Below are 144,179 nucleotides of genomic sequence, written 5' to 3' on the forward strand. Positions count from 1 at the left end.
GAACTACTTAAATCTAACTAACCTATGGACATCACACACATCCATGCCCGAGGCAGGATTCGAATCTGCGACCGTAGCGGTCGCGCGGTTCCAGACTGAAGCGCCTAGAACCGCTCGGCCACCGCGACCGGCCTAAAACGGACACCCGGACACCGGGTTTCATTTGCAAATTACCTATCTGACGGTTTCCAGGAACAACAAAAGCTTTATTTTCAAATACTTAATGACATACTTCGAAAATTTAGAATATTATTAGGATCTACTCAAAACAGTTATAATATTTACGTTAAAGATTTAAAATAATAAGTCAGGTATGAGCGAGAACGGAAAGTAAAGTCGTTTTTACAGTGAATTGAAAGAGATAAATTTTTAACAAGTTCTTTATTTTTAATCAATTACGTAATCACGTTCGATATGCAAATTTGGAATGTGGGGGCCTTAAAAATCCGCTGGTTTACGAGCTAAATATCTAGTTACGGCATTTTAGACATCATACGCATTTTCACATTTTTTATCACTTAGAAAATGTTGTAGCAATCGGAATAAATGGAAATCCTATTGCGAAATATCGGTCAGGTTTGGTGGGTGCCAGTCACTAATACACACATCAAAAAAAAGTTTTGCATCACCCCAGTTCCCAGAACTCCTGAAGATAGACGTTGACTGTGGATATTGTATCACAGACAAAGTCCCTTTAACTGTTCAGAGATGTCACTAAACCCGCCCAAAGATGTACACAACCATGCATGAGCTGCGCCTATTAGAAGGAGGGGATCCGACACCCGATCAGTTCCAGTCATTCCACCAGGAAGGAGGTACATGGCTTGTGTTGTCTGTAGTTCAACCCCGGCGGGGTCAGGGATTTTCTCTGCCTCGTGATGACTGGGTGTTGTGTGATGTCCTTAGGTTAGTTAGGTTTAAGTAGTTAAGTTCTAGGGGACTGATGACCATAGATGTTAAGTCCCATAGTGCTCAGAGCCATTTGAACCATTTTTTGTAGTTCAACCATACCTAGACGGTCAATACCGCCGTTCGATCGTGTACGCATTGTTACTTTGTGCCAGGAAGGCCTCTCAACAAGGAAAGTGTCCAGACGTCTCGGAGTGAACCAAAGCGATATTGTTCAGACACGGAGGAGATACAGCGAGACAGGAATTGTCAATGACATGCCTCGCTCGGGCCGCCCAAGGGCTGCTACTGCAGTGGATTACCGCTACCTACAGATTATACCTCGGAGGAACCCTGACAACAACGCCACCATGTTGAATAATGCCCGCCCGGGTAGCCGCTCGGTCTAACGTGCTGCTTCCCTAGGGGGGAAGGCGTGCCGATCCCCAGCACGAATCCACCGGCGGATCAGTGTCGAGGTCCGGTGTGCTGGCCAGCTTGTGGTTGATTTTTAAGGCAGTTTCCCATCTGCCTCGGCAAATGCTGCCTGGTTCCCCTTATTCCGCCTCAGTTACACTATGCCGGCGATTGCTGCACAAACACTGTCTCCACGCACGCGTACACCGTAATTACTCTACCACGCAAACATTTGGGGCTACACACGTCTGGTATGAGACGTTCTCGGGGGAGGAGGCAGGGGGGGGGGCGGGGGATCCACTGGGAGCCAAACCACACAATAAACCTGGTTTCGGAGCGGGGCGGTGGTGGGGTGGGTGGACCGGTGTGGTCTGTTGAGAGGTTGTGTTATGGCGGGACGAAGCCTCTACGCCGTTTATAGGTCCCCTGTTGAAAACACACACACAATACACAATGTTTTACATATACATATACATATACATAATGTTTTTCGCGCAGCCACAGGACGTCGTGTTACGACTCAAACTGTGCGCAATAAGCAGCATGATGTGCAACTTCACTCCAGACGTCTACAGCGAGGTTCATCTTTGCAACCGCGATATCAAGCAGCGTGGTACAGATGGGCCCAACAACATGCTGAATGGACCTCTCAGGATTGGCATCACATTCTCTTCACCGATGAGTGTCGCATATGCCTTCAACCAGACAATCATCGGAGACGTATTTGGAGGAAACCTGCTCAGGCTGAACGCCTTAGACACACTGTCCAGCGAGTGCAGCAAGGTGGAGGTTCCCTGCTGTTTTGGGGTGGCATTATGTGGGGCCGACGTACGCCGCTGGTGGTCATGGACGGCGCCGTAGCGGCTGTACGATACGTGAATGCCATCCTCCGACCGATAGTGCAACCATATCGGCAGCATATTGGCGAGGCACTCGTCTTTATGGACGACAATTCGTACCCCCCAACGTGCACATCTTCTGAATGACTTCCTTCAGGACAACGACATCGCTCGACTAGCCAGTATGTTATCCAGACATGAACCCTGTCGAACAACATGGGATAGATTGAAAAGCGCTGTTTATAGACGACGTGACCCACCAACCACTACGCCGAATCGCCGTTGAGGAGTCTGGCCAACAGTGCCTTGATGAACTTGTGGATAGTATGCCACGACGAATACAGGCATGCATCAGAGCAAAAGGACGTGCTACTAGGTATTAGAGTGAGCGGTGCGTTCAGAAATCTGAACCACCACCTCTGAAGGTCTCGCTGTATGGTGGTACAACATGCAACGTGTGCTTTTCATGAGCAATAAAAAAGCGGACATGATGTTTATGTTGATCTCTATTCCAATTTTCTGTACAGGTTCCGGAACTCTCGGAACCGAGGTGATGCAAAACTTTTTTTGATGTGTTTATTTTTACGGTTTAGTTTTGCGCCGTGTGATCTTACGTTGTCGTGTTGTACTAACTGTTAATAATTGCTGGCTAGTTTTCAATCTGCATTCACTGTCAGTCCAGGTTCCAGCACTTCAGAATGAACGAGCTCGTGAATACTCCGCCACATACACAAAAGCATCTTTCTGGGGTGCGATACCTGGCTTACTTTTACTTCGTCGCACTTCATTCGGAAAGAGCGATTGACTTTTGTGTTTAGTATTATCATAGAGGACCCATTTTTCATCTCCAGTGATCAAGCGATCAAGAAACGATTCTGTATTGTGCCACTGAAGCAATAAGTTGCGTGAGCTGGATGGGTTAGCTTCACCTATCTTTACCAATTTCCTGTGAATGTTCTTAGATGGTCGACTAATGTTGGTTAAGAGTGTGTGACAGTTCATCGACTGTTTGACACGGATTTTCTTCCGCTTCCCCCCTTAACATGTCTGTCTACAGTTGTTGATCTTCCTAACCAATAACCGTTGGAAAGATCAAAATTAGCACATTTGAACTTAGAGAACCGCCTCTGGCATTTACGAACGCCTTGGATGCCGGCGACCTTGCCGCAATGGTAACACCGATTCCCGTCAGCTCACCAACGGTGAGCGCTGTCGGGCTGGGCTAGCTATTTTTGATGGTTGACCGCCGACCGCTGCTCGTCTTTTCAAGGCCAGTTGAGAAGCTACTTGACTAACAAGTAGCGTCTCCAGTCACGAAAACTGACAACGCCCGAGAGACGGTGTGCTGACAACATTTCTCCCCGTATCCACAACCAGCGAAGCCTATGGGTTGAGGATGATACGGCGGTCGATCGGTACCGTTGAGCCTTCAAACGCTGTTCAGACGGACAGAGAGAAAGAATACACTTGGATAAAACCACAAATGGTTTTGGTTGTAACTGTTGCGTTACCACACTTGTGAAACTCAAAAAGCATACGATACCGGATATGTATGCTACCTGTCCTGTTTTTGACTGGCCAGACCACCAATAGTAATAATATTTAATTATTTAAGAGTAAACAAGTCATCATAAGTTTACAATGTCTTTAGTGGGTCTTTGAAGTACACAATGAGTTGATAAATGACAAACGAATATCGACAAACCAAAAACATTATTCCCCGGTCCCCCTAATATTTAAGGTACAAACTGAGCATATCTCGGGGTTGTGTATTTCATGGCTCATAAATTACCCAGACGATATTCATCCAATATTTGAGAATGATAGCACTTACCGACTACCAACTAACTTTACACATAATTTCGGAACGTTTCTACATTTTTCTCGCTCACGGCGCCACAAAATAAATATAGGTTCAAATGGTTCAAATGGCTCTGAGCACTATGGGACTCAACTGCTGAGGTCATTAGTCCCCTAGAACTTAGAACTAGTTAAACCTAACTAACCTAAGGACATCACAAACATCCATGCCCGAGGCAGGATTCGAACCTGCGACCGTAGCGGGCTTGCGGTTCCAGACTGCAGCGCCTTTAACCGCACGGCCACTTCGGCCGGCAAAATAAATATAGGAAAACAACTTTGATTTTAACGTTTTCGTTAGCGTATGTGTTAATAATCCGAAACACATCAACCAACATCATTGGTATTCTTCGTCTTAAACAATAAAGATTTTACGTGCGTAGCGTCAAATTTTTGACACATGAGCTCGTTAGTAAAGTAATGAGACATTTGAATCTGTTTAATGCATGGGAGTTCTATCGCTTAAAGAACCTTGGATGGGGCTACTGGTTCAATATTAACTAGCCATTTGACTTTCTTTGCTGGATAAAGACCACATCCAGACATTTCCATTTGTACGCCAGCTAAAAACGACGCCTGTCGTCCGAACTTATGCTTTATGTGATCGTGCTGTTCTCAGCAGAAACACTTAATACGCTTGACAATAACAAGTTATCGAGTCGGAACGAGTTATGTAAGTAACACTAGAACATAATAACCGACAATCAACAGTTGTGAAAAACTTCGGCACTTGGAAAAGTGGGAGCACCACTCACTCGTGTGACAAGCTATACACGTCCTACCTTCGCCGCAAGCTTTCCTTACCTTTTGGAGTCCAGCAATGGAGGTTTTTGATCCATTTGCCATCCATCCACCAGGCTGCATCCATACCATTTTCATTCCATTCTTAATTATGTCTTTCACTTCAGTCTTTTGCAAACTTCGTTTGTTTCCCTGAGCAATCCTCAGCTTCTGAATAGCTTTTACGCTGCAAATCCCTCTTTCACTGCCTTAAGTTAGAAGTGCAGATACACGCCAATCGCTAACTTTCCGTTTCAGACATGTCGAAAGTGCTGTAAGCTTAGCGTTTCAGACGTAAGAAAAATGGTGTAATCTCTGTGTACCAAAATCTCTGCTAGCACTTTCTACTCTTCTGCTTTAATTCTTTACCTGTCTATCTAGTTGTCTTCAGCTATTGCACACACGCACACTCATCAACTTAAATATTAATAACAACCACTGCAGCTGTATTTCAAGTACGTTTATTACGTCACGATCTAAATGAACATCTTCAGATGACACCGAAAGTTCACCAACAGTCTTCTACATATACATCTATATCGATACTCCGCAATCTGTCTCATGGCACGTAGCGGAAGATACCCAGTAGCACTAATAGAGAGAAAAATGACTGTCTATATGCCTCCGTATCAGTCCTAATTTCTCGTATCTTATCTTCCTGGTCCTTACGCGCAATATATGGAGGCGATAGAATCGTTCTGCAGCCAGCTTAAATTGCCGGTTGTCGGCGTTATTACAATGGTGTTCCTCCAAAAGAACATCGTCTTCCCTCCAGGAATTCCCATTTGAGTTCCCGAAGCATCCCCGCAACACCTGCGTGTTGTTCGACTTTACCAGCCTCTTAATTGCTTCATGTCTTCCTTCAACCCTACTTGGTACGGATCCCAAACACTCGAGCAGTGCTCAAGAATAAGTCGCACTAGCGTCCTACATGCGGTCTCCTTTACGTATGAACCACTCAATTCTTGAATCGTCCTAATAAACCGAAGCCGACCATTCGCCTTTCCTACCACAGTCCTCACACGCTCGTTCCATTTCAAATCGATAGGCTGCGTCAGTCCCAGACATTTAAACGACGTGAGTGCGTCATGTTGCTGTTGTGGTCTTCAGTCCTGAGACTGGTTTGATGCAGCTCTCCATGCTACTCTATCCTGTGCAAGCTGCTTCATCTCCCAGTACCTACTGCATCCTACATCCTTCTGAATCTGCTTAGTGTATTCATCTCTTGGTCTCCCTCTACGATTTTTACCCTCCACGCTCTCCTCCAATGCTAACTTTGTGATCCCTTGATGCCTCAGAACATGTCCTACCAACCAATCCCTTCTTCTAGTCAGGTTGTGCCACAAACTTCTCTTTTCCCCAATCCTATTCAATACCTCCTCATTAGTTACGTCATCTACCCACCTAATCTTCAACAATCTTCTGCAGCACCACATTTCGAAAGCTTCTATTCTTTTCTTGTCAAAACTATTTATCGTCCATGTTTCACTTCCATACATGGCTACACTCCATACAAATACTTTCAGAAACGACTTCCTGACATTTAAATCTATACTCGAGATGAACAAATTTCTCTTCTTCAGAAGCGCTTTCCTTGCCATTGCCAGTCTACATTTTATATTGTCTCTACTTCGACCATCATCAGTTATTTTGCCCCCCAAATAGCAAAACTCATTTACTACTTTAAGTGTCTCATTTCCTAATCTAATTCCCTCAGCATCACCCGACTTAATTCGACCACATTCCATCATCCTTGTTTTGCTTTTGTTGATGTTCATCTTCTATCCTCCTTTCAAGACATTGTCCATTCCGTTCAACTGCTCTTCCAAGTCCTTTGCTGGCTCTGACAAAATTACAATGTCATCGGCGAACCTCAAAGTTTTTATTTCTTCTCCATGGATTTTAATACCTAGTCCAAATTTTTCTTTTGCTTCATTTACTGCTTCCTCAATATACAGATTGAATAACATCGGGGAGAGACAGGACATTAATAATACTGTAACCGAACATTATGAGTTTGTATTCCTAACTTATTCACATTAACTTTCATTTTTCTACATTTAGTGCTAACCGCCATTCATCACACTAAATAGAAATTTTGTCTAAGTCATCTTTTATCCTCCTACAGCCACTCAATTTCGTTACCTTACCGTGCACCTCAGAATCATCAGCATACAACCGCATATTGCTGCCCAACCTGTCCGCCAAAACATTTATATATACAGACAATAATAGCGGTCCTATCACAGTTCCCTGGGGTACTCCTGACGATACCCTTGTCTCTGATGAACACTCGCCGCGAGGACAACAAACTACGTACTTTAATTTAAGAAGTCTTTGAGCCACTCACATATCGGCGAACTCATTCCATATGCTCGTGCCTGCTTTTACAGCCTCTAGTGGGGTATCTTGCCACATGCATTCCGAAAAGTATGGAATCTGCTTGTTCCCCTTCATCCACAGTTCGTAATGTATCATGTGAGAAAAGGGCAAGCTGAGTTTCGCACAAGCAATGCTTTCCACGCTGATTCGTGGACGTAAGTGTGGTATCCACCATTATTAATCTCCGCGCCGAGCAGCGGCGCGCTATTACGCGCGCCCGAGAACTCATCGTTGGCCGCTCTTCGTGTACAGTCGCTGCTAGCATCGCGCGCGCTTCACACCGCAGCGGTTGGACACTCGCAACACTCAGCGATTGGCCGTCCAGAATATACAGCGACGCCAGCCACCGGCTTTGTTAACTATGGAGTCTTATTTAACACCACTACTGAAGTCTCTACAAGCCAGTTCTCATCGCGCTGTGTTGTACTCCACAACTCGGGAGTGCTACGCTGCGGTGGACCTACTACTGTTCGATGTTGATTTGGCTGCACTCTGGACTTAGGCTCCGAATGCTGTCCTGGAACTTGGACTTCAACGTTCACTGGGCTTAATACGTCAACGGACTACTGATTTCGCCGGAATTCTGCATTTTACTTGCAGTTCCTGGATATTGGTAAATCACCATCAATTTACATAATTTTCCAAAAAGTGTTCAGTTACAACTTGACGCTGTGTAAAAGAATTATTTGTATCAGTGTTGTGTCAATAAACCGTACAACGGTGATATATTTATTTATTGTGTAATTCCTAGTTATAACACAATAAAATGGCAACCAGCCAGCAACATTGAAGGCTCTATTCACGCAACTTATTCAACAGCAGGACGAGAACCAGAAGCTGCTACGGAACACCCTCCAGCTACTTCTTCAAAGCTTACTGCAGACGCAAGCAATACAACAAGTACCGGCTTTTCCTTCCTTTGACGAGCTTTTGAGGATTGGGAAGCCTACGAATCAAGATTATTGAAGCATTTCCACGCATTCAAGATAACTGACGCCAGCCTCATGAAATCTTTGGTTTTGTCTTGATCGAAACCTGAGATTTACCGGCTAATGTGCAAATTGGCCCTCTTATCTAAGTCTTCAGAATTCTCCTTTTCAAATATTATTTCGTTGCTCACTAAACAGTACCAACGGCATTCCAATGTTATTTCCACCCCGGTAGCATTTTACCAATGCAAGAAACAGCCAAACCATACTCATAGAGAATGGGCCGCAGAGTTGCAAGGTTTAGGACTTAAATATCATTTTGCCGACCCTAAAAGTAAGGAGTCTTATGCTGATGAAATTATCATCGGGGGTTCTCCAGACAGGGATTTCCAGCACGAGGCACTTCAACTCTAAGACCCGTCATTAGACAAAGTTTTGGAATTATCACAAAGCTTGGAAGTGACTGCAGTCATGGATCGACGTAGCAGCCGTTACTGTAAACACATCCGAGCCATCAGCCTATGCCCACACTAGTGGCGGTTTGGACGTAGCAGTAGTACAGATGGGACGCCGTAGCATTAAACAACAATGTCCTCCACCCCGCTCGAGCCGTCAAACCGGTCTTGGCTACAGAAACGAGTGTCGTCATGTCCGTATTGTTTCAAACAACATCAGTGTGAAGGCTGTCCTGACAGGTGGGCCTATTTCCAAAACTGTTACGTCAGCGGCCATATATCTTCTGTATGTCTTAGGTTCCGTGAGGCAAGACAGCCTCCTGCCCACCAGATGGATGATAATCTGGTAGCCGCTATTAGACCATCAAGAGACCTCCAGTAAAGTTTTCGTAAAAGTGCAAATTGCAGAAAAACCAGCTGAATTACAAGTAGATACCGGCGCAGCCTGAGCATTGTGAACTACGGTACGTATTTGAAACTTGGAGCTACTCTCTTGCAAGAAACAAAGAGACGTCTAATGGCATGTAATAAACATACCATTCCAGTAAGTGGTCAAGTTGAACTGCCAAAGACATACCATAATGTCACCCGCCACATTACCTTCTTAGTCGTTAACAGCAATTCAGCTGAGCATTTTTCTGGACTTGACTCTTCAGAAATTTGGATTTTCAACAGACGATTCTGTGAATTTGGTATCTGAAGATCTTCCGTATTCGGACATAGAGACACTGTGCCAGATTATAAGGAACTGTTCATTCCAGAACTCGACACCGCGAAGGATTCTGAGGCGCATACCGCACTAAAACATAATGCACGGCCTCGGTACTTTTGAGAGCGTGACATTCCGTCAGCTGGCAGAGACCAAGTAAAGGATGGATTGGATAGAGTGCAATTGCAGTTCTAGAACCTATTCCTTCTAGCAAATGGGCTACTCCATTAGTCAGTGTGAAAGCCATCGGGGAAGATCCGCCTGTGCGGCTATTTTAAAATAACTGTCAACGCCCAATCAGAGACCGAGACATATCTCACGCCGAGGCCGGAAGAATTACTGTCAAAATTAAAAGGTGGGAACTTCTCTTCTAAAATAGACCTAACGGTTAAATACCTCCAACTTCCCCTGGATGTAGAATCTCAACAGTTTCTTACACTTAACACGCCTAATGTTTCGTATAGCAAGTGCGACAGTCATTTTTCAACTGTTCTTTGAACAATTAGTAATCAAAGTGGACGGCTGCATTAACTATTTAGACGACATCATTATAACAGGGACAACCACGGAAGAACACATTTGAAATTTGAAATGTTTATTCAGCATCTTAAGGGAGGTTGGCCTAAAATGCAGAAAAGAAAAATGTTGTTTTTTTCAGCCTGAGATTCAGTACCTCAGACGCATCACTTCCATCTCAGGCATTCGTCCTCCGGATAAACATGTCGAAGCCATAATCAAATTTCGCAGGCGAACAACGCTTAAGCAACTTCGTTCCTTTCTGGGGAAGATATCGTGTTACTGAAAGTTCTTACCCACAGCTGAAACAGTCCCATTGTCCCAGTTATGCAAAAACGGGGTGCCTTTCCAGTGGACACAAGCTTGCGAGCGCGCCTTCCACAGGTTGAAATCCCAGGTGTTGACGGCTCCGTAGCTCGCATATTTTGATCCAACGAAGCAAATAGTTATCGCAACAGACGCATGTGACAGAGCCGTCGGAGCCGTCCTGGCACACAGGGAAGCGGATGGCTCTGAGCATCGTGTCGCCTACGCATCGAAAACACTGACTGACTGATACCCAACGCAGGTACTCCCAAAGAGAAAAAGAAGCGCTTCGCATTAAAGAAGTCCACGTTTTTATTTGAGCATAAAGTTTCACCTCATCACAGCCCATAAACCGCTAAGTTCCTTAGTCAACCCAGCAGCAAATAATCCAGACAGGATGCTCACCGCCTCCAGCGATTGGTTTTATTTCTGGCGCGTTACCATTATGAAGTTCACTTTCGCAACACAGTTGAGCATGCCAACGCTGATGCCCTCTCCCACCTTCCATGGGGACCCGATCCAGAATTCGACAATCGAGAAATTCTGTCATCAGGTTACCTTTCATTCAGAAGCGAATGTTATCTTGACTTGTAAATAATAAATTTCAGCTATCAGTAGTCCTTTTTTTTTAATTTTGTTGGCTGATCTAGTTTTCAGCTAGAAACCAGCCATTCTCAACGCAGTGCAAATGGTTCAAATGGCTCTGAGCACTATGGGACTCAACTGCTGTGGTCATCCGTCCCCTAGAACTTAGAACTACTTAAACCTAACTAACCTAAGGACATCACACACATCCATGCCCGAGGCAGGATTCGAACCTGCGACCGTAGCAGTCGCACGGTTCCGGACTTCGAGCCTAGAACCGCGAGACCACTGCGGCCGGCCTCAACGCAGTATCATTTCTGATCAGTGCATGTAATGCCTGTTGGTCGGGCTTACTTACAGTAGTATTCAATGAACTGTGGATGGAGCCCGACCAACAGGCATTACATGCATTGATCAAAAATGATAGCGCATTGAGAATGGCTAGTTTCTAGCTGAAATGTAGATCTGCCAATAAAATTTAAAAAAGGGCGACTGATAGGTGAAATCTATTATTTACAAGAAATTCTGTGTTTTCACATCGATGAAGAAACAGAAGCCACCGTCTCAGGTGCAACCAGGAACGATGAAGTGCTTCAACAAGTCACACACTACATGGATGGCCAGAACGACCACCTCCCAATGCTTCCGCGGCATTCCATCATTTCTATAATATCCGCCATCAGCTGATCGGCGGAGTAATTATACTCGTCTTCGACGAGAGACACTCACGAGTTATCATTCGTTGCTCTTTACGTCAACACGTCCTACAACTATTGCACCACGGTCACTGGGGCGTATCCCAAACTAAACATCTGGCTCGCAGGTTCACTTACTGGCCAGGCATGAACCAGGAGATTTAACGACTCTCTCAAACATTTCCATCCTGCCAAAGCCAGCAGGCAGCCTCACGACATTTATTTGCTTCTTGGCCACTTGTGCTCTCCCTTGGTAGCGGGTACACATTGATATTTCCGGGCCAGTGTTTAACACCATGTTCTTGATAGTGATTGACCCTTATTCCCGATTTCCGTACATTGTCCGCTGCAGTGCCACGTCAGCCACCAATACCATCACAGCCTTAGAAAATTTTTTTGCGATTGAAGATATGCCGGAAGTGCTCGTAACTGACAATCGTCCACAATTCTTTAGCGAGGACTTTCGTGGCTTCTGTGCCCAGCATTCGCCACATTCCAACGCCCACCTGTCATCCACAATCCATTGGAGAAGTCGAGAGGATGGTCCGCACTTTCAAAACTCAGATGAAAAAATACCTTCAGGATCACTCCACCGACGCATCTCTAACTTTTTTTTTAAACAGTAACAGATCCACACCCATCGGAGACAAGAGTCCTGTGGAACTTCTCCATGGTCCAGACCTTCTTGAGGCTGCTAATGCCGACGCCATGGCCAGCACCACCACTGCGTACTGCCAGCTTCCGCCCTGGAACTTTGGCAGGCAACCAGACTGGATTCCAGGAACAATCGTCCAGCACCAAGGCAGGAAGGTTTACCGAGTGCAGCTTTTAGACTGGGAGGTTCTGCTACATGCCAATCAACTTCATCCCCACCTAGTCTCCCAACAGTTTTTCCCGTCCCCCCTCTCTGCATCACCCTTACCAGTCACCTATTTCTCATCCTACTCCAAGCCTCCAGCCAGGATAACACCAGACTTATGCATGCCTTTTGCCCACAGCCAGCTGACCAACACCACACCCCAACAAGAGCGACTTACCCCAGACGTCGTCCAACCCTGAAGGCCGCCCTTCCCGTATTTCGAGATATTGCCCGGTCACCAAACACGAGTAAATCCGGATGAAGGTGAAGACGTGCCGTTGGCTCCTCCTGCTCCATCTGCTCCGCTCCCAAGGTCCACACCATACAATCTTCGCCCCCGGCCTTTGCGTTTTCGTCCGTATGCTCCTGTGCCCCGAGTCACTAACGCCGATGAGGCCTCGGTGGAGGACCCCATGGATGTGGCGTTCTTTCGCAGAAGATACTTCCCCAAGTTGCAAGGGATGTAGTATCCACCACTATTTATCTCCGCACCGAGCAGCGGCGAGCTATTGCGCCTGGCCAAGAAACGCGTCGTTGACCGCGGTGCTTCGTGCACAGCCGCTGCAAGCACCGCAGGCCGCCCTCGCGCGCTCGCGTCAAAACCTCAGCGATTTGCCACCCACAACACTCAAAGATTTGCCGACCAGAATATACAGCGACTCCGTTAACTATGGAGCCGTATTTAGGGGCGGTACTTAAGCCTGCATGCCAGTTCTCATCGTGCTATGTTCTTCTCCACAACTAGGAAGTGCTACGCTGCGGTGGACCTGCTGTTTGATGTTGATTTGGCTGCGCTTTGGACTTAGACTCCGAATGAAATCTGGAACTTGGACTTCAACGTTCAGTTGGCTTAGTAACTCAACAGACTTATGATTTCACCGGAATTCTGCATTTCACTTGTACTCCATGGACGCTGGTATAACCATCATAAATTTATATAATTTTGCAAAAAGTGTTCAGCTACAACTTGGCGCTTGGTAACAGAATTATTTGTATCAGTGTTGTGTCAATAATCGTAGATCGTTGATATATTTATTTTGTTATTCCTGGATGTAAGCCGGCCGTTGTGGCCGAGCGGTTCTAGGCGCTTCAGTCCGGAACCGCGCTGCTGCTACGGTCGCAGGTTCGAATCCTGCCTCGGGCATGGATGTGTGTGATGTCCTTAGGTTAGTTAGGTTTAAGTAGTTCTAAGATCTAGAGGACTGATGACCTCAGATGGTAAGTCGCATAGTGCTCAGAGCCATTTGAACCCTGGATGTAATAATAAGCTTCTCAGTCTCAAGAAAATTTATTATATTCGAACTGAAAATACGTTCAAGGATTCTGCAGTAAAGCGATGTTAGGGATATTGGCCAGTGCACATGTCGTGCATATGACAACAATAACAGAGCAGACTTCTCTCTAGAGCTGGGTTATGTGTGCATTCTTTCTAGGTAATACAGATAATAATCGATGAATGATAACGTACGTTGCGTGGAAGTTTGGTATGCGCCGTAAACGACGTTGGGTGACTTAGATACCCATCGACTTCCATACTTTTCATGAAAACCATTGGCACTTGTAATATGTGAATAAATTAGCATTCAATTACCCTGTTTCAAACTTAGGATTCAACAACCATATTTTTGTTGTGGTTTTGAGTAACATGGACACCAGAACATATGAAATAACTTTTAAAGTATTATTTTGTCGACCGAGCTGACTAAAAACCCTTCCTAACTAATTCGCACAAAGTGATAGAAAGATTCTAGTTTCATGACTCAGGAAAGCCTAATACCCATACCTAGCTTCAAACAGCACATTCTGCCACATTGTGAGAATAGCTACGAATACTCTCGGTGAGCTTTTGGTTTAATTTGAAGATGTTCATTTTGAACGAAATCGGTTGTGGCGTAATAAACGATCCCGAAATACAGTTGAGATGGTTTTTATTAACATTTCAGTGATTCAGCTATGGAGCGCAGAAAAATGAAGATTACTCATTATCTTATTCCGTGGCTTTGTTGCAATTTATGTAACTGTCTTTCCTATTTGTTAGTTTTGCATTAATTTAGACTTTTTCAGAAGCGAACTTCCCTGTAACCTGACGAAGTATGATCCACGCTTGTAGCACTGACGTGTATATACTTAAGTATGTTAACATAAGTTGAATCAGCTCCTTTTTGTCTCAAGTGGTGTTAGTACAAATTGAAATTTATTCAAAAGTCTTATTAAATTATAGGAATCCTAGAGTAAATGGTAATTCATACTCTTGCTACTGTATCATTCCTTCGTTAATGGGCAGAATTAACTATTTTATGAAATGTTATTTAGTAGTACCAACCACTGTCTAATAACGACTGGTCACAAGCATTATCAGGCTCTGTCACAAAAAGTCTCAAAACATCGTTGAAAGTAATCTGGACTCAGTAATTACTCGTATTTCAGGAGTCAGAGAACCTTGTTCCTGTATTGCGACAGCAATTTCTAACCAGCAGTAATACGAGACGGCGCAATGACGACTCGTAAGCAACAGAGTGGGTACTAACAGAGAGAAATAAAACAAAAAAATTTATAAGTGCTCACCGATCCGTTACCGGCAGGACACCAAGTTGAGAGAGAGCGCGTAATAAATTCAGTCAGAGATTTTTTTTTTTAATCCGCTGTGTTCCGAAATGTCGTGCATGTGATTACAATAATAGAGTAGACTTCGCTCAATAGTCTGGATTCACGTACATTCACACTATACAGTGAATCGATGAATGAAACATACGTTACGTGGAAGTTCGATACGTGCCAAACACGACGGTGGATGACTTAAACACCCATCGACTGCCATACTTTTTATGAAAACCATTGGTAACTGTAATACACGAATCATTTAGCAATCGATTATCCTGCTTTAAACTTAGGCTCAACAATCTCATTTTTGTTGTAGTTTTAACTGAGATGGATACCGGAAAAGGTGAAATGCCTATGAAAGTAAAATTGTGTCAATTGATCTGACTAAAAGCCCTAAAAGGTTACGGTATCACGTAAAATTAGCAAACAGTGTAAGAGAACAGATATCGAACCTGTGCTTAAAGAATCGAGTCTTCTGTAACGTTTCTTTGCTACAGCGCAGCGGCATCGCTGACGGGGATGCCCATAGCTCTAGAAGGAACAGACTGGCGATCGTTTAGCGTAAAAGAGTGAGTCTGCCACGCCAGAGCCATCACGCAAGTGGGAGGCGTACATATGTGAGAAAAGCGATCGTGATTAAAGTAATAACTTTGAAGTTCAGGATTAATTTCGTATCGAATGGTTCAAATGGCTCTGAGCACTATGGGACTCAACTGCTGTGGTCATAAGTCCCCTAGAACTTAGAACTACTTAAACCTAACTAACCTAAGGACAGCACACAACACCCAGCCATCACGAGGCAGAGAAAATCCCTGACCCCGCCGGGAATCGAACCCGGGAACCCGGGCGTGGGAAGCGAAAACGCTACCGCACGACCACGAGATGCGGTCAATTTCGTATCGGGGAGAGGAGTTGTTACATAATTAAAAGGCGACCGTACTGTAAGGAACAGGCAATGGTAAACTCATATTAACTAATGATAAATGAGTGACTATAGCTGTAGGCCGGCCGTTGTGGCTATGCGGTTCTAGGCGCTTCAGTCTAGAACCGCGCGACCGCTACGGTCGCAGGTTCGAATCCTGCCTGGGGCATGAATGTGTGTGATGTCCTTAGGTTAGTTCGGTTTAAGTAGTTCTAGGTTCTAGGGGACTGATGACCTCAGATGTTAAGTCCCATAGTGCTCAGAGCCATTTGAACCATTTTTATAACTGTAGTGGGGGTGCGACCATAACAAATAGGGACGTGATAGAATAATAACTTTGTCGTATACGTATTGCAGTCTCTTTATTACTATTAGAACATTTGGAAATGGGCTCAGTTATAGAACAATGTGGATGTATAGACAGAGCAAGCGTCGTAGGCACACGGTCAGAAATTTGCTTATTGGCGTAGGTATCTTGGGGTTGAGTCCGCCCTCCAAACTGCATTACTTATGAATGCCCAATGTCTAATTTTCCAAGCATTCGAACAACAGTAAGTATTAATCTGGTGTAAATCAACAAATAATACGGAAAGGTGTCTTCAGCAGTTCGAAATCATCTATTCAGTCATTCAGTCAGTGACCATACAGAAACCTAAATGAAACATAACAGAGAGAAATAGGAAGTACTGAATCCGGTCTTCCGAAATTGTTTCACCTCAGAAGATCGTAATACAGTCACCCTTTTCAATCATCGTACGAAACTAAAAGTGGCACATATTGACATAACCGATCGTGGAACAGAAAAAAACTACAATTGCGTAACAGTGCAAAGGCATTAGGGCCAGATGAGATACCTGTAAAATTCTACAAAGATTAAACGAAAAAACTTGATTTCCTTCTAGCAGCGGCTTATCGTAGTTCGCTGGGGCAACGGAGGTTACCTAGCGACTGGAAAAAAAAAGCACAAGTCATTCCCGTTTTCAGGAACGGTCGAAGAACAGACGCGCATAATCATAGGACTATATCGTTGGCGTCAGTCTGTTGTAGAATTATGAAATATGTTTTATGCTCAAGAATTATAAGTTTTTTGGAGAACCAAAATCTCCTGTACAAACATCAACATGGAATACGCCGCAAACAGAGAACTTGCGAAACTCAGCTCGCTCTGTACCAAAGTGACATCCAAAGTGCTATAGGCAACGGCTGATGCCGTGTTCTTTGACATCAAAAACGCATTTGACACCGTCCCGTGCTCTCTTTTACTGAAAGAAAAATTGCGAGCTTCGCGAGTATCGTACCAGATATGCGAATGGGTTCAAAACTTCCTTGCAGATAGAACCCAGCACGTCGCCCTTAACGAAACAAAATCGGCAGATGTAAAGATAAATTCCGGAGAACCCTATGGAAATACGGAAGGACTGTCTCTGCTGACAATCTATGTAAACGATCTAGCAGAAAGCGCCGGACGCTCTTTAAGACTGAAACTTCCTGGCAGATTAAAACTGTGTGCCGGACCGAGACTCGAACTCGGGACCTTTGCCTTTCGCGGGCAAGTGCTCTACCAACTGAGCTACCCAAGCACGACTCACCCCCCGTCCTCACAGTTTTACTTCTGCCAGTACCTAGTCTCCTACCTTCCAAACTTAACAGAAGCTCTCCTGCGAACCTAGCAGAACTAGCACTCTTGGAAGAAAGGATATAGCGGAGACATGGCTTAGCCACAGCCTGGGGGATGTTTCCAGAATGAGATTTTCACTCTGCAGCGGAGCGTGTGCTGATATGAAACTTCCTGGCAGATTAAAACTGTGTGCCGGACCGAGACTCGAACTCGGGACCTTTGCCTTTCGCGGGCAAGTGCTCTACCAACTGAGCTACCCAAGCACGACTCACGCCCCGTCGTTACAGCTTTACTTCTGCCAGTACCTAGTCTCCTACCTTCCAAACTTAACAGAAGCTCTCCTGCGAACCTAGCAGACTAGCACTCCTGAAAGAAGTAAAGCTGTGAGAACGGGGCGTGAGTCGTGCTTGGGTAGCTCAGTTGGTAGAGCACTTGCCCGCGAAAGGCAAAGGTCCCGAGTTCGAGTCTCGGTCCGGCACACAGTTTTAATCTGCCAGGAAGTTTCATATCAGCGCACACACCGCTGCAGAGTGAAAATCTCATTCCGGCTCTTTAAGACTGTTCGCAGAGGATGAGGTTGTCTATGAGAAAGAGGCAACGCAAGAAGACAGTGTCGATTTACATAATTTCCTACAGTTGACTGATGAATGATGCAGACTCTGGTACTTGACACTTAACGTAAATAAATGTAAAATAATGCGCATACATAGGAAAAGAAATCCACTACTGCACAACAACACTTTTGATGACAAATTAGTGGTTATAGTACCTTCCGTAAAATATCTAGTAGTACCTATCCAGAGCGACCTTAAGTAGAATGATCACATAAAACAAACATTACGAAAAGTAGATGCCAGACTGAGATTCATAGGAAGACTCTTAAGGAAATATAACTCAGCCACCAAAGTAGTGACTTACAAGACGCTTGTTCGGTCGATTCTTGAGTACTGTTCATCAGTCTGAGACCCTTACCAAGTACGACTGTTAGAAGAGATAGAAAAGTCCAACGAAGAGGGCCATGTTTCGTTACCGGAGCGCTTAGTTGGCGTCAGAGCGTTACAGGGACGCTCAACAAACTCCACGGGCAGATGCTACAAGAGAGACGTTGTGCGTGATGGAGAGGTGTACTATTAAAATTTTGAAAGAGTGCTTTCCGGGAAGAGTCGGACTACATACTATTTCCCTCCGCCCTTCTCCTCCGCACCACTTATATCTCGCGAAATGACGACGATGAGAAAACTCGAGAAATTAGAGCGAGCACAGCGGCTTACCAACAATCATTCTTCCCACGCGCCGTTCGCGAGTCGAACAGGGAGTGGAGGATTGGTTAGTGGTATTAGAAACACCCTCCGCCACACACTGTCACGTGGCTTGCGAAATATTGATGTAGATGTACCACCTTCTTCTTCAAGTTACATCACTTCTCTCTGTTATTGGAAACAGGTCAATAAAGAAAAGCAAAAAGTTACATTGTCATGTTTATTTTTTTGACATGAAATTTATGAATTACTGTATTTTTTACAGATCGATCGTGACGTCGATGTGCTATATTGTAGCACCAATTGATACTATCTCTGCAACCGAAACTGCCACTAATTCATAAAAAAAGCCTTCTTGCCATTAATTGAACAGTCTTTGTGGAGCAATGACATCATTAAATATGGCTTTTATATGAAGGGCTTATATCAATAGTGGTACAAGTCCATTTTTGTTCATTCTGAGGTACAGAGCCCTGAAGTCAAATGAGCGCTGAAAAATCTGCAGTTGAGATACGAGAAATATTCAAGGATATGGTTTGCTGCTAGATATGAACCTTTCTTTGTATTTGTTTGGATCATTAATTTCAGCACCATTATAGGCAGAAAAGAGGATGTAATGGAACTGTACCACTATTGAAATAAAATAAATTGAACATTGTATATAGACCGGTTAATGTGTCACTTTCATTAGTGTTAGGGCAATGTTTATGTTCCTGTTTTGCCCAACACACGTGCCACTGTACGCAACTACCTGTTTCTGAGAAGTGACACACTTTTCAATATGTTTCAATAAACAGGTACCAATTTCCTGTGAACCCCTTGATCCAGATGTTTCATCCCAAAATTGCATATGGATTTTGCTGTCAGTTAAATTGTGGCAAAAAAAAATTATATACGTATATGTTCCTTTTGTAGTACGATATCGATGTTGTCAGTTTAGGAAATGCAAGTGCTTTGTGCACGTCAAAGGTAAACAGGAACACCTGGAAATCTGCCTCTTCACTACATGCTGTGTCTGTAGCCATTGCTGTTCCTGCAGCTTCAGTCCTCCTAAGGTGAAGCTCCTTTTCAGTTTGAAGCTTTCTTTTTTCTTTTGCACTGGTAGCAGCGTCCATTTTAAAGCTCAATTTGTCATAAAAAGAGAAAGCGTCTTTACTTGGTGGTCGTAATGACAGGTTGAAGTCTTTGTTAAAGATTTTTCGATAGATGTGCTCCCCCACAATTTCTTTATTCTGAGATATGCATTTATTTTAGCACAAATCATGCATTTTGGCCACACACAACTCAGGATTTAAAAACTTTTTGTGGGGATAGTCCTTCCTTGGATAATGGCTCTCCGGAACTGGAAAGCATTCGATGTGTTTTTTTACATCATTGATCAGAACTTCCGGTACAGAGAATTTGTTCTGATCTTTGTCCCTTCAATCAAGGTGAGGTGTACCTTCTTCTTTGCTTTTTGTTATTTTGCTTTTTGTTATTTCCATTAGAAATATCAATAGTATTCAAGAAAAACTTCTTGCTTAATACTGCACAGTTTCCGATCATATGTAATCGATATTCATAAATACAGCTTTTCTGAGAACCAGAGCCATCTCTTGGCTGTCGGCTGTTAACTCAATGATACGTGCATAAACCATTCAGATAACTATTTTGGCAATTAATATCACCCATGGCCCAGAAATTGTCAAATAACGTCTTCCTCATCCTCTGAAATTTCATTGAAACATTTACGTGCACACATGCAGTCCACATGGCGAAATGTTTTTGGAGGAATTATTTTATCAGTTGCTGTGACCCATAACTTCCCAGTGTTCCTCTTTTCTTTCGAATATGCTGTTCATACGTGTGCGTTTTCCTTGCACCCTTCTTGCCTCGAGTACGCTTCCTTTTTGTCTGCATTTTTGCGGCTGCACCGCTCCCACAGGCGTCAGTAACAGTGTCTTGTGTATCGTCATTTTTTTGCACTTTCATTGGAAGTTTCACGTCATCGGTACTGGCATCTAGATAGAAATTAACATAAGTTATGACCTATACAGCACCAGATGATTGAAATCATATGTATATGTGAAATACATTAAGATGAACACCCTCATTATCCATTGTTGTTGTCAACATTACCTTCATTCTCGCATTTTCTTTTTTGGATCAAAATGTCTATAATGTAATCATTTGAAAATCTGGATCATGAGTGGTATCACAGTCACTTGACAATGCTCCTGAATCCATCATCTTCTCAAGAAATAGCAACACGCTGCAATGCACAAAAGCACACGGACTCATACCACTACTGAAATAAATCCCTGCTTGCTTCCTCTAATGTGTCAGCATTGAGGGGCTCTCTATTGGCAGCAGGACGAAGTTGGAGTTGTCCACAATGAAAATAAATTAAAAACAACTTTTGTGAGTACGTATATGAGGATTACCCCATTTTTTAAAAAAAGTGGACTTGTACCACTATTGAAATAAACCCTTCATATCTCCGCCTTAAGGTTAGGGACCACAGCAAAACAAGTGCATAATCTGAAGCTTAAAATAATAACAGTGAAAACAGCGGAACCTGTACCATGGTTTGCGGAAATAAAGCGACACCCACAGGAGACGTCAGGCAGATGGCGAAACATAGAGCTGTAGAAAATACCGAAGAAAATTTTTTTGTGTTTTCCAGAAAGTGCTGTTACAAAAACTTTATTGAATTGGCTCTGATTGCATAGGAAAAAACTTCGCAACATAAGATTCGTATTCATTTCAGCGTAATGCAGCAATATCACTGCCATATGTAAGGAGATGTTAGTTCTCGATGATATCCTCAACATCATCATCATCATCATGACTACAGAGAGTGAAAGTGGTTATGTTCTTCTATAAAAGGGTAAAGATAAAAATGTGTAAACAGTATGAAATAACAGGTAAACACGTAAACCAGTACTGCCTGCTCATCCGTTGCAGGATTTCGCAGCCGGTAGTCATATCCCGGAAGTCACTGGTTTTGGGGCTTTATTCCTTGATCCGAGGCTAACTCTGTGGCACCTAAGTGCGCCAATGACAAATGATAAAGAGATATTAAGTCATCAACAACTCATGACAGCAGTCCGTAGCTTCCGGGAACTGATTTTTACAGTTGTACAGTTGTTCATTGGTGTTTGTTATCCGACAACATTAGAAATCAAGTGTCGTAAGAAGATGCGTACCACCAAAGGACGCCATCACCCACAATAATCTGTCCTCCACGAACCGCGATAAAATAATCGTAAAGCTGTTTATTGCAGCCGAAAATTTCCGAGAAAAGGAATTAACACCGTCAGATAGCCTTTACAAAGTAAAAAGTAGTCTCAGTGGTAACCCAATTAAACTTCTGGTCTGCATCCGGTACGAAAGAACTACTAAGACTCTACAAAGGACATGCACAGCATTTAACGAAGCAGACGCCTGAATGGCAATAAGATGTAAACGCTAATAAAAGAATGGAACGAAGAAGTATTTAGAAAGATAGATGCTAATCTTCGAGTTATTTAAAACGAAACAAAAGGGTAATTTTGTGATATAGTTACTTTCAGAAAACAGTACTCTTTGGTTTTGGAATCTCCTCTAGTGGTCGCTTTGAATCACTGCACTTTTTATGTGAACTAATAGAGTCAGACTAAGAGTGTGCTAGCTCTCGAAGTTCCGTAGTAAATATTTAGAACTGTAGTTTGATTCCTACATTTACAAAATGCTCGCAGAGTTGGACAGATAATTCGAAAAAACAATGACGGTGGATGATCTTCATGTAGAAAAGCCGTACTATACACCCTCTGAAGTCAATATCCATTGTTGCTGTAGATATTTATGGGTTTAGCGCAGTGGTCGTCAAACTGCCGCCGGAATCAGATATTCGTGTGGCCCGCGATTCTCAGCCGTATTTTTATTATAATGTGCACCTAGCAACTAACGGCGGGATCCAAAAAATGTCAACTAACTAATTAATAGTGTCTTTTTCCCTCAGTAGCAAAGGAAAATATATACACAGACAGTAATCTTTTACGATGTACAGAATTTTAACTTACGTTGGTGCATTCGTCCGTGAGCTCAGTGAAGTTCGCCGCTTACGCCAGGGGCAGAGTATTAGCGTGAAATATTTTATGGTATGTGCCGGTCGGTGTGGCCGAACGGTTCTAGGCGCTTCAGTCTGGAACCGCGCGACCGCTACGGTCGCAGATTCGAATCCTGCCTCGGGCATGGATGTGTGTGATGTCCTTAGGTTAGTTAGGTTTAAGTTCTAGGGGACTGATGACCTCAGATATTAAGTCTCATAATGCTCAGAGCCATTTGAACCATTTTTATCGTCTGCCTTCCATTGCTGACGATTCACAAGTATGCGCAACTAATTCCGATCAGCTGCTATGGTACAAACGTAAAGTATAAGTAACATAATATTGTGAATGCGCATTGTAGAGATGGTCACCTTTAAAGGTGATACATGCTTATAACAAGTAATATGAATCCAAATTAAGGCTATCAGAATACAACGCAATGAGTAAAAGAAAAATGATATCCCAACTTTAGGTAAACATTTGTGATCGTGTCTCATATTGCAGATACCGTTATTAATTAACCTAACATACTAAGTCAACAGCTAATAGAAAGATCGGGAAGGTGTGATAAAGTGACCAGGACGGGGAAAGTGACCATCGCATGTTTTTTTGCCCTGAACAGCGATCCTGCCTGCCGAGAAGTGATCAGACTAGTTTTAATATACATCGCCATTGTTGTCAGGGAGAATGACAGAGGAAACGTGTTCCGTTACTTTTTAGTACAAACGTGTTTGCCTTTGAATCGTCTAACGTAAGATAAGTCATTTGCATTATTCTTATTATCTGACTTGTGTTGAGAGTAATAATTTTTTACAGCATCAAGTTTAAACAACGTCTTATAATACAACAGATAACACTGATTTCTAAAGGCTTTTATATACAAGTTATCATCCGACATTCTATCCACTTGTGTCTGTTTTGAATTAATTATGTTATTTAAAACAAGAAGTCTGGAAACGGTCTGCTGCAGCCGCTTGGTATCATTTGAGATACTATAGCATGAACTCGGCTATAAAATGTGCCCGGAAATCAGAAAAACAAACATGGGGTCCTGTTGCAATGGCACTGGCTACAGAACTCGTTTACGTACGGAAAATTAGTCACTATGCAAGACTTCAGAAAAATGCATGTAGTTTCAATATATTATTTTATTTTTCACTTACAAATGTTTGCTTGGAGATTCAAAATGTGTAAGCGCTAACTTTCTATCAATAGCCATGGATTGGTGAAAATTGAACTTCTCTCTTCATATAGTTAAGGCTAACCGACCATTGACCTTCTGTGCGGATGTACACTCATTGTCCAAACTTGGTAAGATTGTCTGCCGCGAGTAATGAGTGTGATGGGCAGGGACACTATGAATGTAGTGTGTGGACATTAAGTTGGGAATCTGGGTCTCACGGGGAGCGTGGAAGGCATAGGTCCCTGCAGTCGCACTATACTCTGTGTCCTCGGTGGCTCAGATGGATAGAGCGTCTGCCATGTAAGCAGGAGATGCCGGGTTCAAATCACGGTCGAGGCACACATTTTCAACTGTACCCAGTGATGTATATCAACGCCTGTCGGCAGCTTAGGGTCTTGATTTAATTATCATTTCATTCTAAAGAGCTGCATGGTCACCGATGGTATCTGTTCTTTCGGACATGTCCGGAAGAACAGATACCATCTTCATATACCTGCAGGTTTGGCTAATATCTGCATTTATGTTCAAGCATGCATTTCTCTCAGTGTTTCTACATTCTGGTCAGCTTCTGTATGTGGATAGAAGTAATAACTTGACTGACAGTTTTTGGTCCATAAGCTCTCCTAAGCCTTTAACAGTAAACCTCTCCGCGACGATTAACCCTCACTTTTGGAGCCTACTGGAGTTGCGTGAGCATGTACGAGACGCTATCGTTCTTCCTAAAATATCCCGTGACGAAACATCTCATAAGCGACTGACGACCAATTATCAAGAAAGAGTCAAAAGTGGGTTTTGCCGGCTATCTTATTCGAACGTCAATTATATTTCCTTAGGACTCTTCCAATGAATCTGTCTCCTATCTGTCCATCTGACTGCGTACATACAGATGGCAAAGTACCGCGTACACGAGGTACAAAAGGGTAGCTGTCATTTGTACTGCCGGCCGCGGTGGTCTAGCGGTTCAGGCGCTCAGTCCCGAACCGCGCGACTGCTACGGTCGCAGGTTCGAATCCTGCCTCGGGCATGGATGTGTGTGATGTCCTTAGGTTAGTTAGGTTTAAGTAGTTCTAAGTTCTAGGGGACTGATGACCAGAGATGTTAAGTCCCATAGCTCTCAGAGCCATTTGAACCATTTCTGTCATTTGTACTCAGGTACCTCATGTGAAATATGGAGCTAGAAGTATGGGATATTCCATTTCGGAAATCGTTAGGAACTTCAGTATTCCGAGATACACAGTGTCAAATGTGTGCCGAGAATACCAAATTTCAGGCATTACATCTCACCATGGACAACGCATTGGCCGACGGCCTTCCATTAGCGACGGAGAGCAGTAACATTTCCGTAGTTGTCACTGCTAACAGACAAGCAACACTGTGTACAATAACGGCAGAAATCAATGTGGAATCTACGACGAATTATGACAGTGCGGCGAACTCTGGTGTTAATGGATATGGCGCCAGACGATCGAGTGCCTTTGCTGACAGCACGACGTCACCGGCAGTGCCTCTCCTGGGCTCGTGGCCATATCAGTTAGGCCTTAGATGACTGGAAAAAAGTGAGCTGATCGAATGAGTCCCGATTTCAGTTGGTAAGACCTGATGGCAGGATTCGAATACGGCGCAGACCCCCCGAAGCGATAGGCCCAAGTTGTCAGTAAGAGACTGTGTAAGCTGGCGGTTACTCCATAATGGTGTGGGCTGTGTTTACATGGAATGGTCTAGGTCCTCTGATCCGATTGAACCGATAATTAACTGGAAACGGTTATGTTCGGCTACTTTCAGATCATTTGCAGCCATTTAAGGACGTCTTGTTCCCAAACAAGGATTGAATTTTTATGGATGACAATGCGCCTTGACACCGGGGCACAATTGTTCGCGATTGGTTTGAAGAACTTTCTGGACGATTCGAGCGAATGATTTGACCATTCCGATCCCCCGACATGGAATCCTATTGAACATTAATGGAACATAATCGAGAGCTCAATTTGTACACAGAATCCTCCACTGGCAACACTTTCGCAATTATGGAGGGCTATACGAAAGACAGCATAGCTCAATATTTCTGTAGAGCACTTCCAATGAGTTGTTGAGTCCATGCCACGCCGAGTTGCTCCTCTACGAGAGGCAAAACGATGTCAGACACGATATTACGAGGTATCTTATGACCTTCGTCACCTCAGTGCACATCGATATGGGTGCATTCTGCTGGATATTTTACGTCTGTGACAGGTCCCAGTAAGTATTGCCAATCTGTTAATCAAACAGTAATGAGTGTTTTGGTCCACTCGTGGGCAACACGTTACATTTATTTCAGTGGACGGTCAATTTCCAGGATCCGCATAAGGATTGATCCTCTCTGTCTTCCCACGCGTTCCTAATATTTTCTGGTATTGTCACTTTCCTAAATACTACAGCTGAATCATCTGTGAACGGATTCATGGAGTCTCCAATATCTTCCATCAGATTATTTATGTGTATCGTGAACGCTAACGGTCCTATAACATTCCCGCTATTAAGAATGGCGTTCTAAGCTCTATCTGCCAGGAAGCGCTCAGCTCAACCAGAAAGCCGGTTCACTTTGTGAAAACTGTGTGACAGCCCAGAACGCCTCCCGGGAGGCAAGGACTGCTTCATAAAGCTCGACTCGGCTTGCCTTCTGAACTCATCAGAGAATACAAGCTCAATTTTTAAAGGACACGTGATCATTCACACACGAAAGATTGAAAGAGCCAAAGAGATCATAATACATACAAGTACCTCATCCGGTTGAATCATCTTTCCTCTGTTGAGAGATTTCAGTTTTCTAGTCGACGTTCACTTACCTCAATGTATGCGATTAACAAGTTTGTGTTGCAGCTGAAATAAAAGCCATACTATGTAGTTCCTCAGTGGAAATATTTCAGTAGACCAAATTCAGTATTTACTCCTTCTTTGCCGGCTGTGTGGCCGAGCGGTGCTAGGCGCTTTAGTCGGGAACCGCGCTGCTGCTACGGTCTCAGGTTCGAATCCTGCCTCGGGCATAGGCGTGTGTGATGTCCTTAGGTTAGTTAGGTTTAAGTAGTTCTAGGTCTAGGGGACTTATGACCTCATATGTTAAGTCCCATAGTGCTTAGAGCCATTTGAACCATTTTTACACCTTCTTGGTCATCCTCCATTTGGCGCCAGTATGATCACTGAGAGGCAGTGTGGATGATTTTAATCCGTTTACTGACTCTACGTAAAATCACAGTTTCTAAGGATTGTTTGTCACATCGGTAGATAGAAAACTACATCTTAATTGTCTGATAGATTCTCCTATTGCTCTCTTTTCGCCCATGTGGGCTTCATTCAGGTTTTACTAGCCATCTAGGCTGAGGCTTCGTTTAAGTTTATAATGTAGCTCGCGTTGCTTTCGTAGCAAAAACTTAAAAACGCCGGAATTCATTGACTGGTCTGTTATCACATTGATGTACACTGACGAACCACCAGCCATCGCAATACTGAACGCCGTGTGGTGGTGCAGCAGCCATGTCATGAAGTAAGGTAAGTCAGTAACCGAACGAGAGGCGAATGGGGAATCATTCTAGTGACGATACGGGTCATAAACGAGAAAACCACACACATAAGCGACTTTGATAAATCACAAATCGTTATGACCCAGTGCCTGGTAACGAACGTCTTGGAAACGGCGAAGCTGGTCGGTTGTTCTCATGCTACTGTCATGAGCATCTACGGAATGCGGTTGGCGATTGGTGGAACCACGAGTAGGCGACAAACCGTTGGACGCCCAACCCTCTCACAGAATGTGGAAGTCGGGAGCTTCCTTGCTCTGTACGGCAGAACAGACGGCGGTCAGTGGCAGATCTGACGCCAGTGTACAATGATAGTGTAGGCACAAGTGTTTCAGAGCACACGGTTAAGCCAACACAGTTGCTAGGGGATCAGCGGCATACGTTCCTATGTGTTCCCATACTGACCCAACGATAAAGTCAGTTACCATTACAGTTGGTCATGGGATCATCGTGACTAGAAGAGTGGACCATTAGAAACGTTTTTACTAATCGAATGATCGCGTTTGTAGGTCAATGGCCTTGACCGTCAACGTCATTATCCACACGGACAGCTACTCGTAACATCCACCGTACCATGGACACAGCCGGCCGGAGTGGCCGAGCGGTTAAAGGCGCTACAGTCTGGAACCGCACGACCGCTACGGTCGCAGGTTCAAATCCTGCCTCGGGCATGGATGTGTGTGATGTCCTTAGGTTAGTTAGGTTTAAGTAGTTCTAAGTTCTAGGGGACTTATGACCACAGCAGTTGAGTCCCATAGTGCTCAGAGCCATTTTTTGAACCATGGACACAGGCTGTTGGGGGCAATATTATGCTTTGGGAGACATTCACTTGGGTCTGTTAGACCAGTGGCAGTAATAGAAGCACAATGACAGCTCTGGACTGCGTGAAGAATTTTGTGGACCACCTGCATCTCCTCTTGATTGATGTCTTTCCCGACGGCGATTACATCTTCTAACGGAGTAGCTATCCGTGTCGCAAGACCAGAATCGTGCTACAGTGGTTTGAGGATAAGATAGTGATCTCACACTGATGTCTCGGCCATCACATTCGCCCAATATAAATCCTTTGGAACACATCAAACACGTAACCGACTCATACAATTATAGTTGCGACGACTTTAATTTACCCTCGATATGTTGGCAAAAATACATGATTAATTCCCGAGGTACGCATAAAACATCATCTCAAATTGTGCTAAACGCATTCTTTGAAAATTATTTCGAGCAGTTAGTTTATGAGTTCACGCGAATAGTAATCTATTGTGAAAGGACACGTGACCTCTTAACAACAAATAATCTTGAGCTAGTAACGAGCATCAAAACGGATTAGTTAACACAGGGCGGTCGTAGCAAGACTGAATACTGTAACCCCAAATCCTCCAAAAATAAACGAACAATATACCTGTTCAAAAAAGTAGATGAAGACTCATTTGACGCTTCCCTGAGAGACAATCTCCACTCCTTCCAAATTAACAATGTAAGTGTAGACCAGATGTTACTTGAATTCAAAGGAATAGTATCGGCGGCAATTAAGAGATTAATATCAAATAAATTAACGAACGACGTGAGCTGACCCTCCCTGGCACACAAGACGGTTCAGAAAACTGTTGCAGAAACAACGGAAACACGTCAAATTTAAACGGATGCAAAACCTCCAAGATTGGCAATCGTTTACAGAAGCCCGAAATTTAGCGCGGAATTCAATGTGAGTGCTTATAACAGTTCCCATAATGTAACTTTGTCTCGAAACCTGGCAGAAAATCCAAAGAGATTCTGGTCGTATGTGCAGTATGCTAGCGGCAAGATACAATCAATGCCTTCTCTACCCGATAGCAATGGAAGTACTATCGACGACAGTGCTGCCAAAGCAGAGTTACTAAACGCAACCTTTCGAAATTCCTTCATCAAAGAAGACGAAGTAAATATTCCACAATTCGAATCAAGAACAGCTGCCAACGTGAGTAACGTAGAAGTAGATATCCTCGGAGTAGTGAAGCAACTTAAATCACTTAACAAAAGCAAGAATTCCGGTCCATACTGTATACTAGTTAGGTTCCTTTCAGAGTATGCTGATACAATAGCTCCATGCTCAACAATCATATACAACCGTTCGCTCGACGGAAGTTGCACAGGTCACACCAGTATTCAAGAAAGATAGTAGGAGTAAATTACAGGCCCATATCGTTAACGTCGATATGCAGCAGGATTTTGAAACATATATTGTGTTCGAACACTACGAATTACTTCCAAAAAACGATCTATTGACACACAATCAACACGGATGTAGAAAACAATTTTCCTGTGGAACATAACTAGCTTTTTACTCACACGAAGTATTGAGTGCTATTGACAAGGGATTTCAAATTTATTTCGTATCTCACTGTACCTCACAAGCGGCTTGTAGTGAAACTGCGTGCATGTGGAATATCGTCTCAGTTGTGTGACTTGATTCGTAATTTTCTGACAGAGAGGCAACTGACGGAAAGTCATCGAGTAAAACAGAAGTGAATCCTGGCTTTCCCCAAGGCAGTTCTATAAGCCCTTTGCTGTTCCTCATGCATATAAACGATTTAGGAGACAATCTGAGGAGCCATCTTAGGTTGTTTACATATGAAGCTGTCGGTTATCAGAAGATCAGAACAAATTGCAAAACTATTTAGAAAAATATCTCTATGCTGTGAAAATTGGCAATTGACCCTAAATAACGAAAAGTCTGAGATCACCCACATGAATGCTGAAAGGAATCCGTTAAACTTCGGCTACACGATAAATCAGTCTAATCTAAAAGCCGTAAATTCAACTAAATACCTAGGTATTACAATTACGAACAACTTAAATTGGAAGGAACACATAGAAAATGTTGTGGGGAAGGTTAACCAAAGACTGCGTTTTAATGGCAGGACACTTAGAAAATGTAACAGATCTACTAAAGAGACAGCCTAAACTACGCTTGTCCGTCCTCTTTTAGAATACTGCTGCGCAGTGTGGGGTCTTCACCAGATTGGATTGAGAGAGTACATCTAGAAAGTTCAAAGAAAGGCAGTTCGTTTTGTATTATCGCGATATATCACTGAAATGATACAAGATTTGGGATGCACATCGTTAAAACAAAGGCGTTTTTCGTTGTGGCGGAATCTTCTCACGAAATTTCAGTCACCAACTTTCGCCTCCGAACGTGAAAATATTTTGTTGACGCAGACCTACGTAGGAAGAAACGATCACCATAATAATTTAAGGGAAATTAGAGCTCGCACGAAAAGATACATGTGTTAATTTTTTCCGCTCGTTGTTCGAGATTCTAATAATAGAGAATTATTGTGATGTGGTTCGATGAACCCTCTGCCAGGCACTTGAATGTGATTTGCAGAGTATCCACGTAGATGTAGATGTAGATATAGATCTGGAACCGATCGGGCAGCTGCTCCGCGCCCATAAACTATCGGGCGGCAATTCACGGGAACTGCGTGACCTGTGCGCAGATATTTGGTACCCCATACATCCGGAAGCCTGCCAAAGGCTTTATTAATCCATGCCACGCAGAACAGCTACTTAATGGATTCCAAAGGTGGACCGACATGGTACTGAGCAGGAGGCGCTTTGTCGCATCAGTGCACAACGATAAAAAATAGACATTGTTAAATTATCGATGGAGAACGCTGTAATAAGAAAATGTGTGAGTGTGAAATCTTATGGGACTTAACTGCTAAGGTTATCAGTCCCTAAGCTTACGCACTAATTAACCTAAATTATATAGCGTCCCCAGTGAAATAATACGAAAAGACTAAAAAACAGTATTTATGAAGAAGAGACATTTAAAAATTGAATAATACATATTTTTATCATGTACCCGTAAAATAGTAATTTCTCTGTGTAAGTTTCGAGTGCAAAGAAATATAACAAAATGATCTAAAGAGACGACAAGATACGCTCTTTTGATAATTTTTTAGTCGTCTTCACTTCTTCTCTTGTCTTGGTTTCGTGTAGACGGACATCTTGCGAGTGCTGGCAAATGTAAGCATATTTGTACTAATTAAGCAGATAATATATTGATTTAATATTATTGTTCACTTTTAATTTGTAAGAGGTGATCCCGATTTCATGTCCGCCTTCCTTTGACTTAACCTGCATTCGAGTAATTTACAGTTCAACAATCGCAGCGGCCGATGCAGCCAACGACGCCATTATGTGGCGATATTAACTTATAAAATTTAGCGGAAGCTAAAAACTCGCCCGCTATTAACATAATATACATTTTTCTCCACAGCCGCCCGACGTTGCAGAAAATACGTAGCTTTAAGGTTCTTATTTTCAGTACCACAGCGGAGAGCCAGAGCCAGGACTCAGACTACAATGCAATGGTTAACGGAGGTAAGAAAAAATACTATCGCGCGTGTGTGGGCCGCAATTGTATATATAACTAAAGATTTTTTGCTTTAAAGTGAACTGACTAGCCGAGAAAATTAATATGAAAAGTTTATTCCATTGTTCAACTTATATGCTCATGTTTTATGATTCAGCGAGTCTAACGTTCATTAACATAACAAATAATTTATACTGAAGATTAATATTGTTAAAAAAGGGAGAACTTCACAAAAGCATTTAATTGTAAATCAAAATAAAATGAAATATCATTTTTATTAAGGCCCACCACGTAAGTCGGCAACAATGAACATAATAATAATATATTAAATTACGACGGCCGACGGACGCGAGAATTATCCGATGGACAAACACATACGCCGATGCCCGAGGGAGGACTGGAACCTCCGCCGGGTGCTATAATAAGATACTGCACTGATATTTAGGGAGACTATGATTTAACCGTTCGTCCGGCTATTCATATTTGTGTTTTCCGTAATTTCCTTAGACTGCAGACGTTTGTTCCTTTGAAAAGGATACATCTAATTTCATTTCCCATTCGTCCTCAATCTGTGGTTATGCTCTATATTGATGTCATAGCGACGGGACGTTAAATTCCAATCTTCAATCCCTTTCGAAGGAGAAACTTTGAATATCACATATAGCAGGGTAATCAATATTTTACCTGCGATACACCGTCAACATCGATACCAAAGGCCGGCCGGAGTGGCCGAGCGGTTCTAGGCGCTTCAGTCTGGAACCGCGCGACCGCTACGGTCGCAGGTTCGAATCCTGCCGCGGGCATGGATGTGTGTGATGTCCTTAGGTTAGTTAGGTTTAAGTAGTTCTAAGTTCTAGGGGACTGATGACCTCAGATGTTAAGTCCCATAGTGTTCAGAGCCTTTTGAACCATTTTTTTCGATACCAAACACAAGTTTTAAAGATAAGTTCACATGTTGGTAGCTTAGAAAATTTTGTCGTCTCTAATAATGTGTGTCTTTCCCAACCCTCACAACCTTCCTTGCCATATACAAGGACGGCAGAAGTCCCCACAACCTCTATTGATTACATTTGTTTTAGTACAAGTATCTTCTTACGTACTAAGCGTCCAGTATATCGGGATGTTCCCCAACATCGTATTAACACATTTCCACAGGCTTCTTCTTGAAACATTTTGTGCATGCCCGCTGTTTTATATCCGAAATGCATCCCCATTGCGCAGTTTCTCGTTTGCAGCTTGAAGATATAAAGATACATGGGCCTTAAAGACTCGCTATAACAAGTTGTCAGATGTGGCAATTTCAGGGCAGCTGGTGTTGCTCATGAACGACGACCTATCCACCGTCTTGAAAAGTGTTCACTTAGGAACTCCCGCACTACCAGACCGTAGTGAGGTGGTCCTTCGTCTTGTTTCAATCATATACGTTTTTGAGGCCCCTTTACTCAAGCTGAGGTATTACCCGTGTTTGTGACATGTATAAATAATTTGCGCCATTGACAGTCACTTCAGTAAAGTACGGTCCAAGCAGACGTTGCCACGTCATCGCTGCCCACATCATTACATAAAGCGGGTTCATTTCTAAATCGACTGTGTAATTAGGATTCTCTTTGGCCAAACGACAATAATTCTAGCACATGAGCTGCCATGAATGGCACATTCATCTGAAAACATAATCTTGGTACTGGTCACTTCATTTGGAAATTGAGTTATAACGCGCCCATTCCGGTATGCATCCAATAACTGACTTTAAGATTTTTTTCGGTTGATCTCGCATTGTTATCCTCGGTACACCGAGTTCCGTACCATGTGTGCTCGTCAACCCGGTAGGAGATCCTTCAGTCGAAGCAGGGACTCCGGCACGTGTTTCTTGTTGTGTCTTCTTCCTTCCACTGCTCGGCTTGTGTTCAACATCGCCAAAAGCAAAAGCACGCCCATTCCAATCCAGAAGTGTCGCCTTTCACGGCGGAGCCTTATTAAATCTTTCGTGGAATGCTCTCATAATCTGCCTCACTTTTCGCCTTTTCCGATCCAGAAGTGTTGCCTTTCACGCGGAGCCTTATTAAATCTTTCCTTGAATACTCGCATAATCTGTCGCATTGTCTACCCTGTGTGCTGTTGTTTGTCCACCCACACATTCGTCACTAAGCGCTCCTCAGTAGTGTGAATATGACCGCTCACATCTGCCAGGTTACAAACAAAAACTCGACGCCGGCTGCGAAACGAGGAAACATGAATTTCAACAATTGTTTCCAATAAACGATGAGTGACACAGCCACCAACCTGCATAATAAACAGGGGTTGCAAATGGTACGAGCACTTCCCACCCATTCTATACTTGTCTAAAGCATATTGAACAATACTCTTAAACTGAATCCATTAAATCTAACATTATCATGCCCAGACATGAATGTTTAATATTGACTGCTCAAGTTTCTTCCCATACGTGTAAAGCAGTAATATTTTCTTACGTACATTAACATTTATTTCAACTCCTGTAGTTCTTCAACCTATAGTGACGTATGCTCAACGATTCCCTTATCAGCGTTAACTCATCAAAAAGTTCGTGTCTGTTTGTCACCTACAGATTTAAAACGCTACCCGCACGAATCTGTTGTGTGACTACTCAATCCAATATTTAACTAAGATATTTAGAGCAATTTTAAACGAATCCCTGTCCATCCCAATTGCATTAAATACGCAGGTCTCTCAGTCCCCCAAACATTCACTCATCACTCTCTACAACTCTGGCTCTGCACCTTTATTGAATTCTTCTTGGTCCTTCATCCTCTTGCTCTGATATCAACCAGGTACTAGTGGAGCGTTTGCTTGTTATGTAGTGACAAACGAGATGGGGTAGCATGGTGAAGCACCTCGTCCGTCGGTAACTAATGGACTCAGACCTTGGCTGTCTTAAACCGACGTTCCAGTAACCGAGCACACGCTTTCGGCGAACAGGTACGACTCATCTGTCTGCAACTACGACAGAGTTCATTCACCCAGCTCACACTCTCGCAACACTATGCACTTACAACTGCGCCTTTGTCACTTCCGTAACATACATAAACAGAAGAGTTTCACTGTACAGCAAACAACTCCAACACAGCTAATACAAGATAAGCACAGGGTTAAGCATACATGCTTCGTTATTGGAAAGTTCAGATCTACGAAATTCCAGTTACAAGGTTAATATTTTACTGATTTTAGCTTGCAAAGTCATCATGAAATTACACAATTGTAAAGCAGTATATAGCATGTTGGTCTCTGACAATGATCCTTGCAAGCCGGTAAGCACCTAACAATAAAAATAAATACTGTAAATGAGTCGCAGGTCATGCTTTTGGTTCAAATGGCTCTGAGCACTATGGGACTTAACTTCTGAGGTCATCAGTCCCCTAAAACTTAGAACTACTTAAACCTAACTAACCTAAAGACATCACACACATCCATGCCCGAGGCAGGATTCGAACCTGCGACCGTAGCGGTTGCACGATTCCAGACTATAGCGCCTAGAACCGCTCGGCCACCCCGGCCGGCGGTCATGCTTTTCATTCAAGTCAGCATATACGAGTATATTGCTAGATTATGAGAAATGGAAGAAAAAAGTTATGAAGCGTGAAGGATAGAAATAGATTTCGTAAGTATGTAACCTCAGGGAAAAACAACATTCAAGTTGCCAATCGTTCGAATATTCTTGTGGATCTCGAGGTTTTTCCCACATACAGAATATTCTGTGATGGTTGCATCTGGCCGTCGTTGAATCCCAGCCACGGTATTTCAACTGCTCTTGTGCCAAATATTTTGACCTGAACGTAACTGGAACGCAACCCATTGAAATATCACGCTTGAAAGTTTACGACTGTTGAATTCCCGAAATCTCATCGATTGACGGATGTCCTAGTAGTAGGGTAAGGCTGACACAACCCTAATTTTGATATCAAATTGATAAGAAAATTAATTAAATTGATCAGTTAATTACCCATCCCTCCCAAGCCCACCTCCACACCCCACACTCCCTGGGTGACGTCACGTGTTTATCTCAGCCAGCACGTGGGTCGCAGCTCCCCCACCCACCCTAGCCACACCCAGCCCCCCCCCCCCCCCCCAACTACCTTATTGGTGGGAATTTCGAACTTTGGTGGGAATTTCTTTGTCCCAGAGCTGTGCTGCCATTCCACCCCCAACCCCCCCACAAGGGAATTGGCGGGAAACCAAAAATGGCAGTAACCTTCCTGGGGCTCGAGCCCTCGTCCTTCTGGATGGAAAACCCAAGTGCACCCCCCAACACATGGAAACTACCCAGATACGGGAGAGGAAGATTAGGTTAGGGTAATTTATTTGTTTTGGTTGTGAAGCTGTACAAAAGATCTGTCCTAATTACGTAATTTATCATAAGTCTCAGTCCTAATTACTGAAATATATGCATAGCGCTACACAAAGACTGCCTAAAATCGCAATACATATCAAAAATTGACAATGCCGTACAAATGGTGCCATCCTGCTGCGAAAAAATTTCACAATACCACTCGAAACTAGTGACAGATGCACTCAAACTCTACTCTTCACCTACAAGCTGGTTGGAAAAAAAATTGCGGTGTAAGGCACTATCTTTCGTTAATTTGGTGGACATATATACAACTGACGAGATGCTGGTGTTGGACAGAGAGGAGTTTAGTAAGTGTATTAGCTGTAAGCATAGAGCTGAATATTGTGTTTATCGCTGTTTGACGTCAGAGTTCACTGCAGACACCTGCTCGACAATCACCCTATAGCGCAGGTAATAGAAGCCAATACATGCTACCACAACTGAAAGAAGAACGCATCACTAATTACACATCGAAATTGTCGTGAAAAAAAACAGTCACTCCTAATGAACGGGTCATAATGCAACAGATGTACTTGGAAAAATCGCCGTCCCAAAAGGTTGTCGAGGGAGCAGTAGTTCAACGTGCATTCTCTTTGATGTACATTTACAAACTTCCGAAAATTAGAGGCCTTCTTACCTCCCCTCATCTTACCCCTCCCTTCCCCCCTCACTCTTTCCACCTACGGGGGGACATAGGCTTTTTCAAACAGTCAGCTTCTACCACTGAGAGCCTTGTGATTTTTCTAGGGCCTACCACCTCTCTGCTAGTGGACGAATTGTACCCTACCCACCTTAGGGCAACGGCCCTTCACCAACGCAAAAGCATGTAAACCCAGCTAAACAACAGGAGATAAATGAAGACTGCACGGCTTCACATGCCGCCATCTGGTTGGAGCACAACTGTGTCTGGCGACCACACATGCTACCACTGTAAGTACCATCAATCGGAGCTGGGAAAATAATTCACTATAATAATTGTATTTAACGTCAATTCACCTCTTATAATCAAGCATCTATTAAATAGGAGAACATAATCTCAATGCTAATAAATGTCTTCTTTCCACGAAAATAGGTGCAGTCCATTTTCTTTTAATTTTATGAGCAAATTTGGTATAGTTTTTATATTTGACTGTAGGATACAATTCATATCTCATTATTTTGCGACATCCAGTAGAGTGCACCGCCGCCGATTACATATGACCAAAATTCAGAAGTTAGGCTATACACCTCCTGTGTAAAATTTGGAAAAAAGACTTCCACTATTTTGCTGCAAAAATAACCGATCACTGCAGGATGTCCCCATTATTTCTAAACTGTCATTGGAGTAAAGAAAGAGCGGGAATTTATTCTCCAAAGAAACAAAAGTCTTTCTTAAGCAATTTCCTTCAGTTTAATGGACAAATTACACGACCTGAGAGCATCTCTCGTGTACAAATCAGTGTCTGTAAATAAACTGTCATGCATGTGTGTATTACAAATATTTCAGATAATTGAAATAATATTAGACAATACTGTAATACAAGATGTAACTGAATTGTACACTGTGGCAAGTCCCATTTTACCAATGCGAGGCTACATCACGCCTGCAAGAGACGTGAGAACTGTCTTGTAATACAATCTTCAGTGAGATTTTATCATGACTCTCTCTCTCTCTCTCTCTCTCTCTCTCTCTCTCTCTCTCTCTCTCTCTCTCTTCCATTACACTGAAACCAATTATCCTCCATGTGCTTACATTTGACATTTTTGCTTCATAACTCACCTCTACCAATGTGTCTGGAAAGTTTCTGTTATATAGTGGGTTCTTGATTTCTATGTTTGTAAGCAATTTGATCATCACAGCCTGTTTCACGCAATCTCCTACCATGTCAGGAAGAAACACTATCATTTCCAGGTTCCACAACGAGCTATAATTCAAGTGGTGTCTAATTCATAGTTTTAGATTACGAAGTATGAAATAACACAGAACTTGAGGTAACACCTATTTTTAAACATGCAGTTGTAACAACAATGACAAAACTGTCATGATTCCACAAGAATAGAAACAATTTATATTAGTTTTATGACCAAAATCGGTGTAGCTTTTAAGAGAACTATCTACATCCAAACTTTAACCAGTTATACCACTCCTTATAATAGACCCTCCTCCAATATATCGAAAAATCGAAAAAAGGTCTGCATGTTGACGTCACGTATATTACATATACATGTATCGCCCCGTTGGACCATGTCTCCAGTGCTTGAAGTCGCTTGCACACAACTGCGCAAAGTTTTGTCGACTGTACTGGAGAAAGAACATATCCAGCAGAGTATCAATCGCAAGAGAGGGTTCCTGTATTGGTCCTTCATAAGCAGTTTTTTTTTTTTTTTTGTCTGTAACACATCGATGCAGTATATAGCTACAGCTTTGTACACCACCACACACTTTGTTTTTCCACCTTGACTTCAAGGTCTGTGTCAGGTTCTAAACTGACATGAACATGTTTCGATCTTTCGACTCTCACAGAAAGCTGAACTTCACATAGTGTAAACTATGCAGCTGTCACAATACACAGTTAGGTATAAATAAAACATAGAGATGATGTTTCTCATTGATAAAAACGTAGAAGACATCGCAACATTTGAAAACTGGAAGAGTTTGTGAAGTTGTAGAACATTTCCAACAGCTATCTGAAGGTGATGACCTATATAGTTAATCTCATCTTCCACAGTGATGGAGTAGCGGATATCCCAGTGTTCTGTTTCGAAGGGCATTTTTTACTCATTTTTTAATTATGTATATGATTACTCTTCTGGTGCTGACCATTACCTGAAACTACCGTTCACAACATGAAGTAGTAGAAATAAAAAGAGGTACTATTATCTTATTGGTGAAAATAGTTTTTAAAAATAAAAACATGTGGAGGGCAACACAGAATATGGAAATAGGATGAGTTTGCAGCATTGAGACATGCTTCCAAACTACTGTCTGAAGGTGATGACCTCTATGTTTAATCCCATGCTCCACAGTGACAAGTGGCAGATATCCAGTATTCCACGAAGCTCCCTCCATCTCAACCAAGTGGTGTCAGTAAATCATTGTGTGGTAATCAACAGCGTACTAGTGGATAGACAGGATGCAAAAGACATTAAAATTCATCCTGCGAAAGAACATAAATCTACGATGCAAGTTGTATTACCGATTTTTCGTTACGATGTTGTCTAGGTTCTCCAGAAATAACAATAAACTATGGCACCCTGCTGCACCCATCACGTCTCCTTTTATGCTCTTAAAGATCCACGATGTCAGCACATTATCTTCCCAATTCCACGATTTTGTGTGCTAGATGTCTGTTGGATGGAAGGAGACAGTCTTTCGAGAGTATTATTCTTATGTACTGCACAGAACAGCACATTAGTCGGATGGTTTAGTAGTGTACTCGAATGCTATAAGTCACTCACATCCACATATTCTACAGATGGAAAGCATTTGCTCTATTTTTTTGTATGTCTATGTCCATGTATCTGTTGACTCCAACAGACCCCATCCAGTCATCCCACTGGTAGATCCACCTAGCCTTATATCTGGAACAGTGTCTAGAAGATGATCCACAATGCAGTATGTCCGGGATAGGGTTCAACGGTGGATCCACCAGTGAGAGGACTGGGTGAGGTTTATGGGAGCCGTCGATAACACTCAGATATACACGGACATACAGAGAGGCAGAGCAAATGCACTTCATCTGTAGAATACATGGTTGTGGGTGACTAGGTGTAGTCGAGTATAATGGTATACAGCCCAACTAATGTGCTTCTCTGTACCATACATAAGAATAATACTCGCGAAGGGTTGTCTCCATCCATCTGACTGATATCTTGCACACAAAATAGTGAAACTGGAAAGATTATGTGCCGTCATCGTGGATCTTTAAGAGTTTAAAAGGAGGCGTGATGCCGCAGCAGGATGCCATGGTTTGTTGTTATTGCTGGAGAATCCAGACAATATTATTACGAAAATCGGTAATATAACTTGCATCGGAGATGTTATGCTCTTTAGCAGGATAAATCTGAATGTGCTTACATCTTCCACAGAATCGTTTTGCGAAGAGTTTTTCGCTATTTATGTGGCTATAGCACTGTCGAAAATAACGTACAAGTGGTTGAAATCGAGACTTCATGATTGGTAAGATGCATCCATAGTATCTATATGTATGTGCATAGAGCTGTCAGCGATAGACAGTTGTGGTTCGAACACATGACTTGCTAACTGATCGTCTATAAATGACTTTTCTTGGGGTGCGCACTCTGTAGGTACGAGGAGGGAAACTCTCACGGCCCAGGATGCTAAGTGCAGTCGACACACTATCAACTAATGAATAATGTATTACTAGGATAAAAATTTCCGAAATCTACAGTTTGTAGACGTCCTGACACGGTTGTGTGGACGTATCACAGATGGAAGGTGTAAACTAAAATAGCGAAGCTCATCTGGTAAACAATAAGGGGGAAAAAATATCAGAGCAGCAGCAGAAATCAACTCTGTGCACATGTCAGCTCCCTGTTGCAGATGACTACACGCTAGAGAGTAAATCAGATGAACACGTAAAACTTCGCCAGACTTTCAGTATCCATCAAGTTCGTCGCTGCATGAGTCTGAAAACAAGCTCTCTGATGTGCCATAGCAATACACGGATTGGCTTCCGTACTACGAGTTTGCAATCTGCATTACTCGCTGAGTCTCACCTAGATATGAGGAGAGTGTTACTATACTTTTCACGGTCTTCCTATACAAAATACATGCATGTAAATCATCGGGAACAGCGGAATTCCGAGCGGTTCTAGGCGAACCCGTCCGGAATCGCGCTGCTGTTACGGTCGCAGTTTCGAATCCTGCCTCGGGCATGGATGTCTGTGATGTCCTTAGGCTAGTTAGGTTTAAGTAGTTCTAAGCCTATGGGACTGATGACCTCAGATGTTAAGTCCCATAGTGCTTAGAGCCATCTGAATTATTTTAGGGGAATTCTTAGGATTTTTAATAGACTACTGTACGGACACGCAAATATCCCCACGTAATATCAAACAACGCATGTGTATGCCGGCAATACGACCCTATTCGTAGGAAAAATATCAAAAAAACACGGAAAAATGACATAAAATCAGTAAAAATAGAGGAAAACCTGGTATAATCACGATAAATTGATGAAAAATAAATATAATGGAGAGAAATATGAACTAAATACGTACAATTACGAAAAAAGTTGCAAAATTACTTAAATTGACGGAGAATACATAAAATTACAGAAAAAGTACCACGAAATGCAGGAAATTGAGGGTGGGTTCGGGGTACCTGGGCACTCAAGACCGAGAAAAGCTTAAAAATTATGCCCTGGCTGCATCTACTTTTAACCTTCCCACTCCAACTGTAAACGACGTGGGTTTTCGGAATACATACTCCAACAAAGATGACATAAGTATTAAACAGAGGCGCAATATTAAAGCAGGCAAAACGTATATATCCCAGTCCATAACTATGTTCTCACACATGCAGTAAAATAAAGACATTACAGATGGTTCTCATAAATAGTACTAAGGCGGAAGAATCAATGCATTTATCAGATGTCAGCCATTCCCTAGAATGTTCTGTAGGAGAGTAGACCGATGTCACACATATCACTTTTAATAGGGTGAGGGGATGTACTTGAGATATGTGGTGTTAGAACGAAATTACTGTATTATCTTCCACATGAGCAAACTACCTAACAGCAACAAGACTTCGAAAGTAAAATTCTATGTACCGACTTGACAGAAAATCCTAGGAAGTTCTGGTCTTACGCTAAATCAGTAAGTGGCTCGAAACAGCATATCCACACACTCCGGGATGATGATGGCATTGAAACAGAGGATGACACGCGTAAAGCTGAAATACTAAACACCTTTTTCCAAACCTGTTTCACAGAGGAGGACCGCACTGCAGTACCTTCTCTCAATCCTCGCACAAACGAAAAAATGGCTAACATCGAAATAAGTGTCCAAGGAATAGAAAAGCAACTGGAATCACTCAACAAAGGAAAGTCCACTGGACCTGACGGGATACCAATTCGATTCTACACAGAGTACGCGAAAGAACTTGCCCCCCTTCTAACAGCCGTGTACCGCAAGTCTCTAGAGGAACGGAAGGTTCCAAATGATTGGAAAAGAGCACAGGTAGTCCCAGTCTTCAAGAAGGGTCGTCGAGCAGATGCGCAAAACTATAGACCTATATCTCTGACGTCGATCTGTTGTAGAATTTTAGAACATGTTTTTTGCTCGAGTATCATGTCGTTTTTGGAAACCCAGAATCTACTCTGTAGGAATCAACATGGATTCCGGAAACAGCGATCGTGTGAGACCCAACTCGCTTTATTTGTTCATGAGACCCAGAAAATATTAGATACAGGCTCCCAGGTAGATGCTATTTTCCTTGACTTCCGGAAGGCGTTCGATACAGTTCCGTACTGTCGCCTGATAAACAAAGTAAGAGCCTACGGAATATCAGACCAGCTGTGTGGCTGGATTGAAGAGTTTTTAGCAATCAGAACACAGCATGTTGTTATCAATGGAGAGACGTCTACAGACGTTAAAGTAACCTCTGGCGTGCCACAGGCGAGTGTTATGGGACCATTGCTTTTCACAACATATATAAATGACCTAGTAGATAGTGTCGGAAGTTCCATTCGGTTTTTCGCGGATGATGCTGTAGTATACAGAGAAGTTGCAGCATTAGAAAATTGTAGCAAAATGCAGGAAGATCTGCAGCGGATAGGCACTTGGTGCATGGAGTGGCAACTGACCCTTAACATAGACAAATGTAATGTATTGCGAATACATAGAAAGAAGGATCCTTTATTGTATGATCATATGATAGCGGAACAAACACTGGTAGCAGTTACTTCTGTAAAATATCTGGGAGTATGCGTGCGGAACGATTTGATGTGGAATGATCATATAAAATTAATTGTTGGTAAGGCGGGTGCCAGGTTGAGATTCATTGGGAGAGTCCTTAGAAAATGTAGTCCATCAACAAAGGAGGTGGCTTACAAAACACTCGTTCAACCTATACTTGAGTATTGCTCATCAGTGCGGGATCCGTACCAGATCGGGTTGACGGAGGAGATAGAGAAGATCCAAAGAAGAGCGGCGCGTTTCGTCACAGGGTTATTTGGTAAGCGTGATAGCGTTACGGAGATGTTTAGCAAACTCAAGTGGCAGACTCTGCAAGAGAGGCGCTCTGCATCGTGGTGTAGCTTGCTCGCCAGGTTTCGAGAGGGTGCGTTTCTGGATGAGGTATCGAATATATTGCTTCACCCTACTTATACTTCCCGAGGAGATCACGAATGTAAAATTAGAGAGATTCGAGCGCGTACGGAGGCTTTCCGACAGTCGTTCTTCCCGCGAACCATACGCGACTGGAACAGAAAAGGGAGATAATGACCGTGGCACGTAAAGTGCCCTCCACCACACACCGTTGGGTGGCTTGCGGAGTATAAATGTAGATGTAGATGTAGATGTAGAAGACTGTTACATCTCCTCTGGCTACAGATTGAGGTGCTTTCTCCCTCATAAGAAGTTGCTACTTCTTCGTGTGCATTTTCACGCAGCAAGTCGTGGGTGGTACCACAATGTATCAGCTACCCAAAATATTCATATAGGTTCTTCTTTGCTCAATTTCCTAGTGGTAGATAGCTATATCCGACAAAACCGGTACTATTGCTACTAATAATAAGCATGACAGACGCAGAAATGTGATTGAGGGTACATACGTTTACGACTCATAAAAATTTATAAAATCCGTTATTTCCTAAGAGACGGAACAGCAGTCTCCAGACTTCGTTCTAGTAGCTTTATAAGCAGCTCGATTGGTGGATATACAGTGACAATGCCTTCCTAGGACACCGGAATAGTGTAGAAGATGAAATTTTATCATTTTAAAGTTTGTCACTGTAGTGGTTGGGGTAGGAAACTTACCGTATTTTTGTATGCCTGATGTTGAACAAATATATCCTGCATTAGAGTATTAAGGGCGTTTCATTCCGCATGACTAATACCTCAGAAATGGTATGGCTTTAATAATATAGCATTTTTAGGTGCAGAGCCATTTAACTATCCGAGTGTGTGTTTATGGAGTATGATCATTTCTTGCACACCGGTACTTTCCTGGAACTGACTCCAGACAGTGGAATAATGCTTCAGAATTGATAGCACGGTTGATTTACGTGAAATGTTTCAAACTCCATCCGTCTCGGACTCCATTATGTGTAAACTACACGTCTCTACTTAACTGTCTCTTACGTCACTGCACCACTCTCTTATCTGCTATACACCGCTAAGAGGCTTTAACAAGCACGAATCTGGAGATATATTGTGCTTTTGGATGCGTACTGTGGGTAAGATAGGTACTGCAGGGAGGTCAGGTCAACGATCTGATAATCTCCGACCTCATCCTGCTAATGTTAGAAGACTCTGTGAAACCCATCCACGCAGGGAAAGATGGCCACTTCTAATCGTAAATTCTGCACAATGATTAATGCGCTAGAAATATGTAGATAACATAATTGCATCTGTATAGGACGCTGTCTGGTATACTTGGGTGTATATGGCTGAATGGACATACTGCACAGTCATCTATCTGCATTCGCAGTCTAGTATATTGTAGTTGCAGAGTAGTGGAGCGGTGATTTCGCGATGATTCAGAAACTGGGAAGCATTCAGCCATGTCATAGACTGCCGTTGAAATTGAGAAATACTCGCATATTTTGACGTATATGACTGAATGAATATACTGCACAATCATCTATGTGCATTCACAATCTAGTATATGGTACTTGCAGAGTAGTGGAAGGTTGATTTAGCGATGTTGCTTTAATTGGGAAACATTCCGCCATGTTAGTGACTGGAGTTGAAATAGTGAAACAACTAATATACTTTGAAGTATATGGCTGAATAGACGTACTTCAGAGTCATCTATCTGCATTCACAATGTAGTATATTGTATCTACAAAGTAGTGGAGGAATGAGCAGTGATACAGGATTTCGGAAACAATCTGCTGTGTCATTGGCTGGCACTGAAATAACGGAACAACTGGTAAACTTGCTAAAACTGATCTTGCTATCAACTGTTGTGTATATTATAGTACATCATACCAAATCAACAGTGTCTGTCACATCCCGTACGTCCACCGGTATGCTGTTGATTACGGCATAATGAGTGACTGAAATCTCTTGGTTGAGATGGAGGGAGCCTTCGTGGAACACTGCATTATGCTGTTTCTTACTGTGGAGTATGGTATTAAATATAGAGGTCATTACATTCGGACGGTTGTTTGGTAGCGTTCCTCAATGCTGCAGCTCGTCATATCCTGCAGTGCCCCCCACATGTATTTAATTTTTTAATTGTTGTTCACCAATAAGATAACAGGACATCTTTTTATTTCTGTTACCTTGTGTATCTTGTGAAGGGCACCTTCTGGCAATGGTCAACACCAGAACAGTAATCATGTACATGGCTGCAAAATGAGGAATAAATGCTCTTCGAAACAGAACACTGAGACATCCGCTACCCCATAGCTGTGGAAGATGTGGTTAACTGTATACGTCATCATATTCAGGTAGATGTTGGAAACGCTCTACAATGCCGCAAACTCTTCCAGTTTCCACACGCTGCGAAGTCTTCCACGTCTTTGTCAAAGAGAGACATAATCTAGGTGTTTTATTTCTAATAACCTATGTGTTGTGGGAACTGCATACATTACACTATGTGATGTTCAGCTTGCAGTGAGAGCCAAAGGATCGAAACGTGTTAATGTCAGTTTACCAACTGACACAGACCTTTAAGTCATGGTAGAAAAGCAAACTACATGGTGGTATACAAAGCTGTAGTCATAAACAGCTTGGATGTGTTATAAATGAAAAAACAATGTATTAAACTACTTATGAAGGATCAGTACAGGAACCTTCTCTTGTGATTGATAGTCTGTTGGATATTGTCTGCCTCCATTACAGTCCACAAAACTTTAGGCAGATCTGTGCAAGAGACTTCGAGCACTGCTGACATTCTCCAATTGGACGATACGTGTACATGTAATATACTTGATGTCAACACACAGATGATATTTGTTTTTTCGATGTATCAGAAGAGAGAGATGTGGTAAAAACTTATAGGAGGTCCCATTATAAGGAGTGGTATAACTGGTTAAAGTTTGGATGGATATAGTTCTCTCAAAACTACACCGATTTTGCTAATAAGACGAATATAAATCAGCTGTATCTTTTCTCATGGAATCATGACTATTTTTATTATCATCGTCACGATTTAACAGGTATGTGTTACCTCAAGTCCTGTGTTATTTCATACTTCATAACATCTAACTATAAAGTAGATGCCACTTGAAATTGTGGAACCTCGAAATGATAGTGCTTTTCCTGACATGTGAGAAGACTGCGTCAAACAGGCTGTGATAACCAAATTGCTTAAAAAAGGCAGAAATGTCAAATGTAAGCATGCAGACATTAATTTGTTTCGATGTAATGGAAGAGAGAGAGTGTCATGGTAAAATCTTGCAGATGTGATATATCTTTACATTGGTAACACGTTGTTTGCCATAGTGTACAAAACAGGAACATCCTCTTGAATTATCGTTTGTTGTTGTCCAACGTAAAATGATTGTTTCTTCTGACATGTGAGCTAATTGCATGAAAGATTGTATTCTCTAATGTTATTTCACATGTCTGAAATGTTTATAATACACACATGCATGAGATTTTATTTACAGAGACTGATTTGAGCACAATAGACGCTCTCAGATCATGTAACTTGTCCATCAAGCCGAAAGGAATTGCTTAATATAGATTTATTCTTCGGAGTTTTAATTCCCTCTTTTTCTGTACTCTCATGACGATTACAAACTAAGACGACATTCTCCAGTGACTGGTAGTTTTCACAGAAAAATAGTGCAAGTTCCATTTTTCCCCAAATTCACGCAGGGTGGACATGCATAGAAAGTGTATAGGGAGTGCATAGCCTTCCCCCCATGAACCATGCACCTTGGTCGGAAGGCTTGCATACCTTAGCGATGCAGATAGCCATACTGCGGGTGCAGCCACATGAGAGAGGTATCTGTTGAGAAGCCAGACAAATGTGTGGTTCCTGAAGAGGGGCAGCAGCCTTTTCAGTAGTTGCAGGGGCAACAGTCTGGATGGTTGACTGAACTGGCCTTGTAACATCAACCAAAACAGCATTGCTGTCCTGGTGTTGTGAACGACTGAAAGCAAGGAGAAACTACAGCCGTAATAGTTCCCAATGGCATGCAGCGTTACTGTATGGTCAAATGATGCTGGCATCCTCTTGGATAAAATATTGTGGAGGTAAAATGGCCCCCCATTCGAATCTTCGGGTGAGTAGGGGGGTGGGGGGGCGGATGGAATAAGCAGGATGACGTCGTTATCAGAAGAAACAAAACTGGCATTCTATGGATTGGTGTGCGGTATGTCAGATCCCTTAATTGGGTAGGTAGGTTAGAAAATTTAAAAAGAAAAAGGAAAGGTTAAAGTTAGATATAGTGGGAATTAGTGAGTTTTGATGGCAGGAGGAACAGGACTTCTGTCACATGAATACAAGGTCATAAATACAAAACCAAATAGGGCTAATGCAGGAGACGGTGTAGTAATAAATAAAAAAATTGGAGCACGGGTAAACTACTACAAACAGCATAGTGAACGCATTATTGTAGCCAAGATAGAAACGAAGCCCACGCGTACCACAGTAGTAGAAGTTTATATGCCAGCTAGCTCCGCAGCTGACGAACAGATTGAAGAAATACGTGATTAGACAAAAGAAATTATTCAGATAGTGAAGGGAGACGAGAATTTAATAGTCATGGCGGACTGGAATTCGATAGTGGGAAAAGGAAGAGAAGGAAAAGCAATAGGTGAATATGGAATGGGATTAAGGAATGAAAGAGGAAGCGTCTGGTAGAATTTTGCATAAAGCATAACTTAATCATAGCTAACACTTGGTTTAAAAGTCATGAAAGAACACTGTATACATGGAAGAGGCCTGGAGACACTGGAAGGTTTCATATAGGTTATATAATGGTAAGACAGACATTCAGGAACCAGATTTTAAATTTTAAGACATTTCCAGGGACAGATGTGGACTCTGACCACAATCTGTTGGTTATGAACTGTATATTAAAGCTGAAGAATCTGCAGAAAGGCAGGAATTTAAGGAGACGGGACCTGGATAAACTGACAGAACCAGAGGTTGTAGAGAGTTTCAGGGAACAATTGACAAGAAGGGGGGAAAGAAATACAGCAGAAGAAGAATGGGTAGCTCTGAGAGATGAAATAGTGAAGGCAGCAGAGGATCAAGTAGGTAAAAAGACGAGGGCTAATAGAAATCCTTGGGTAACAGAGGGTATATTGAATTTAATTGATGAAAGGAGGAAATACAAAAATGCAATAAATGAAGCAGGCAAAAAGGAATACAAACGTCTCAAAAATGAGATTGACAGGAAGTGGAAAATGGCTAAGCAGGGATGGCTAGAGGACAAATGTAAGGATGTTGAGGCATATATCACTAGGGGAAAGCTAGATGCCACCTACAGAAATATTAAGGAAACCTTTGGAGAAAAGAGAACCATCTGCATGAATATCAAGAGCTCAGATGGTAAACCAGTCCTGATCAAAGAAGGGAAAGCCGAAAGGTGGAAGCAGTATATAGAGGGTCTATACAAGGGCAATGTACTTGACGACAATATTATGGAGATGATAGAGGACGTAGATGAAGATGAGATGAGAGATATGATACTGCATGAAGAATCTGACAGAGGACGGAAAGACCTAAGTCGAAACAAGGCCCCGGGAGTAGACAACATTCCATTAGAACTACTGATAGCCTTGGGAGGGCTAGCCATGACCAAAGTCTTCCAGCTGATGGGCAAGATGTATGAGGCAGGGGAAATACCCTCAGACTTCAAGATCAATATAATAATTCCAATTCCAAAGAAAGCTGGTGCTGACAGGTGTCAAAATTACAGAACTATCAGTTTCATAAGTCACAGCCACAAAATGCTAACACCAATTCTTTACAGAGGAATGGAAAAAATGGTAGAAGCCGACCTTGGGGAAGATCAGTTTGGATTCCGTAGAAATGTGGAACACTTGGGGCAGTATTGACCTTACGACTTATCATACAAGGTAGGCTAAGGAAAGTCAAACCTACGTTATAGTATTTGCAGACTCAGGGAAAACTTTTAACAATGTTGACTGGAATACTCTCTTTCAAATTCTAAATGTGGCAGGGGTAAAATACAGGGAGCGAAAGGTTATTTACAATTTGTACAGAAACCAGATGGCAGTTATAAGAGTCGAGGGACGGGAAAGGGAAGCAGTGGTTGGGAAGGGAGTGAGACTGGGTTGTAGCCTTTCCCCAATGTTATTTAATCTGTACATCGAGCAGTCAGTAACGGAAACTGAAGAAAAATTTCGAATATGAAATAAAATACACGAAGAAGAAATAAAAACTTTGAGGTTTGCTGATGACATTTAATTCTTCAGAGACAGCAAAAGACTTGGAAGAGCAGTTGAGTAGTATGGACGGTGCCTTGAAAGGAGGATATAAGATAAACATTAATAAAAGCAAAACTAGGATAATGGAATATAGTTGAATGAAATCAGATAATACACAGGGAATAAGATTAGGAAATGAGACACTTAAAGTAGTAGACGTGTTTAGCTATTTGAGCAGCAAAATAACTGGGGATGGTTGAAGTAGAGAGGATATAAAATGTAGACTGGCAATGGCAAGGAAAGCTTTTCTGAAAGAGAGAAATTTGTTAACATCGAGTATAGATTTGAGTATCAGGAAGTGTTTTCTGATAGTATTTGTATGGAGTGAAACTACATATGCAAGTGGAACATGAATGATAAACAGTTTAGACAAGAAGAGAACAGAAGCTTTTGAAATGTGGTGCTACAGAAGAATGCTGAAGATTGGATGGGTAGATCAAGTAACTGATGAGGAGGTACTGAATAAAACTGAGAAAAAGAGGAATTTTTGGCAAAACTTGATTAGAAGAAGGGATCGGTCGGTAGGACATTTCCTGAGGCATCAAGGGATCACCAATTTAGTACTGGATTGAAATGTGGAGGGTAAAAATTGTAGAGCGAGACCAAGAGATCAGTACACTAAGCAGATTCAGAAGGATGTAGGTTGCAGTAGTTACTTTGATATCAAGAGGCTTGCATGGCATAGAACAGCAGGGAGAGCTGCACCAAACCAATCTTTGGACTGAAGACCACAATGACAATAGGAACAACAACAACAGCCTGACCTCTGAATTTTGGTTATATGTAATCGGTGACAGAGCACTTCGTTGGATGTCACAAAACAATGAAATGCGAATTATATCCTGCAGTTGAACGTAAAAACTATACCGATTTTTCTCATAAAACTAAAAGAAAATGGACTGTACCTGTATTCATGGAATGAGGATGTTATCTTCGCGATTGTGTTCTCGTGTTTAATAGATGTTTGATTATAAGAGATGCATTGGCATTAAATACGATTGTTACAGTGAATTGGTTTTCCAACTCGGAACGGCATTCACTTGTGGTGGCGGTGTGGGGCAGGTCCATTGTGTGTGATCGCCAGACAAAGCTGCGCCGACCAGCAGGTGGTGTGTGGGGTGGTGCAGTCTTCACTAATCTCCTGTTGTTTAGTTGGGTTTACATGCTTTTGTGTTGGGGAAGGACTGTCGCCTCAAAGCAGGCAGGGTGTCACTCATCCACTGGCAGAGTGGTGGTAGGCCACAGAAAAACTGCGAGGCACACGGCAGTAGCAGCTACCTGTTTAAAAAAAGCCTGTGTCCCCCCATAGGCGAAGGAAGGGAGGGGGAAAGGGAGAGGGAGTGATGATAGGAGATAAGAGTCTAGAATTTTCAGCAGTTTGTGACTGTACATCGAGGAGAACATATGATCGAATATCGCCTCCTCTGCAGTCTTTTGGGAAGACTATTTTCCTCAGTACACGTGTTGTATTATGACCTGTTCATTACGAGTGCTGGTTTCTTTCACGAGAATTTTGATGTGTAATTAGAACGTTGAGCTTTTTTCCATCAATTGTAGATTGTAGGGTGGTTGTCGAGCAGGCTTCTGTAGCGTACACTGACATCAAACAGTGATAGATACCGTCCTCAGCTGTATGCTTACAGGTATTACTGATTTCAAACTCCTATCTGTCCAACACCAGTATCTCGTCATTTGCCCACCAGCTTGTAGGTGAAGGGTAGTGTCTGAGTGCACCTACCACTAGTTTAGAGTGGTATTCCGAAATTTTTTCCCAGCAGGATAACATCAGTTGTATGATATAAATTTTTTAAGTGTATTGCGATTTCAGGCAGGCCTGGTGTAGCGCTATGCATACAGTTTTGCAATTAGAGCTGATCTTTATGATTAATTACATAATTGGGACTGATCTGTACTTCAGCTTCCCAACCAAAATAAATGAAGTACACTAACCTAACATTTCTTTCCTGTATCTGGACAGTTTCCATGTGTTGCGCTGGTGGAAAGGGGGGGGGGGAGGGACGGGTGCATTTGGGTTTTCCATACAGAAGGAGCAAGGTTCAAGTCATAAAAAATGTACCGCCATTTTTTATTTTCCGTCAGTTCCTGGCTGGGGGTGAGGTAGGACGACAGCGCAGCCCTGGGACAAAGAAATTCCCACCAAAATTCGAAATTCCCGCCAATATTCAAAATTTCCGCCAGTAGGGTAGGCGGGGGAGGGGGAAGGGGGCTGGGGCCCTCGTGCACGCTGACAAAAGCACATGACATCCCTGTGGGGATGTGCGACGTGTGGTGATGGGTGTGACTGGGCAAATGAAATTAATTTGCTTATCGATTTGATAGCAAAATTTGGGTCGTGCTACCCTTATCCTGCTACTTGCGGTAACCTGTCATTAATCTGTCGCATCCCTAGAAGTGCAGAGAACGCCCCTGGAAATGCTGTAAACGTTAATATATATATGGGGCGATCAAAAAAGTTTCCCTTCACAGGCTTTGCTGCAGCAGGCTATATGCAACCCAGCTCGACTCCAATGCGGGTATATAGGCACCGACGTGTAGGCAAGGGGTTGGTGTGGCATTCGAGCGGAAAATTTTTGATCCACCTTTGTAATTTAGATTTTGACTTGAAACGTATTTCCTCTGGTAGTTTCAAATGATCCATGAAAATGAAAATATTATCGATCAAACTATCTTTCAAACTGCTCTGGCGACAGGGAAATAATCGATTCTCTTCCTTGGCTAACCTTACAGTATTCACCTGTTGCGATTCATGAAAATATACAAGAAATCACAGTCGGAGTGTGATGCTGCGTTTCGAGTCACTGTCCCCCACTGAATAAAAGTTTGTAAAGTCTGTAAACTGAGTATATTCATATTTCGAACTGTAAAATTCAACTTTTGATGCTGCTATGCTGTGTCTGGAAGTCGTAAATCTACAATAATAACTGTGTACGTGTTTTTTGTTTGTGTCGCTCCCCATTCGAGGCCGTACGGTTTACAAACAGTTTTTCAAACATAATAAGCTTGGGACTTTGCACTGGGTCGCCAGAAGTGGACCGAAACAGTGTGACAGTTCTCTGGCAGTCATTGCACAATCTGACAGTTGGCTCTGACGGTGTCATTCAGAAGCGATTAACAGTTGTAGCGTTTCTAATATTTACTTACGTAAGCTGTTAACTGGAGTAAAGTCAACTGCTATTCTTTACACTCGTGTTTGTCTGTGTAGCATTGCTGAAGAATACGTGGTGTAATTAGAGAAACGTTATCTGATAAAAGTGAGTCGTCAGAACTAAAGCTGTATAACTGTATTTTTAATTAAGAAAGTAATTAGAAACTGTAAACTAAATAAGCTGTCCAGTGAAATTGTATTGTGTGGAACAGTAAGCAGTGCTACAATGCGTGACGTCACAATACGTGACTTATAATAGCAACACACAATGTTCACAGAATGAAAATGCTACATAAGTTGTTAATTGACGTTTCCCTAAAAATACCCTGTGAGTCTACGCCATAATCTGACTGAACAGAATTCCAAATCCTGAATAATATATATGTGAATGCATCACTGCACTGTGAAAATGGAACCGTCTGCATATGAAATGGAACTTAAATAAACTTTATCGAAACATACTCTTATAATAAATTTTGAGAAAGCACAGATAACTGTGAATGGTGGAGTTGTCTTGCTGTGATGTAAGTGGCTCTAACAAAATTTCATGTGGCTTACCAGTGGCAACGGAAACTCAGTACTGCTCGAAGTTATAAACTTAAAATATGCAGGACAGCAACAAGCAAGCTAAATAGCAAAGAAACAGCCTTGCGCAAGTGCAATGTATGGACGAATGGCGTTGCAAAAACAAACTCACTATCTGACTACAACAATCATCTTTATAAAATTCATCCTTTACAACAACATTGTTTAGTGAAATAGTAAAGGAGTAATAAATCTATAACCTCTGAGTGCAAGCTATGTGAATAGAAAGCCTTACTAATTCTCGTCTGAACAGTGAAACCAACTAACCCAACCCCATAAACAGCGCTTCCACTAAAGCTTTCCATTACTCACACATATCATAATCATGCGCAAGCAAGCAGTGCAGCAACAACACTACCTCATAGTCTTCTCTTTTCCAATTAATCTTTACACAATCATAGCTCACAGTTCATTCTTCCCTGTATCTTTATCTCTGTGCTATGCAAGCCATTTACATCACCTCAGTTGCATAGCCGACACCCCACTGCCCCACTAGCTGCTCTTAGAATGCCTACTGCAACGACAATGCCACAAGCAACCAAAGACCACACTGCTTCTACTGAGAACCTCTGTGGCGTAACATACCGACTATCGAAATCTACTGTTTAAAAAATATCCAGTACACGTATGCGAAATATGACACTACTTTTCCTGAATACCAAAAATAAACTGCAAAACTTACTTAGTTCCTTTGCCCTCTCTCATTTGCTGAAGCAAGGATGCAATCAACACACGAACACAACGTGCCTGTATGACGAACGATCTATGTTTGCTTGTCCGTGATGCCACCGCACTTAACTAGAGTTCAAGTAGTGAGCGAGGTGATGCGGTGGTGAGCCACTGTACGCGCAAGCATTTGGAAGGACTGCTGTCCATATCTTCGTATGCCTATCCAGTTTTAGGTTTTCCGTGTTCTTTTTCTCACTAAATAGATTCAAGTAAATGCCGGAATGGTTCCTTTGAAAGTGAGACGTCCGATTTCCTTCCCTCATCCGAGTATGTGCTCTGTCTCTAATGACTTCGTCATTGGCGATGAAACTAACCCTCACATTTTTTCCGGATTTATGGGATACATTAACTATGCAATCATTGTTGTTCATATTATTTTATTTGTTCATCTGAGTTACGCTGTCCTTTTTGTTACTCTGAGCTTTCAGTCTCCTGCTTTACTTCCTCATTGGCTTACCTTGCTGCTCAACTCTATGAAAAGCAGTTACATAGCTAATCAGATGATACGCTTATCGCCCCTATTTAACACTTCAAATCTCAATCCTTCTTCTCGTAATAGTTGAGACTACCTAACGCAAAGTAATCTCTTATGGAGGTAACAATTTGGGTAGTCCTGGCATGTTTTCTACATGTTAATGAAACCATTCTTGAGAGAACAGCAATTTAACAATGAAAACATTTCTGCGAGAGCAAATTTTACGTTCATACGAGCATAATGCTTCGCAGTACCATTTTTCCTCGAATTAAGGAACATGACTAAATCAACCAGAAGTGAATGGATGCGCAAGCTAGTCATCTTTTTCAGGGTTTCGAAGCGATCTTACAATTAAATATGTAAACGAATATTGACAGAATTTTTTGTAGAAACTCCAGTTCGACGTAATCGTAGTACATTCGACAATTCATAGGCGCTTTTCCTCAAATTCGTGTGAGAGCACGAGGCTGCTATCGTCTGGAACCTGGTATACCAGAGGAACGTTAATTATTTAGTACGTAGGTCAAATACGACACGGAGAGTTCTGTACATGGTGGCAGCCAGTCAAGGTATCATTGTGGAAACATCCCTCAGGCTGTGGCTAAACCATGTCTCCGCAATATCCTTTCTTTCAGGAGTGCTAGTTCTGCAAGGTTCACAGGAGAGCTTCTGTAGAGTTTCTAAGGTAGGAGACGAGGTACTGGCAGAAGTAAAGCTGGGAGGACGGGGCGTGAGTCGTGCTTGGGTAGCTCAGATGTTAGAGCACTTGCCCGCGAAAGGCAAAGCTCCCGAGTTCGAGTCTCGGTCCAGCACACAGTTTTAATCTGTGAGGAAGTTTCAGCAAAGGACTATTTTAGGGGGACTGATTAAAAAATTTATTTCAAAGGCCCAGTGAAATCTTTACAAGTCTTCTCCCAGAGTAATTTACGCTGTACCTACGTGACACAAGTCGCCTGCCTTTCAGAACCGAGGCAGCTCTGTCCAGTTAAAGCTGCTGCGAAGAGACGCCCTGAGACCTCTGCTGAAACTGCTAGCGAATTCACACCATTGGTTTTAGCCAATAGCGTGCGTAGGATACAGGTCACGTGTGTGGACGCTGGAGTGTTTTGCCGTGCGGGAAACAGTTGCCTCGCTCTCTTGTAATCCAGACCTGCAGCAGAACAGACTTCTTTTTGGAAGGCAGAGCCTCTGGCTCTTCTTTTCACGACCGGCCACCAACGTAAGCTAACATGGATCGCTTCCCCTTCCGTTGTCCATTTCTATTAATTGTTGGGCCTCCTAGACTGGCCTAAACCTGCTAACTTCCTACCCTAGGCGCGCCCCTTGTACACCGTACATTGAAATATATCCTCTTTATTGTACCTAATTTCCTGTTTTGTCATTTAACGGCAGCCCTGGATGCCCACTCTCAAATGCTGAGCGCTCGACCTCCTGCATACTGTCGCCATGACGCATATGTTACAACCTTCTCCCCCTTCCCTGCCCGTATACATTAAAAGTTCTCAGGACAGAGTTCAGTCTGTTGCCCGAAAACCCGCCCGTGTCCTATTCCAAGGGCAGTGCTCTAATGTGCGAAAGTGGACATGAATAGCCGCCTAGAATGTGAAATCCGAACGCGCAACTGTAATATATTGCAGTGACCAGTGGGACAACGCTTGGGGAATGTGGTTCGACGACTGGCCGAGCGGTTGTAGGCGCTGCAGTCTGGAGCCGCGTAACCGCTGCGGTCGCAGGTTCGAATCCTGCCTCGGGCATGGATGTGTGTGATGTCCTTAGGTTAGTTAGGTTTAAGTAGTTCTAAGTTCTGGGGGACTGATGACCTCAGAAGTTAAGTCCCATAGTGCTCAGAGCCATTTTTTGTGATTCGACTGTGGCCGCTCATGTACCCAGACAGTTCGTGCCATGCACGTTTCTCTTTTGAAGTGCGCCCTTCTGCGGTATTTATCTCGAGAACACGAAAATTATGGACCAAACGCGGTGCTCTAGTACAATGACATTTGTGAACCCTTGTCCAGTTGGTCGCGTCCACGAGATATCGCGTGAGGGAACGCAGTAGGTCGCACACTGGTCACGCATCCGGGACGAACAGGTTTCGAATGCTAGTCGGACCGTCCAGGTGTAAGCTTTACCGGTTTTTGTAAATTACTGACAAGGGAAACTACCTATCGCACTCCCCTCAGATTTAGTGGCGCAGTGGATATCCCGTCAAAAACTGAACACAGATCAAGCACGAAAACAGGAAGAAGGTGTACTGAACTGTAAAAAAAGAAGCAAAATAGAAAGAGTCAACGGACCAAGCCTAAGATGGGCAACATCGAGAAAATTGGAAGAGCCGCGGTGTCGTGGTTGGGTAGTCACTGTCGTGGACTGCCAAATGGGAGATCCGCGTACCTTTTGTTTCACGAAATTTTGAACTTCCCGTCCGGTCTGTTCACCTCCTGTAGTCTTTCCTGTTGTCATACTATACACTGGTTACAGAATATGAATCATGTGGTAAGAATATATTACCGTCGCAAGTAACTGTGATGAATAGAGAGAGCAGGCGAGATGCCGCATAAACCTCTCACAGAAACGAAAAGAACAAATAAACGGGTGCGAATTATGTTACAAGAAAGCAATCCAAGAGTCAAAACTTGCAAGAGTCATAACGTGTGGTATTTATGTAATCTGGAGATCCCTTCCTTACATCTCGCTGTTGCAAACGGACGTTACACGACAACACAGACACAAATTTCAATACAACGGATAGACATGTCTAAGATCGGGTGGACAGTTTATAACTTTGTGAAAAATATATATGCGCACGAGGGAGGTTTGAACAGGGATCTCGCTGTTCGCAGTACAACACCGTGCCCACAGAATCACGCGACCATGGTTGTCAAAACTAGCTCGATGTTGCACATCTTAAGCTTGGGCTGTTCTCTGTTTCTATTTTGCTTCTTTTCTCACAGTTCAGTGCATCTTCCTGCTGTTTTCATGCTTGCTCTGTGTTCAGCTTTGACGGGTTATCCAGTGGGACATCTTAACACTAAATCTGAGGGGGTTGCGATGGGGAGTTTCTCTTCTAAGGACGAATGCAGGGATGTTCCCTTTAGAAATTGCACTGCCTATTTTGTGTTGGATTCCTGTATAAACCTAACTAGTGGTCAGCCTCTAATGATCCCTACATCGATGTGATGCTTTTGCCTACTTTTCGATACCCGTGAGATAGTACTTCAATGGTATATTTTGTTACAGTTTCGTACAGTTGCCAACTAAAAAATTGCTTATGGAGTACCACACAGTGCACATGGCCCAAGAGAAAAATACTTGTCAGAGCCCAGTCGCTCAATGCAGACGTCGTTAGAAACAAATGCAGTGTAGGATGTGTCCAAGGAAGTGTGATTTACTGTAATAGTTTCTTCTCACTTGCAGGGTATCTCAGACTTTAAAGATCAAAAGCGTACAGATGAAAAGAACCCCAAAAACTAAGAAGTTTGAGATAGGGTACCAATGATCAGAAATGAATATTCAGTCTGTTGCCCGAAAACCCGCCCGTGTCCTATTCCAAGGGCAGTGCTCTAATGTGCGAAAGTGGACATGAATAGCCGCCTAGAATGTGAAATCCGAACGCGCAAGTTTTCAATGACATAAGAAGCAAAGTAGTAAAAGGTTAATAGTGAAAGGAATAATACAGAGAAAAATCATTCAAGGGAAATGAACTTGAAGGCAATATCATAGAGAGGGAACGGCAAGTAGATGAAGATGATAGGGAAGATTTGATACTGCGAGGAGGATCTGACAGACCAATGGAAAACTCAAGTCGAGGTAAGGTCCCTGTAGAGGATCAGGTTACTTCAGAATCGTTGAGATCCTTGGGGCAGCCAGCCATCAAAAAACTAAAATGAAATTTCCACTCCACAGCGGAGTGTGCGCTGATATGGAACTTCCTGGTACATAAAAATTGTATGCTGGACCGAGACTCCAACTCGATACGTTTGCCATTTGTTGGCAAATGCTCTACCCAAGCACGACTTCCGACCCGTTTCATATCAACGCACATTCCGCAACGGGGTGAAAGTTTCGTTCTGTAAACATCCCCCATGCTGTGGCTAAGCCATGTCCTCGCTATATCATTTCTTCCAGGTGTGCTATACTGGAACCGTGAACGATAGCGGACCAGTTTAGGCCTGTTCTGCACACCTGCGTCACGCATTCTCCGAAAGACAAAGAGTGTTCAGTAGTGTTCTGAGCGCTCTGCTTTGGATGTCGTGGTCAAAATGGTTCAAATGGCTCTCAGCACTATGGGACTTAACAGCTGTGGTCATCAGTCCCCTAGAACCTAGAACTACTTAAACCTAACTAACCTAAGGACATCACACACATCCATGCCCGAGGCAGAATTCGAACCTGCGACCGTAGCAGTCGCGCGAGTCCGGACTGAGCGCCTAGAACCGCTCGGCCACCGCGGCCGGCTGTCGTGGTCAATCCGAGCATTAAACGCGATCGTAGGGAGTTGGTGGTAAATAACAAATTCTACATTAGCAAATGTGAGACATAATTTGCTGGAGGTACGCTTCGTTCAAGTGCACAGCACGTGTACGCGCGTATCGCAACTGTCGTTTGCAACGGGCAACACTGCAATCCCCGTCCATACCTCAACCTGCGCCAGCCGCCAATTGGGATATTGTCCTGTGACTTCCGCTGGAGAGCTACCGTGAAGTATGGAATGTAGGAGCTGGGGTAATGGCGGTAGTAAAGCACTGAGGACGGGTCGTAAGTCGTGCTTTGTAGAGCACATGCCCGTCAAACGCAAAGGTCCTCAGTTCGAGTTTCGGTGCTGCACACAGTTTTCATCTGCCAGGAAGCTTCATGACAAAACTACCCCACTTGGTGTGCAAGATGTATGAGACAAGAAAAATACCATCAGCCTTCAACGTAATTATTCTAATTCCAAAGAAGACCGGTGCTAACAATGTGAACATTACCGAACTATCAGTGTAATAAGCCATTGTTACAAAATACTGAGGCGAATTATTTACAGAAGAATGAAAAAGTTGATAGAAGGCGATTTCGGTGGAGGTCAGCTTGGGTTCGGAAGAAATGTAGGAACACGCGAGACACTAATGAACCTACTTCTGATCTTAGAAGATAAGTTAAAGAAAGGCAATCGTTCGTGTATAGCATATGTAGATTTAGAGAAAGTCTGGCATACACTCTTTAAAACTGTTAAGGTAACAGGGATAAAATACATGGAGATACGCTTATTTACAACTTGTACAGAAACCGAACTGCAATTAGAAGAGTCGAAGAACAGGAAAATAAAACAATGGATGAGGAAGGAGTGACACAGGGCTGTAACCTGTCCCCGATGTTATTCGATCTGTACGTAGAAGAAGTAGTAAAGGAAAGCAAGGTAACATTTGAAGAAGGAATTTAAGTTCAGTGAGAGGAAACAAATACTTTGGGGTTTCTGGGTGACAGGGCAATTGAACGGAATGGATAGAGGCGCAAAAAAAGTTGAAAGATGAACATCAAGAAAAATAAAACAAAAGTAAAGAAATGTAGTCGGGTTACCACTTTCGAGACGGGAGCGAGTCTCACTCGGGAAGTGGCGCATGACCATAGATATCATGTCTTCTGAACTGCGTGTCATACGCTGATAAATTTTGCAGGTACATTGAGTAGTATATATGGATACTATCTGTAAATTTTTTGCAAATAGAGTTAGCATAAAGATGTAAGAAATTAAATGTTGTGCCTGAGGGACTCGACCCCGTCTCGAAAGCGATGCAGATAGAATTAGGTTAAGAAATGAGATTCCTGAAGCAGCAAACGAGTTTTGCTATTTGGAAAACAAAATAGGTGATGACAGCCAAATTAGAGGAGAATTAAATGCTGGCTACAGCACGAAAAGCATTTCTGAAAAAGAGAAATTTGTTAACATTTAACTAATGTTACATAGGCAACACTTCCTAATGCTCTGCCAATTTGCGGAACATTAAAGTTTTGATAATCACGAACGAAAAATTCATTTAGTGTTATAATTTAATAGTAAGAAGTCCTTTCTGAAAGTATTTTCTGGAGTGTAGCCTTGCACAGCTGTGAAATGAGGACAATAAGCAGTTCGGACAAGAACAATATAGAATCTTTTGAAATGTGATGTTATAGGAGAATGCTGAAGATTAAATGGGTAGATCGACTGACTAATGATGAGGCACTGAATCGGACTGGGGAGAAAAGTAATTTTTGGTACAAGCTGACTATAAGAAAGGATCGGTTGATTGACATCTGGTTAGTTTAGCAATGGAAGGAAGAGTGTGTGTGTGTGTGTGTGTGTGCGTGTGTGTGTGTGTGTATGAGGAGGGAGGCTGAATTATAGAGGGAGACCGAGGGATCAATAAGTAAGTTTAAACAGACGCAGGTTGCAGCAGTAATTCGAAGTTGAAGAGGTTCGCACAGGATAGACCAGCATGGAGAGTCACATCAAATCAGTCATCGAACTGAAAATCGCAACAGCAAACAACGTAGAGTGTAAGCTTATAGTAACTGTTCAAATTGAAGCCCACTATTCTCAGACATGCATTACAGAATAATCCGTTCACAATCGTCCATTCCGGTTTAAGAACCGTTTCGCTTCATTACTGTGAAACATTGTTCGTGAGAGTCGTAATTGCTGCACCACCAGTACTCTCTCCACACTATATTCTTGCACGAGCACATTTCACGGGGAAGTTGACAGGTGCTTCCTAATGAATCATATTCCAAACGACCCAGCACTCTATGTCCGACGATAAATATATACCAAACAGAAGTACGCCTGTTACGAAACTTTTCACTGTACATTCGTCGGAATTTGCGGCTATACGACATGCATTAAACGCATTTGTATACATTTCTGAAACCGGTAATGCTCCATCTTCGATAACCTGTAATGAAATATAAACACTGTTAAAGTCCATCGTGAATACGTAACAGTGCGTATCTTCTGTTATTCAAGGTAGCGACACCTACGTCGATGCGTCAGGCAGTCGTCTGTTATGAAACTTAACCGGTGACGTAAGTCGTGCCTCACACGCATTGTTCATTGAAGTCTTGGCACCATCTGAAATACACATTCCGGACCACTAGTTGTTGATCTCGTAATACTTCGGTTAGAATCCCCTACTGTCTGATTTTGAGCGAATACCTCCGAGCACTCTCTATATGTATGTGTCGCCCCCAAGGGGTAAACCTCTAATAGTTCATAAATGGTTCAAGATTTAAAAGAGAAATCTTCTACAAGTGAGTGTGCTAAACAGGAGAAAATGGCGGTCTACCGTTAATGCCTTTTGCTTGGCGGCGGCCGAGGTGGCCGAGCGGTTCTAGGCGCTACAGTCTGGAATCGCGCGACCGCTAAGGTCGCATATTCGAATCCTGCCTCGGGCATGGATGTGTGTGATGTCCTTAGGTTAGTTAGGTTCAAGTAGTTCTAAGTTCTAGTGGACTGATGACCTCAGAAGTTAAGTCCCATAGTGCTCAGAGCCATTTGAACCATTTTTCTTTTGCTTGGCAAGTTACTGAAGAATCGATGGTTCCTGTAAATGTAAAACTGAGCTCATATTTAATACTTTCGACATACAGATACTTACTCAAAAATGGCTCAAATGGCTCTGAGTACTATGGGACTTAATATCTATGGTCATCAGTCTCGTAGAACTTAGAACTACTTAAACCTAACTAACCTAAGGACAGCATACAACACCCAGTCATCACGAGGCAGAGAAAATCCCTGACCCCGCCGGGAATCGAACCCGGGAACCCGGGCGCGGGAAGCGAGAACGCTACCGCACGACCTACGTACTCTGAAACCACAGTTCAGGTGTATGGCAGAGGGTACTTCCCTCTATAGCACATACAAGAGTTTCTTCCCGTTCCATTCGAGTACGGAACGTAGGAACAATGGCTTTTTAAACTCCTCCGTGCTCGCTATAATTAACCTCATCTTGTCTTCACGATCTGTATGGCAGTGCTACATAGATTGCTAGATTTTTCACATCATATTCCCTTTTTGAAACTCAATCAATGTGCTTCCACGGGGGAAGCGTCGTTGATCTCCAGGTGTCTATCAAATCAGATCGACATTCTAAGATGAGGACGCTCAAGTGTTCTGTGTGCAGTCTTCTCCTTAGAATAAATTTCAACCAATCCTAAGAATATTATTATGTAGCACTTTCCATTGCTTGCAGTGGAAAGCGTATGTGATGTAATGCTAAATCTGAAGATCAAGCCTTTGAGTTCAGCTTTCTGCCCGCCCCGTTATCCTATCTCTGTGTGACAATGGTTGTAACAAAGCCCTCACACCATAGGGTGTTCCTATATACATTTAGGTAACGTTCTGTAAAGTAGGTTCCAGAATACAGATACACTACAGATTTCCATGCACTGCGTTGTGGAGTCACTTTCGGCGACTATAACATACATCACGCACAGGGCATTTTCTTACTTCAAAGGCATGTCTTCATTCGCAATGACATCAATGTCGAAGTTGAGAGCAGTATTACCAAGCATTGTTACGTGACAGCATGAGAGCACTGCCTTCATCGATCTCTCTCTCTCTCTCTCTCTCTCTCTCTCTCTCTCTTCCCCCCCCCCCCCCCCCTCTCTCTCTCTCTCTCTCTCTTTCTATCTCATTGTTCATTGTTCTCCAAATTGCTAGAGATGTCAAGGACAAGCTGGCCATATAGTCATCGGCATTCCCAGAGACAATCTCAAAGAAAAGGTGGTAGCAGTTTAACGTCCCGTCGATTTCGGGATCACTGGGGGCAGAGCAGTAGCTCACATGGAGACAAATGGGTAAGGAAACGGCCGTAGTCTGTTTAAGAGAACCATGCCAAAATTAGTCATGGTACCAAGAGGAATATTTGGCTCTTGTCGTTATCGAATATCCGTCGTCTTAACATAAGCTCAGATAAGCCTAATCACTGTAGGACAGAGCCAGCCAACATTGTGCCCCAGACGTCAGTTACAATCGTTGCATCCGCTAGTAAAGCGTCAATATGTACCAAATGTAGTTTCACTATGCTAGGGGAGTCCACTTGTGTAATGTTTCTTAGCTGAATTTAAATGTTGTAAAATGATGCGTATGATACCTCAGCGTATCGCTGAATTTTACGGTCTTCTGAGTGAATTATTCGTGAACAGCGGTTACAATAGGGACACACTGTTCGTGTGCCAAACGAAACTGAACGATCACCTAAGCACAATGGCAAATAAATTAAATGATATTACGTCATACTGGTAAAATGTCTATAAATTAACAGTTATCTGTAAAGGGGGCCCTTTTCAAAGCTGTTTATTCTATTCTTCCTAATAACATCAAACCTTGAATTTAACAACTGTGCAAGTTGTTCATCTTTCAGTAGATCGTTTTCCTCAAGATAGCCATTATATTCGAACACGGTGTATGTTTAAAAATCCTACTGCAAATCTACGTCAATTATGCTGTGGTTTTAGATCGCAAACACAAGAACTTATAAAGACTTCTTTGTCTGATATACAGCAGAAGTTTGGAATCCCATGTTGTTTATGACGGCGAATAATAATAAAAAGATAATGTACTACAATTGTTAGCACAGACTGGACTGATATAACGTCGTGACATTTCTGGTCATGCGCCTAGCTGTACTGGTTCACGTCTTTACAAAGCCGTATGCAAATGTCTGACCTTGCAGCTGTGAACTTTCAGAAACTTGGCGGACGTTCGCTCCGCAGGGTCTTCCTGTCTGATACTTGAGAAGTAGGGCGGTACTAAATAATGCAGTCTGCTTTTAGTACCACTGAAGACTTTAATTACGGTCTTTGGGTTTGTCCCTGGTCTCAAATAAACCGACAATTTTTTTCGCCAGTTTATAGTGCTATATCTTAAACAATATTGATAAAAACTTAGCATTCGTGTTACGTGTAGTTGCAAGAAAAGCTTGAAGAAAAGGATATAGTTACTGTTATTTTCTACTGCATTAACATTATGCTATACAGGGTGTTCTAAACTAAACTCCTCCCGAACAGGCAATGAAGGCCTAACGGTACCGATCGGCCGCCGTGTCATCCTCAGCCCACAGGCCTCACTGGATGCGGATATGGAGGGGCATGTGATCAGCACACCACTCTCCCGGCCGTATGTCAGTTTACGAGACCGGAGCTGCTGCTTCTCAATCAAGTAGCTCCTCAGTTTGCCCCACAAGGGCTGAGTGCACCCCGCTTGCCAACAGCGCTCGGCAGACCGGATGGTCACCCATCCAAGTGCTAGCTCAGCCCGACGGCGCTTTGGTGATCTGGCGGGAACCGGTGTTACCACTGCGGCAAGGCCGTTGGCATACGGGATGTTCATCAAGTCTAGATATAATGTCAAAAAAATCATAACTTGAAAATTCTTAGACGTTTGTTGCCAAACGCTTATCATCTCTCAAAGTCCTTGTCCTTTGTCTTTTTTGCAGATTTGAATTGGATCGTATCAGAATGGGAACTCGCAATGTGTCATCTGGTATGCAGAATCCACATTTGTAACAACGGTACTGTGGAATTATCGATGTCAGTATGGCAAGACACTACCGGCAGAAGCAAGCATAACGAGGTGGTTCAAAACCTTCAAAGAGACAGGCAGTGGCAATGATCTTCTTCGAAGTGAACGTCCCACTGAGCCTCAAGTAAGTATCGACAGAACGCAGACTGCAATTCAACGCAGTCCCCAGAAATCAATTCGTCTTGCACTACACGAATTCCGGAAAGGAAGATCAGCTTTCCATAACACGTTACGTAAGCGATTGATCTTTTGCGTACAAAGTGCAAATGGTACAAGCATTGCAGCCAAAGGATTTTCCTCTGCGGTATGCGTTCACTTGTTCCATTCTGGTCGCCATACTTACTGATGATGACTACCTGAAAAATGCCTGTTTTCAAACGAAGCAACGTTCCACATTTCTGGACATACAAATCGCCACAACATTACGATCTGAGGCACCGAGAACCCACTAAAAACACGTCAATACATCCGTGATAGGCCAAATCTTAATGTCTGGTCTGGGTGACAGGCGCATTTTTCTTCGCAGAGAAAACGGTAACGGCCGGCCAGAGTGGCCGAGCGGTTCTAGGCGCTTCAGTCTGGAACCGCGCCACCGCTACGGTCGCAGGTTCGAATCCTGCCTCGGGCATGGATGTGTGTGATGTCCTTAGGTTAGTTAGGTTTAAGTAGTTCTAAGTTCTAGGGGACTGATGACCTTAGATGTTCAGTCCCATAATGCTCAGAGCCATTTGAGCCAAAACGGTAACGGGAAATGTTTACCTGGACATGCTCGAAAAGCTCTCACCATCACAGATCGAAGACCTGCAGCCGTTCGTAAACTTCCAGCGAAATGGTGCATTCCTGCGTTGAAGTCTGGAGTGTGGGATGCGATGAGTGATTCATTTCCCGACAGGTGATTGGGTCGTGATGGTCCCACCGCACGGCCCCGCGATCTTCCGACGTCACACCATCAGATTTCTTTTTGTAGGGTTACGCCAAGCGTCGGGCCTACATAACAGCAGTCAAACGACATTGCTGCCATAAAATGCCGTGTGGCTATGGCCTCCCGTCGAGAAGACCGTTCGCCTGGTGCAAGTCTTTCAAGTTGACGCCACTTCGGCGACTTGAGTGTCGATGGGGATGAAATGTTGATGATAAGGACAACACAACACCCAGTCCCTGAACGGAGTAACTCTCCGACCCAGCCCAGAATCGAACCCGGGCCGTTAGGTATGACATTCCATCGCGCTGATCACTCAGCAACCAGGGGCGGACATTGCTGCCATTATAGCACGAATCAGTGAGGCAGTCAGAACTGTTGAGACAGCAATTCTGACCCGTACATGGGCAGAGCCAAAAATAGCGCCTTGATGCTCTGCCAGCAACGACTGATGAAACACTGAAATTCTGGCGAAAAAGAAGGCTATCAGCTTCTAAACGTTTTACAGCAAACCATGATGCTCTACCTCAAATAATTTCTGAACTAAGACTTTTTTGAAATGATTGATTTTATATATATCATTTACTCAAGTGTATAGTACAAAAATCTCTGTACATAACGTTATTAATAACACAGTTAACAGTTGCAGTTTACTTCGTAACATAATTGCAAGGCACGTTCCACTAATAAGGTAATTGCCAGTTATTCAACTTCAATAGCGCATAGTCTTAAGCGTTTTCAATTTCTAGTTTCGAAACTGCTAAGTCATCGAGAGAGTTCAGTATCCGCTCTTCTTATTTGCTAAATCAGTTTCAAGTCAGGTATCGACCCGAACGCTGTCCACTTTCCTTTCCTTACCCTCGGCTAACTTGGTCGATTTTCTACTTCATCCGGTATTCGTGGGAGTGTTTTCCAGCAGGATAACGCTCGCCTAGACACCGCTGTTGTAACACAACTACTCTGCAGAGTGTCAACATGTCTCCTCGGCCTGATTGATAGACAGATCTGTGTCCAGTCGAGCACGTATAGGTCATCATCGGGCGACAACTCTTGCGTCATCCACAAACAACATTAACCATCCCCAGGCATGAAACTCCATACCATAAACTGACATCGGGCACCCGTACCACACCATGCGTGCACGTTTGCATGCTTGCATTTAACATTCTGTAGGTTGCACCGGTGATTAATACACTCCTGGAAATGGAAAAAAGAACACATTGACACCGGTGTGTCAGACCCACCATACTTGATCCGGACACTGCGAGAGGGCTGTACAAGCAATGATCACACGCACGGCACAGCGGACACACCAGGAACCGCGGTGTTGGCCGTCGAATGGCGGTAGCTGCGCAGCATTTGTGCACCGCCGCCGTCAGTGTCAGCCAGTTTGCCGTGGCATACGGAGCTCCATCGCAGTCTTTGACACTGGTAGCATGCCGCGACTGCGTGGACGTGAACCGTATGTGCAGTTGACGGACTTTGAGCGAGGGCGTATAGTGGGCATGCGGGAGGCCGGGTGGACGTACCGCCGAATTGCTCAACACGTGGGGCGTGAGGTCTCCACAGTACATCGATGTTGTCGCCAGTGGTCGGCGGAAGGTGCACGTGCCCGTCGACCTGGGACCGGACCGCAGCGACGCACGGATGCACGCCAAGACCGTAGGATCCTACGCAGTGCCGTAGGGGACCGCACCGCCACTTCCCAGCAAATTAGGGACACTGTTGCTCCTGGGGTATCGGCGAGGACCATTTGCAACCGTCTCCATGAAGCTGGGCTGCGGTCCCGCGCACCGTTAGGCCGTCTTCCGCTCACGCCCCAACATCGTGCAGCCCGCCTCCAGTGGTGTCGCGACAGGCGTGAATGGAGGGACGAATGGAGACGTGTCGTCCTCAGCGATGAGAGTCGCTTCTGCCTTGGTGCCAATGATGGTCGTATGCGTGTTTGGCGCCGTGCAGGTGAGCGCCACAATCAGGACTGCATACGACCGAGGCACACAGGACCAACACCCGGCATCATGGTGTGGGGAGCGATCTCCTACACTGGCCGTACACCACTGGTGATCGTCGAGGGGACACTGAATAGTGCACGGTACATCCAAACCGTCATCGAACCCATCGTTCTACCATTCCTAAACCGGCAAGGGAACTTGCTGTTCCAACAGGACAATGCACGTCCGCATGTATCCCGTGCCACCCAACGTGCTCTAGAAGGTGTAAGTCAACTACCCTGGCCAGCAAGATCTCCGGATCTGTCCCCCATTGAGCATGTTTGGGACTGGATGAAGCGTCGTCTCACGCGGCCTGCACGTCCAGCACGAACGCTGGTCCAACTGAGGCGCCAGGTGGAAATGGCATGGCAAGCCGTTCCACAGGACTACATCCAGCATCTCTACGATCGTCTCCATGGGAGAATAGCAGCCTGCATTGCTGCGAAAGGTGGATATACACTGTACTAGTGCCGACATTGTGCATGCTCTGTTGCCTGTGTCTATGTGCCTGTGGTTCTGTCAGTGTGATCATGTGATGTATCTGACCCCAGGAATGTGTCAATAAAGTTTCCCCTTCCTGGGACAATGAATTCACAGTGTTCTTATTTCAATTTCCAGGAGTGTATATCAAAATCTCACATTTTCAATGCCTTATCTCGCGCTTACCTGTGATCTTACAGTGTTATTCACCTAAGTGTGTTACCTAGACAAATGAATTTCCGAAAGTTTACTACTCTAAATTAACTATTTTTTGGTTCAAATGGTTCAAATGGCAAATGGCTCTAAACACTATGGGACTTAACATCTGAGGTCATCAGTCCCCTAGACTTAGAACTACTTAAACCTAAGGACATCACACACATCCATGCCCGAGGCAGGATTCGAACCTGCGACCGTGGCGGCCGCTTGGTTCCGGACTGAAGCGCCTAGAACCTCTCTACCACAGCGGCCGCCAATTTTTTTAGTTTTGCGGTTTTTCTCCGTTAATGTATTCATAATATGAACGTAGAATTGACTTGTTAGCTAACAGAAGTGCCTTTCACAGAAAATGCTAGAAGTCGTGATTTGGATGCACCAGTCGGTTGCTATTACGTGTCTGCACGTGTGCTTCTCCTGCATGTTCTGTCCTCAGTAGTTCGCTGTGTCATTAGTGATTACGTTCCAGTGAGTGAGAGGAGCAGACGTGATCGGCACGAGTTGTTTGCAACACGAAATGTTGCTCATGACAAAATAGCTAGTCTTCACTATCGGGTGTTACGCGAAGCACAATTCGCGGAGAACCTATGCATGATAGTTTTAGCTGGTGTTTTAGGCCGTTTCAGTGTTAAGTGCTTTGGTAGAACCTCCAGCGAAGTCTGATGAGTAAACTGTTGGAAAGGGGCTTTGTAGCGAATAAAAACCACAAGTAGCCGAAAAGAGTTCGAACTCCAGAAAACATTGTTCGAGTGAATATTTGCCAGGATCCCAGTACGGAGAAATTTCAATGCTGTTTGTCTGTGCAAATGGAAATCAAGAGACGGTCTTGTCGAAACTTTATCAAAAAGCCCGCCTCCGTAGTCGAACTCACTAACGCGCGACTGTGCAGTGCAGCTCGACTCGGAGATAAGGTGGTTCGAAATTCTTTCCGACAAACCGTTCAATCAACCCTGTCGGAAATTCCAACCGGCAATACCATACGACGTTTACGTTTTTACATTATCAAAAACGACCTGCATGTGTTTCCTCGCCAGTTTACTCATGTGCATGCGTTAAAGAATCCACACGAATTTATGTGCGTGAGCTCTGCCCGCTAGTTTCTGAATTAAGTGGAATCAGGAGTTTTGAATCGTCAAGGTTTTCATTTCTTCAGATGAAGCTTGGTTCAACCTGTCAGAGGCACGTGTGCCATCAGGCATCAGAAAATCCCCATTAGTACTATGAAGAACCGTTGCATTACCTTAATAATTGGTTTTGGCGCGCAATGTCTGGTGTCCGCATTGATAGACGTTTCTTTCACTATACTATTAGTGCTAACTGTTATGCCCAACCGTTTACTCCAGACGTGTATTAGCTCACAGAATATGAGCGACTGTATGGGTACTTTCAGCAAGACGGGTCAGCAGCACACATAGCCTTAAGAACCTTGACACGAGTGCATGGGGTGTTCGGTGAGGAGACGACAATCAGCAGAGGCAGCACAGTCTCCTTACCTATGGGCCAAATTGAGGGTTCATCTGTACTCAAATAATTGAGTGTTGTGTGCTGTCCTTAGGTTAGTTAGGTTTAAGTAGTTCTAAGTTCTAGAGGACTGATGACCGCAGATGTTAAGTCCCATAGTGCTCAGAGCCAGCCCTGTACTCAAATAACCCTCACAGACTGGAAGAGCTAAAGAGCTACACGAAAACAGTGAAAATGTTGCTTTTGTTATTCCGCAGGCAAAGCAGCTACGCGTGCCACACAGTTCCATTAATCGAGCACAGCGCTGCATCGACGTCAGCGGTGGCCATTTCCATCATAATATCTGATACATAAAATGAATTCGCAATTGCGAATAAGGACAACCATCAGCTGCAGAGAGAAATGACAACATTGAAAATTTGTGCCGGACCGGGACTCGAACCCGGATTTCCCGTTTATCGTGAACGGTTGCCTTACCATTTGGCTTTCCGTGCACGAACCACGGCTATGCATGCGTGCATGTCGAAAGGAACTTTGCATTGTAATCAGAATAACACAGACACTGCAATATGGTATCTTCTCTGAGGTTCATCAACGAATTTCAATCCCTTCTCAGTCTTACTGTACATCTTTTCCTACTGTTTTTATTCTGCTCACGCTGCACTTCTTAAATCGTGATTATGCCAATCCATTTCAGTTTTAGCATTTTTCTCAGTGGCCGCGTTTCAAAACTAACTTGCAATTTCATTTTTTCCACAGTCACTTACCAGTTCTATCATAGAATTTTTCCATTTCTTATTAATTTTTCTTAAATCGCTGCTGTACAATACAGCAACCAGTTGAACACTTCGGAAATTTTTTTGCTAAACTAAATCAGTATAATATTCTGTTTGCTGTGAAGAAATTTTTCACCTCCATAGTAAGAAAGTAAGAATGCCTGCAGCGGGATTCGAAATCGGGACGCTGTCTCCATAGGCAGACACCTCTACTGGTGACAGCAGGCAGCACAACCGTGGTGTACATGTAAGCATTATGCTTTTTCTGTTTGATTCCACATATTGATAGAAGTAAGTGAAGGCAGCCTCGTCACTAATGTTGACGGAACATTGAAAGTCAATCACATACTTATCAATGAGATTTGGAGGCAATGCCGGAATCCTGCATATCTCTTCTTATTAAGGTCGTCATGAAAATGGTATTTCATTGCAATTCTGTGATCAATAATAGGAAAATCTATCGGCGTCGTGTGGATGACGGTGACGAAAGTTTGTGCAGTGTAGTCATGTTTATGAGTTGTACGGTATAACGTGAAAGCGAGGATGCCACCCCATCTACATCTATATTATTAAGCCACCTTACGGTGTATGGCAGAGGGTATTTCTCGCACCGCTATCATTCTGTACCTTTTTCCTGTTCCATTTACGAATGGCACCATGGAAGGGCGACTGTTTCTAAACCTCCGTACGAGCTTTAATTTGTGTGGTTTTTCCGTCGTGATCATTTCATGACACGTATGTCGGAGAAATAAATACAGGACGTTTCAGAAAAGGGGTCACATATTCTTACAGGAGGTAGACCTAGTACGGGTCAAAACTAAAAGAAAAGTTTCTATAATACTTCGTTCGGAAACATATACCAGTTGAGATATCGACCAATCTGTACTCTCATGTCAATCTGTCTGTTACGTATAAGTAGATACTAGAGACATACATACACACTTGCAAACTCCGCAAGCACCGTACGGTGTCTGGCGGAGGGTACTCTCCACCGCCACGAGTCATTCCCTTTCGTGTTACACTCGCAAACGGAGCGGGAGGAAAAACGACTATCTATATGCTTGCCTAAGAGTCCTGGCTTCTCCTGTCTTACCTTCGTACTCCCTCCGCCGTAAGTATGTTGGCAGAAGTAGGATCGTTCTGCAGTCAGCTTCTAATGCCGATTCTCTAAATTTTCTCAATAAGATTCCTCGAGAAGAACGTCGCCTTTCACCCCCGCTCTCCCCGCCCTCCAAATCCCGAGATTCCCATGTGAGTTACCAAAGCATCTCCGTAATACTTGCGCTTTGTTCTAACCTACCGGTAATATATGTAGCTGCCCGCCTCTAAATTGCTTCAATGTCCTCCTTTAATCCTACCCGCAACGGATGCCAAACACTCGAGCTATAGTCCTACATGTGGTCTCCTTTATAGATAAACCATACTTACCCAAGGTTCTCCCTATAAACCGAAATCGAGCATTCACCTTCCCTACTGTAGTCCTCACTTGGTCGTTATATTGCATGCCGCTTTGCAACATTACGCCCACATATTTAAACGACGTGACTGTGCCAGGCAGGGCACTACTGCCGCTGTAACTGAACATTATGGGTTTGTGTCGTATATGGTTACCCTGAAACGTGATACATCCTTCAACCCGTTTTCGCTCTGCATCACGCTCTCTTTCAAATACGTCTGTCTGCTTCCAGATTGCAATACACGCATCGGTCACATGGTCCTGTAACGTCTGCACGTTGTCGATGGGTTGGGCGAACAACAATGCCTTTAAATGTCCCCATAGCCGGAAATCTAACGGATTCAGCTGTCGTTTACCTTTCGCGGGTAAGTGCTCTACCAACTGAGCTACCCAAGCACGACGCACGACCCGTCCTCACAGCTTTACTTCCGCCAGTACCTCGTCTCCTAATTTCCAAACTTCATATAAGGTCTCCTGTGAAACTTGCATAACTAGCACTCCTGTAAGAAAGGATATTGCGGAGACATGGGTTCGCCACAGCCTGGGGGACGTTTCGAGAGTGAAAATTGTACTCTGCAGCAAAGCTGTGAAGCTGTGAGGAGGGGGATCGCGAGTCGTGCTTGAGAAGCTCAGTTGGTGGAGCACTTGCCCGCAAAAGGCAAAGGGCCCGAGTTCGAGTCTCGGTCTGACACACAGTTTTAATCTGTCAGAAGTTTCATATCAGCATACAATCCAGTGCAGAGTGAAAATTTCATTCTGAGTTATTAATATTATTACCATTATTTGATAACAGTGTTATTCTCAATGCGGGTTTGGGTCAGCTGCGAGCATCGACATGACTGAATTCTTGATCACAAGCCATGTTTCCCAAATAGCGTGCAGCGTGGATGTGATGGCTGTCATGGAAACGGGGCGAAGTAAGTTGGCTGTAGAAGAACGAGAGGTCACGTCAGGGGCATTCAGCCGTCTGGGAGCCGCCCCTGCTGCCATTTTCGGAACGAAACGGCCTGATTTCAGGCAACATTGTGCTTCAACACGCGCATCAGAATAACTGGCTTTCAAGAGGAAAATAACTGCGCTCCTGGGGACTTCCATATAAATTCCTCATGCCCCCCCCCCCCCTCACCTACACACACACACACACACACACACATGTACCACGATTGAGAAAACTAGACTGAAAATTTAGACATATAGGCCTAATGTTAAAATAATGAGTTGTGAAACGAGCGACTAACGCAAGGTCTATCTAAGTCTCCATTATGAATTCCCGTGACGCGTAGCAAACGAAGATTAGATAATGACTGGACAGAAATCTATGTCCTGAGCCGGATAGTTTGCTGTGAGAACACATATGTAAAATAAAGTACACGTCACTCTTGCAGTAGCAATCATACATACGAGGGTTGGAACTTTAATAGTGGCAACTATCTATTTATAGCTTGCACAAAACAGATACGTGTTTAAAAGTTTTACTGACTTTCAAAGTAGTCACCAGCATTACCCGTTGCCAGCGATGTGGAAATCGTAGGATATCTTAGCAGTGCCAGTTCTGTTGTCAGTTAGAGCGGCGCGGTCTATTGCCCGACGAATTTGTAGCAGTATTGAAGCGAATGCCGTGAAGTGTTTCCTTCAGTTTAGAAATCGAGTTGACCTTACGAGGGCTTAAGTCAAGGGTATGCAGTTGGTGGTATAGCACTTAGCAGACCCATCAGTCAAACAAATCAGTAACAGCTTGCACTGTACGTGCTTGAGCATTGTCCTACAAAATGATGTTCAGGTCCTGCAGAAAGTGTCATCACGTCTGTCTCTAAGCTGGTCATAGGTTATGTTCCAAAAATGAACAGCTATACCACCTACCGCACTCCCCTGACTTAAGCCCTCGTGAGTTCAACTCGATTTCTGAACTGAAGGGAACACTTCACGGCATTCGCTTCAGAAGTGCTACAAATTCGTCGGGCAATAGACCGCGCCGCTGTAACTGTCAACACAACTGGCACTGCTAAGAGTATCCTACGAATTCTACATCGCTGGCAACGGGTTATACATAATGCTGGTGACTACTTTGAAGGTCAGTAAAACTTTGAAACACGTATCTATTTTGTACGAGCTCTAAGTAAATAGTTGCCACTATTAAAGTTCCAACCCTCGTATATTGCGCTACCCAGCCACAGAACTCGTGGAGACAAAGTAGCAGCCAGTACAGCCCTCTGACAAAGGGAAAGTCCCCTAATAAAATTTAGTAAATACTTTTGGTAACAGATTTAGGTTAGACTTTAGATTACGAGTCGATTGATGCAAGTCACTGCCGGATCTGCCCAGTAGTTTTCGAGTTCGTTAATTACCGATCAAGTCGTATCAAATGAATTTTCTTCGGCAATTAGGGGCATCCGTTAAACACCCGGCTCGTTAAGAGATTATAATTTCTAACGCCTAGATTAATTAATGTAGAATTGGTACAACATAACGCATTACTAGAAGGCGAAAGTAGGTGTTAGTTTGGCCCTCAGTTCTTCTTCGCCAGCGTAGAGGAACACCTATCCCGCCCGCCATTTTTGCGTAAGATGCGCTATTCCAGGTGTAACTGTGAGGAAGCCGACACTGCCTTCACGGCCCGGAACGAATGCTTGAGAGGCGCACCTGTTAAGTTGGTCACGATGCTCTTCTTCCTGTCGGCGGAGGTAGGCAGTGTCGTTGAGAATTGGCACACAAAACTGGTAGGGGACGCTCTCGACGCCGCAGTCGAAGCAATTGTTTCGCAGGTGTAAGTTCGTAACCATCGTTCGCGAGGGAGTCGCCTCCATTACGCACAGTTACGCATGCTGGTTACATCGGTAGCGGCCATTGATCGCGCGACACAATAAAACACTGTCGGTAATCAGTTTCCGCGAGATAATCTGTAGCAGTTCCGACGCGACTCGATAACGTGTACGCCAAACGTTTGGTGCGGAAATCCTATCATGCTCCGGTAAGAGCAATCTCAACAGCCCCTGCCAGGGCTAGTCTCGTCAGTTCTTATGACCTTTAGTACAGGGTTATCTAAATGATGAAACCGTTTCCAAAAATCATGTCTTCAAGTACAAATCCAAAATGAACAAGCTTTATGCCAATGAAACGAGGTAGTTTCAAAGTTTTGGCGGGCGACGGCTGGCGGGCGCTGATGGTTTCAGAAGCGGCCGGTACAATTCGCGCGTAAATAGGGCTGTCATTCCGTTTCACTTTCAGTTGTGGGTGTGGAGCACAAAGTTTTCTGCGTTCTTGAGTTCCCGAAAAGTGAGTCCCAAATTGCAGTGCAGCGCCCATTTCGTACAAAATTCGATATTCAACCACCAACTCGCAAGAGCATTAGCCGTCGGTTTAGGCAATTTAAACAGACTGGGGGCGCGTGCAAAGGAAAAAGGACGGGCCGACCGCGTGTGTTAGAGCACGATGTCCAACGGATTCAAGAAAGTTTTGTGCGTAGTCCCAGTAAGTCTACCAATAGAGCCAGTCACGAACTTTGAATACCCCAATCATGTGTATGGATAGTTCTGAGACGGTGTTTGCTGTACGAGCCCTACCGATTACAGCTTGTGCAGGCTCTCAACCCCAATGACAAAGAGAAGAGCCTCACATTTTGTGGTTATGTGCTAGCGAAGATGGCGGATGACGCAGTTCTAATGCTTGTAAGTTTCAGCGATGAAGTGACGTTCCACCTTAGTGGAAAAGTCAACAGACACAATGTTCGCATATGGGATTTGGGAAATTCGTTGTCACTATCGCAACACGAAAGAGACTCACCGAAATCAACGTGTTGTTTGCCGTATCCCGTACAAAGATTTATGAACCATTTTTCTTTGCGGAAAGAACTGTAACGGGAATCATGTACGTGGACATGTTGGAACAATGGCTGTTCCCTCAAGTTATGGAAGGTCCCCAGGACTTCATTTTCCAACAGGATGGAGCTACGCCCCATTAGCACCGTGATGTATGAGGTTTTTTGAATGACTCCCTTCCTCAGCCCTGGATCGGTCGCAGGAGACTTCAGGACCTGTCTCTGCACTTCTGGCCGCCGAGGTCTCCTGATCTTATACCCTGCGACTATTTCTTATGGGGTTATGTGAAGGAAGCTGTTTACGTCCCGCCTCTAGCAACCACTCTGAACGATCTGCGGAACCGGATCACTGCTGCCGTGCACTCAGTAACAGCAGATACGCTGTGCGACGAGTTTGGCTACCGTGTCGATGTATGCCGTGCAGCCAACGGTGGCCACATTTCTAATTATTAAACAATTACTAAATACTAATTAATTACAAATTATCAAATTTATTAAATTATTATCAAACATTATGGAAAAAACTTTGGAACTTACTCTTTTAATTGTTCATTTTGGATTTTGTACTTCAATAAATACGAAGTTTTGAAAATGCGACCATCATTTAGAATAACTCTGTATTTCAACCATCTCTCGGTGTACTCTCTTTTAATTCAGCTGTTGGCCAATTCAATATTATGTCCGTAATTTATACGATTTGATTATTATCGTGTCGCGATGTGCAGCAAGATGTGTATGGAAGTTTCTTAACTTTCTTGGCGCGCAATAACCATTATTTACGGGTGCCTTGACAGAATAAATGCAACACCATACCAGATCGAAATCCATATAACCATACCAGATCTGTCTGTCTGTTTTCTTGGTCTGTGGTTTCCCCTTGTTGTGTCTTTCTTTAACGATTAATCGCTGAAACTCAGCTAGATGTGATGGACCCTGATGAAAGCCCCCGTCGGGACAGCAGAAGAATCACACGTGAGATTTAATATCGCCAGTTCTTAGATGAACAAGGAAAACGGACAGCCAAATGAATTATTCAACCATACTTCAATCGACTTCGTAAACCCCCTCCACTAGCCACACTGCGTCTGCTAAGTGGAAGAACAGTAGTGATTTACCGTTATTCAAGCAATACAAGCAGAAATCACAGTATTCACATGTCATATCACACAGCTGTCGCCGAATCTTGTTCCACTGCCGCAGGATAGTTGAACGCATTGTTCAACATACGCGTTTGTTCCTGAAACTTGAAAATGGCACTTCTTAGGATTATTTCTGTAGTACCATGTACATGTCCTTGAAGCTCGCAAGGCGAATTGGTTTGCAGAATAAGAATGTAAATGTGGAGTTCGAGTATCTTTCGCGTGATGATCCATGTAAAATAAAGGACTTTTCAGCCAAATTCCAGGTGGGCTGTTGGTGTTTTACAGGGAGTCCCAGTTGGGAATATTTGGTAGGGGATTTCAGTTCCAGCACTTGCCGAACAATTGTGGGTTGGTTAGATCCAGAGAATAAGCATTTCAGTTTTTATCTTTGTTTCTCGACCGTACGTCCCAGATTAAAATGAGAGCTGAGTGTAGGTGAAAGCATATTTGTTTTCGAGTACAGGGAGTAAAAAGCGATGACATTCTTGACATTTACCTTGTAGTGGAGTAACAGTTGGAAGCCCTGTCCATAAACATGCACTCACTTTCCCTAAATTTTGAAAAAAACGCACCGTATTCACTTCTGTACAACAAACGGAACCATACCAACAATTGATGTAATACATGAACAGGAATCAGTAAATAGGTCAATGTGCTACAAAGTTTTGAATGTACATATTGATGCAAACTCGAACTGGAAGAAGCATATTACTGAGCTTCTCAAACAATTATGTTCAGCTACATTACCCTTGCGTATAATTGCTGTTCTTGGAAACAAACGAATTAGCCTCCTTACATATTTTGCATATTTCCACTCAGTAATGTCTTATGGAATACTTTTATGGCGTAACTCAACGCTTACAAAGAAAATACTCATTGCACAAAAGCGAGACGTAAGAATTATATGTGGTGTTCACCCGCGATCGTCAAGGAGCTAGGCGTTCTAACTGCACCGTCAAGATACAAATATTCCCTAATGAAATTCTTCACAACCGATGCTTCACATTTTGAGAAGAAAAGTGATATCCCCACCTACAACACTAGAGGAAATGATGACCTTTATTACCTGTTATTAAAGCTGTCAGTGGGTCAGAAAAGAATTAAATATACAGCAACCAAACATTTTTATGATTTGCCCAAAATGCAATATCTACAAGTAACAAACCAGGTTTTAAATGTAACCTAAAATCGTTTCTCCTCGACAACTCCTTATGTTCCATTGACGAATGTCTGCTTAGAAACTGGTAGCCAGATTTTTTTAAAAGTTTAGTTGCATGGGTAGAACTAAAATAATGTGTTCATTAATCATTTATCGTCTATGCATATCCTGTAGACTGATTCGTTTCACATCATTTCGATAAAAGAATCGTTCAAATGATTTATGGAATATGTATCTAAGTGACCCATTTCATTTTCGAAGGTGCTATGGACCATTGACATAGCCATTTGTTTTCCTAAATATCACACGGCGCTCCATTGATCTGCTTTTCGTTCGAAAATAATTTATTTGTGTTTTCACAGTCAATCTGTTTTGTAAACACTTTGATCGGAATGGAAAAGTTGTGACGGAACTTCTATCAAAAGCGACGCAGGAAAAAATACGGACGGATGAGAAACGATGATTAGAGGTGCAACGTCCCGTTGACGACTAGGTCATCAGAGGCGGGACGGAAGCTCGGATTAGCGAAGCAAGTGAGAGAAAATCGGCCGTGTCCTTTTTTTTTTTAAGGAACCGTCCGTGCTTTTGCCTTATGCAGTTTAGGGTAACCATGGAAACCCCGAGCCCCTGTCCTCCTGAATACCAATCTAGTATTTTAGCCAACGTGCCAGCTCGGTCAGTACTGATCGGTGAGGCCAAGGTGTGCTGCGTCGGTTGAGAAACTGCTAAGAGTACGTACAAGCTGAGAGCCGCGTCACGGCGAGATGTTCTCCGAGCCACAGATTTCACTTTGGAGGGGTGATAACTCCAGCGGATACCAAATATGTTTCCTGCTGCGGTCAGTCGTACAAAGCTGACAAACACAACTATTCATATATAATCCTGCACATACGCTCCTGGTATGTCATTGTCTGGCTAAAGGGAGTCAGTCGTATTTCAAAGAGCCTTGCAAAAAAATGGTTCAAATGGCTCTGAGCACTATGGGACTCAACTGCTGAGGTCATGAGTCCCCTAGAACTTGGAACTAGTTAAACCTAACTAACCTAAGGACATCACACACATCCATGCCCGAGGCAGGATTCGAGCCTGCGACCGTAGCGGTCTCGCGGTTCCAGACTGCAGCGCCAGAACCGCGCGACCACTTCGGCCGGACAAAGAGCCTTTGTGGAGTAACAGTGTGGTACTGCCGCGCAGGCTAGATACTGATGTGCTTCGATTCAATGGTACTGAGGAACTACTGTCAGCCCACGAAAGAGATTTATACCAAAAGATCTGTACTTCTTATACGTATAACTGCTCAGTGGTATGAGAACATCAGATTTTTTTTCCCTCTCTCTCTCTCTCTTCATGTCGGATGGAGATGGTGGGCTGCAGGAGAGCATAGCCTTTTTAGCCGATAGTATCAGCTTAATAAGTTAACGTGTTGGTACTACGGTTTGACACTCTTTATTGCATCTGGGGGGGGGGGGGGGGGCAGAAGGTGATGTTCGGAACATGATCTGGACGACAGCTTTGGCATTCGCCTCAGCAGCTGAGGGGAAAGCTTCCAAAATTCATGCCTAGCGGTTCTGGTCTTACACCTAATTTTACCGCATCGAGTATGCCTACCAGGTTGAGGCAGACTGCATAGCAGTCACCGCTGCATCTCATATGGTGCCGAGAAGCTCGGAAATATCATACGTATACCTAAAAGGATACAGAGAATGATCACACGCCAGAGTGTGTATCAGAGATGCCAAAAAACTACCAATCACTTCAAAAAAGGTGTCTACAAGTTCGTTAAAATTTAATTAGCAATATCCAAGTATAGGTATTTAGTGCTGCATATTCGGACGTGGTTCAAATGGCTCTGAGCACTATGGGACTTAACATCTGAGGTCATCAGTCCCCTAGAACTTAGAACTACTTAAACCTAACTAACATAAGGACATCACACACATCCATGAACGAGGCAGGATTCGAACCTGCGACTGTAGCAGTAGCGCGGTTCCGGACTGAACCACCTAGAACCGCTCGGCCACCGCGGCCGGCTGCATATTCGGACATCTTTCAGCTTCCTATACATCATAGCGGTAGAAACACTGGAAACCAGAACTGTACCAATAGACACACAAAATTTTTAAGGTCTTCGTCACTGGCTTCTACAAAGACGTCCTGTGTTCCATTATCAAATTCGCTCAGAGGCTTCTGAGAAATTATTCTTTTCACGAACCGTTCATAAATGGAACGGGGAGAAGCCTGTACCAATTACTTCATGATATTCTTACGATATTTGTACTCTGAAAATCGCTGTAAGGTCCTCTCTGCCCTGTACCTCACAGATATTTTCAGAGCACAATTGCGGTAATAATTTCAGGAAGTAATTGGTCCAGCGAAACTGAAACGTGCAGACTGCTATTCTTCTAATTATAACCATTCCTTTTGATTCAAAGCGACAAATTCCAGCAAGCGCGCAGCTAGTGGAATTAATTAACTCGACAATTTGTACGTGGAAAAACATCTCTTATTAAAAGGGAGGAGCGGCAATGGAATAAAGGTAACGAACTGCGTAATTATGCTCCGCGCTGACTTTCACGTGAACTCATCACGTTCCAGAGCAGTCGCGCCTCTCTTCCCTTCTTTCCTGCTCCTCGAAACACGCAAAACAAATGCATATCAAAGATACTGCTAAGTTTCCAATTATCTTTCCAGAAAAGAGATACTCGGTGAAATGTAAACGAATTTGTTTCTCGCCGTAGCTGTACTTCACTTTTTGTTCAAACACTGCCATACTGTGAACAGATTAATGGTACTCAGATGCTGTACAATAGACTGGCATGACACTGAAGAAAGGGTACAGACAAGCGATATGAGTATATTGCGGACAAAAATAAATAAAAGTAAAATGAACGTCATCGTCGTCCTAATACAATTCAACGCTCCACGACTCTCGACAGTTATCCAGTTTCACTATAATATGAGCTAGATAACGTGCTGAACATAGCAAACACCAATGCTCCACCACTCAAGACGCAAGGAGTCGTGCTGATCGTCAAAGTAGGAGTATTACGTGGCCAGCGTTTGGTACGTAGTTCCAGACGATTCCAGCGACGTTCAGTGTCGTAGAAATCCCGGAACTTTACAGTCCTCCTCAGATGTGTGCCTGATCCTTAATATTTCTCATGTCAATATTAATATTTTAGGACTATCGTACCGCTTCCAGGGCATTAAATTCTACTCTTCCTTTCTCGGCTCACTTTCGAGAAATATCGTATTGGAGGACTGGTCAAGTGATGTTATGTTCGCCATTAAGATGGTAACGATTTTCTTCAGACGAAGAAGTACACGTCTGGGTAAAGTCATTGCTCCACGGGCAATAGCAAATCTTTTTCCATGAAGGCATTCACCTTCTTGTCTCAAGTGGAATATAAAATCTTAGCAGTTAAGGCAATTATATTTGAAATAATGAACAGTTTATTTACTTTTTTCTATTGGTCTCCTTTTCATTTGACTGCCCCTTATATTCCCGCTTGCAGAAATTATATATATATATATATATATATATATATATATATATATATATATATATATATATATTTGTACTCCGTCGACGAGGATATCTAGCAGCATATCCACGAGCGGCAACACCAGCCTGGTTATCAGATGCACCAACGACCAGAAGCATATCCACATATTCATCGTTTCTGTATGCCATACGTCTGCCACACTGGTTTAGAGGTTTACAGTGAGAAAATTCGATACGTGTGCGCATGTACACTGGAGTCTGTCACGGGCGCGTTATTCCACTTGCAACGACTCCCCGTCCGGTGAACAGCACATACAGTATAAACATACTGTCAGTCATGCGCACTGTTCCACCTAACGCACATTACCCCACTGACAGATCTTGTTCCGCATGATTCATCCCGACACCTCTAATTGTGAAATGTTCGGTTTCGAACTTCACTGTTTCCCTAACAGTAATAGACTTGATGTTTCCACCATCCCATCGATAGAATATTAATAATAATAATAATAATAATACATTGAGATACGTGCTAAACAGCATGGGTTAGCAGACTCGGTGTTGAAAGGCGTAATTAGTGCAATCGCTGTTCACGATTAAGATGCCATATACAAATAGTAACCGAGTTTGGACATTGGTTCAAATGGCTCTGAGCACTATGGGACTCAACTGCTGAGGTCATTAGTCCCCTAGAACTTAGAACTAGTTAAACCTAACTAACCTAAGGACATCACAAACATCCATGCCCGAGGCAGGATTCGAACCTGCGACCGTAGCGGTCTTGCGGTTCCAGACTGCAGCGCCTTTAACCGCACGGCCACTTCGGCCCGACAAGTTTGGACATTATTCGCAACGCACGTTGCTGGTCCTACTGGTAACGTAAGGCACTAACGAAATGTAAAGGACCTGAACGAGGCAAGAATAATAGTTGGTACTAATCAATGGGGCTATTGGAGGAGGTGTGAACAAATTGACGCCCACGACGTGGAAAAGGCTTCTTTCGAAGATGAGAATCTTCCATTTCTACGACTGTAGTATGTAAGTGCAAATGTTTTCTAGAGGAACCGCTGCAATCGCTGTTGACGATTAAGATGCCATATACTGTATCACCTGGACTACATTTACCAAATAATAAAAAAAACGCCTCAACCCAGGATCGAACCATCGTCCTCCAATGTGCTAACCCAAAACTCTATCCTGTGCAGCACGAGGATCATGTGCTGACAGAGGTACTTACCGTACAGGTGGTCACAGTGTTGCTAGATTGTCACTCTTGAACGTCCTTTTTCTGTTGGATGTACTCGCTGGATGAAATTTTGTGAGAGACATTTGTTTTGTTGCTGGCATGTGAGGAGTCGCGCTGCGAAGCCCGAATGCGCGAATTTCGCTTGACAAGTAAGACGTATATGTTAGCACTTTCTTGAATTCAGAGCAGTATATTTACAATTTTCTTCTGTACATATCTTCTGCTCGTTATCTTTTACTTCGTGTTCGCGTTGTTGGCACCGTTTTGTCCGAAAGGATGATGTTCTCGCTTGCATATATATTTGATTTGAATTCAAGAAAGTGCTAACATATATGTCTTAATTGTGTTCAAGGTGCCGGCCGAGGTGGCCGAGCGGTTCTAGGCGCTACAGTCTGGAGCCGCGCTACCGCTACGGTCGCAGGTTCGAATCCTGCCTCGGGTATGTATGTGTGTGATGTCCTTAGGTTAGTTAGGTTTAAGTAGTTCTAAGTTCTATGGGACTGATGACCTCAGAAGTTAAGTCCCATAGTGCTCAGAGCCATTTGAACCATTTTTGTGTTCAAGGTAATGAGAAAACATAAACCCAGTTTAGATCACAGTGGCAGTGAGGTTAGCTGAGCATTGTTATAAATTAAATTATTTCTGTATGGTGAAAATAAGAGCGAGCTTAAACTACTATGACATGCTGCAGCAGCAGCATCAGCAGTGGATGGTCACGTGACCACCTAGTACCAGCCGTAAAACACCTACAAGGATCCACAGCGACCAGTACGCTATTTTAATGATGGTCACTAATATTTGGACCGGGAGATAATTATGTACTTGATTTCTTTTGTGTGTACATGAATGAATGAAAGAAGATTAGTCGTTAGAGTTCCGTCGACGACGAGGTCATTAATAAGATCTCTGATTGGGGAAGCAAATCGACTGCGTCCCTTTCGAAGGAACCTTCCCGGTATTTACCATAAGCGACTAACGGAAATTTAGGACAGCCTAAAAATGTATGTAGAGATAGGGATTTCAACAGTTGTCTTCCCGAATGCAAGTCTAGTGCATTACTACTGTAGTACCATGGCAGTACTATGCCATTCATGTGGGAACAGTCCTTGTGATAATTTTTGAATAATGTATAATGTAGTAATAATGGAACACTTCCTTGTTTATACCCATAGTCCTCACAATATAGCGGAGTGTCATTTGAATGACAAAAACAAACGTTTTCCTTTCACCAGGAACACCTGCCGAAAGAAAAATTAATGCTTTCAAGTAGATCACAGAAACTTTCACAGTAGTTTTATTTAGACAGAATACTACTACTGTAGTACCATGGCAGTACTATGGCATTCATATAGCACAGGCCTTGTGATAATTTTTGAATAATATGTATTGTAGTAATAATGGAACACTTTCTTGTTTATCCCCATAGTCTTCACAATATAGCGGGGTGTCATTTTAATGACAAAAACAAACGTTTTCCTTACACCAGGCACACCTGCCGAAAGAAAAATTAATGCTTTCAGATAGATCACAGTAATTTTCACAATAGTTTTATTTAGACAGAATTGCAGTGGAGTAGGAAATAGTCCTGGCCGTTGCTCCGCTTATTATGCTGCATACCGAGCATACTTAAAGCAATTAGTAAGATGTGCTGATGCAGACTGATAATGTACAAATGACTGAAATTTAACAGTATTGTTCTCCTGATAAATCTCAAGTGATACAGATCTCTTTGAATTACAGCAATATGCTTGGTGTTGCTGACAGTGCATACTAAGTGAATAATATATAAATAAACTAAAAATTGCTTACTACCACTTGTAAACAAAAAGTTCTTCTATATCTACATCTACAGGACCGGCAGAGGATATATCGAACCGTCTTCAAGCTGTTTCTCCACTGCGCCACTCTAGAATAGCGCGCGGGAAAAATCAACCTTTCCGTGCGAGCTCTGACTTCTTGTATTTTATTACGGTGATGGTTTCTGCGTATGTAGATTGGTGCCAACAAAATATTTTCGCATTCGGAGGAGAAAGTTGGTGATTAAAATTACGTGCAATGGAAAATTCCTTTCTTTTATTGATTACCAATCCAACTCGGGTACTATGTCCGTAACACTCCCTCCCCTGCTTCACGATAACGCAAAATGAGCTGCCCTTCTTCGAATTTTTACGATGTCCTCCGTTAATCCCATCTGATGTGAACCCCATAACACGCAGTAATACTGCAGAACAAGACGGAGAAGCGTAGTGCAGGCCTACCTGCTGCATCTTCTAAGTGTTCTCCCAATAAAACGCAATCTTTGATTAGTTTTCCTCCAACATTGCATATAAGATCATTCCAATTTAGATTATTTACAATTGTAACCCTTAAGCACCTAGATGAATTCACAGATTTGTGTGATTTATCGCGTAACTGAAATTTAGCGAATTCCGTTTGGTACTCATGTGGATGACCTCACGCTTTTCATTATTTAGAGTCAATTTCCTCTTTTCGCATAACACAGATATCGTATCTAAGTCATTCTGCAGTTGGTTTTGATGTTCTCATGACTTTACTGGACGGTAAATAACAGCATTGTCTGCAAACAAGCTAAGGGCGTTGCTTCGATTATTTCCTAAATCATTTATACAGATTTCGAGCAGTAGTGGGTCTGTAACACTTCCGTAGGGAATGCCACGTATCACTTTCGTTTTACTCGATGACCTACGATCAAAATGAATTGGTCATGGATGACTTAAATAACATTTTTTAAATTTAATTGTATCCATTTTTCGCAGCTTCAAACGTGACTATATTCAACGCACTGGAAGCGTGAATTAAAAAACTCCTTCAGTCTCAAGTTCTCGTGTTTTATTAAGTACACGATCCATTTTGTACCCTGTGGGTCCATCATGCGGTTTAATTTGTCGTAGCTCATGTTTTATTTCTTCTCTTGAATGTGGTGAAATGCATTTTTCTGTCATGAAAGGATTTGATGTTAAGTTATTAATTTCGTACCTCAAATCCGGAAAATATGTGCGGACTAGTGGAACGCTTTTCTTGGCTTATGTGGTAAGTTTACACTGTTCATCTTTTCCACTATTTCGCACATATTTTCTTCGTTTGAAGTACGAAATTAATAACCTAAGATCAAAGCTTTTCATGACAGGAATATGCATTCCACCTCATTCGAGACAAAAAATAAAGCATGTATTAATTTCCACAACGAAATTCTGTCTCTAAATCTGGCAGAAAACCCAAAGAGATTCTGGTCATACATAAAGCACACCAGTGGCACGACGCAAACAATACCTTCACTGCGCGATAACAACGGTAAAATCACTGATGACAGTGTCACTAAAGCAGAGTTATTAAACACGGTTTTCCGAAACTCCTTTACCAAAGAAGACGAAGTAAATATTCCTGAATTCCAATCAAGAACAACTGCCAAGATGAGAAACATAGAAGTAGATATCCTCGGAGTAACGAAGCAGCTTACATCACTTAATAAAGGCAAGGCCCCCGGTCCAGATTGTATACCAGTCAGGTTCCTCTCAGAGTATGCTGATAAAATAGCTCCATATTTAGCATTTATATACAACCACTCGCTCACAGAAAGATCCGTACCTAAAGACTGGAAAATTGCTCAGGTCACACCAATACCCAAAAAGGGAAATAGGAGTAATCCGCTGAATTACAGGCCTATATCACTAACGTCTATTTGCAGTAGGATTTTAGAACATATACTGTATTCGAACATTATGAACTACCTCGAAGAAAACGATTTATTGACACATAGTCAACACAGATTCAGAAAATATCGTTCTTGTGAAACACAACTAGCTCTTTATACTCATGCAGTAAAAAGTGCCATCAACAGGAGATGTCAAATTGATTCCATATTTTTAGATTTCCAGAAGGCTTTCTACACTGTTCCTCACAAGCGTCTTCTAACCAAACTGCGTGCCTATGGAATATCGCCTCAGTTGTGCGACTGGATTCGTGATTTCCTGTCAGAAAGGTTACAGTTCGTAATAATAGACGGTAAGCAATCGAGTAAAACAGAAGTAATATCCGGTATTAACGACATAGGAGACAATTTGAGTAGCCGTCTTAGATTGTTTGCAGATGATGCTGCCATTTACCGCCTTGTAAAATCATCAGATGGTCAAAACGACTTGCAAAATGATTTAGATAAGATATCTGTATGGTGCGAAAAGTGGCAATTGACCCTGAATAAGGAAAAGTGTGAAGTTATTCGCATGAGTACTAAAAGAAATCAGCTAAATTTCGATTACGCGATAAGTCACACAAATCTGATGGCTGTAAATTCAACTAAATACTTTGGGATTACAATTTCAAATAATCTAAATTGGAACGACCGCATAGATAATATTGCGGGTAGAGCAAACCAAAGACTACGATTCACTGGCAGAACACTTAGAAGGTGCGACAGGTCTACTGGACCGCTTACACCACGCTTGTCCGCCCTATTCCGGAGTATTGCTGTGCGGTGTGGGGTCCGCATCAGGTGGGACTGACGGATGACATCGAAAAAGTACAAATAAGGGCAGCTCGTTTTGTATTATCGCGAAATAGGGGAGATAGTGGAACAGACATGATACGTGAATTGGAGTGACAATCATTAAAACAAAGGCTTTTTCGTTGCGACGGGATCTTCTCATGAAATTTCAATCACAATTTTTCTCCTCCGATTGCGAAAACATTCTGTTGACACCCACCTACATAGGGAGAAATGATCATTACGATGAAATAAGAAAATCAGCACTCGCACAGAAAAATTTAAGTGCTCGTTTTTCCCTCGTGTCGTTCGAGAGTGGAACGGTAGAGAGACAGCCACAGAAAAATTTAAGTGCTCGTTTTTCCCTCGTGTCGTTCGAGAGTGGAACGGTAGAGAGACAGCTTGAAGGTGGTTCATTGAACTCTCTGCGAGGCACTTTATTGTGAATAGCAGATTAATCACGTAGTTGTAGATGTAGATGTAGAAGACAAGACAAATTACACTTGATGATGGACCCACAAGGTCCGAAATGCATCGTGTACCTAATAAAACTCGAAAGGTTGAGACTGAAGGCAGTTTTTAATTCATACTCCCAGTACAATTTTTTAAATAGTTTTCCAAACGGCACCGTCCATAAAAGGAAACCCGATCCAGTTGAGAGTCCGAGTAACGATGGAGAACCCAGCAGCTCCGCTTTTTAAGCGAGACTGCACACAAACATGGCAGACCCTGAAGCACGTCCACCTATCGGCGTGGCAGAGGTGCACCAGTAAATCGCCTGTGTATATTGCCGACCGCTAATGGTTGGCTGGCAGCAGGTTCGTTATCGGACTGGTCGCCGAGTGGCCGCTGTGTAGGCGTTCCCGTCACACGCTGGCATCTAGTCGGCCATTGCCAGCCACAGAACATCGGCAGCGGGGTTATCTACTCCGCCTTGTGTTCTGCTACAAATAACACAACACCTGACTCACCATACAGAAAAATTCTCCTTATTCCGTCGACGAATTTATTAGTCACTGTCTTCAAATGCTATTACCGATATCGATAAATCTAGATGTAAGTGTTTTTCCTTCTACAGTACGCGAATGGAAGAAGAGCAAATTCAAATTATGATAAGACTGCTCTCTTGTAATATCGTCAGTTGTTTCCTCCTCAAACGATGGTACACGTAACTCATTTTGAAAAAGGAACAGTCCATTTGATTTACCTTCTTTGACAAGATTGACATAATATTCCTTTACGAACGACTAGATGTGGATCAGACTTCCAATCGTACCGAAAAAGAATTATTGAATGAACGGCTAGAATGGGAAGGAACACAATTGTTATTCGTTAATGTTCCACTCTCTTTCTTTCGCTCTTATGATAATCGTTACAGTCATTCTACTTTCTGACCTACCGTAAAGTTATTCGCACATTCTCGGCTTGCAGAAATATTTGTCACAAATCATTTCTTTTGTATCTGGTCATCTGGTCCGGTCAAGATATCAGTAGGAATCTACAGAGGTTATGCAAAAGGACTTATTCCCCTACTACCAGTAGCATATCGTAGATCGTCAGAACAATGAAGGGTAGCAAGCGATTGGAAAAAAAGCCCAGCCTATTCCCGTTTTTCAAGAATAGTCGTAGAACGGATGCACATAATTAAAGGCCTAAATTGCTGACGTCAGTTTGTTGTAGAATTATGAAACATGTCCCATGTTCACGCATTATGACGTCCCTAGAGAATAGACATCTCCACTACAAAAATCGACATGGACACCGAAAACATGGTCTTGGGAAAAACAGCTCGCTCTGTTGGTCCATTACTTCAGAGTGCCGCAGACAAAGGCACCCAGGTTGATGCCGTGTTGCTTGTCTTTCGGAAGACATTCGCTATAGTTCCGCACTGTCGTTTGGTGAACAAAATACGTGGTTGCCGGCTATCGGACCAGATTTGTAACTGGTTTCAGGACTTTCTATGAGATAGGACTCAGTACGTTATTCTTAACGGGATTAAAACGGCAGATGTAGAGCTAATTTCTAAAGTACCCGAAGGAAATGTTATAGGACAATTCCTGTTTACAATACATGTAAATGGTCTAGTGTATAGCGTCGGAAGCTTCAGGATGATTTTTGTAGGCGATGCTGTTGTCTAAAGAAAGGATGCAATACCAGAAGACCATAATGAAATGCAGAATAACCTGAAAAGGATGAATGGTTGGTGCAGGGACTAGAAATTGACCCTGAACGTATTAATGTAACATAACGCTGCCTTTATATCGCGTGCACCATAGCCATATATGGCAGCGATCTCCAAAAAAAAGGAAACGTGAAAATGCTGCAGACTCACAGGATGAAACACCCATTGCGGTTCTTCCTTGTTGTGGCGCTATATCAAATGGTTCAAATGGCTCTGAGCACTATGGGACTTAACATCTATGGTCATCAGTCCCCTAGAACTTAGAACTACTTAAACCTAACTAACCTAAGGACAGCACACAACACCCAGCCATCACGAGGCAGAGAAAATCCCTGACCCCGCCGGGAATCGAACCCGGGAACCCGGGCGTGGGAAGCGAGAACGCTACCGCACGACCATGAGATGCAGGCAGGCGCTATATCCAGCAAAATAGGAAGAGTCCTGGGTAGACAGGGTATTAGACTGATTTTTCTTTCTCCTAAGAAAATTAAGGAGATGATTCGCCCTGTCAAGGACAGTCTCAGCCGCAGGGTCCCTGGAATTTGTAATATCCCCTGTGAGTATGGAAGCAATATATAGGTCGGCCATTCGTACCGTTTCCGACCGCTGTGCAGAACACCAACGCCATATTAAAAATAGAGAACTGGAGAAATCGGCAATTGCAGAGCACAGCTTCACGAACAAACATAAAATACTGTTCGATGAAACAAAAATTCTGTCCCGTGCCTCCACATACTGGGATTCTGTTGTTAAGGAGGCTGTTGAAATAAGATTGAACGAGAATAACTTTAACCGTGCGAGCGGATACTGTCTGAACGGTGCATGGAAACGAGCGCTCGATGCAGAGAAGCAGCAGAGACATTCCTTCCAAGGTTTACGTTCCAATGGAAGCGATGGCGCCACCAGCGCACACATTGACACCGCCTGCGACAGCAGTACGTAATCGCCGACCAATCACAAGCCGGCCAATCAGAAGCCGTCCACGGCCTATAAAATGCCACCACAGCAGCAGTGAAGACAGTCAGTTGCTCCTGACGATGACGATGGAGGCTATCATCGAAAGCTTGAGATTTTATCCCGAATTGAAGCGGCAAGAAAACTGAGAATGATTTACATAGTTCTGTTCATGCTCACCGGTACAGCACAGGATAGAACGTCACAAAATCACAAGACGCAACGACAATTTCGTGTGTGAAACTATTATATTGGTGGAGTATGACTGAGGGTGACATGTGACAAAAAATGGTTCAAATGGCTCTGAGCACTATGGGACTCAACTGCTGAGGTCATTAGTCCCCTAGAACTTAGAACTAGATAAACCTAACTAACCTAAGGACATCACAAACATCCATGCCCGAGGCAGGATTCGAACCTGCGACCGTAGCGGTCTTGCGGGACATGTGACACAGATAGTCTCAAGTTGAGGTGAAGAATAGAGGTCTTTAAGGGGAGGCGGAAGGCAAACCGGCTCAAAAAACGAGTTTTAGATCTTTGCTGATTTGAAATGCCCACTATTGCCTGCGGAGAACAGCTTTTGTTTCATATAAAGTAGACAATTTTTTCGTTCGTTATGATGGATTTCCTGACGCTCAATGCGATCTGGCATTTAAATGCCACGCCTTCTGTTTTGCAACATGCAGAAATAATTAACATGTTTCTTTTATTCCTTGTACGTTATTTCCCGCTTCTATCTGTAAATTAGAAGGTATCGGGCACGTCCAAAAGAGTATAGGGTCCAGTTGAGAATATTATGAAAATGAAAAGAAAAAATAGCGCTGGAAGTTGGTAAGAAGATAAGTGGTCTAGGTCGCCTGACAAATGTTGAAATAGATAGATTACACAATTATTGTGGCTTTGCCGTAAGAAGAAATGTTGTGAATTTAGAAAACAGGAAAAAGCTAAATGGCTATGGCTCTGAGCACTATGCGACTCAACTGCTGAGGTCATCAGTCGCCTAGAACTTAGAACTAATTAACTAATTAACTAACCTAAGGACAGCACACAACACCCAGCCATCACGAGGCAGAGAAAATCCCTGACCCCGCCGGGAATCGAACCCTGGAACCCGGGCGTGGGAAGCGAGAACGCTACCGCACGACCACGAGATGCGGGCAAAAGCTAACTGGGCTATTTTTTTTCCATAAGCTGTCCTCAAATGAAAATCCTCAACATGATCCTGACACTTGGTGCAAGTACAGGAGAAGAGCAAAATATGATCACAAACATTCTTTTCCTGTAGCAGTAATCAATTAAATTAAAGATCTTTATAAAGATACTTCGTTGAAGAAATGTCTTCATGTGAAAACGCAAAATTTAAATGAATGTGTGAATTTTGTCATTTGGACTCAGTCACCAAAAACTGTATTTGCTCAGATTACAACCCTCAAATTTGGTGTTTATAACGCTATTTTATTATTCAATGGGGTGTAACAAGAAAACTGGATGTGTTGGAAGTATTGGGCATAACATCTAGTGGACATAATGCAAAATCCTTGGTGCAAGTAGATAAAAGGAGAATCCGCAAAGCATAAATTGCTAATTTCAAATGCAGAAAAGAAGCTAGACAGGAAAGAAGAGGGACCAAGAAAAGGAAACAAGATCAATATGACTCAGGTTCTGCTCATTATGGTGCAGGAAAATAACAATGGTAGGTAACTCTCGTCAGTAACTATCCTACAGTTGCAGTTCTAAACTTTAGATTGATTTTTCTCAAAACTAAATTTTTTGACTTTCAGGAATCATTATTTTCTAAATTAATTGGGTTAGAAATATGAAATTTAGTCAATTTGTACTCAGCATGGAACTAAGTTATCACAAGGAAATTGAGAGTTACTAAACCAACAGAAACTGTTTTATAATAATTAAACTATTTAAAAAAAGTGAAATTTTATTAGTGAAAAAGTAAAAAAAAATTCTTCAAATCCATAGGTTGTATTTTGTTCATTTCACTTGTTAATGCAGTCATATATGTTATATAAATTCAGTAAAAATTTCACTGTTTTAACATTTATAGTTCTTTTGAATAGTTTATCTGTTCAAAGGGTGAAATAGCATTGGTAGAGTAGGGATAAAAATTGCCTTCCGTCTCGCCTTAAGAGGTTGGGAGCTGTCTCAAGTGATAGAAGACGGGAGACAGATTCTCCCACGGCCTTATCGGAGGAATTTTTCCGTGTGTTTGAGATGGTGTACGGAAGTAACGGGAAACGTGATTCTGGACGGATGACCTGTGATTTCTGCATGCCACACAAAACACTAGTTAGTGTCGTAACCAAGGCGCCAACTCACTCGGTTTTGGGCAAGAGAATGGAGGGAGAGAGGATAACGCAGGGTAACAGTGGGGAGGGAAGGAAAGAGAGAGAGAGAGAGAGAGAGAGAGAGAGAGAGAGAGAGAGAGGCAAGGGAGATGGACGTTAATATTTCAGAATTGCAAATATACATCTTGACGCTTACGTAAAGTGTACATGATGTTCTACATCTGTGAGACAGGAAAAAAGAAGTAGGTCAGAATGCTATGAAGTGTGGATCACTAAGCGAGAAGTACAGTAACTCGTTTACAGGCGTTTACTGAGAAATAGCTACAGTACGGTTGTCCGTTCCCTTCTAAGTACCGCTGCGCAATATGAAGTCCTTACCAGACTGAACTGCCGGAGCATATTGAAAAATTTCGAAGATTAACAGCTCGTTTTGTGTTATGGCAACATAGGGGAGAGTGTGTCACGGATATGATAAGCCGGTTAGGGTGCCAGTCATTAAAACAAACGCGTTTTTCGTTGCGGCGAGTTCTTTGGAAATTTGTGGTAAAGTCCTATGGGACCAAACTGCTGAGAACATCGGTCCCTAAGCTTACACAGTACTTAATCTAACTTAAGCTAACTTACGCTAAGGAAAACACACACGCCCATCCCCGAGGGGGTACTCGAACCTCCGATGGGGCGAGTAGCGCGAACCGTGCCAAGACGGCTAGATCGCACGGTTACCCCGCTCCTCCGGATGCGAAAATATTTTGTTGATCCCACATACATACGGAGAAATGACATTCGTAATAAAATAAGAGAAAATAGAGCTCGCTAGGAAAATATGGGTGTTCATTTTTCCCACGTGCCATTCTCAAAGTGGCTGTGCGAAGCGTCCGGCGAAACTTACGTGTGAATTACAGAGCAGTCATGTAGGCGTGGACGTAGATTTTCTGATACTACAGTGACAAAGTATTCCAGACCAAAATGTCTCATTTACGAATATTAGACTTATAATCATAATTTTTTCATCATTATTTCTTGTCTGTCTCGTTGCTTATTGTCATCGATAACGAATTAACACAACAAGGAAACATTGAGTGTCGGGGCAACTGTGTTCTCACGTAAGACAGAAGAATGTACTACATCTCATATTTTCGCCAACAACATTATACATAATAACTCTGTTCTTATTAGCGTTCTAAGAACTGGCTTTTAAATGCATCGTGAGCGTACTGCATGCGGCACTTGTTATTCTCGCAGTTATTTTGCAGAGCCGTAACACGTATGTCGGCTGTTATTCACTACCACTTAGATAATTTGGAATTGCTTAACATACATTTTGGAGTGACCACACTTAATGTTGTTCGTCTCTTACCAATGATTGTGGTGTAACAGTCGTCGCTCGTGGATGCATGAAAGTGGATTAATATTATGTTGAGTGACGAACTACGAATACAGATTTAGCAGTTCCTTTGACGTCTATAGTCATGATGAATGGGAGGAGAGCCTCGTTCAACGCGTTTCAGTGTACCTTCTGTGAAATTCAGCGGCGTAGACATTACGATATGTATTTTTTTTTGTGATTTGTTCTTTGACCAAAGCGTTTAGTTCCTCAAGTTACGAATGCCGAATCCAGAAAGGTTGCCATAGGCAACTCCTTCTTACAAAATAACCATCGATGATTCAACGGAGAATGAATTCAGCCGTTAATTTCGCTAAAATGTACCGCTCCAGTCTTTCAGCTAACATCGGAAGTGAAGATTTGAGTTTTTGTTTACGTCGACTATTTTTGCCTGTACAAGGATAGAGGACAAAGAATCCAGCATGATTCGTAATTACCCAGGTCCTTACAGCTTCACAGTCACAACAAATCCTGATTTGACGGCTTCATGAAATTGAAATGATGACTTCACGTGTGGCACCAAGACCAGTCATCTCTTAAATGAGATGCGTTACACTGTTACGGGAAGTTGCTTGTTAGTTTCAACACTGATCCATCAGAACGTGAATAACTGTAATAATCAACATAATTACAAAAGGATACTATGTGCGGCTCCTCATTTCTGAACATAATCGCCTTGACGTTCAAATTACAGGACCATTTAAACTTATCTCTCCAGCGTAACAAGACTTAGCATGCCTACTTGTATAATTAGCGCTAACAAATTACTGCTTGTTTAATGACCGTCTAGTATCTCAGTGTAATACCAAACTACCGACTCCTGTAATCGCAGCCACGCCTCACTTCTCACGCAGCCACTCAGAACGCCTGTAAAGAAGGCAACTCGCAACTCACATACAGTGAACTGGAAGGTTGAACCAGTAAATCCCACTTCCCACTCACCGGTTTCCGAAGAACTGATCCTTGAAAATAGGTATACTTGTCCTCGGCGAAGGCAGCTTGTTCTAGACGACCGTGACGCAGAGCTTTTAAAATACAAGTCTTTCAACATTTCGTGGCCGGATTTTGTTTCTGTTGCCAACTTTTTCCTCGTAAAGCTTACTAAATTACGAGTTTTAGTATATCTCCGTCTTCTGTAGCTTGCGCTTACAAGAAATGCATTTCACAATCTACGAGGTGCTATCAATAAGTAATGCAACACGTTTTCTTACTGAAAGCAAGTTGATTTTATTCAAGATTCTAATACACCATATTCTTCCCCACCCTTTTGGCTGCGGAAATCTATTTTTCAACATAATCTCCTTTCAGTGCGACAGCCCTACGCCACCTTTTTGGTAGGGCCTCAATGACCGCGGGATACCACTCTACGGGTCGAAGTCGGAGCTAACCGCTTGCTGCATCAATAATCTCGCACAGATGGTCCTTCGTTGCCCTTTATCGTCTTTTTATGTGGCGAGAAACTCAGCGGGCACACCTTTGAATACCCCAAATGGAGGACGGGTGTGTCAGCACTACCACCAGAGACGTCGTAGTGTGCAACGACGTGTTGACTGTGATCCGTCAGCCGCCTCGAATGAGATTGTCCGCATGTTCCAACACTGCAGAAGTAATACACTATGTGATCAAAAGTATCCCGACATCCCCAAAAACATACGTTTTTCATATTAGGTGCATTTTGCTGCCACGTATTGCCAGGTACTCCACATCAGCGACTTCAGTACTCGTTACACATCGTGAGAGAGCAAAATGGGGCTTTCCGCGGAACTCACGGACTTCGAACGTGGTCAGGTGATTGGGTGTCACTTGTGTCATACGTCTATACGCGAGATTTCCACAGTCCCAGACGTCTCTAAATCCACTGTTTTCCGATGTGATAGTGAGGTGGAAACGTGAATGGACACGTACAGCACAAAAACGTACAGGCCGACCTCGTCTGTTGACTGACAGAGACCGCCAACAGTTGAAGAGGGTCATAACGTGTAACAGGCAGACATCTATCCACACCATCACAGCGGAATTCCAAACTGCATCAGGATCCACTACAAGTACTGTAGCAGTTAGGTGGGAGGTGAGAAAACTAGTATTTCATGATCGAGCGGCTGCTCTTAAGCTACACATCACGCCGGTAAATGCCAGACGACGCCTCGCTTGGTGTAAGGAGCGTAAACATCGGACGACTGAACAGTGGGAAAGCGTTGTGAGGAGTGGCGAGTCACGGTACATAATGTGGCGATTCGATGGCAGGGTGGGGGTATGGCGAATGCCCGGTGAACGTCACCTGCCAACGTGTGTAATGCTAACAGTAAAATTCGGAGGTGGTGGTGTTATGGTGTGGTCGTGTTTTTCATGGAGGGGGTTTGCACCCCTTGTTTTTTTTTGTTTTTTTTTGCGTGTCACTATTACAGCGCAGGCCTGCATTCATGTTTTAAGCACATTTTTGCTTCCCGCTGTCGAAGAGTAATTCGGGGATGCCGATTGCATCTTTCAACACGATCGAGCACCTGTTCATAATGCATGGCCTATGGCGGAGTAGTTACACAATAACATTCCTGTAATGGACTGGCCTGCACAGAGTCCTGACCTATATCCTATAGAAAACCTTTGGGGTGTTTTGGAACGCCGACTGTCCATGTATCAGCTGTTAGATTTTTGTCTGTTTGTACTTTAACGAAGTGCACTATGTATTTGGAGTGAGAAGCTTCCAAAGCGCGGTCTGCAAATCATGAAAATGTAAACATTGGCATAAATGTGCACTTTTACTACATGTTGTGGATTTTAACAACTGGTACGTATCGAAGGTGTGCTACTTATGTAGGTGCGCCGAATTCCACGATACGCGGTTTAGCTGTGTATATTTTTACTTGTAACCGATCTCCTTGTAATTTTATTTTTGAAGAATGTGTGTGCAGAATGCAATATACTCTCCACTAAAATGTTAACATGGCATGAATAATGAACGCAAAGTGGAACATATCGTACAACCAAATAAGCTTCATGACAGTCTTACCTGCCGAAACCGGCCAATAAAAAAAAGTTTTAACGCGATCTTGGCTGTAAAATTGTTTTTAAAAAACTCAGCACACGCACGAAATAATCTTCCTTTATAACTGACGAATAAAAGTTTCTCGACTATGTGTATTTCAGTTTTTAGATTTTTGTTTGCGATACGCGTTCCAGAGTGAGATTTTTTCTTTTTGTTGTATCCATAAATGACACAAACGTAAGAAGGAAACATTAAAAATAAACGATGTATGCGACCTAAGATATTTATTAACAGAAATTCTGCTCAGTGTGCTGGGTGAATCAGCTGCTCTTACCATTGTCGTTTTATGCAGCCCGCAGTGTTATACCTGGCTTTCGTAAACTACAGGCAAGATTTTCACATTCTCTCGCTCGCTATGTGCAAACTGTTAGTCCTACAGAAAAAATGAGCAGGACCTACTTGTAGTAAATTTAATGTAGTTAAATTTTGTGCTAGGATATGTTTCGGCCGGAGGATACGGGTTACGAGTTATTCAAGGAAAACGTACAAAAGTGATCTTTAAAGCTGTGTCCAACCCACACTTATCGCTCACCAGTCAGAATTTCTAATATACAGAGGGGTCCAAAAAATGTATCCACTGTTTAAAAGTCCATAACTTACAAACTAATTGACGGAGTTGTCTCATTTTTGGTGAAATTGTAGCTTAAACTCCAACTTAAAAATATCACTGTAGGTGTTCGAAATGGTCGCCATTAACATCGTCACACATACGATGTCGCCGAACTGCAGCACGAACTACAGACTGCACCGTGTTCAGTTGGATATTTGCACATGAATGTACGATGAATTCTCGAAGTTCATCCAACGTGCGTGGCTTTTGTCGATAAACAACGTCCTTTAGTGTTCCCCACAGGTAAAAGTCCAGAGGAATTAGGTCTGGGGAACGTGGTGGATACTCCGCAACACCTCTACGGCCTATCCATCTTCCTGGTAGATTTTCGTCGAGATAGGCCCTAACATGATTTTGGTAGTGGGCTGGAGCACCAACTTGTTGAAAGTAAACTCTTCCGTCTCCATACAAGTCTCGGATGGCAGGTAAAATGGATGTCTGAAGCTTCTGAAGGTACACCTCACCGGTAACTGTGCCGCTGGAAAATGACTTTTATAAATGTTACTCTAAAACTGATTACGTGGGTACTTCGATCCAGACTTAACCCTTACAAGCTCAGTAGTTTCGTAGTTAGAAGTCCTGATGAACACAAGCGATATAGTTCTTTATTTTATACTGTTACAATTCAAAACATTATCTAAACGTCAGTTTTACAATTTGTAGGAGTTCGACAGCCGGTGGTGTAATAAGGCCAGTCAATGAACACCAGGAAAGGTCGAATGTGGGAAATAATTCGTGCAGCCACAAACATTTATACAGTTGTAGGAGAAAGTGACTTGAACAACGTACTACAAATCCTGATCGGTGGGGGATGAGTGAGGGGTTTAGGGATGCGTTTGAGGGTTACTTTTGTACATTTTACTCCTATATCTCGAAAACTACGGCTTCTAGCGAAAACGTATCCCAGTACGAAATTTAACTACGTAAAATTTTCTTAAAAAAGGGTTCTGTTCAGTGTTTGCATAACACTAATAGTTTGCGCGTAGCGAGCGAGAAAATATGAAGATCTCTCGTGTGGTTTATGAAGGTCAGCTATAACATTGTGGATTGCATAGAAATACAGCAGTAAGGCCAGCTCCGTCACTCTGCAGCTGAGACAATGCGGATCAATCTTCCTGTCAAAGAGTATAATTTTGTGCCATTACCAGAAATTTTCAAACGGATGTAAATTGTGCTAGTTATGCAGAGACAAAGCGGCCTCACAGCATACACTATCACGGAGAGCTGCATAAAACTAGTCTTCGGACTGAAGACAACAACACACGGACATTTATTTATTACATTATTTCAATAAAAGCGTTTCTGATGAAGATAAATTTGTTAACACAGAGATTTAAGTGTCAAGAAACCTTTTCTACAAGTATTTGAAGGAATTACAGCTACATATGGAAGTGAAACATGGATGACAGACAATTTAGACAAGAAGAGAATAGAAGCTTTTTAAATGTAGTGTTACAGAAGAATGCTGAAGATCAGATGGATATATCACATACTAGTGAGGAGGTCCTGAATAGAAGTGAGGAGAAACGAAGCTTGTGGCAAAACCTGATTAGAAGAAGAGATCGGTTGACGGGACACAGTCTGCGACATCAGGGGATCGCCGATTTAGTACTGGAGGGAAGTGTGCGTGGAAAAAATAGTAGATGAAGACCAAGACGTGCATACAGTAAGCAGATTCGGAACGATGTAGGCTGCAGTAGTTATTTGGAGACTTAAAGTCTTGCACAGGATAGAGTAGCATGAACAGCTGCATCAAATTTCGGACTGAAGACGACAACAACAACAACCTATAACTTAAACACAGGCTTAACGATCTCAACAACAACGGAAATAAAATAAATTGAAATGATAAAAGGAAGAGAAATCTTTTTTACTTTTTTGTTTCTCGAGGCCATATTTGGAGCAACAGAAGAAAACAACGTAAAATAAGAACTATAAGGAATGATATACTTTAAGCCAAGTTTCAGCCTTTTCGTTATTTACATGACCTGGTTGCATAATTTTGTGTCTAAAAATTTATAAACATCCTAGGATGTCTTATTAGCTCCTATTGATTGGCAGATACAAGACCTCAAGCTAATTTTCGACATTTTCAACAATGTGCCCTGTAACAAGCAAATGGTTAAGCTACTGCTGATTTATTTGGTTGTTGAAGACGGAAGGATGCAAGATGCAAAGGTAAAAGAAGCGGTTTGAAACACGTAAAACCCCACGTCCAGCTGAGGTCTGAACATCGTACCTTTGAATTTATACTCTAACGCTTAACCCACTTAGTCATCGAGACACTTAACTTAGGTTCTCGCACCAAATATAGCTGTCACAACAGAAACAAAATTTCTTGAACATAAAAGCCATCTCAATCAACATTTCACCTTATTTGTGTAGCTCTCTGTTTCTACACACATTGTGGCAGTAACTGCCAATTCAAGACCTCATGGTCACATTGGAAATTGGCTGCTTTACCTGTATGTGAGACAATAAGAAATCATCACACTTTCAACGCACTTCTATTACTACATCAGCCTTAAGTAGCCGAAATGTTTCGTGAAATTCCTTTGGTCATTCCTATTATTTACGTTATTAGTCAAATTTAAAGCCAAGTTCTGGGCATGTTTTGGTAGCAGAGGCTCGACAGAGTTAAAAAATTGCTGCGTTGAGGTGCAGATGGCTTACAGCTAACAAGCTAACATGTTCCGATGGTATCTCGATACAAAATTTATGCAAAAACAGAGAGACAACAAGAAATTTAATGGAATTAATCAAAAAATCAGAAAATTGAATTTTTTTATTTTGTTTCTGATACCATATTTCCATAATTTATTTTGGTCCAACACTTATTTCAGGGTGGTTTGGTGAATGTTTAATCGCTTTTGTCATGGCAAGCACTTTCGTCGTCACATTAGTCGAATTCGATATTTTGTGAACATATTTGCACATTTACTATCACCAGCAAAACCACAAAACATTGAAGAGCTATGCTTTTCGCAGCACAGGTGTAGCACACCGTTGAGCTCCTGGGAGCATCCACATCAGATTATCAGAAGAATATCTGCCGGAGCTACAGGTACACTGTCCGATTCTGTCACTGCATGTACAACTTCAGATGCTTCGCCACGACTCTTTCCTTATTTCAGAGTGTCAAATAGGGGTGGTCGTTGGTCCACTGCAGACTTACAAATTGCACACTGTAGGTATGATCGTTTAACGTGCTCATGGAAGGCCGTATTCGTCGGAGGCAGATTATATTCTCGGTTTTGTCATTTTTGTATGTTGTTGTGTGGTCTTCAGTCCTGAGACTGGTTTGATGCAGCTCTCCGTGCTACTCTATCCTGTGCCAGCTTCTTCATCTCCCAGTACCTACTGCAACCTACATCCTTCTGAATCTGCTTAGTGTATTCACCTCTCGGTCTCCCTCTACGATTTTTACCCTCCACGCTGCCCTCCAATACTAAATTGGTGATCCCTTGATGCCTCAGAACATGTCCTACCAACCGATCCCTTCTTCTGGTCAAGTTGTGCCACAAACTTCTCTTCTCCCCAATCCTATTCAATACTTCCTCATTAGTTATGTGATCTACCCATCTAATCTTCAGCATTCTTCTGTAGCACCACATTTCGAAAGGGTCTATTCTCTTCTTGACCAAACTATTTATCGTCCATGTTTCACTTCCATGCATGGCTACACTCCATACAAATACATTCAGAAATGACTTCCTGACACTTAAATCTATACTCGATGTTAACGAATTTCTCTTCTTCAGAAACGCTTTCCTTGCCATTGCCAGTCTACATTTTATGTCCTCTCTACTTCGACCATCATCAGTTATTTTGCTCCCAAAATAGCAAAGCTCCTTTACTACTTTAAATGTCTCATTTACTAATCTAATTCCCTCAGCATCACCCGACTTAATTCGACTACATTCCATTATCCTCGTTTTGCTTTTGTTGATGTTCATCTTATATCCTCCTTTCAAGACGCTATCCATTCCATTCAACTGCTCTTCCAAGTCCTTTGCTGTCTCTGACAGAATTACGATGTCATCGGCGAACCTCAAAGTTTTTATTTCTTCTCCATGGATTTTAATACCTACTACGAATTTTTCTTTTGTTTCCTTTACTGCTTGCTCAATATACAGATTGAATAACATCGGGGAGAGGCTACAACCCTGTCTCACTCCCTTCCCAACCACTGCTTCCCTTTCATGCTCCTCGAATCTTGTAACTGCCATCTGGTTTCTGTACAAATTGTAAATAGCCTTTGCTCCCTGTATTTTACCCCTGCCACCTTTAGAATTTGAAAGAGAGTATTCCAGTCAACATTGTCAAAAGCTTTCTCTAAGTCTACAAATGCTAGAAACGTAGGTTTGCCTTTCCTTAATCTTTCTTCTAAGATAAGTCGTAAGGTCAGTATTGCCTCACGTGTTCCAGTATTTCTACGGAATCCAAACTGATCTTCCCCGAGGTCAGCTTCTACTAGTTTTTCCATACGTCTGTAAAGAATTCGTGTTAGTATTTTGCAGCTGTGGCTTATTAAACTGATTGTTCGGTAATTTTCACATCTGTCAACACCTGCTTTCTTTGGGATTGGAATTATTATATTCTTCTCGAAGTCTGAGGGTATTTCGGCTGTTTCATACATCTTGCTCACCAGATGGTAGAGTTTTGTCAGGACTGGCTCTCCCAAGGCCGTCAGTAGTTCCAATGGAATGTTGTCTACTCCGGGGGCCTTGTTTCGACTCACGTCTTTCAGTGCTCTGTCAAACTCTTCACGCAGTATCGTATCTCCCATTTCATCTTCACCTACATCCTCTTCCATTTCCATAATATTGTCCTCAAGTACATCGACCTTGTATAGACCCTCTATATACTCCTTCCACTTTTCTGCTTTCCCTTCTTTGCTTAGAACTGGGTTTCCATCTGAGCTCTTGATGTTCATACATGTGGTTCTCTTATCTCCAAAGGTCTCTTTAATTTTCCTGTAGGCAGTATCTATCTTACCCCTAGTGAGATAAGCCTCTACATCCTTACATTTGTCCTCTAGTCATCCCTGCTTAGCCATTTTGCAGTCCCTGTCGATCTCATTTTTGAGACGTTTGTATTCCTTTTTGCCTGCTTCATTTACTGCATTTTTATATTTTCTCCTTTTATCAGTTAAATTCAATATTTCTTCTGTTGCCCAAGGGTTTCTACTAGCCTTCGTCTTTTTACCTACTTGATCCTCTGCTGCCTTCACTACTTCATCCCTCAAAGCTACCCATTCTTCTTCTATTGTATTTCTTTCCCCCATTCCTGTCAATTGTTCCCTTATGCCCTCCCTGAAACTCTGTACAACCTTTGGTTCTTTCAGTTTATCCAGGTCCCATCTCCTTAAGTTCCCACCTTTTTGCAGTTTCTTCAGTTTTAATCTACAGGTCATAACCAATAGATTGTGGTCAGAGTCCACATGTGCCCCTAGAAATGTCTTACAATTTAAAACCTGGTTCCTAAATCTCTGTCTTACCATTATATAATCTATCTGATACCTTTTAGTATCTCCAGGGTTCTTCCATGTATACAACCTTCTTTCATGATTCTTAAACCAAGTGTTAGCTGTGTGCAGAATTCTGCCAGGCGGCTTCCTCTTTCATTTCTTAGCCCCAATCCATATTCACCTACTACGTTTCCTTCTCTCCCTTTTCCTACTACCGAATTCCAGTCACCCATGACTATTAAATTTTCGTCACCCTTCACTTTTGTACTGCAAACTAAAATTCGCATGTCGGACATAGTCCCTTTTACTTCTACTCGGGATGGTTGGGTCCACGGTTATCTTGCTTGCCATTCCACTCTCAGTATAGGAGTGAAGCAAAAGAACTAACAAATCAGTGTCATCTGATAGACGGCCGGGGTGGCCGAGCAGTTCTAGGCGCTACAGTCTGGAACCACGCGACCGCTACGGTCGCAGGTTTGAATCCTGCCTCGGGCATGGATGTGTGTGATGTCCTCAGGTTAGCTAGGTTTAAGTAGTTCTAAGTTCTAGGGACTGATGACCTCAGAAGTTAAGTCCCATAGTGCTCAGAGCCATTTGTCATCTGATATCACGTTAATGTGATCACTTACGTTGTCCCTTGCCAGCTGTAATGTCTGTGAGACGATTATAACAACTGCTTTCTCATGTCCGATGTACAAATCTGTACTTTGCTTTGATTCTCTATCCGGAACTCCAGTAAGCACATAGTCTTTACTGGTTCAGTGCTGCTTTCAGTAGAGGGAAAACTGTACGCAGAGTGAATTGATTCTTTCTCGTCTCATGTGAACCCGCGTGCATGAATCTAGTTAGAATTTTGATACTGTATGTATGTGAGGTATACGTATGAGTCTTTAAGCTTGCTTTCGACAGAATAAACTGAAATACTGTCCCATTTGTAGGTCGAGCGATTGTCCAGAATACAACACACCCTTTAATGTTAACTGTGTTCGGAGATGACTGAAGTCTCTCTGATGCTTCAGTGGCCAGCAGTTCCTTAAATTTTGATTTGGCAGTGAATCACATCTGGCTATCATCTCTGAAGAGGGAACTGGGTAAAGATGCCGGATCGTCCTTTTACAAGTCTGCAACGTCAACTGATATACAAGATATCACGTCAGTCACCCTTGAGTGAATCATTGGTGCATCGAATACGAACTCTGTATCAACAATCAGTTTCTTCTTCACGACTGAAAGCGTTACAACATTTTTCGGGGTAGAGCTGTGCTGTGGGCTTGGAATGGGAGACGATACAAGTTGGCTGATCGCCATCAGGAGCTCAGTTCCTCAACACACTTCACGATGGCGTCATGTCTGATCACGGAAATATTATGCCCTTAAGACACTATGGACCGTTAATACAACCATGGACTGTTCGATCAGTAATATGGATTAATAATACCCGACATTTGAGGTTGTTAACCACTAGTTGAAGTATAGTAGCCGTTCAAAGAGATGTACTGTTAATCGTCAGTATGACACTAAGCATAGGCACAGAAAAGCTTAAAATTTCAATGCGAACAGCTGCCAAAATGCGTTCCGGTCTTTGTCAGCTTGGACAGACGGTCGCAGGTACGGTAAGTAACGCCACGGAGCCGGCTTCCCAGTCAATGTGGCGTTAAGTGTAGAGAAGGAGATAAGTGGGAGGGGCAGCTTCAGTAGCTGGGTAAGGATCAGGCAGCTCTGCGGAGAGGAGCCGCTCAATAGGCCCGCACACCTGCGCCACACCCGGCTTACGCCCCAGCGACACGATTAAGTGGATGTGTCACTTCTCAAATACAGCACAGTACGTCTCTTAAAATAGCATGGGGATACCAGTTTGATCACTGTGTTGGGCACAGGTTACTTTACCCTGCAGAAACGCCACATGTGTCTATGGGTTGTAACTGATGGCCCCACATATTATGATACGTGGCTGGGACCTGTATGCTGTGAGTGAATACACTCGAAATAGGCAGGTCACCAGGTCTTCGCCGTACACGTGTATGTCCATCATTCGCATACAGGCCTCGGTACTGTGCGGGAGACACTATTCCCTACGCACCTTTACATGCTCACTGTGCACTCAGAACTGGAAAGAGCGACGAGACGCGATCGACGGGCATACTAGAGACACTGCCCAACACATCTGTGCAAAACTTCATCAGACTTTCACTGTGGTTTCCATTTCGCGACCCATCGGAACTTACTTTCCGAATAGCCCTGGTATTACATTAAGTAGAACATACTAACTTCTAAAATTTCTATTTTGCAACATTTCGCATGCTGTGACGGCACAGTTTGAACAAAACAAACAAATAATACAGTTGCTTTCTGAAGCCTCGCAAGAACTACTCTACTTCCATTTGAAGGGCTTATTTTAATAGTGGTACAAGTCCATTACCTCCACTTTTCTGTCTATAATGCTTCTGAAATTAATGGTCGAAACAAACACAAAGGAAGGTTCATCTCTAGCAAGAAGCCATGTGCTTGAATATTTCTGGTATCTCAACTGCAGATTTTTCAGCGCTCATTCGACTTTAGGACTCTGTATCTCAGAATGAACATAAATGAACTTGTACCACTATTGAAATAAGCCCTTCATTTATCACTACTTACTGCCAAGTCTTACAGAATGAAGAAGAAGAGAGATACAGCATAAAATAGAGAGCTTACATCTTTGTGAGAGATAATCACAGGATAATTCAGCAAAATTCATGGAATCCGATTTACAAAATTTTATTTTAAAACTTCAACATTGTTTTAAATGTGTGTAACATAAACGTTCAGGCGGTAAGTAATTAAATTTCACGGACTTAATTTATACATGAACTTTTCTTAATGTAAACTAGAATATCGATAGCCGCTATTAGCGTAGGATTCTTAATGTATCATTGACTTGATTACAACACAGTGAACACTCACACTGTTATAGTCTGATGAGGGCTTGCAAGTAAATGTGCTGATCAGCCTTAAATGTGCGACTACGCCTGCATCTTTGTCATTGCCATTCTCCTATCCGTTTGTAATATGTCAGAGGTCCAACTCTAACTTACTGATGGCTGCGACAGGAGCTTGCGCAGTGTGACTTTGTGCTATAGCTATTGACGAGAAGCTGGAAGGGGACATAGTGCGTAACTCGATGCCTGCACATGATCTACTCACGTCGATAAGCAAGTAGGGACAACAGAACTTAGCGTCCCTAAGCGACGGCTCAGGTCACCGCCAACAGCGCCGTACGCCCTCGCTGGAGCTTACGGGCGATCAACGCCGACGTTATCTGCGGCCCTCGTCCCACGAGACACTGCAGAGAGATCTGTGGCGTTACGCAGGTCATCGGCGTGCAGGCCGGTGATAACGAGCTTATCGCAGGCCCCTCTCCTTCCACCGGGGCAAATTCCCACCACCACGTACAGAGGTTCCATCACAGCGCTAATACGTCTGGCGACGAGTACTGGTGCAACACCGTTAATCAGCTATAACTCAGCGGAGCTCTGCACTGCAATCGGTGTTTATCTGTTCCGCTGCCGCCATACTGCAACGTGCTTAACAGGATGCGACGGGGCGGTAAATAAAGATAAGAAGTGCGGTTGCAGAGAGTCCACACGAATGTGCATATACAAATGTTGGTTAATAATGTTATTGCAAAGTTTTGGCTCCCACGTAAGTCTCAGGGGATGATTTCCACACTTGGTGCATTAGTGCACTTCCACACCCGTGCATTTGTTATAGTTTTTGAATTAATTATTCACTTAGACATAAGTACAGTGTATGCTAGGGAACAAGAATTAGGCGATTATTATACTAAAATCAGTTTTTACGAAACAGTTCAATCACTATTTATTGCCATTGCTCTTTTCTTTCACACAATGAAATTAGCACTGGTAAGACGGTTTACAGTTTTTCTTTAATAATAATTTGACTCCGAGCCCCCAATAGCAGTAATATAGGCTGCTATAAACGAAAATTATTCAAATATTTCGAACAGAACCACAAGTCACACTGTCCTCTTTGTTCTAACAGTTTAGGCGCGAAATCTCACTTCGCCACAGTTCACTTACGACGATGTATACCTCGTAAATCGTACTCACACAAATAATCATAGCACTTCCAGTTCACCAAATATATGCTTGCACACTTGCATTATTAAACAATACTCTTTATCGAAATAAATCGGCGCGAAAAATTCTTACTTAAACAACCACATGGGCAACCCACAAGTGAGGCTCGCTCGCCACCCACCTTCCAAAACGACTGACCAATGACTGACCCCTGGCCAACATGGCCGCTCGCTTATGTAGGCTCGGATGTCCAACCCGCATGTTATTTAAGTACCAGTCTCACCAGTTAAGGTTACAAATTGTGATACATACATCCCTCGACAGAAACAAGTACACTTTCGGAACCAGGCTAAAAAGTACATTTTATTTACTATGTTACATTAATTTCTAGGATTATTCTATCGCCAGTAAATCAAGTTTTAGTTTTTGCTAAATTTCGCCGCTTAGCGAAATTTGTTTGTTTACATCTGTGCTGCAAAGTTTTAACATGGATCTGCATATAGCACTGTTTTTAGACGTAATCTATAGCGATTGACACATTGCGCTCCTCAAAATCTTCATATCTATAATAATTAATTAATTATGGGCGATAAATGTTAATAATAATTTCCAAACAATGAAAACTATAGCAAGTTACATGTATAGTATAACTTAACGAGTTTAAAATACGTGTGATGCCACCCAAAATATTATATAGTGTCGTTCTTTAAGTCATGAATTTTCTATTTAATTTTATAAACAATTTTTCCTCAAACTTTGTTTATTGCTCTTTAAGAGCTTAATTATTTATGAATATTAACATGTGACTACGGCACTCGATTCGCTACGACGAAACGTTTTCAATGAGTGCTCGCACATCCCTGTAAGTTGTTATTCACTTTTTTTTATTAATCTTTCAGTATTCGTGATATTAACCGATTTCGAGGTTACTATAACTTTTGCGTCTCGTGGCTTACAATAAAGATCGATCTTTTAGAAGGTGCATATTACTGACCACAATCCGCTGTCGCATCGCTCTTCACCGTAGGATACATAATTTTCGCGTAATGGGCGAAAATCAAACAATGCCCCAAGCTACGGGCTACGTGGCCGCCCGGGCCAGAGACCATCCCACCGACCGTTGCAAATCTCGCGCGGGCGCGCCACGCGCTTCCGCGAATCGCGCACCATGTAGCGCGCTCGCTCTCCACAAAGCAATCTTTGCATACTAGAAATGTTCATCTAGTAACGGGGGGGGGGGGGGGGGTGGGAGGGGTTTGTACCGTCATAAGGGGAACTGCTATCAAAACTTACACCAGTTACCAACCCTATATAGGTACTGAGAACTCTAACAATACGAATAAGAGTATGAACAAACCATACATCTGCATGACTACCTGCAATTCACCTTATAGTGCCTGAAAGAGAGCCTATGAAACCAATTTCGCTCTGTTTCTCTGCCGTTCCACTCCAGAACAGCGCGCAGGGAAAACGAAAGCGTAAATCTTTCCGATCGAGCTCTGATTTCACTTATTTTATTTCAATGAGCGTTCCTCTCTGTGTAGGACGGTACCAAAAAAATATTTTCACATTCGATGGAGAATGTTGGAGACTGAAATTTTGTGAAAAGATTTTGCCAAAACGAAAAACGCCTTTGTCCCAACTCGATTATCATACACTGAAGAGCCAAAGAAACTGGTACACCTGCTTAATATCGTTTAGGACCCTCGCGAACAAGCAGAAGTGCCTCAACACGACAAGGAATGGACTCGACTAATGTCTGAAGTAGTGCTGGAGGAAATTTACACTGTAAATCCCGCAGAGCCGTCCATAAATCCGTAAGAGTACGACGGGGTGGAGATCTCTTTTGAACATCACGATGCAAGGCATCCCAGATATGCTCAATAATCCAGAATGAGATTTTCACTCTGCAGCGGAGTGTGCGCTGATATGAAACTTCCTGGAAGATTAAAACTGTGTTCCGGACCGAGACTCGAACTCGGGACCTTTGCCTTTCGCGGGCAAGTGCTCTACCATCTGAGCTACTCAAGCACGACTATCCTGGAGTACTAGTTCTGCAAGGTTCGCAGAAGAGCTTCTGTGAAGTTTGGAAGTGAGGAGACGAGGTAATGGCAGAACTGAAGCTGTGAGGACAGGTGCTTGGGTAGCTCAGATGGCAGAGCACTTACCCGCGAAAGGCAAAGGTCCCGAGTTCGAGTCTCGGTCCGGGACACAGTTTTAATCCGCCAAGAAGTTTCATGCTCAATAATGTTCATATTTGGGGAGTCTGGTGGCCAGCGGAATTGTTTAAACTGAGAAGAGCCACTCTATTTCTGGACGTGTGGGGTGTCGCATTGTCCTGTTGCAATTTGCCAAGTCCGTCGGAATGTGCAGTGGACGTAAATGGATGCAGGTGATCAGACACGATGCTTACGTACGTGTCACCTCTCAGAGTTGTATCTAGACGGATCAGGGGTCCCATATCACTCCAACTGCACACGCCCAACACCATTAAGGAACCTCCACCAGCTTACACAGTACCCTGCTGACATGCAGGGTCCATGGATTTAGGAGGTTGTCTCCATACCCGTACATGTCCCTCCGCTCGATTAAATTGCAAATGAGACTCGGCGACAAGGCAACATGTCTTCAGTCATCAATAGTCCAATGTCGGTGTTGACGGGCCCAGGCGAGGCCTAAAACTTAGTGTCCTGCAGTCAGCAAGGAAACACGAGTGGACCATCGGCTCCGAAACCTCATATCGATGATGTTTCGTTGAATGGTTCGCACTGCGACACTTGTTAATGGACCAGCATTGAAATCTGCAGCAGTTTGCGGAAGGGTTGCACTTCTCTCACGTTGAACGATTCTCTTCAGTCGTCGTTGGTCCCGTTCTTGCATGATCTTTTTCCTGCCGCGGCGATGTCGGAGATTTGATGTTTAACCATATTTCTAATACTCACGGTATACTCGTGAAATGGTCGTACGGGAAAATCCCCCCTTCACCTCTGTCTCGGAGATGCTGTGTCCCATTACTCGTTCGCCGACTATAACACCACGTTCAAACTCATTTAAATCTTGATAATCTGCCATCGTAGCAGCAACAACCGATCTAGAATTGCGCCAGACACTTTTTGTCTTACATAGGCGTTGCCGACCGCACCGCCGTATTCTGCCTGTTAACATATCTCTGTATTTGAATACGCGTGCCTATACCAGTTTCTTTGGCGCTTCAGTGTATATCTGACTCTCATTGCTGTACTTCGCGATAATACAAAACGAACGGACTTTATTCGGATTTTTTCGATGTCCTCAGTCAGTCCTATTTGGTAACGATCCCATACTGCACAGCAGTACTCCGGCAGAGGACGGACAAGCGTAGTGTAGGCAGTATCTTTAGTAGACTTGTTACATCTCCTGAGTGCTCTGTCAATAAAACGAAGCCTTTGGTTTGCATACCCCACACCATTTTCTAAGTCATCGTTCCATTTGACTTGTTCATGATTGTAATTCCCAGTAATTTAGTTTTATTCAGAGCCTTTAGATTTGTGTGATTCATCTTGTTACGGGAATTCAACGGATTCCTTTTAGTACTGATGTGGATGACCTCAGACTTTTCATTATTTAGGATCGATTGCCATTTTTCGAACCATACCGATATCCTAAATCATTTTGCAATTGCTTTGGAATTTCTAATGTTTTTACTAGCAAACAAGATAAGATGGCTGCTCAGATTGTCTCGTAAATCATTTATATAGATTAGAAACAGCAGTTGGCCTATAACACTTCTGTTTGATCTTGAAAGACATCATGTTTACGCCAGTGACTGTTAAACTTTTTATTTCCACTACTGCAATTTCGGCCTTAGGCCATTATCAAGTGCAGATGTTTTGGCTTTAAGCCATGTCTACTTCATACAAGCTGACACATTTATACGTCGTTTATATAATAGCAAATGACAACGACATATTAATGTGTCTGCTTGTATAAAGTAGACATGGCTTAAAGCCAAAACATCTGCACTTGATAATGGCCTAAGGCCGAAATTGCAATAGTGGAAATAAAAAGTTTAACAGTCACTGGCGTAAACAGTATGTCTTTCAAGAAATTTCACATGACTGTGAATCCCAGTTATGAAAAGTTAATTACTTCTGTTTTACTCGATGACTTTTAGTCATTTACGTTCTGACAGGAAACAGCGAATTCATTCGCCATTAAATGGACAGTGTGTGTGAATTCCTAAGGGACCAAACTGCTGAGGTCATCGGTCTATATAGACTGTGATCTGCGTAAACTGGTGGAGGTTAAAGGTCACGTCTTGTATGAAAGCGTCACAAGCGGGAGTACTTTTTTGTCTGTTTTATTTCTTACATTACATTGTGATCCATCTTTTTGTCAAGTGATCGTGAAAATTTCATTTCATTATTCGTATCGTTTGAAACATTGCAGCGAAATGCTGCATGGTAAAACAGTCTTCTCGATGTTGACCCTTTCTTTCATCATACAAGTTTTGCATGATATCTGTTTATATACGTTTCATCGAATCCTGTTACTTGAATGACAATCAAATTGGTACTAAAAATACACTGAAAACATTCCAATCGATTTCGGATACTGATTAACCATTCTGAAGATGATGTAATACAGTTACACGCTTCTAAATCGCAGATAAGAAATGTTACAGTAAGAACGAAAAAAGGTTAAAAATTACCAAGTTGAAATAAAAGCCCAAAAATTGTAATAAACTTTGAAGTTAATTTCAGAATAAATAGCAAACATTCACTGAAAATGTCACTGCCGTGCCGAAAAGTATCAGCCACACAGCAAAAAAACACAAACACACAAAAAATGGAAAGACAGAGGACCTCAATGTCTCGGCACCACTTCATTAAGTAACTATCGGCTGATGTACACGCCAGTAAGTAGCTCTGGACGCTGTAACCCACTCGCAACAGTGTGTAAAGGGAAAGAAGCATAAACTTTTTTAAATAACATTCTTAGACAGCAAGAGTTTCATTCGCACTTGCACAGCTACCGAACGTTGCGCATCTGCCGCACTTTTCTTTCACTTGAGCAGAAATTTCTGAAGTGCAGGCTCATTTCACAAATTTATAATGAAATATTTATTGGTTCGACACCGTCGTTGCTGCAACCTACATCAATAAACAAGCATTTTTACATTTGCAGTACTTATTGGTCGTCAAGCATTAATATATCTCACATCGATTCACCTTTGTATCCGAAAAAAATTAGTCCCAAAGAAACAGGCAAAGACGATGCTGGCAGTTGAAGTACCTGAAGTTCATCTTCTATCACAGGATGCAATCACTCATACTCGTTTGTAATATGAGCACGTTTCTATGGTGTTATGCACGATATAGACTACAACAGCACAGATACCAAGACAATGTTTCCGAGGCTGTCGCCAATATTCGACCGATGCTGACGAAAGTCCTTCGCCAGTACAACAGGACGAGACTCGAATTCAGCAGTTCAGTAGAGCGAAGCCATGACGTACGCAGAGACCAGGGGCGATGGTAATGGCGGAGAGAAGACAACGGCCTATCCTCGCCGACGATGATCTTCTTGAGACTGCAGCCAGAAGAGGACTTCCGCCTCGTCTAGTTAACATTTTCAATTCTATGTCATTTGCATGTGGTCATGAGCACAAGAACGATGAACGCTAATTAAATATACACAGAAACAAAAACCTGGAGTGCATAATGTACCACTATCTTCTATGAAGTGAGTTGAATTTTGATAGCATATGTTGAGATCTGACACACTTTGCGTTTAATTCTTAACTGATGGTAACACGTTTTGTTGTAATGCTACTATTTTAGATTCTTGAAAATGGTCTAGGATCGAAATTGTAGAACAGTACAAAACAAAAAAGACAACTGAAGGCGGCATGACTCCATCTAAACAATACACCGCAGCTGGAGACACAGTCACAATGAAGATAGTGAAGATGTAACAGTTGTCATATCATCTTTATTTTGAGCATCATGGGTTACATCATTTTAAAACTCATACAGAAAACTGGAAACACTGCGAAGGAACTGCGATCTAACGCCGATTTCTCCTGCATCGAAACTTTGTGACAAATTACAATTGTCTCCAAGGCGGAGATATTTGCCTATGACAGACAATACAGGTAGAATTCGACAACTATTCCACATCACTCGAATCTGTTCCTCTGACTGTATCCAACTGAAGCCTCTTCCAGGAGCGACGAAGAGCTTTATTTGCCATTGTATGTATGATTTGCCGTCTAGTACTCACAGCAAACTGTGCTGCTACCGAAAAAAGAATAGCGTAGCATGATTTCTAAATAAAGCCTTTTTTTCATAAATTCTATCACATACGTCACTTACTCCACGAATGCATTAGAATTTGTTTATAAGCAATTAAATGAAAAATATTTTATTTCTAATAATTTATTATACTTGGTACTTCTAATCTGGGTTATGTGGATTCTCCCCTCCACCACTAGCTTTTCTGAACTGCGCAGATGGGAGTTATCCCTACAACACATTCTCTGCTCTTGAAATCATTCCAGCTTTAATCTACACTACTGGCCACTAAAATTGCTACACCAAGAAGATGGCGTGCTACAGACGCGAAATTTAACCGACAGGAAGAAGATGCTGTGATATGCAAATGTTTAGCTTTTCAGAGCATTCACACAAGGTTGGCGCCGGTGGCGGCACCTACAATGTGCTGACATGAGAAAAGTTTCCAACCGATTTCTCATACACAAACAGCAGTTGACCGGCGTTGCCTGGTGAAACGTTGCTGTGATGCCTCGTGTAGGGAGGAGAAATGCGTACCATCACGTTTCCGACTTTGATAAAGGTCGGATTGTAGCGTATGGCGATTGCGGTTTATCGTATCGCGACATTGCTGCTCGCGTTGGTCGGGATCCAATGACTGTTAGCAGAATATGGAATCGATGGGTTCAGGAGGGTAATACGGAACGCCGTGGAGGATCCCAACGACCTCGTATCACTAGCAATCGAGATGACAGGCATCTTGTCCGCATTGCGGTAACGGATCGTGCAGCCACGTCTCGATCCCTGAATCAATAGATGGGGACGTTTGCAAGACAACAACCATCTGCACGAACAGTTCGACGACGTTTGCAGCAGCATGGACTATCAGCTCGGAGACCATGGCTGCGGTTACCCTTGACGCTGCATCACAGACAGGAGCGCCTGCGATGGTGTACTCAACGCCGAACCTGGGTGCACGAATGGCAAAACGTCTTTCTTTCGGATGAATCCAGGTTCTGTCTATAGTATCATGATGGTCGCATCCGTGTTTGGTGACATCGCGGTGAACGCACATTCGAAGCGTGTATTCGTCATCGCGATACTGACGTATCACCCGGAGTGACGGCATGGGGTGCCATTGGTTACACGTCTCGGTCACCTCTTGTTCGCACTGACGGCACTTTGAACAGTGGAAGTTACATTTCAGATGTGTTACGACCCGTGGCTCTACCCTTAATGCGATCCCTGCGAAACCCTACATTTCAGCAGGACAATGCACGACCGCATGATGCAGGTCCTGTACGGGCTTTTCTGGATACAGAAAATGTTCGATTGCTGTGCTGGCCATCACATTCTCCAGATCTCTTACCAATTGAAAACGTCTGGTCAATGGTGGCCGAGCAACTGGCTCGTCACAATACGCCAGTCACTACTCTTGATGAATTGTGATATCGTGTTGAAGCTGCATGGGCAGCTGTACTTGTACACGCCATACAGGCTCTGTGTGACTCAATGCCCAGGCGTATCAAGGCCGTTATTACGGCCAGAGGTGGTTGTTCTGGGTACTGATTTCTCAGGATCTATGCGCCAAATTTGTGTGTCAGTTCTAGTATAATATACTTGTCCAATGAATACCCGTTTATCATCTGCATTTCTTTTTGGTGTAGCAATTTTAATGGCCAGTAGTGTATGATAACCTACTGTCCCCACGCCCTCCATCCAAAAGTTTCGCCCCCCCCCCCCCCTGTCCTGTCACCTCCCCAATTCAAATCCCTTCACCCTCATTGCGCGCCGCTCTCTGCCAACATACCTCCTGGTCTTTTGCCCCCACCATTGCCCTCCCTCTCCCACCTGGCAGCCTTGTCCTGCCGCCATCTAGTCCCTTCACACTCCGCCCGACAGTGCTCTTCTCGCCGCCCAAGTGTACCCTGCTATCCCTTCCCCTTCCCTGCCCCATTTCGAAATCCTCCTTTCGTTTGACTGACACAATTATTGAAAGCTACCATTATGGGTAAAGGGGTGTAATGCGAAAGGATAGAGACCAAGTAACATCATGTGTCATTGCCAGTTACTACCTTATTGATATAAAGAGCTCTGAAATAGGTGGGCTTTTGACAATCACAATTTTAGTCAATCACAGCAAAGATTGAGTAAGATATCAGATCTCAATCATAGGGCAATGAAAACAGGTAGGCCTTGGTTAATAAGAGTTTCAGCTAGCCCAAATTATGAAATATGTTTTTATTTAATTAAAAAGGAACAGGCAGGCTTTCAATAACAAGAGCTTTAGCGCAGTAAATTTACCAAATAGAAAACAGCCAGGTCTTCTTTAATAGCAACTTCAGTTAAGTTAAATCACCAAATACCAACAGACAGGACCTCAATAATAACAGCTTCAGTTAAGTAAAATTACCAAATACAAAACAGGCAGGTCTTCAATAATAACAGCGTCACTTTAGTAAAATTACTACGTACCAGCACGCAGGCCTTCTTTAATAATAGCTTCAGTTAAGCATATCAAATAGAAAACAACTGCTGCAGTTAAGTACCCAAGAGTTTGAACTGTCTCCTCAAAGGCGTGCACTGGAAGGCTTATACGCGAGGAGCACAAGACTACACCAAATAGAAAGGTCAAGAAAGGTTGCAACGAGAGGACCGGCCTTCCAAGGCCCTTTCGTTGGGTACAGACCGGCAAATAAATATTAACACAGTGAGGTTAATCACGTCAAAGCAACAATAACTAGCCAAACGGTACACCCACGTCACTGCGAGATACCGCCTCTACAACGGCGAAACGCCCGAAAGAAAACTAGGCTGCCAAACCCAATTACATTCCCTCAGCAACTGAAAATGTTGAGACGCAATACAGTTAACAGAGCGATGATGTCTGCAATGACCGAAGGTATCTCGAAACCGGCAACAGGCCATATAAAGGAGAATGATACTTATCTGGTGTTCAAAGACTTTTGACACGGAGTTCGGCTGAAACCCAACGGTCTTGGCACGGCTTGACGATGGGAGGTCCACCCACATCATAGATGAAACACGCTATCGCTCTGGCTCGAGAAACACAATAGCCTCACACAGTTTAAGGTGTCCTGTTAACAAACAACCAAGGCCAGTATCCACTCAGGAGAAGCAAACAACAGACACAATTCAAGGAACCAACTGGTAGTCAAATAGACCAGCTAAGAAATAGCAAAGATCGCAACATACCTATAAGAATCAATAAGTAAATAACAGTCAAGACCTCAAAGTCCAAAACTTAGTTGAAGTTCACGAATCGAAACTGAAGCTTGCCGATTCCAATGGCGACCCAGAATTCAGCACAGTGAAATTTGGCTTCAACTCTCTCATCGGTATGCCACGTCCCACAGCCGGCTGGCCAGGCTACGCACGAAGACGGCACTCGAAGTCAGCCACGGATTCAAATCTGCCCACAAATTTGCCCAGAAACCACTCGCCGGACTCCGTGCCCAAGACGCTCGCGCAAGTTCTCGCCCTAGTCGCAGGGCAGACCACTCACACCGTCTTCCTCGACACTTACTACTCCCCAACTCGGCACACCACAACGCGCACCATCCCCCTCAACAACCTCGAGAAAATATCTTAGTAGCCTCAGACCAGAGGGACATCAAACGACAGATCGAGCTAGTGGCGTCAGAAATTCGACAAGCGACGCCAGCAATCCCGCCACGGCTCAGATGCATTGTGAGCGGAGTGGCCAGAGAGAGTACTCATGCGTGCATAAGGTAGGCTTGCTTGTATGAATGTGTGTGCGTGTTTTCCTTTCTGAAGAAGGTTTTGGCCGAAAGCTCAATATCTAAGAATCTTCTCGTTGTGCCTGTCTCAACTCAGTGTGTCATTGTCACTGTGAGTAGCAATCTATCCTTTTCGTAATATTGCTGGCACTCTCAGACAGGAAATTCTCACTGCAACTGTCTTAGTAGGAGGGCATCTGCAGCGGTGACCCATAATTATACATTGTATGTTACTGTCTGCCCACTTTCTAAAGAGCCACAGTGCAGCGACTGTCGACAGTCGCTGTTTCGATGTAACTCGAAACCGTGTGTACGTCTTTAGAACGATATTCACTCGTTTCCGGTCGCTACCAACCATAGTTCCAATATTCCCGTATCCACACTGTTTCACGCTTAATTGCACCGTGTTTGAATCGCTATTTGTGATACAATTTATTACATCAAAATGAGCGAGTCTGATGATACTGCCTCATTTATGGTGACACTTTCAACTCCTTTCCCTGTTATTCGTGGGAAAAGAGCAGTGAGTGATTCGCAACAAAGCTCACAGAATGATGATGAACGTTGTTAAATGCTGCGAGATGGCAAAACAGAAGAAATTACTGCATCCGCTTACTCAATCAAGAAAGTGAGTTGCTGCATGAGCTGGAAAAGCATGTCGAGCATTAAGAGACTCCTGAAATTCACAAATATTCAAGGTGGCTGTTCTCCAGGAGCTCTAGGAAAGAAGAAGAGGTTAGTTTCAGCAGTTCTTTTAATCGACAGTCCTAGATCTACTCCATGAGCATTATTTTAAAATGTGCATTCGATTACTGGCAGATCACTTTTTGTGGAAGTGCAAGTACATACGGGTTATGTGACATACTGTTACCTCGTTGTAATGTACTGTGCTGTCTGTCTACGTTTCTGCAGTATAATTATCTTTCTTTTCTTTCCATAGGAGAGTTGATGATAAAGTTCACTGTGAAGTTGACGACTTCGACAAGCTTGTTACATACGCGTGATTTTTATGCAGTGCCAAAAGTTCTGCCAAGTGTCAGGAAACTGTTGCCTGTGCTACAACGAAAGAACGGGTGGAGATGGCGTACAATCTCTCTGTAGAAAATGTTGAAAAGGTTTCGATTGGAGAAGTGTTCAGAATAAAAGAACAGTGTTAACAGAACTTGTAAATGTTGTGGACTGGCGTTCCCGATTCCTTCTAGAAACGAAAGGGATTTGTGAAGCAGGTAAAGAATTTTTTTTACCTAGACGAGACGTGATTTGAGTGCAATCTGACATTCAGTAAATGCTGGCGAGATAAACAGATAGCTGAGGTTATAGCGTGACGAAGTACCTCCAAACAACTAGTAACTGTAAGTGTAGGTTCCGGAATCGTGTTTATCAGAGAACCCCAGCTACTTTTCTGGAGTAAATCTACCCAAGGAGACTACCATGGCCAAATGAACTCCACAAACTCTGAGAAGTGTTTTCAGGAATTAGTTTCGCTAAGCCTTCCTCCTTATTCGTTGACTGTCGTGGACAATGTGTCGTATTACAGCACCCTGCTCGAGAAGACAACAATAAGTAGTGATGCGAAAGCGATAATGATGGAGTGGCTGAAGAAGAGGAAAATCAACTGCGAAGACAATATGAGAAAAGGAGTTCTCTTCGCCCTGACTGAAAAGCACAAACCAGCAGAGAAAATGTACGCCATCGACGAAATGTTTTTAAATCTAGGCCATACAGTTAAGCCGTCCGCTTGCCACCACACAATTGCGATCTCAACGCAACTGAACTGTTTTGAGCAATAGTAAAAAGACATTTTGTCCGGTGAAACCTTACAAATGCTTGCAGACTCCTGCCTTCAAATTGTCACTGCAAAGAACTGGAGAGGGTACTCCAATAAGGTGGCACTGTTAGAAACTGAGTACTGTGCGAACGACGGCGTCATGGAAGTTGCCATCGATGAAATAATTATTAATGTGGACACAACTCATTCAGGTCGTGATGAATCATAACACACCAGGATAGCTGAAAGTGTTACTGACAAAGGAAGTGAAACGGATAACCTTGAGTGAATTTGTATGTAATATTAGGGACAGAATGAAAAATATTTTCAGCGACATTAAAAATAAAGGAATCACAGGTAATGTATTCAGTGTTATGTAAATTTTACCTCCATCTGCCTAAACAAGATTTGATTTTAATTTCATTTGACAATTGAGTTCGTAGTTGCTTAACAATTCTTAAAGGTACCGATATTTGAAACCCGTGTTTGCAACTACTAGTATTTATTCAAGCAGACGAATTTTCCAGACCTAAGCAGAATCAGCCATAAATCCTACCCTTGTGAATGTTTGAATTACTGAAACGGAACGTGTTAGGTAAAATATGAAATATAGTTTCATTTGGTCACTATGTTCGCAGTTTCCAGAATGAGATTTTCACTCTGCAGCGGCGTGTGCGCTCATACGAAACTTCCTGGCAGATTAAAACTGTGTGCCGAACGGAGACTCCTGCCCGCAAAAGACAAAGATCCCGAGTTTGAGTCTCGGTCCGGCACACAGTTTTAATCTGCCAGGAAGTTTCATGTTCGTAGTTGCTTTACAGTTATCAAAGATATTTGAAACCCGTATTTGCAACTACTAATAAATGTGCATGTAGATGACATTTTCAGATGTGAGCGGAAGGAGACGAAAATGCAACCTCTGTCACCGTTCAAGAGAATGAAACGAAACGTGTAAGGTAGAAATATAAATATTTGTATTACTAGCAAATGGCTTTTAGGTACCTTTAATCACAAATTTCATTTGTGCGCTAACAGCTGCGTGTTTTGTAACAAAGAGTATCTCTAGTGAGCATATCAAATTTAAACCAAATTCAAATGCATACGAGTATAACATAACTGTGATCTCGAGTTCCGTATGTTAAAATACGTCTGCTGTTTTTTACGTTACGACACAACGTCGTCTGTAAATTACGATAGGTTGACTACGGCAAAACAGCTGTCGGCACCGACTGAGGTCATTCGTCTTACATCGAAACAGCGACTATCGACAGACGCCGAGCCGTGCATCTTTAGAAATTTAGAGCAGACAGTACATTAGCTCTTCATGTGTATAGTCGTTTATACTGGAACAGATCTTACCAATTCTCGGACCAGATGTTTTTACGATATATTCAAAATCACATTTCAAGATTCTGGGAGAGATGTATATCCAGCATGAGTCAGAGTTCCGAAAGCAGTTCGCCTGCTTAAAGAATAACGGATTCACAAAGCCGGTTGTCTCTTTTGCTTGTGGACATTTATACAGTTTCTCATCTCTTCTGTCTTGATAACCTCAAATTTACCTCACAGGCTCCTTCGATGGTTACGGCACTTCTCGAATTAGTGGTCTATCGTCTCGTGTGATCCATCCTCGTCTCCTTTGATTTTCAAATGTACTTCAATCCCTTTCTCCCGATCTCTGTCTTCTTTCCTCTCACTGTTCTTCTACATTATGCAGCATGATCGTTGTATGTGATGATATGAGCAAACCGTCAAATCAAATACCCTTGGATATTTTCACTTGGAAAACAATTCCAGTACCTTGTACAGTCTCCTGTAGCTGCAGTGCGACCTTGAAATCGTGCACATCAGACAGGTGTCAGATGTTATCCTAAGGGACAGAGTTCCATGCCACTTCCACCCAATGTCACAAACAGTCAAGGAATATTTTTGCTAACGTAGACCGTACCATACGCCGTCTTGACAAATGTCTAGTGAAGCGCATTGGCTTATGCGATAAGTTTGTGCACTTTCAGTGTCTTGCTGGAAGATTTCTCCTCCTTGACACGACTATGATTGGCGACAAGATAGACGCACATCAATTAACATAAATTTGAGCTATAGTCCTTCCTGTTGCACCTTTCGTTCCAATACCTGACGCAGGGAAGACGATGGAATGGTCCCAATATGCTTTGCGATCGTCGCGCGATCAGCAATGTTTGCACTTTTGATGCGATACTCCGTGCACCCGACCATACACTGACGCACAACCAGCACACCACATCCAACCGTGTGCGGCAATTCTTTGAAAGGACCCTCCAGCCATCTGCAGGCAAACAAAACATCTCGCGGAAATTCAGTTAATTGCACGAACTGTATATCATCGACGCCGTCCTTATTTGTTTACAGTGTTTACTAACCCAGCAAGAAGCCACGAGCAAGTGAAACATACGAGGACTGGAACTTAAATCGTGGCAACTATTTATTCACAAGCGATACAAAAGAGTTACATGTTTGCACCTGTTACTTTCCTTCAAAGTAGTCACCAGCGTTGTGTAGAACCCGTTGCCATGGTTGTGTAAGGCGTAGTATACCGTCTGCATAGGCTGTTCTGTTGATGGTGCGAATGGAGCGGTCTGAATGGTTCAAATGGCTCTGAGCACTATGGGACTTAACTTCTGTGGTCATCAGTCCCCTAGAACTTAGAACTACTTAAACCTAACTAACCTAAGGACATCACACACATCCATGCCCGAGGCAGGATTCGAACCTGCGACCGTAGCAGTCCCGAGGTTCCGGACTGCGCGCCTGGAACCACTAGACCACCGCGGCCGGCTGCGGTCTGAAGTTATGGTGATTCTCGTGTACGACTGTGATGGTGTTATCCTAACGCATTACGTTCCTCCACGACAGACCATCAATGCACAGTATTACTGTTCGTTTTTGGAGCATCACCTGCGACCAGCTATGCGAAAGAAGCTGCGACATTTTCTGCGCAACCCACCCATCATTTTGCACGACAATGCGCGAGCGCATACAACGCAAGCTGTGGCCGCTATGTTCGGTCGATGGGACTGGACTTAAGTCCTTGTGACTTTGATTTGATTCCGAAGATGAAGGAACCACTTCGTGGCATTCGCTTCAGAACTGTTCCAGAGATTCGACAGGCAGTAGACCGCTCCATTAGTACCATCAACAGAACTGCCTCTGCAGACGGTATACTACTCCTTCCACATCGCTGACAACGGGTTCTACACAACGCTGGTGACTACTTTGAAGGACAGTAACAGGTGCAAGCATGTAACTCTTTTGTATCGGTTGTGAATAAATAGTTACCCTCGTAGTTCTTATGGGCTCAGCGTTTTCATCCTCAGTATGCATTTTCTACTTCGTAAACATATCAATGTTTTGAATCATTATGTTTACTGGTGTCAGGCTCAACAACTGATTCACTATATTGTTACCTTCTTTTTTTCTTTCTTTTTTACGTCATGTCCTTTGACAAGTGGGATTTTAAGCCAATGTTATTTACTGTCAGCGAACTACGTACATCCAAATTAAGGCTATTGCAGACGACAAACACGACAACAGTTTCTAGAACCAAGTGGTCTGCATTCACATTAGGAAACATTCATATCTCCTAAGAATAAGGACGTGGATATTCGGTAGACAGATTTTAACATCTTTCATAAGGATGCGCTTTGATCAGGGCACCCTTCCAGCGTGTTCCACAGCATAGATGTCGGAGACTTCAGAACTCCTTCATGGGACTGAACATTAGAAAGTTATTTAAAGCACATATTTTTTGTGTGATCGATGGCATGACAGGCAGTTCTCTTTCTGGAGCTAAGCAATCCAGACCGCCACTTTCCCGCTAGTATCGCCACTATTCTCGCACAATAAAAAGCCTCAAAATACACACTTTTTTACAGTTAGTGACTGACTTATAGAACTGTGTGTCTTTCCTTCATAGAGCTTATCGATCTATGGACTATCCGTGTGGTCAAGCAGTAGTCCCACATCTATGTACGGTTCATTTTTCGCTTTATGGAGTCATAGTATAACGAGAAGATTGTGCAGCAATTTCACTTCGAAATCATTTAGCACAATTTTACTATTTTTACCGTTGTTCACTCAATACTCTAAAAGAACAGTATTTGTTGCCACTTAACGTGATATATAATGATGATATCATCATCGTTTTCTTCTGCCTTTGTCCTCCACCGGTTCAGGATCAGCATGATTATTTAAGGATTTTTCATGGTTAATTTAAGAGGTGAGAGGCCTGATACCCTTCCTGTCTCCACGCCGTTACCCCCCGCCAGCCTCCCCCACCTAGACGGTGGATATGTGGACTCCCAACTGTCTGCGTGTAGTGTTATCCATGTAATAGTGAGCGAAAGGTTTCGAAATGTTTGCAAATCCTGTAACTGATGCGGGACTTGATTTCCAGGCTGGGATTCACCTAGTGGGATATGGAAAACCGCCTACAAACCACACCCAGGCTGGCCGACACGCCAGCCTTTATTGTTAATTAGCCAGGCGTATTCGATTGGGGCAGGAGTTCCTCCCCGTCCCGGAAGTGAGGCTTTAACACGCACTGCTATCCGGGCAGGTATGTCTTATGTTGATATAGTATCAGTTATTATCTGCCCTGTATGCCTTAATATATATTTTTAATCAGATGACCCACCAACATAACAAGGCGCTGTCTGAACCGTACGCGCACCACATCGCCGGCCGCTGTGAGCGAGCGGTTCTAGGCGCTTCAGACCGGAACCTCGCTGCTGCTACGGTAACAGATTCGAATTCTGCCTCTGGCGTGGATGTGTGTGATGTCCTTAGGTTAGTTAGGTTTAAGTAGTTCTAAGTCTAGGGGCTGATGACCTCAGATGTTAAGTCCCATAGTGCTTAGAGCCATTTGAACCAATTTTATCATCAACTGATAGATTTTTCACTGAAAGATCAAAACCAGTTGAGAAGATGGATTGTTATTCGAGGAGGGATAAATACAATCTAATTGCATGATCGTCAAAGTGATATCATTAGGTCATTGGATTTTAATAGAAATCTTAATACATATACATTGGCACGTTTCCATTGCAATGACCATTTTATGTCTTAAGAATGCTTAATGTTGATAATTATGAAAACTCTGTCCGAACAGGCCACGGAAGTCCCAATGGTACCGACCGACCATCGTGTCATCCTCGAGCCATAGGCATCGCTGGGTGCGGATAAAGGAGGAGCACGTGACCAGCACACCGTACTCCTGGCCGTTGCCAGTTTACTAAACCACAGCCGCTACTTTTCAGTCAAGTAGCTCCTCAATTGGCCCCACAAGGATTGAGTGCACCCCGCTTGCCAACAGCACTCAGCTGACCGGTCGGTCATCCAACCGAGTGCTAGCCAAGGCTGACAGGGCTTAACTTCGGTGACCTGACGGGAACCGGTGTTACCACTGCGGCAAGGCCGTTGGTTTTGCTAAATGTGGAAAGTGCACGGAGAACGGAGTGTTAAGTTCCAAGTTATGTGGAACTAGAAAAAAATTGCAGAGCGTTGGGCACCAAGCGTGCATAAAGGCCTAGGCTAAAGTCTGGCTGGTACCAGCTCGCGCATAATTGTTCCCCTTAGCAACAACGTGACTGCTTTCTGGGCAACAGACGAATAACCACTAGAAACTCAGTGGGGAGAATCGTGATGTTGAATATTTTATCCGTCACTGGGATTGCAGCCGTTACCTTCGGTAAGACTGCCATAGTACCAGCGTGCGTCACTGACCTTACGTATGGATTTGAGTTTAGGTAGGGTGTTGGTTATTGCCAATGAATAGAATAAATGTCATCGTAGATTATTTTAATCTGAGCGCAAAGTTACCATCCTCCGACTCACTGCAACATGATGCAGGCAGCACGGTTTAAATTATATATCTGTAAGGTCTGAGAAGCTTAATTTATATATCTCTAAGGTCTGAGAATAACTACGATTCAGAATTTAACGATTCTTCAGACCTAAATTCTCACGGGCTGGTCCTCTAAATAACAGAAAATAGCACTCGGTCAGACTTGACACCTGTACGAGTTTCTGTGCGTTTATATTTACGGCAGCTAGAATGGATGATTGGTTTTAGAAGTTAGTTGTTATGGATTCGAAAAACGAACCCGCGAAGACTGGCAGCACAAGAAGAGAGCGTGCCAAGTTCGGCGGAACAGGAAAAAGGAAAAAAAAAAAAAACGTTGCGCAGCATTGGACACTGCGCATGCATGACCCGACCTCACCCCGACCTCTGCCCTTACCACTCATGGGTCATCTCAGCCACTGACTTCAGCTCAAACACAGCGCTTTCCCGATGAGGTATCCTGTACTGTACGTAGAATAGATAAGAGAAATATTTTACTGATGCTCAGTGAATTATATTACTCCCGTATCTGCCGATTAACAGGTTTTTTTTCACTGCCTCTCAGATTAACATTTGTTTTAATTTTAATCGTTTGTGATAAGATTGTGCATGGATTACGTAATCGTCCACTTCGCCTTATTCTCGTACACGCATTTGCAGTCCCAATGTTTAAAACAGTTGTCGAAGCGAAGTAGATAACGTTCCTTATGGGGTATGGAGTCATAAGTTCGAGGCCAACGCAAAACTCTCAGCCGATAACAACGAGACTATGTTTTTCATATTTTATTTTAACTGTGAAATTCTTAAATGAGGCATCTTGCCACTATCTGAAGTTATTGTACGAATCTCATAACACCAGACGGTTCTGTCACGAACAGTTTCAGAATAAACAAACTACAACTTTTACGATATTTATTTGAAAAGCATTATGAACAACTATATTAAATTTTTTTGTTTTTTGTTTTTAGACGTGGACATTGTAGCACCTAGACCTTGAGCTACATTTTGATTGCGTTTGTTCTGTGTTCCTTATGTCTTCCAGGCACTGGACGTCGTATACATTTGACTTTAGGAATACGTACTAGTCAATTTGTATTTTTACGCGTACAATCGATTAGTATCTTATCCTCTGGCAAATACATAGGCATAATGCTACTTATGACTGTAATCAACATGAAGTGGTTCCAGTGTGCCACTTACGTATTTATTGTTATTAGTTACTGATTTTTTATTTGTGGCAACAATTGCTGTTTGTGCTTGGCACCCAGACTTCACGCTACAACATAGGCAGCTTTCAGCTGTTCGTTTCTTATATGAAGCACTAGAACTCTGGGTTACTTTACTCGATATGCCATTATGTAAGTAACACCTATTCCTTAAGTCACATTTGGACTGTATGTTTCTCTATATCTTATGGATCTTCGTCTCCGAATACGATTGACTTTACGAACATATATTACAAAATAAACAAAAGGTTTGCTTTTTGGTCATCAGTTAACTTGTAACTTGCATATATCATATATGTTATCAATCGGTGCTGCATTCTATAGCAAATACTTAGGCATAAGGTACTATGATTATACTGATGAATTTCGATTTTTGTAACCTGCTTTAATGCAACATCTAATGACTCAACTGAACCACTTTAGGTTGTATCCACTGATTTACTGGTTTGTAATCGTAGCCACATATAACACTGGTTATATTTGGTACCTAGACTTCAGGTTACAGTATTACTTCTCCTCAATGTTCAATATTTTGAATATACTGTTTTTTTAACATTGGTACTGTTCACACTTTTCTGTATCCAGAAATATTGTACTGATACAGTTGTTACTTTGTTCTATTTTCCTTCTCATTCAGTCTTTCCTGGTTTTGTATTAACGAACAGGTAATGTTCGGTATATGTTTACTACAGATTTAGTGAAATTGAACATAGTTTATTTTATCTTATACATGGTGTTTGGGGAGGAAAGGTCAATATTTTACACAGTGATAGTGTAAGTAATTCTCAACAAAAAATGTTATATGAACATACATACGCAAATGCATCGTTAGGGAGGTATGGATATTGACATGAACTTTAAAAGACGTACCACGTCTTTTACAAACGGCTTTGACACTTATCATACAGATATTGTACAGTTCACAGAACAGATTAGAAGATCCCACCCTGAACATGAATTCACTTTTGCGCTCTAGCGATAGCACGTGTTGCATGTTCAATTGCCTTTGATTGGTTCCTCATCAATTCAGCAGCGTCCATGATGCGACGCAGCAGTTCATCTCGTGTATTTACCTTCACTTTGTGCACCTCTGATGTCCTCCAACCCCATAAACTGAAATCTAAAGGTGTAAGGTCAGGTGATCTTGGTGGCTAGTTAACAGCACCACCACGGCCAATCCATCGATTAGGGTAATCTACTTGGAAGAAAGCCTGTTGCACGCAAAGTGATAAACACTTTGATAAACATCCTGGGATCAGGTAATCGTCGAGTCGGAAAGCACCTGTGGTATTCCTCTCTTGCAGCGGCAGCACTACCGTCACAGACGCCATAAACATACACCATATCTGCGTATTCCTCACTACTGTGGACGAGTGTCATTGTTAGCAGCGCTTGTGCGAACACAGTTAGCACCATACACTACACAGCTAACCGATCCAGGGCCGGTACACTACACAATGAAGCTTACACTGCAAAACTGCGCAAATAACGGGTGATTGTACTACGAATTATGTACATCACATGATCATAATACATGGTAGGTTGCATAGCGTAAACATGGCATGTACCCGTGCATTGTTTGGAAGAAAATCACGTTACGGTCCAGCTGCACTGCGTATACGTTCTCGTTGTGCACATCAATTATGCAAAGTTAAAGTTCCTTTCAACACCCATACCTCCCTAACGGAGCATTTGCGGATCTATGTTCATATAACATTTTTTGTTTAGAATTACTTATACTATCACTGTTTAAAATATTGACCTTCCTCCCCAAACACCCGGTATAATGTAAATCTAGTAGAAGTTTCGTTATGTTGTGATTCTTCTTCTTATTATAGAATCACGGCTATATATAGACACATCAAAAAACGTTTTGCATCACCTCGGTTCCGAGAGTTCCGGAACCTGTACAGAAAATTGGAAAATAGATCAACATAAACCTCATTTCCGCCCTTTTTATTGCTCTTGAAAACCATTCATTGCATGTTTTACCCCCATACAGCGAGACCTTCAGAGGTGGTGATCCAATTGCTGTACACACTGGTACCTCTCATACCCAGTAGCACGTCCTCTTACATTGATGCATGCCTGTATTCGTCGTGGCATACTATCCACAAGTTCATCAAGGCACTGTTGGTCCAGATTGTCCCACTCCTCAACGGCAATTCGGCGTAGATACCTCAGAGTGGTTGGTGGGTCACGTCGTCCATAAACAGCCGTTTTCAATCTAAGCCAGACATGTTCGATAGCGGTCATGTCTGGAGAACACGCTGGCCACTCTAGTCGAGCGATGTCGTTATCCTGAAGGAAGTCAGTCACAAGATGTACACAATGGGGGCACGAATTGTCGTCCATGAAGACGAATGCCTCGCCAATATGCTGCCGGTATGGTTGCACTATCAGTCGGAGGATGGCATTCACGTATCGTACAGCCGTATCGTACGGCGCCTTCCATGACCACCAGCGGCGTACGTCGGCCCCACATAATGCCACCCCAAAACATCAGTGAACCACTTTGATGCACTCACTGGACAGTGTGTCCGAGGCGTTCAGCCGGACCGGGTTGCCTCCAAACACGTCTCCGACGATTGTCTGGTTGAAGGTTCAAAAAAATGGCTCTGAGCTCTATGGGACTTACTTCTGAGTTCATCAGTCCCCTAGAACTTAGAACTACTTAAACCTAACTAACCTAAGGACATCACACACATCCACGCCCGAAGCAGGATTCGAACCTGCGACCGTAGCAGTCGCTCGGTTCCAGACTGTAGCGCCTAGAACCGCTCGGCCACTCCGGCCGACTCTGTTTGAAGGCACATGCGACACTCATCGGTGAAGAGAACGTGATGCCAATCCTGAGCGGTCCATTCGGCATGTTGATGGGCCCATCTGTTCCGCGCTGCATGGTGCCCTGGTTGCAAAGATGGACCTCGCCATGGACGTCGGGAGTGAGTCACGCATCATTCAGCCTATTACGCACAGTTTGAGTTGTAACACGACGTCCTGTGGCTGCATGAAAAGCATTATTCAACATAGCGGCGTTGCTGTAAGGGTTCCTCCAAGCCATAATCCGTAGGCAGCCGTCATCCACTGCAGTAATGGCCCTTGACCGGCCTGAGCGAGGCATGTCATCGACAGTTCCTGTCTCTCTGTATCTCCTCCATGTCCGAACAACATCGCTTTCGTTCACTCCGAGACGGCTGGACACTTCCCTTCCTGGCACAAAGTAAAAATGCGGACGCGATCGAACCGCGGTATTGATCCTTGACTGGAGCTGATCGGCTGTCGGACCCTCTCCGTCTAATAGACGCTGCTCATGCATGGTTTTTTACATCTTTGGGCGGGTTTAGTGACATCTCACAGTCAAAGAGACTGTGTCTGTGATACAATACCCACAGTCAACGTCTATCCTCAGGAACCAGGGTGATGCAAAATTTTTTTCGATGTGTGTAATTAGTTGGCAGACAGTGCCATGTGGGCAATTAGAGTTTTCGTGTGGTCATGATGCTACATACCGGCCAGTTCTCTGAAAGCCGTGGTACACGTGGCCTACTTCGTCATGTGGACTATGTAACTGTTTACCGCTGGTAATCGTTTTGTATTAGCACAGAAGCGTGTCAGTATGAACAGTGGATCTCTATATCGAAGGTTGACAATGAAAACCGCGTAACAACATTTCGGTAAATTTTGCAGGTGAAACCAAAACAGTTTCTTAGAAAATAGTATAAAGTGATATATATTTTGCTACATGTGTAACTGTATAGAAGAAATCTAGTTATTGACAAATTAGAGAGATTCATGCACTTCTAAATTTCTCTATGATTATGGAGTTATTGATTACCGGAACTAGGAGTTTTCACATACAGAGGTTTTCCTTGCCTACCATCGATATAATGAATGGCAAACGTCGTTAAAATTGTCAGGTAAGGTAATAGTTTGATATCATTTACTAAATATACTTTTGTATCTCTTTATTTTTATGGCGGTCTAATTTTCCGATATGTATATGCCTATATGATCCTTCTGTTTCATAACAGCGATTCAGCTTAGCAGATTATGACGACGTGTAATGCCTGGTGGCTGCTTCACACTGAATCAAATAATAATTTTATTTTGGTACGTATCGTATAATGGTAGTTCAGTTATTAAGTGCATTTTGTTATTTTTTTACCTGTTACATGCAATTTTCTATATTTTAGATCTGAAGATGACCTGTCAGTGAGCTGAAAGCAGTTATCAAAAAAGATATATTTGGGATCTTGACCCAGGATTTTTAATGCATATATTTCGGCTCTATCTAAAGTGGCACTCCTTTGGTATGCTATATCTGCGGAAATACGACGTTTGTTTTCAGGAAGTTCTCTGTTTTGAGCCTTTAATTGTTTTGTCACGAATATATTCTTGAAACAGCGCATACCGTACACACAACACGTGAGTTTCACTGTTTGTTATTGAAGGACTCTTATTTCTACTCAAAATTGCGAAAATGAAGCAAGGTGCGTGGGTAACATGTCGTTCGTTCCGCATGTCTCTGGAATAAGCTGTGAAAACGATGTGTTCTCGTTGTGGTACCGACTATTTCGAGATTACATTACTGAAAAGCTTATCGCAAGTTCGAGAATAAAGTAGTTTGTTCACAGAAGAGCCGTGTTCCAACACATGTAAATTACCAGTCGTTGCCACTGAAGGTGAAGTATTATTTGCCGTCATGCCCTGGAAAACAAAAATTAAAAAAATAACTGTCATCATCTTTCCTCTAAAATAATACATCATTTATTTGTTTACAGTTAAAATTTTTCAACGCTCTACTCAAGAAATGGACAGTAAATGGTGAGTTACCAACGTTCCTACTGCTGAATCATGATATGACACAAGACGCTGGATTCACGTCACGTTAAAGAAACGAGTCTCATTTAGCTTTCGCCCGGTCGAATTTAGGTTTTCCATCCCCTCCATAAATAATTTGACGAGAATGCCGAGATAGATTTTCAGACAGGGACATGGCTCATCCACCTGTATTTGTGTTCCGTTAGTAATTACTTTCACGTTTAGAGGGTATAAATTCTGACATTCATTCTTTATTCGTAATGTCTATAAAGTGTATATCCATCTTAATGGGTGCATGTTCATCTGGAAAACTGAGAAAATGATCTGGGAAATAAATTCCGATGCGATGACTCATGTCTGCATAATTCATTACTTTAGTTCCTTGTTGCCTTCACTGATAACATAACTTGTCGTAGAGACTGCTGGTTTTCAGCGCATCCACGTAAAAATTCGACACCTCCGATGACTGCCATTCGAGAGGAGCGAGAGAATGTCGATATGTTTCCCTTGAATAGGCCATGACCAGTTACTTACCCCATATTTCTCCAACCAGCTAGTTCTCCAAATCTGTCAACTTCGCTGTGAGGATAATAATACTCGTATTTCCTGAACTTTTACAATGAAGGCGCAGACCCCGTACACCTTCTTTGGACGAATTTCTGTTGGCGGCAAACAGTCCGAAACAAATGTATTTGATGAATGGATAGTGTTCCAGGTTAACTCTTACAACGAAACACACGCAGCACAACTACTTTAAATAGGCATATATATAAAATTATTACGCAGATCAAGAAAATTTATGTTATTATTTAACACGTAGCAACATAATAGACCCAAAATTTCATCTAGATCAATTCCATCTCGATACCGGCCTCATCATGTTCAAGCCACCGAACAGCAAGGCATTTGCTCCGGATGGAGATTTCATGAGAGCCTCTTACTCATACATCGTCTTTCGGAATGTGTTTCTTCGGATTCAAGAAGGTGGTCTGTATGCTCGGCGACCCTTAAGCTGCATTTGCCTCAAGCGTAGGTGCCGAATACTAACAAGGGAATCTCCCCATCGCACCCCCCTCAGATTTCGTTATAAGTTGGCACAGTGGATAGGCCTTGAAAATCTGAACACAGATCAATCGAGAAAACAGGAAGAAGTTGTGTGGAACTATGAAAAAATAAGCAAAATATACAAACTGAGTAGTCCAAACGAAGATAGCCAACATCAAGCACAATCTGACCTCAGGAGCGCCGTGGTCCCGTGGTTAGCGTGAGCAACTGCGGAATGAGAGGTTCTTGGTTCAAGTCTCCCTAGAGCGAAAAATCTTTCTTTATTCTCGCAAAGTTATGATCTGTCCATTTGTTCATTGACGTCTCTGTTCACTGTAACAAGTTTAGTGTTTGTGTTTTTCGACCGCACCGCAAAACCGTGCGATTAGTAGACGAAAGGACGTGACTGTTCAATGAGAACCGAAAACATTTGATCGCAAGGTCATAGGTCAACCGATTCCTCCACAGGAAAACACGTCTGATATATTCTATACGACACTGGTGACGGTATGTGCGTCACATGACAGGAATATGTTGTCCACCCACATAACTTGTACACTTGGCGAATGGGTAAAAACATTCTCCTACGTTGCCCGATTTAGGTTTTCTTGTGGATATGATAATTACTCCCAAAAAAGTGATGAAAACGTAAGAGTTTGTCACATAAACTGCAACAAATGAATCCAACAGTTTCACAGTCGCTCACTTTTCCTTGTGCTCTGTCAAAACATATGTTTTTAACGTTTTCAAATTTTTCCGTGTGTAGACCGACAAATACTGCATATGTCCAAGCAAATCTGAACATGTCCTGGAATTTTGGAGAGCGAATTTGATTATGTGTGAGTTCCTGAACTTTGATAATTGTCTGAAAATAAAAAATTAAAATTTTCGCTCGAAGGAATACTTGAACCAAGGATCTCTCGCACCGCAGCTGCTCACGCTAACCACGGGACCATGGCGCTCCTGAGTTCAGTCTGTCCCAGATGTTGCATATCATTCGCATGGATTACACAGTTTGTATATTTTGCTTAATTTTTCAGAGTTCTACACAACTTCTTCCTGTTTTCTCGATTGATCTGTGTTCAGTTTTTCAAGGCCTATCCACTGTGCCAACTTATAACTAAATCTGAAGGGGGTGCGATGGGGAGGTTCCGTTGTAAGTGAATGTAAGTCTTTCCTACGAGTCGTGGACCCAGTAACGGTGTGGAATATTTTATTCAGTAATGAGTCTCCGTTTTGCATGGGAAGTGACTCCGGCGCCCTTGGGACATGTTACACCCCTGACATTTGCTTAATTTTTCTTGAATGTGAGTCACATTCGAGTAAAATCCAAAGATCATCACGACGGTTAATTTTTTAATCAATTGTTGCATTTTTGGCCTTTAGCCGTTTTAAGTGCAACACAGAGAAAATTTATAAAAAAATATATCAAGAAAGCTATACGATCAGCCAACAGAAATGAGCCATATGATGATGACATGTATAATGTCTAATGTTTTTAAATTTGGCATGTACAAATGGTTCAAATGGCTCTGAGCACTATAGGACTTAACAGCTATGGTCATCAGTCCCCTAGAACTTAGAACTACTTAAACCTAACTAACCTAAGGACAGCACAAAACACCCAGTCATCACGAGGCAGAGAAAATCCCTGACCCCACCGGGAATCGAACCCGGGAACCCGGGCGTGGGAAGCGAGAACGCTACCGCACGACCACGAGCTGCGGACTGGCATGTACCAAAGAGCGAAATTTTCAATGCTATCCACTTGAAAACAGCTTAAGGCCGAAATTACAATAATGGTTTTTTTAAATGAATAACTAAACAGGAAAGTCGTCCATATTATCTTTTAAAAACTCAGATAATATTATGGAATGGGACCGATTTGGTGAGAGTTGTCGGCCAGGTCGCCATGTTAGGAATACATGGGGTTCCTTAGCAGTTCAGAGATGGCCGAAGAGACTGAAACAGTATCTGCTCCTTTTTCGATGTATATACGTACACTAAAGATCACTCCGTCTTTAGGCCACAAGTGGCCCATCGGGACCATCCGACCGCCGTGTCAACCTCAAATGAGGATGCGGATAGGAGCGGTGTGTGGTCAGCACACCGTTCTCCCGGTCGTTATGATGGTTTTCTTTGACCGGAGCCGCTACTATTCGGTCGAGTAACTTCTCAATTGGCATCACGAGGCTAAGTGCACCCCGAAAAATGGCAACAGCGCATGGCGGCTAGATGGTCACCCATCTAAGTGGCGGCCACGCCCGACGGCGCTTAACTTCGGTGATCTCACGGGAACCGGTATATCCACTGCGGCAAGGCCGTTGCCTATATATGTACACTACCTGATCATAAATACCCGGACACCTGTATGTAATACGGAACTGACCACTAGATAACATGCGACTCTGACCTGCTAGTATAAAAGGAGGTGGGGAGTATTGTGTTGCCAACAGAGAAGCAGTGACAGCGGAACGAGTTGTTCAGGAGAGCTCGGTTACTTCGAACGTAGACTGTTCTTTGGCTGTCACCTCAGGAACAAATCCATCAGGGATATTTCAACCCCTCTAAAGCTGCCCAAGTTGGTGATGCGACTGAAGTGGAAACGCAAAGGAATAAGCACAGCTAAACGTAGATCAGGAATACATCATGTAATGAGGACAAGAAAGAATCACTCGGCAGTTACAAAGTGATATCAGCACTCGAGCTAGCACAACGACTGTTCGTAGAGACTTAAAAAGAATGGCTACAAACTTTTCTGTAGACAGTGCCACGCAACGCTTGAGCTTATCTCGTAACTTTTTGAAACGTGAATAAAATGAAATATCCTGTTAAATTTGGAATGAAATGTTTTGTTAAAAAATCTCTTTTATGTTCGTTAAAAGCCACGGCTAAATTTTCTCAGAGTGCTATCACCAGAAACATCATACGTTTTCCAACGTGATGACATCGATCTTGCTCACAATGGATAAAAAAATATCTTTCTTTAATGTTACCCGATAAGCAAATTAAATATAATACTCAATTAATTATTTATTTTTCTCTATGACGCTTGATGCTCCAGTATAGCTGCCTATGTGCAATGGCAGCGTATACAATTGAAATAATTGTTTTTAATAAAACTGTACCTCTGGCCTACAAAAAGAAATGAAAAATATTGCAAGACGCCGTTCTGCACTTATTTAAATTATTGTCTTTAATACTTTTTGAAATTAAATGATTATTAAAATAGTTTTATCATTTTTAACACCAATGGCGTCGCTGCAACAATGCACTTACACAAAATGTCCAGGGCGACATTTAATTATTACGTAAATGATAATTATGGGTCAGAGAAGGTACTTTTTGGTACTAACAAAAAACACATGCCACCAAGATATTTGCATATATATTTAAGATATAATTGAAATAATTATTTACAAACCGTGATCTATAGGCGACTGACAGACACGACATCAGAACCAACCAGACACAGAAGACAAAGAAGTCAAGAGCGTTAAACCAAGAAATCTTTTTCTTATATACTACGATACAGAGATAATAGTAATTACAATTCTATGAGCACATATAGCGGTTCCATTGTAGTTACATATCGATAAGTTGATTTACATTACTTTTTCCAAGAAGCGATGCTATAAGATGCTGTAAAGAGGAACATCACTGGACAGTTGATTACTGGAATCCAGTGCTTTGGAGTGATGAATCGCGCTGTCCTCTGTGCACTCCGATGGAAGGGGTTAGGTTTGACGAATGCCTCGACAACGTTAGCTTCCATCATGTGTAGTGCTAAGTGCAGTAGAGAGAATTTTTCGTGGCTGTGTTGTGGTCCCCTTACTGTGCTTAAGAATATGCTAAATGTGGAATGATATGAACACATTTTACAGCATTGAGTACTGCGTAGAGTAAATCAACAGTTCGGAGACAAAAATTCTATTGGCATGACAAAGCAAATTGTCATAAAGTACCATCTGTGAGGCAATCGTTTGCGGAGCGTAACATTCCTGAAACGGGCTGGCCTGCTCTTAGTCCCAACGTGAACGTCATGGAACACCTTGAGGATGAGTTAGATCGTCGACTTAGTTCCAGACCCCAGAGTCCAATGTCACTAGGTTCACTGGTTTCGGTCCTTGAGGAAGTATGGGCTGCCAGTCCTCCAAAGACATTCAGACACCGTTGAAAGTGTCTTCAGCAGTGTTATAGCTGTCACAAAGGCAAAATGTGGACGCACCCTGTATTAGCATCCATTAAAGTTCGCGTCATGTAAGACGGCGGCCCAATTTTCAGCCGTTCTGCGCATATCCCTCCACTAGCCACTGGCAGCCAATAATATTCATTCTCTTTCCAAGTGGCTAGCAGAAAGTAACAGCTAGAGAGCGAGAATCTCGCTCCTACATGCTGCACTATTGCCGTACTTCGCGACAACCGCATTATTCATTCAACTGTTATTTTTTTCCTTTTTTATCTTGCAGCAGTATAGCTGTGAATGTGTATCTATAAATGTTTAAGTGTGATTTTATAAAAAGTCAGATGACACCAATAAATGTAAAGTGCTTCACAAGCAGGCTATGCGGATAATTTGCCGCATTTCTAACTTCTTCAAACGTGAATTTGGAAATAGGTTTCCTACTGCTGACATTTGGAAACACAAGATCGGACTCCAGAACCATGTGGTGTCGGCAAGAGAACTATAAAGAGAATTGTAAAAGAAAGTGTGAGAGCTGTAGGAACCGTAGAGACAGTTGGTTTCGTGTCGCCTGGAAAGCATCGAAATTGCAAGCAACCTGTGACACAAATGGATGGTTTTATCAACGATGTTTTAAAGTGCTCCATGTGAATGATGAATGTCCGACATCACAAAAATGTGTTACAGTTATGAAGGCTTCAGTGGTAAGCGCTTCGTCAATGTAAAAAATTTTAAAAGACGTTGGTTCCAGACATGTTAAGAAGAACTATTTAGTTAAAGAACTGACGTAGGCGCAGCACGAACTACATCCCATTTAAAGATTCAGAGAAAAGGTGGTAGTTCAACAGTGTATTACCTCGATTAAGCATGGGTCAATTAGAATCATTCCAAGAAAATCCATGTAAAATGAGTGATGATACCGGGGGTTTTAAAATTCTCACAGGAACAGGTTCTCGGACAATTATTCTGCATGCCGACTCTTCTTCTGGTTTTGTTTCTGAGAGTAAACTTGTAATTACGTGTAAGAAAAACAGCAGTTACCATTCTGAAATGAGCGCTGTCAGTTTCGCGACATGATTCACAATTCTTGTTATACCTTGCTTCGAAGTCGGTCATTGCCAATTATAATTCAACTGTTGTAGAGAAAACGTCAAGTGCAAACACGAGAAAAGCGGATATTTTTCTCCGGCTTAAAAATAAAAATATTAAGCATCGTATAAACCAGACTCGTGCCGATCTCCTGCAGCTCGTTAATTTATACAAGTCACGAGACAAAACGTACAAACTTCATTTCCTTGCTCATGAATCGGGTCACATAGTTTTGCGTTTATCCACATGTCACTGTCAGTGTAGCCCCATGGAATTAATTTGGGCAAAGGGTTTTAAGGCTACGTGGGAGGGAAAAAAAAGATAAAATACAGTGAATCGCTTCTGCATGAGGCAATAAACAACATTCCCCCCGTATCGTGCGGACAGACTGTGCGGTATGGAAAAGCTATAGGAAGAAGAATTTGACAGGGAAGTGATGATGGATATAAGCCTTCAACCTATCATCGTAAATTTGTAATCAGATTGTTCGCAAACAGACTCAAACAGAAGTGATGATGATATTACGGTGTAGACTTTGGAACAAACTAATAATATTTCTTAATTTTAAAGACTCATGGTTTAAAAAATGTGTTTGTCAACGTATCAGTTGAATACATAATAATTAGAACTTCCTAGCCTTTTAGATTAGGACTTTGTATCCTTTTAATTATGCACACTATAATGTTCGACATATTGCCCAAGGAGAAGTTAAGCTTCTCCCACCATGTTGTATGCTCTTATAACACGCGAGAATACAGCTGGATAAATTCGTTAGAAGTCCGATATTTCCACATGTAAATCTCTGTCATTTTCACGGCACGAACCAGATAAGGGCCTAAAATGACAGTAACTGTTACTGGTCGAGATATCGGTGGTTTCCGACGTTAGAGGTCAGCATTCCCTGGAGTTATCTACAGATGATGGTTAATTGTTTGCTTGTTCAATGGATTATGAATGCGGTCTCCCACTATAGTATCAAACGTGTTAGTTTACTCTCATAATGCCCATTAATGGTAAAAAATATTACAACTTACTGTCCGCTTTTACATTAGTCTTTTCTACCACTAATTCTTTTTTACACGCAGTGATTACACTTAACTGTAGTCAAACACACACACACACACACACACACACACACACACACACACACACACACACACCTTACACATTTTTAAAAATTCTATTGTTCAATTGAGTAGAAGCAGTTTTCAAACAAATATAATGATTACCGTTTGTGCTTTAAGTTAATTTTGTTGTGTATTAAACTTTTACTTATAATGCAGTTCAAATCGCTATGAATGGGCTAATTATTACAAGCAGTGTCAATGACTTTGTCGTTAGACAACTGCCATTTTTAGAAAAATTGCAGTTTGCACAGCTGTGTGTCAGCTGTTATCGCCTCCCGACGTCTGGCAGAGTGAATCTGTGGAGCAGTGGACGGAACGTCATCAAGACATGAATTAGTATTTCTCTCATTACGACTGATCGACATTGTTTCTTATACACCTGTTCCGGATCCTGTAGAAAATTAGAATAGAGATCAACACAAACATCATTTCCGCCCCACCTTCAGACGTGGTGGTCCAGACTGCTGTACACACCGGTACCTCTAATATCTAGTAGCACGTCCTCTTGCATTGATGCATGTCTGTATTCATCGTGGCATATCTACAAGTTCATCAAGGCACTATTGGTCCAGACTGTCTCATTCTTCAAAGGCGATTCCACGTAGATCCCTCAGAGTGGCTGATGGGTCACGTCGTCCATAAACAGCCCTTTTCAATCTATACCAGGGATTTCGGTAGTGTTCATATCTGGAGAACATGCTGGCCACTCTATTCAAGCGATGTCGTTATCCTGAAGGAAGTCATTCACAAGTTGTGCATGTTGGGGGCGGGAATTGTCGTCCGTGAAGACGAATACCTCATCAATATGCAGCCAATATGGTTGCACTATCTGTCGGAGGGTAGCATTTACGTATAGTACAGCTGTTACGGTGTCTTCCATTATGTCAGCGCCACATAATGCCACCCCAAATCAACAGAGATCCTCCACCTTGCTGCACTCGCTGGACAGTGCGTCGAAGGCGGTCAGCCTGACCAGGATGGCTCAAAACACGTCTCCATTCGGCACGTTGTTGGGCCCATCTGTACCACGCTGCATGGCATCGTGATTGCAAAGATGGACCTCGCCATGGATGTAGGGAGTGAAGTTTCACATCATGCAGCCTATTGTGCACAGTCTGAGTCGTAGCACGAGTCCTGTGGCTGCATGAAAAGCGTTATTCAACCAGGTGGTATTGCTGTCAGGGTTCCTCCGAACCATAAATCACAGGTAGCGGTCACTCACTGCAATAGTAGCCCTTGGGAGGCCTGAGCGAGCCATGTCATTAACAGTTCCTGTATCTCTGTATCTCCTGCACGTCCGAACAACGTCGCTTTAGTTGACTCCGAGGCGACTGGACACTTCCCTTGTTGAGAGCCCTTCCTGGCACAAAGTAACAATGTGGACACGATTGAACCGTGGTATTGACCGTCTAGGCATGGTTGAACTACAGACAACACGAGCCGTGTACCTCCTTCCTGGTGGAATGACGGGCTGATCGGCTGTCGGACCCCCTCCGTCAGCAACGCCTGCTGCTCACGCATGGTTGTTTACATCTTTGGGCGGATTTAGTGACATCTCTGGTTTGTCAAAGAGACTGTGTCTCTGATACAGTATCCTAAGTCAACGTCTATCTTCAGCAGTTTTGGGAAGTGGAGTGATGCAAAACTTTTTTTGATGTGCGTATTTATTATTCCCCTCATAGATTAGAACGTGTTATACAATGTTTCGTAGGCAAATGAGCTGGGCTGTTGTCCACAGCAACGCAGTTCAGCAACGAAAAAATGTGTTCAAATGTGTGTGAAATCTTATGGGACTTAACTGCTAAGGTCATCAGTCCCTAAGCTTACACACTACTGAACCTAAATTATCCTAAGAACAAACACACACATACACACATACACACACACACACACACACACACACACACACACACACACATGCCCGAGGGAGGACTCGAACCTCCGCCGGGACCAGCCACTCAGTCCATGACCACAGCGCTTTAGACCGCGCGGCTAATCCCGCGCGTCTGGAAACGTGGACTTCGTTAGCCGGCTCTTTGCTGCCGCACATGCGCAGTTCATCGCCCCCTCCTTCCCCTCCCCCTCCCCTGCCACCTTTCTGCTCCGCTTCTACGCGCGGAAACGCGGTCCTAAGGGATGCGGGCTCTTAATAGATGCCTGTATGCTTTTGAACATAAAGCATACGTATCTTCCGTATGTAAGTGATAATACTCGACGACACAGGGCTGGACTGCTGGGTCGAGTACCTGCAACAATCCGAACATATTTGATTCCACGATCTTGATGTAGCCTCGCCGCTTTCTAAAGGCCAGGTGTCAGGTTTGAATCCTGCTTCGGGCATCGGAGTGGATTTAAAATTCTTCTGTCCTTGTTAGTTACTAAAACAATAACAGAATTGATAACACACTCCTGGAAATGGAAAAAAGAACACATTGACACCGGTGTATCAGACCCACCATACTTGCTCCGGACACTGCGAGAGGGCTGTACAAGCAATGATCACACGCACGGCACAGCGGACACACCAGGAACCGCGGTGTTGGCCGTCGAATGGCGCTAGCTGCGCAGCATTTGTGCACCGCCGCCGTCAGTGTCAGCCAGTTTGCCGTGGCATACGGAGCTCCATCGCAGTCTTTAACACTGGTAGCATGCCGCGACAGCGTGGACGTGAACCGTATGTGCAGTTGACGGACTTTGAGCGAGGGCGTATAGTGGGCATGCGGGAGGCCGGGTGGACGTACCGCCGAATTGCTCAACACGTGGGGCGTGAGGTCTCCACAGTACATCGATGTTGTCGCCAGTGGTCGGCGGAAGGTGCACGTGCCCGTCGACCTGGGACCGGACCGCAGCGACGCACGGATGCACGCCAAGACCGTAGGATCCTACGCAGTGCCGTAGGGGACCGCACCGCCACTTCCCAGCAAATTAGGGACACTGTTGCTCCTGGGGTATCGGCGAGGACCATTCGCAACCGTCTCCATGAAACTGGGCTACGGTCCCGCACACCGTTAGGCCGTCTTCCGCTCACGCCCCAACATCGTGCAGCCCGCCTCCAGTGGTGTCGCGACAGGCGTGAATGGAGGGACGAATGGAGACGTGTCGTCTTCAGCGATGAGAGTCGCTTCTGCCTTGGTGCCAATGATGGTCGTATGCATGTTTGGCGCCGTGCAGGTGAGCGCCACAATCAGGACTGCATACGACCGAGGCACACAGGGCCAACACCCGGCATCATGGTGTGGGGAGCGATCTCCTACACTGGCCGTACACCACTGGTGATCGTCGACTATTTTTCTTGACTTCCGGAAGGCGTTCGATACAGTTCCGCACTGTCGCCTGATAAACAAAGTAATTGCCTACGGAATATCAGACCAGCTGTGTTGCTGGATTGAAGAGTTTTTAGCAAACAGAACACAGCATGTTGTTATCAATGGAGAGACGTCTACAGACGTTAAAGTAACCTCTGGCGTGCCACAGAGGAGTGTTATGGGACCATTGCTTTTCACAATATATATAAATGACTTAGTAGATAGTGTCGGAAGTTCCATGCGGATTTTCGCGGATGATGCTGTAGTATACAGAGAAGTTGCTGCATTAGAAAATTGTAGCGAAATACAGGAAGATCTGCAGCGGATAGGCACTTGGTGCAGGGAGTGGCAACTGACCCTTAACATAGACAAATGTAATGTATTGCGAATACATAGAAAGAAGGATCCTTTATTGTATGATTATATGATAGCGGAACAAACACTGGTAGCAGTTACTTCTGTAAAATATCCGGGAGTATGTGTACGGAACGATTTGAAGTGGAATGATCATATAAAATTAATTGTTGGTAAGGCGGGTACCAGGTTGAGATTCATTGGGAGAGTGCTTAGAAAATGTAGTCCATCAACAAAGGAGGTGGCTTACAAAACACTCGTTCGACCTATACTTGAGTATTGCTCATCAGTGTGGGATCCGTACCAGGTCGGGTTGACGGAGGAGATAGAGAAGATCCAAAGAAGAGCGGCGCGTTTCGTCACCGGGTTATTTGGTAACCGTGATAGCGTTACGGAGATGTTTAATAAACTCAAGTGGCAGACTCTGCAAGAGAGGCGCTCTGCATCGCGGTGTAGCCTGCTCGCCAGGTTTCGAGAGGGTGCGTTTCTGGATGAGGTATCGAATATATTGCTTCCCCCTACTTATACTTCCCGAGGAGATCACGAATGTAAAATTAGAGAGATTAGAGCGCGCACGGAGGCTTTCAGACAGTCGTTCTTCCCGCGAACCATACGCGACTGGAACAGGAAAGGGAGGTAATAACAGTGGCACGTAAAGTGCCCTCCGCCACACACCGCTGGGTGGCTTGCGGAGTATCAATGTAGATGTAGATGTAGATGTAGATGTCGAGGGGACACTGAACAGTGCACGGTACATCCAAACCGTCATCGAACCCATCGTTCTACCATTCCTAGACCGGCAAGGGAACTTGCTGTTCCAACAGGACAATGCACGTCCGCATGTATCCCGTGCCACCCAACGTGCTCTAGAAGGTGTAAGTCAACTACCCTGGCCAGCAAGATCTCCGGATCTGTCCCCCATTGAGCATGTTTGGGACTGGATGAAGCGTCGTCTCACGCGGTCTGCACGTCCAGCACGAACGCTGGTCCAACTGAGGCGCCAGGTGGAAATGGCATGGCAAGCCGTTCCACAGGACTACATCCAGCATCTCTACGATCGTCTCCATGGGAGAATAGCAGCCTGCATTGCTGCGAAAGGTGGATATACACTGTACTAGTGCCGACATTGTGCATGCTCTGTTGCCTGTGTCTATGTGCCTGTGGTTCTGTCAGTGTGATCATGTGATGTATCTGATCCCAGGAATGTGTCAATAAAGTTTCCCCTTCCTGGGACAATGAATTCACGGTGTTCTTATTTCAATTTCCAGGAGTTTATGTGTTTGGGACGATAATAACATGAAACTGAACTATGCTGAAAGCAAACGTCGAGGTGACTGTCTATTTGCATAGGTGAAAGATAAATTCCACACTGAAAAAAGGAGAGAAAATACGTGACATTATCAACCATGTGGAGTGACCAATTTATTCCCCGGATTCAGATCCAACTGCTTCTGGTGC

The sequence above is a fragment of the Schistocerca americana genome, chromosome 1, assembly GCF_021461395.2.
Source record: "Schistocerca americana isolate TAMUIC-IGC-003095 chromosome 1, iqSchAmer2.1, whole genome shotgun sequence".
NCBI classification, from domain to species: domain Eukaryota; kingdom Metazoa; phylum Arthropoda; class Insecta; order Orthoptera; family Acrididae; genus Schistocerca; species Schistocerca americana.